The following is a 144179-nucleotide window of genomic DNA, read 5'->3' on the forward strand; positions in this document are numbered from 1 at the left end:
GAGCTGGAGAGAGGGGCAGAAGGAGTGAGAGAGAGAATCTTAAGCAGGTTCCATGCTCAGTGTGGAGCTGGACACAGGCTTGATCCCACAACCCTGGAATCATAACCTGAACTGAAATCAAGACTTGGACGTTCAACCAACTGAGCCATGAAGATGCCCCTGAGATACTGATTTTATTTTCTTTGCATATATACCTAGAGTGGGATTGCTGGGTCATATGATATTTCCTTTTTTAAATTTTTGAGGAACCTCCATACTAATCTCCACAGTGGCTATATCCCTTTTTTCCACATCTTCACCAGCACGTGTTATTACTTGTCTTTTTTTTTTTTTTTGTCTTTTTGATAATAGCCATCCTAAAACATATGAGGTGATATCTCATGGTGGTTTTGACTTGCATTTGCCTGATTAGTAGCATTGAGCACCTTGTCACATACCTTTTGGCCATTTATGTGTCTTTAGAAAAATGTCTATTCAGGCCTTTTGCTCATTTTTCAGTCAAGTTATTTGCTTTTATACTATTGACTTGCATGAGTTCCTTATTACATTTTGGATATTGTCAGATAGATGGCTTACAAATACTTTTTTCCCATTCTATAGGTTGCCTTTTCATTTTGTTGATTATTTCTTTGGCTGTTAAGAAGATTTTCAGTTTTATGTAGTCCCAATATTCTCTCTCTCTTAAGCCTATACTAACATATCTGATGTGGAACACAAATTATGCAAAGGATTTTTTTTCCCAATTCTATCACTTGATCTGTTAGAAATCAGCTTATCTTATGTTTATTGAACTATGCATAAAATCTTTGGTGTAAAAGTTAGATGACCAGTAAATGCTGATGTGAGTTTATGAGTACTACTGTATCAGCATGCTTGGAAGAATCATTAATTAGATAATCAGCACATAGTTAGAATGGTAGATGGCTACTATGTAAGCGCAGCTCTTTTGTGATCAATAAAAGTGAAAATTCACAACTTTCGTTCATGTATAATGACCCAAAACTTCTTGGGTTCTGTTATGGACTGACTTGTGCCCTGCCCACCCATTAATATGTTGAGGCCCTAACTCCATGCGATGGTGGTCAGAGGTGGGGTCTTAGGGAGGTCATGGTGAGGTCATGGGTGAGGGCCCTGAACGCATGGGATCCATGTCCTTACAAGAGGAAAGGGGGACACTAGAGAGCTCTTGCCCCCTCTTTCCCTCCCCCCCCCTCTCTCTCTTTCTCTCTCCTGCACATCCACACCTGAGCAACAGAAAAGCCATGAGAGAATACAAGAAGATGGTTGCTGCCTCTAAGCTAGGAAGAGAGCTCTCCCCAGAAACCAAATTCTCTGGACTGTGATCTGGGACTTCCAGCCTCTAGGATTTAAGAAAATGTTTCTGTTGTTTAAGCCACCCAACCTGTGGGATTTTGTTATGGCAGCAGAGCAAATACACATTTCTTTCAGGCTAATCAGAATAACTGGGCAATTGGGCCAATAATCTCTCATTTACAGGGCAAATACCAGTCCTATTTTTCAAGCACAATTTTCTCATACTTAGAATTCATGATTTCCATTTATATATTATATAACAATAACTAGAAAAATATGAATTGGGGGTCGAAATAGGAAAATAGAGTCAAAGTGGGTGGGAAACAGAAAGGAAGCTGCATTAAAAGCATCAGCGACTTGGATTTGTGTTTCCAACTAACAGGTAAGTGAAAGGACTTAAAGAGCTTATCGTTTAAAAACCTGCCTATTGTTGCTGGAAATTCAAATTGAATGGGATTGTTATATAATTTACTTACTGACCTGCTGTCTGATGTAGTGACTTTATTAACATATTAATGCACCTTAACCAACTCCTCATCCCTGATCCAACCTCTTTCCACCCTCCAGGTATGCCTTGTGCTCAGCAGACAATATTCTCTGAGTGAGGCTCGGCAACATGAGGCTCGGACAGGAGGTGTGCTCTCCTTCCCTCGAGCTTTGCTGCGCCATGATGGCTCCGGAGCTAATGGAATCCGACATTACTTCAGTTCATCTTACGCAGCCGGTCGGCGGGCTGGTCTTCCTCAGCCACGGAAGCACGTGAGCCGGGATGGCTTGTGAGCTGGCTAAAGAAAACAATGGTGAAATTGCTCATTCGTACCACACTACACATAAAGTATAAGCGAATGAAACAGACTTCGACGTCCCCAAGTTGTTATTTTCATTAAAATGAGTAATGAGTGGAATTTAAAGTTGAGATATTGTTTAGGTGACAGAGTAAAGTTAGGAATTGTGATTTTAACTTCATGTTGAAAAGAATATATCACAGGCTTAAATGACATGCCTAGAAGTCTATTTTGTGTGTAAAGAAATATCAAATGAACATATTTGTTGCTGAAGTGTCAGACTACATTTATATTTAATTTCCACTGATTTCTCTTCTATTCCTTTTATCTCATGAAACAATCCATTACATCCATGGGTACTACTCCCCTGCACATGGTGTACACACACATACAGACACACACACACATACATTTCTTGCATGTGATAGATAGTGACAGACTTACCGTGGGATCTGACAATTCAACCCAGGGGCCTAGGACTCTAGGTAAGAGGACCAACTCTTGGGTATGCGAGAGAAATGAAAATATGTGTCTACATAAAGACCTGTCTATAAGTATTAAAACTAGCATTATTCATTATAATTAAAAAGTGGACATACCCGATGCCCATCAAATGAGAGCCAAAATGTAGTCTATGCATACAACAGAATATTAATCAGCGATGAGAGGGAATGAAGGGCTGATACCCGTCACAACATGGATGAATCACAATCACATGTTAGGTGAAACAAGCCAGACAGGGAAGACCACATGTTGTATGGTTCCATTTATTTAAAATGGAAAAAAAAAATAGGCCACTCCAGAAAGACAGAATGTGGATTAGCGCTGCCTAAAGTGGGTGTAGGGAAGGGTAATGCAAAGTGACTGCTACAAGGTTTCCTTTTGAGGTGATGGAATTTTCAAATAATTAGAAAACCATTGAACTGTGTATTTTAACGGGTATATTTTATGGTTTGCCAATCATATCTCGATAAAGCTATGTACAAAATAGTATGACACCGTGGCTGCCAAAAGCAAAACTCAGTGGCCCTGTATTAAAACAGGATTGCTATCTATGGCCTAGATAGCAGTGATTCCCTTAAATTGCCCCTTACTTCTTCTATTACACTTCTTCCCAGTGAACATTCACAAGATCGAGATCCAGATTGTGCCAAGAGCAGCCTTGATCAGTGCTCGAGCTGCTTCCCCATGGAAACACCCTCTCCCCGGCGAGCAGCAGTGGGGAAGGTCTAATATAGGTAGGTCCCTGAGAAGTAGAAGGAAAGGTGGTACATAAAGGAGCTGTGTTACAAAACTGGAAATGATTGTGGTTTTATATCAACAATTATAATTAGGGAATTGCAAACCAAAATTTCAAAATTATTTCTATAAGCCACGACTTCACTATGGTTAATGATTCTCCTGGACAATGAGAGAGTAAATGGGTGACTTAAAAGAAAAATTCTGTTCCTATGTCAGGAGATGTTTATGTTGAAAATGAAAGCATCACAGCACACTTGTAGGAATTTAACGTTATAATTAGATTATATTTTGCATTTCTTATGCAACAGGTTGCTCTTGAAAGCAAATAACAAGCATAAAGATTCAATAATTCAAAGAAATCTTAAATTATTTACTTCACTGGGTATTACATGATCAGAAATTATCTTGTGACTTTGTTACCATTTGTGAAGATATCTCACAGATTTTGATACAAATAAAAAGTGTTTGCAACTGGAAAGTAACTTTAGGAAAGACTGTGTGTGCGTGCACATGCGTGTGTGTTTTGTACGTGTGTTTTAAATAATGAAGAAATTAAGTGAGTTTCTTAGGTGTGAAAGCCCCAAGGGCATCGGAACCATTAAGTAAGTGATAAAACGAGTACAAATATGCCAGTTCTCCTGACCCCATTCCATCAGGATCTTTCTTTTAAACGTAAAATAAACTAGCTGAACTCAACTACAGAGATGACAGATGTTCTAATTCTGAATGAGCCTTTTGATACCTGTGGGTAACAAACTTATTCAAACTGAACCTAACATCCCTGACTTTTATAATACCTCATCAAACTTACATGTTTTTGTGAGGCTGAAATTATTACAGGCACATGTGCTTCACAATAGATACATCAAGTATTACCTTTAATTCTACTATTACACAGAAAGAAATCTGGGCTCCACTATAGAGACCAGCTGCATGACCAGAGGCAGCTTACTAACAAATCTTGCTGAACTTCCGTTTCTTCATGTTTCGGAGAATAGCGGTAGTATCTATTCCATCACATCATGGGGGGAGGATTCAAAGACTCAAGTGCTTTCAACTGTGCTGTATGCTAAGTGCACTTTAACTTGTATTAAAAATTATCAATAGCATTATCACCATCATTATCAAGGGATTATTTACTAGATCCTAATGTGTTTGTTGCCTTCCATATCCTGCCAATCTAAATTAGCTTGGGAATAAGGATTTCAAGATGACCAAAACTTTGGCAAAATCCGGAAGATCATCCTTTACATTCATACATTTGAACTTGGTATACAGTGAAAATTAGATCACATTTAATAATTTAAAAAATTATTGTGTGAGGGAATCTTTTTTAAAAAATTGACTTCATTGTGCTTTGAGTTAGGTGAAAAAAAATCCAACCAGGAAAAGAAAAGCTGTTAAATGTTTGTATCTTTTGATTAGTATAAATTACATCGAAAAGACACACAATCAACAGGAATGCTTGGAACAAATTGTAAATGAGTTAGTATTGCACTTTTGCTCTCAATTCTATAGCAAATGTGATTACTGAAAGCAAAGGAAATATTTGACAGACTTTTATTGCTAACAGGGATACTAAACCAAGGTTTATAAAACTACAACAGTTTATAAATAGATTTTTTTCCTCACACAAATTTATTTTTAGGTCTGATTCAGTTTCATGGTTCCAATATACATTGGGAAACTAGTCACAATAATTGAAAATGAGCACTGACACAGTATTTTTCAGAAGAGATTTCTACAGTCTTTAATACCAGTGGACAATGAATGGCAGAAATGTACCCCTATATAATGCCCACTGGAGAACTAGCAAGGCACAAGTTTTTTTTTTAATAAGTAAAATTTAAGTGGTACCTGGGTGGCTCAATCAGTTAGGTTTCTGACTCTTGGTTTCAGCTCAGGTCATGATCTCTCGTCACGGTCGGGGCATCGGGCTCTGTGTTGACAGTGCGGGGCCTGCTTGGGATTATCTCTTTCCCTCTCTCTCTGCTCTTCCCCCGCTTGTGCTCTCTCTCTCAAAATAAGTGAATAAAATCTTTAAAAATAATAAAATTTTAAAATCAACATGATAATCATGCTACAAATCCATATTTAAAGTTAGTTTATGATTATAAAGACAATAGTTTTCAAATATCATTATGCTAGGTTTCTTTGGCAGAAATGTGTCTGACTCCCCCTCATCTTTTATACCTAATTAGGAAATACTCACCTGAGAGTCATTTTTTTCCTTTGTACCAGTCCTGTGCGGATGCAAGTCCCAGCTCTTTTGAAATCCTTGGTAAAGAGCTTCATCTTTTGCTGTTTAAACCAAGATGGTTGTGTAGGTTGCAAACGCCTCATGAATGCGTCAGCCGTGAGAGTTATGGGTTGCCAAGTGACCGAAAGTTCATAGGAAAATGTGTTGGTAGCATTCGTTGGGAGGGTGTTGTTTCGGCTTAGGCCCGTTGCTTGTGTTGTCTTAAAGCCTCTTTATCCCCAGTTCTTCATCTTACAGATATAAAAAAATAATAGAAGTCTACAGAAGGAAGGAATTTTCCCCAAGACAAGAAGGTTGTTAGTGAGAGAACTTTGGGGTCCTGCACTCCACTGTAGTGTCTTTTTGCTACAGCATCTTATAAAAGCCTAAGGTCTATGATTAGAGTAAATTTTGGAGAAGTACGAAATTTGTACTTTATTATTAATTTGTATATTATCTGTATAACATATATTAATTTGTATATTATCTGTATAACATATATAATTTTATATTGCATATTGTATATAAATTATATAAATTCAATTTAATACATTATATAAGATACTAAAATAAATTCATCGGGGGTGTATGGGTAGCTCAAGCAGTTAAGTGTCTGACTTTGGCTTAGGTCACGATTTCACGGTTCGTGGGTTCGAGCCCCACATCAGGCTCTGGGCTGACAGCTCAGAGCCTGGAGCCTGCTTCAGATTCTGTGTCTCCTCTCTCCCTGCCCCTTCCCCACTCCCGCTCTGTCTTTCTCCCTCTCTCAAAAATAAGTCAACATTAAAATAAAATAAAATAAAATAAAATAAAATAAATATATATAAATAATTATAATTTTATATTATTTGTATTTATATTACAATATACAATACAAAATATAAATAATTATAATTTTATATTATTTGTATTTATATTACAATTTGTATTTATATTACAATAAATTTGTATTTATATTACAATATACAATATATATTATATATACAATATGTTATATATGGAATCGTCATTGTTAGTATAGTCAAAATATATACAATTTATATATTACAAAATTAAATACAATATTTATATTATTCGTATTTATATTACAATTTATAAATACAATTTGTATTTATATTACAATATGTATTTATATTACAATATTACAATTCTGAGCAGAATAAGGATTTCTTGAGTAGCACACAAAGAGATGCTTGGAACCAATGTACATTGGTGATACAATAAACCAATACCTTCATGGGTACACAGGCTAGCATGGAATTGAACCAAACTGGATTGCTAAGTCAAATAATTTAGTTTTCATATTACAGGCTTTTCACATGGCTACAATGTTAAAAATAGTTTTAGAAAAGAATCATCCATATGTTACTTATATCCTAAATTTCACACCCCCCCCCACCCCCCAAGTTAACTGCAGTCAAATGAGAGTAGCTGCAGTTAATTGTACAGAAGCATAGACTATAAGGAAGGGGAATGCTGTGATTCGGAGATCCAATGCAGTCATACTAACCGCAGTACCATAAACTTAAGGGGACTCCGGAGCCAAACTGGTTGCAAATCTTTTCCTCACTGGCTACGAACAGCATGAATTAGGACAAATTTAAGCCATCTTTGCTTCCAAGAAGGAGGATGATTATAGTACTTATTTCATAGGGCCTTGTGAGGATGAACTGAGTATGTACACACACGTGCAAACATACACACACACACACACACACACACACATTTTTCCCTTTTCTTTTTCTTTTTTATTAAGTCTTTAATTCTAATTCCAGTTGGTTAACATAATTAGTTTCAGGTGTCTGAAATGTAGTGCTTCAGCACTTCCATACATCACCCGGGGCTCATCACAAGGGCTCTCCTTACTCCCTATCACCTATTTCACCCATTCCTCCCCCACCTCTCCTTTAGTATCCATAGTGTCCTCTGTGGTTAAGAGACTGTTTCTTGGTTTGTCTCTCTCTCTTTTTTCCTTTGCTCATTTGTTTTTCTGACATTCTACGTATGAGTGAAATCATATGGAATTTTCCTTTCTCTGACTTGTTTTGTTTAGCTCTATCCATGTTGTTGAAAATGGCAAGATTTCATTCTTTTTTTTGTGGCTGAGTAATATTTTATATACCTATATATGTATATATCTCACATCTTCTTTATCCATTCGTCTATCAGTGGACATGGGCTGTTTCCATAATTTGGCTATCGTAAATATTTCTGCAATAAACATTGAATTAGCGTTTTTGTATTTTGGGGGCAAATATCCAGCATTATGAATGCTGGATCATAGGGCAGTTCATTTTTGACTTTTTGAGGAAACCCCATGCTGTTTTCCACTGTGGCTGTACCAGTTTGCATCCCCACCAACAAGGCAGGAAGGTTCCTTTTCTTCCCCAATCTCACCAACACTTGTCTCTTGACACACACACACACACACACATTTTATAGTATTTATGGCAATCTTGAAAATGTACCTTGTATTAGTTTGCTATGGCTGTCATGACAAAATAGCACTGTCTGAGTGGCTTCAACTACAGAAATTTATTTCTTACAGTTTTGGAGACTTAGTCTAAGACCAAGATGTCAGCAAGTTGGGTTTCTCCTGCCTCTCTCTCCTTGCTTACAGATGGTCATCTTCTCCCTGTGTCCTGACATCATTGTTCCTCTGTGCACGCACGTTCCTCAGTGCGTGCACAGAGGGCATGTCTTATGGGGACACTAGTGGCACGTGACTGGGGCCCCATCCTAATGGCCTCATCCTAATTTAATCACCACGTTAAAGGACCTATCTCCAAACACGGTTACTTTGAAGGTTCTGGGGATGTGAAATCCAACATGAATTTTGTCAGGACATGATTCAGCCCCTAACAAACCACTTGGATTTCCTACCTTGTGGAGCATAATTGGCCAAAGGCCCAAGCAGCTGCGCTCTGAAACCCAAAATGCATTCACTCTGAGGCTGCACTGCTCACAGGCGGGCTTCTCCTGATCAGTGGCTGAGCTTACCAGGAACACGGAAGACCACTGCTTCAAGACAAAGTTTCTTAGAACTGCAGGCTTGCCTTATTCTAAGTCCTCCCCTCCTCGTTTCCTCCCTCCCTTCCTCCTCTATGTCCTGCCTTCTTGCCTTCCTTCACAGGGACCACACCAGTGTCACTGCCTGAGAACTCTCCCACCTTCTCCAGCTCTCTTCCTATTTTCCTGCATAGGTGTCTCCCCCAGTACATCTCTTACATGTCTCATCCCATTCTGTCACCTGCTTTTAAAAGGTCCAGGCTAATTCAGTGCATGCGATGATGTCTGGCCCGTGGTTCAGATGCTGCCTCTGGCCGAGAATCAGAGTCGGGGTGGGAAGTGGGGAAGCCGTGAAGAAACAAGGGAAGGCTTCAGGTGTGTTCTGAATGCAGGTGTGGACACGGGGCAGCAGGAGGCCAGCTCGCTAGAAGTGATTGAGCCTGAGTTAGAAATGGAGGTAAACCGTAGGGAAGCTGCCAGTTATTGAACACGTCCCAACTCTTCTAGGCGGAGCGCTTCAGAGGAGGTGGTTCAGCTTCCCGGTCTGGCAGCTGCAGAGGTTGTGGGTCAGAGTTCTAGGGTTATATATGGAATCGTCATTGTTTGTTAGTATAGTCAAATATCCATTTGTATATTCAAATCTCAGCCCTGCCCTTTAGGCTACTCTCTTCACCTTGCAAGCAGCTGACCAATTCAGGGAAGGCTGAAGATCTAGATCTTTACTGCTTGTGGGCCATCCATCTGTTTCATTAATCAACTGTATTTTGAGATTTGCTCAACCTCTTCATTGCTGTATCGTCACGGTGATCACCTGGCGAGAGAGTAACTACACAGAAGAACTTAAGATTCCGGGAAAGAAAGCATCGTGACCACTGTGACAAAAACAGGAGCAAATGCCATTCTCTGTAAGATGCTTTGGAATCAGTAACCACAAGTACCCAACCCAGACAAAGAAAAAATCCCATAGGGCATGAGGATTCACCTTGGAGAGCCAAATAGTGTTTTCTTTAAAGCAGTAGATACCTGTTTACTTCTCCTGTTTCATTGATCCAAACACAACAGAAACATTGGCAGTGGCACAGATGCCACCGTGAATGACTGGCCAACAAGAAACCGAGAGCAATGTAATTGTTCCGTGACTTTTTGCCAGCAAGTTGAGACTAATCTGTATTCTATCTATGGTGTAAGTGTTATCATCAATAACATTTGCCAAAGGTAGTAATAAGTTTCCTAGTCTTTTTTTTTTTTTTTTTTCTATTTGTATCACCCGCCTCACCCCAATCGGGAACACTGCTCTGATCATTCACATGAGCAATGAGTCGGTATTTCTCCCAGGTAGAGTGCCTGAATAATCAAAAGTGGCCTTGTTTTGGAACTCATGTCTGAGTTGGATTCTCCAGCCTCACTTATGTATGGAATTAGCGTCTCTGTACAAACAAATCTTGAAATACTATCCAAAGTGCAGGAAGTTTTAGTCTGAGAAAAATAGGTCCAGGTGTTTTGGACACAAAGGAGATAGTATTTTGTAGGGACACATGGATATCTAGGAAAAAAAGATATGTATTATACAAGGTCAGAAGCAAGGCCTTACATTAGCTGGGTTACAGATTTGGATCTCTCTTAGTGTCTTCTAGATGACAAGTAAGGGTAAATAAATAGATTGTAATAATTTGCTCTTTTTCAGGTTATAGATCGATTTGTTTAAAGTCATTTGTCCACAGAGGTGCAAGTGGAAATGTCATCAGCTGTAATTCCCTGTGGTCTCACTTGATGAGACCAGAATTACTCAGAGGCAATTTTATCATGGTGATAGACGGCTCATCCAGTTTTCTGTAAAACTGAAGGCAGTAGATCTCTGAGAATCCTCAGTGTGGGATCCCCTAAGGGAGCCGTCTTCCAGTTGTGTGGAATTCTGAATTGATTCTTTAATTGTGGTATGTGAACCTAAGGACTGACTCCCTGGAACTTCAATGCTGAATTTATTAACGGTACCTGGTGAGACACATGACTAAGAGTAACAGGCTGGGCTTTAGTCCAACCTCCTCCTCCTCCAGGCAGCATGATGGGAGCTAGGATTTGAAGAAGTCAGAGATGTAGTGAGCCTAGAAAAGAAGGCAAGAGCTGATTGGTCAGCGGAAAAAAGCCTGGGGAGGGGTTGGGGGTGAGGGGAGGCAGAACCCAAGAGGGAGAGGTCTACTGGTGGGGGTCACAAAAAAAAGATACAACAATTAAAATATATTCAAATCTTATGGAGAATGGAAAGTGGATAAAATCCATTTGAAGGTGTTCAAAGTTTCCTTTCAATGAGTTTCAAGAGCAATTTTTGTCTGATGTCTCTTCCAATATGTGATATCTCATGGTTGAAGATTATAAGAGGCTCTTCAGGGAGATTTGATGGGAAGGTGACGTCATCTTGTTGGTTGACTGGCCTGGGTATAGTAAATGAGTCCCTTGTCGTACTTTACTGCATCTTCATTGAGCAGAAAACAGTCTAATATTGTATGTGAAATCTCTGAGGGCACAGCTCTTCCAGTTACCAATTCACGGAGAGGTAACTGATATGACTCCAAGAACGTGAACCACGTGGCCATAAAAGGCTAATGGGAGTTCCTCTGGACAAGGGAGCTCAGGGGGTTTGAAAGCTTTGTCAGTTCTAATGTAAGGATGTCACTTGTTCCTTCAACGTTTTCTGAAGATTGTGGGAAATAAAGGCAGCCTCGTTTTTGAGAAAGTGTTGAGGTTGTACAGAGTTCTCTTATAATGGGTCCTATAAAGCGTGTGTCCCAGTCACTTGGTGTAAGAGTTGGTGTGCCCCAGTTGGAAACAAACTCCAGCAGCTTTTTACCAACTATAATTGCCATGGGTCTTCAGAAATGACAGCTTTCAACCAATCCTGGAAATAGATAATTTCTGAAACGTATTTGTGTATTTATACATATTCTCCCATGGAGAATAGAATCCGAATGAAAATCCACTGGAAGGTGTACAAAGGGACCTTGGACCTCTGGCTCCTGGCCATGTGTCACCTTTTACAGTTATGTTGTCAGCGGTTGACCTATGCCATGAAAATAAGCCCATCTGTCTTTCTAAAGTTTCTTCACTAATATTGACTTAAGATAGTAATCAATTTGTACCACGATGAGTGGTTTCATGGAGAAATTTAGCTAATATCCATTTAAAACCATCTGATGCTACAAAGCATCTTTCTTGAGAGTGCCAGAAATTATCTGAGTACAGATCTTTTTTTTTTAAGTTTTTATTTATTTTTAGAGAGACAGCATGAATGGGGGAGGCAGAGAGAGAGAGGAGGAGAGAGAGAATCCCAAGCAGACTCCGTGCTGTCAGTGCAGAGTCCGATGTGGGACTTGATCCCACAGACCCAAGATCATGACCTGAACCGAAACCAAGAGTCGGAGGCTTAACCGACTGAGCCACCCATGTGCTCCACAACCAGATCATTTTAACTCTTCCTTTTCAGAATCAGAGACTCAGCACTGCATTTTATAATGATCTCTTTGAATCCCTCCAGAGATTTATTCTTTGAGGTTTTACATAGAATAACCTTGGTTAGGACTACCTGGTTGGTGTTGTGATCTGCTAGAGAATTTCTTTCAGTTACCATGTTATCTCTTTACATGGGTCTATAGTTTTATAATAGCCAGCTCTCCAGAAGTAAGAGTGCATAAAAGTTCCTTAACTTTCAGCCCATTTTGACTTTTGATGGGGGTTCCAGCTAATGAGAAACACTTTTGTTTCCGAAGCATCCCAAAGTCATGTACTATTCCAAAAACATCCTTGCATCAGTCTGTACGTGGACTCTCCAGATTTTGGCTGGTTGAAAAGCTCTAGCAAGTGAAATACATTTTGCCATCTGGGCTGCTTTTACCTCAAGCAGAGGTCTATACTCCAAGGGACTGCTTAAATTAGAGATGGCATATACTGCCTGATAACCTTCAGTTCCAATTTTCAGGTATGATTCATCAACGAATAATATCAGGTCAGGGTTCCCAATGAGAGTCTCTGATGCATCTGAGTAAGGTGCCAAAAGTTACCTAGCTGCTGTAAAATAATCCTGAGGTTCCTTTTCCTCAGAGGGGGGCAGGACTCATGGTGTTGTAGAGTTTGAATAGTCATGTGAGAGGGAGAGAGTAACACAATCTCACAGACGTAAATAGCCGGCTTAAAAGTGTTGTATATTCTCAGCCAGTTGGCTGAGAACCGTGTGATCAAGTGTGGAGCCTGGAACTAGTTCAACAGAAGTATTAGCACGTGTCTCATTGGTGGCTATTGCTCTAATACAAGGGGGATAAACCTTTGCAACTGGGTAAAAGGTAAGGCGGTAGTAAGTTTTTGAAGGTTCCCATAAACCCCCAAAAGGACTCCAAAGCTTGCCAAGTTACTTATGCAAAAATAGGCAAAAAGGTGTTTTGTAGTTAGGAAACCTTTGAGAAACTTCTTCAGGTTCAAGAAGACCTGTTCTTATTTGGGTTCCCAAAGCAGAGAGTCTCTTACTGAGGACTTAGTCAACTCATAAAGAGGTTTTGCAGTCTCAGAAAAACAATTGGTCTCTATTGTCTGCAATATCCAGAGAAGCCTAGATATCCTCCAATAGTCCTTTTGTAAGAGTTCTAGGATAAGTGTGGATAGTCTTTATTCTATCAAAACTGAATGGCTTTTTTTTTTCTCCACAGAGAGGTCAAGGCCCAAACGATAGACTGTGTTTTGCTAAAATTATAATTTGTCTTTGGCAACTTTATTTCCTTTTTCATCTAAGGCTGAGAGGAAATAAATGGCATCATTTATAGGCTTCTTTGTCCTTTCAACAGAGTGGGAGACTTTCTACCGATTGTATCAGAACTGAAACACAAAGGAAATTTAGATCTCTTTTACATCTTGATTGAGGAACTGAGAAAAATAAGAGGGTTTTAGTGAACCCATGGAATATAATTGTCCTGGTATATTGTTATCCTCTCCAGGTGAGGCCAAAAATGTCTTCACTGTCCTGATCTATGAGGCATACTGGAATAGGCACACTCCACTACAACGAAGTGTGTGGCCCTACAGGAATCGATGATAGGACGATATCTGGGTTGGGTACTACTGAGGAGTGAGGGATAACAATTTGTTGATGTCACTGATTGAACAAATCAGCATCATCAGTCTTTTCTTTTTTCGTTCTTTCTTCTCCTTTTTTTTTTTTTTACTGGCAAGGTAATCTTTATCTCAGTAGCCCTTCTGTTACAACGTAGGCAAATATCCTGCGAATAGTTGAAGGGCCCAACACAGAGAGCAGATTGCAACCTGGTGCTGACTTACCATGGTGGTGCAGGCTTGACAAGCCACTAACAGCAAGGCACGAAGGGATTCTATGGGTCCTGTGCCTGTCTGAAAGCTGGGGGCCAAGGCTGAGCAGTGCAGGTCATTTCTCTTAGAAAACCCCAGAAATAGGCAAAGTCCACCCAAATGAAAAAAAGAAAACAAAAAAGCCCAGGAGCTATTTATTCAGAACATGCTAAAGCAAGGAGTCAGCCACCATCACGTGCATTTGGCAGAAACTCAAAGGCAGGCAGGGGAGTGGGAAAGATATATAATGAAAAAAGGAAGACTTCAGGTGTGCTCTAATTGGAGATTGTTGGCATGAGGAAGTTGGAGGCAGGTTAACCAGAAGTGGGGCATCTCATAGATTGCTTGGGGAACATATCTTCTCTAGTAGGGGTGAAGCAGACACAAGAATAAGAAAGTGGACAGTCAGTGACCAAGGTCGGCTCTTTCTGGGTCTAATGATGCAGGGACTGGTGTTTTGCTTTCTGAGCTGGTTTCTGTAGAGTTCTATGGTCATACAAGTTCTGGCCACTGCCCATTTGTATATTTTGCCTCTCAACCATCATTATGGGTAATACCATCATAAAAATATTATGTTGCAAGGGAAGAAGTTTTGTTGCAAAGAAACAAGCCAATATTGGAGCAGAAACCTCTGCAGCATGTATCGACTCCTTGATTTGCCCTGTAACAACATACATAAATATCTTGGCACAGATCGAGGAATAATTAAATATCATAAATATTTTTGGAAAGTCTGCCTATAAAAATCTCTCAAAAGTCAATATTAGGCATCCCTGATATCCAGGAGTTCAGCCCAGGGATAACCATAACATGCTATAAATTCCCTTTAATAATCCCCCACAACAGGAAGGCTATCTCTGGCCTACTTTGTCTTTCTTTCTATACATGTCCCTAGAAGTTTCCTTATAGCATGGCTTCACATCTCTCTACTTAAATGTTAAATTCCTGCTCACTTATGGCGATGGAAATGTATTCACGTGTCCTAAAATTTGGATGTCTATCTTACTGACCTTCATTCTTGAGTGTTCCCTCCAAGTTCCATCTTTTCCAAGTATCTTTTCTTGTACGTCTGATTCCTTTTCCAAATCTTTCCACCATTCGGTTCCCAAAACTTGGGGACACCATGGATTCCTTCCCCTACATCCAATACCCACCATCAGCCAGCATCTGTGTTCAACTAAGCCTCTGTTTAAATTATATCTTACATCTGTTTCTTCTTTACTTTCACTGACACTTTCCTAACGAGGTTCTCATTAAATTTCATGTAGGATAGCTCTCTCCCACATTCCAGCCATTCTCGGTTTGATTCAATATAACCAATGCCATCAGTTTAATTTTCCGTTAGGCTACATCTGACCATTTACCTCTTCTGTTGAAAGCCTTCACTTATTCCTTTTATTATATGGAGTAAAGCCCGAACTTCCTAGCCCTGTGGTATACTGCACTCTTCGTCATCACCTTATACTTCCTTTTTTTCTGTTTATGAGCTCCTGTAACTCTCACCCTGGGCCTTGCTTCTTAATTTAAATGCTCAGCTCTATATGAAAGACATCTATGTACAAGCGCAATCTTTCTTGTTGAACAGAAAGATTTACAATTACCTTATCCATTTCTGATTCATCTTCTCTTCTTTACGGAATTTATTTTTTTTTTAACGTTTATTTATTTTTGAGACAGAGAGAGACAGAGCATGAATGGGGGAGGGGCAGAGAGAGAGGGAGACACAGAATCGGAAGCAGGCTCCAGGCTCCAGGCTCTGAGCCATCAGCCCAGAGCCCGACGCGGGGCTCGAACTCACGGACCGCGAGATCGTGACCTGAGCTGAAGTCGGACGCTTAACCGACTGCGCCACCCAGGCGCCCCGTCTTTTTTGCAGAATTTAGAATAAGTAATGGTATTTGCTAAACAATACACATTGAATAATTGAGTCAAGAAATATTAGTATATTAGTAGAAATAATAAAAAGGCAATGGCAGTGGCAAAGACAAACTTGACAAATGTTATGAATGTGGCAAAATTGCATGCTTCTAATATCATAGTAGTTAATTTCTATAAAGATGTTGAATTTGAGGCAAACTTGAATGAATTATAGGACTTTCTACATAGGAAAAAGGGCAAACACCATGCTGGGAGAGGAAAAAAAATATAATGAGCATCTTATTCTAGAAAGATTATAGAAAAAATTCAGTATCATTGAATAAATCTCTTATTTCTCCCCCCATGCATTGTTTCTTTCTAAAGGATTGAAATGGGTATAGGAAAAAAAAAAACCTTCGGAAAATAAAGTATAAATTAAGTGGTGCAGTAATTTGGACACGTGATTTAAATTAAAATACGTTGCACTAAATGTGATAAACATTAGTAATTAAAGTTAGAAAAAAATAACTCTGTAGTGATGGAAAGAGAATGAAGCAGGGTCTAAAACATGTTTCTTCCTAAGTTCAAAAATGGAGTAAAAACTTATTTACTGTGGAAAGTATTGTAAGGAAGAGCTTTTAAGTTATTGTTTTAGAGTCATTCTGATGAGATCTGGGTTTTACTTTGGTATAAACAAAATATATATGCAAGATCAGCCCCATCTTCTTTCTTCTTTATTTAGTAAGATGTTAATGTGGCAAAGCATTCTTCATCTAAAAGTTGATTAACCAGAATGTCCCTTTGTAAATGGACAAGCTTGATATTATCATGAGAATAAGAGAAGTTTCGCCTTGCTGACAATGCTTGTTTTCTCGCTTATGCTGTAAACCATTGTTACTGTGCCCCGTAATGGTTTCGAACACTGCTGGCTCCGGGGAGAGATGAGAAGCCAGTTGCATCAATATCTGGAGAGGAAGCTCTTGGGTAAAAACAAAATGTATAGCTGTGATATCTGCGATTGTTTTTCCATCTTGGGAATTTTTAACCAGTGGAATTACATTTCAGGAAATGTGGAAAAAGCTATGACTCACATGAACCCAGACAGCACTTACCCAGATGGCTCAATTTATTTTATGAAAATGTAGTCACTTTTCGTAGAGATAAGAAATGGTTCTAAGCAATCATTCTCACCTTTGTCCCAAGGTGGGTCAAGTAATACCGCATATCAGGAGGACAGAACAATCTTTTGGCCCCTGCCAACCAAAGGATACCATGCTATTTCCCACCATGCACCTATTGGCTTGAGAATTGTAGCTATGCAACCTTCTTAAGATTAATGTCTCAATACTTTTTCATAATAGCCTGAAACAGAGAGTGTACAAGTCTTAAGGATGCCTTTCCACCCTGCCCTGGATCAGAAAAGGCATTGGCATAAATTTAACTTGTCCAGGTATCTTTGAGATTCCCCCAGAAAGGATAAAAGTCAGATGAAATGTTCCCTTTTTTATTAAATGTTCCCTGGCTACTCCAGCCAGGAGTGATTTAAGTGACCATAACTGTCCGGCATGGTTTGCCCCACTTAGAGGACGTTAATCACATCTCACCTTGAAGTCATTACCTGCCGGGCCTCCTCACTAAATCTTTCGGCAGGTAGAGTTCTGCTTTTAATTTTAAGACTACTGCAGCTCCAGCTCACGATGATGCTTGGCACGTAATAGGCACTCCCTATGTTTTCTGTGTGTGGATTATCCAATCTTAATTCTTACAGTTTCTCTGACAGCTTTCCAGAATACCACTTATATTGACATAATCACTACAAGCTTGCTCATATATCTTCCGGTGTGCGTTTCAGACTGCTTTTATTAGTTTTATATATTTACTTGAATATGAGGCAACCTATTTTGAGCACTCCGTCTTCTTTTCATGATTGGCCCTTACTGAGCTGTCTTTACACGGGGATGGCTATTTCCCGAAGGTGAAGTGTTGGGAGCTCATGTGTTCAAAGGTCCAAGATCATGAACGATCCTCAGAGGGAAAATGGGATAATGGACCAATAATTGCAGCTGATTGCGAAAATAGATTCTCACCCTTTCCTGAGATAAAAGGGAGTGTTGTTTAATTGCTGTAAATGTGTCCTAACCCTTCGGGAATTGGATTCAGAATACTGCGGCATACACCTGGGAATCTAAATATGGTTTTGCACTGATTGCGGACTGTTATTTTTAGATCTCTGTAACCTCTTGTCGTAATGTGCTGCTGTATGAATACTCTGGAACAATGATAATAATGACATGGAACAATCCCATTAATTCCATTAGTGTTATCTCAGTATTTGTGAAAGGGGTCAGTGTGGTTCATGCACCTAAAATTTCATTTTAAAGAAAGTTCACCTAGTCTGGTATGCATAAAAAGGAGTTATCAAACAAATTAATGAGACAGAAGCAATGTTTATTTTAATGGTCTTTGCATCTATTATTGTAGGAGGCCTTAATAAAACAATGGTACAATCCATTGAAAGCAAATCTGGCAAATGAGTTTCTTGCACAGTGGAGGTATTAAAAAATGAATTCTATATACAGTGACACTATTTTATAGGAAGCTCAGAATTAAATTTCTTTTCAAGAGATTAAGGTTGTAATTACTACTTGAACACTTAATTATTGTTCACTTTTTCCTGCAATTTTTCCCTGTCTTATTTTTTCCATCGCTGACATTGGACAATTTACATTTTCATTTCAAGGATGTTTGTGATATAGCTTGAAGCAAAACAAACACAAAAGGTAAATGGCATAAAACAAATTATTGTGATTATTCTCTCACTAATACTTATCAATTGAAACTTGCCAAAATAACAAGTATTTCATTGGTAGCCCACACTTTATCATGGAACCGATAAAGCAAACATTGTAGTAGAAATTTATTACATTCTGTTAGTAGCTATCTGGATGCAAGTTCAAGTCACTTAATGTCTCTTATGCTTCAGTTTTCCACTCAAGAAAATGATGGTTTTAGGTTATCTTGAGGGTGACATCTGTGGTGTTCATGTGTGAATATACATATGTGCCATATTGTAATTTATCAGAAATACATATTTGGCCTTTGTCCATAGTCCTTGGCTCTTGGTTCTCAGAACCCTTGGAATTTCTAAAGGTTGAGAGCAATAAATGTGTCTTTTGATATGTTAATGAGGTGACATTTGCACCAAAGGATAGGGGCTGGTTGCCTAGAGAACCAAACCAGAGTGGTCATGGGGTGAGAACCTTCAGTCCAAACCCCCTGGCCACCAGGGAGGGGAGAGGTGCTGGAAGTGAATCATTCACTTCCATTTAATCAATCAATTCAATCAATCATATGTATGTAATGAAACCTCCATAAAAAAGGGCGGTGAACAGGTGGAGATTGGAGGGAGCAGTGTGCCCCGAAAGGCCAGGGAAGCTGCACACCCTCCCCCCACACCTTCCCCCGTGTATCTCTTTTATCTGGCTCTTCCCCAGTTATCCCCTTTTATAAGAAGCCAGGAATCTAGTAAGGAAAATGATTCCCGGAGTTCTGTGAGCAGCTCTAGCAAATTACCTCAACTGTGGGAGGGTGTCTTGGGAACCCCCATTCTGCAGCCCGTCTCTCAGAAGCACAGCTGACGATCTGCGTTTAATTGGGACTGGGAATCTGAAGTGGCAAGACGGGTAGTCTTAGGACAATTCTGAGCCCTTAACCTGTGGGGTTGCCTTCTCCAGGCAGAAAGAATTGACTTCAATAGTAGGACACCGAGCCAGCGTCCAAGAATTGCTTGTTGGGGAGGTGCCTGGGTGGCTCAGTCGGTTGAGCGTCCAACTTCAGCTCAGGTTGTGACCTCGAGGTTTGTGAGTTCGAGCCCCTAATCGGGCTCTGTGCTGACAGCTCAGAGCCTGGAGCCGGCTTCTGATTCTGTATCTCTCCCCCTCTCTCTGCCCCTCCACCACTCACTCTCTGTCTCAAAAATAAATAAACATTTTAAAAAATTAAAAAAAAAAAAAGATTTGCTTGCTCCCCACACACGTGTTGAAATTGGGTCCAGAAACCGTTTTAGTAGGTGTTTTAATAATAATAATACAAAAAAAAAAAAAAAATCAAAGCTGAGAGTAAATCATTTAACTAGGTTACATCATTAGCTGAAAGGACATTTCTTAGAAAACTTCAATCTGCTATTGAAATAAACAAGTAAAAAGGTTTTAAAAAATACGAAAGAAATTCTCGTCTTTGCAGGTAAAGAACACTTTCTGTTTAAGGGCCCTATGTAAAACGTCAGGAACATTGAACTTAGAATCATTTCTGAAAGTCGTTCATGTATTTCAAGTATGGTTCTGCATCTGCTTCCTTTTGTTATTTCCTCTTAAGAGATCGGGGAATTTAAATATTTTTTTTCCTGCAAATATTATTAAAGATAAAATTCCAATACTGCTAGTGTTCACACATTTTTTTTTATAAGGGAAAATATCAGAACTCAGTTAATTCACAGAAAAGTAAACCATCCCAATCCACGATGTGCATGAACAGTGTTAACTTTATGAAGAATGGGAGTCTAAATATCACAAAATTTACGTGTAAAATATGTCATTTTTTTCTGCACGAAAGTCAGAATTTGCTGATCTCAGTGATTTCACCTTTGACATCTCATTAGGTGAGAAAATGCCTTTCATTTACCCCACCCCCTTTCATAATAAGGGGCACATTGAGTTGTGTGCCAAATTTCTTTGACAAGGAAAAGGGTAATTACTTAAAAAGAGCCTGGGGCAGAGATGTCAGACTCTTGCAAGCCTGATGCTATCTGGTACTCAGATTAAATCCTCTCCCGCGAAACCCTGCACAAGGAGTTTTTTCGATAGTTTTCTTTCTATTGCTACTGCTCAAAGGAAGGAAGCAAATATATAAATCTCACACCCATGCTCTCAATAGAAAAACACTCTACCACTTCTATTTCATTTCTTTCCAGAAAAGAAGGATGAGGGAAAACACTAAAAATCTAGGTTTTATGCTCTTGTGGATAGTTTTCCCCCCATTTTTTTCTTTGCAACTTCACTTTAAAAATACCTTGTGAGAAGAACTTTTCTAAGGTGTAGATCTGAGTAAAATTATCAAGGAAATTAACTATATACTTGTACTGATGGAGGCTTTTTACACTTAATTTTTTTTTCCCCAGAAGATTTGGCTTAAAATATGTACTTAGAAAGAGAGAAGAACATTTCTTGTCATAGCGCCCGAAGAGAAAACCACGGATTCAGGCTAGTTTTTCACAGTGGAAAAAACATCAATTAACTCGCCATCACTGAAGGAGTGTAAGTTTCCTTCCTGTGTTTCAAAAAATTGATTTCTGTTTTTGAATTGTAACAAGGGAGCTCTCGATTTTCATAGATGCTGGTCAGTTACGGAAAGACTGCACACCCCAAACAATCAGGCAGCACAGACGTGAATTTGAAGAGCGGTCTTAGGAATCTGAACACCAGTATGTTTCATGTTAGAACATGGTGGGGCATGTCTCCGTGATCCAGATGGCTTGCTAAAGTAAAATTTTTGTTTTCATTTTAGAATGTTTTATAGGTACATGTTTCACTCTTTTCTGCTACTTGTTTACTAGAGACGCCACTTATTAAAACTATCTTTTTCTGTCATATCATCAAAACATAATATAGCATCACTCCACGTTTACAAAAATGTGAGAGTGACCCTCTCTTTCCAGACCTTACATTTCTCTTTATTTTATATTTCTCATTTCCCATCTCAGTTAATCCATCAGAATCATATATCTGTTTCCTTCTATGCTGGTCTTTGTACTGTTGTTATGCAAAAATGCTCTCATTAAAATAATAATACCTGTTCTTAGGTTTTATTATACCATTTTAATATGAACAAGTTACAGAATATCATATTTTATCATTAGAATTGTTAATGTCTTTGTTAATAATGTTATGACTTCGGTATTTTATCTTTTAAAAATCTCAGGTCTAGGGGTGCCTGGGTGGCTCAGTCGGTAGAGTGTCCAACTCTTGATTTCGGCTCAGGTCATGATCCCAGGGTCTTGAGATCAAGTCCCGTGTCACAACAAGCTCCACGCTAAGATTCTCTCTCTTTCTCCCTCTGCCCTTCTCCCACCCCTCTCTCTCTTTCTCTCTAAAATAAAAACAAAACAAAACTCAGGTTTATATTCATGTAATTCTGCATGGACATGAGAGGTTTCATAAATGGTCCGTAAAATAAAATATTAGATTACTGAGACAAAGTGCTTTTTTTTAAGACAGAGAGAGAGAGAAAGAGAGAGAGTAAGCAAGGGAGGGGCAGAGAGAATCTCAAGCAGGCTGTCAGCACAGAGCCAGATGTGGGGCTTGATCCCACAAGCCGTGAGATCAGGACCTGAGCCAAGATCGAGAGACGGATGCTCAACCACTGACCCACCCAGGAGCCCCAGCACCATTTTTTAAGATAATGTGAATGAAACTTCTTTTCACATTCTTTATGTAAATATTCTGTGAAGATTATTCACTGAATTTTCATAATATTCATCTTCTTAAGAATCACCTATAGATATAATATTCCATTACTTTTTAGTATATATTTGATCTATTATAATAGCTTTTAGTTAATATTCCAGACACCAATAAGCTTCCCTTTGAGTTTCATATCATTGTGATGTTTCCACACCATGGCAATTCCCCTGGATTGTGCCACATTGTGGGGGGGGGGGGGGTCACTATTTCTGGCATATGAAAGTTCTGATTTTTAAAATACCTTAACTGATTCATGAAAATACCTTACAATATTTCCTTTCTGCTATGATAAAAAGGTCACACATAGCAAATAGAATACAACATATCATAGGTATCATATTATCTCAGGAGGGTATTGTTCATTTCTTGAGAAAACCAAAATTATCTCTAAATTAAAATCAAATCAGATGACTATTAAGCCAACATGGTAAATATAAGTTGGCCAAATCTATTTGTTGAGTATGCATGTTTTATGTGCACTTAGCTCTCATTATTATTACAGGCTACCTGTGAAAAACTAGTAAATTATTTAAGAAGAAGTTTCCTTTTTTCATAGCTTCAAAAAATACTATTCAGGACCTGAATAGACACTTTTCTAAAGCAGACATATAGCTGGCCAACAGATATGTGAAAAGATGCTCAATATCACTAATCATCAGGAAATACAAATCAAAACTGCAGTGAAACATCACCTCGCACCTGTCAGGATGGCTTTTATCAAAAAGATCAGAAGTAAGGGTTAGCAGAGATGTGGAGAAAAGGTAACACTTGCGCCCTGTTGGTGGGAAACTGGTGCAGCCACTATGGAAAACCATATGGTTCCTCAAAAAATTAAAAATGGAACTATTATGTGATCCAGCAACTCCTCTCCTGGGTATTTATCCAAAGAAAACAAAAACACCAATTCAAGGAGATATATGCTCCCCTCTGTTCATTGCAGCAGTATTCACAATAGCTAAGATGTGGAAGCAACTTAAGTGTCCATCGATGGATCAATGGATAAAGATGTGGTATATACACAGTGGAATACTTTTCAGCCATAGAAAAGAATGAAATCCTGCCATTTGGGACAACATGGATGGACCTGAAGGGCATTATGCTAAGCAAAATAAGTCAACAGAGAAAGACAAATACTGTATGATCTCAGTTGTATGTGTGATCTAAACAACAACGACAAAAATGAAAAGCCAAGCTCACAGATACAGAGAACAAATTCATGGTTGCAAGAGGTAGGAGTGGGTGATGGGTGAAATGGATGAAGGGGGTCAAGAGGTATAAACTTCCAGTTACACAATAAATAAGTCATGGTGAGGTAATGTGCACAATGGTGACAATGGTTAATAATGCCGCATCCTATATTTGAAAATTGCCAAGAATAAATCTTAAAAGTTGTCATCACAAGTAAAAGAGTTTTGTAACTTTATATGGTACTGGATGTTAACTAGACTTATTGCGCTGATCGTTTCACAATATATACAAATACTTAATCGTGTTGTACACCTGAAACGAATACAACGTTCTATGTCAATTATGTTTCAATTTGAAAAACTAATAATTACCTGATTAGGAAAATTGAACATAAAAAGAATTATTGAAGCCATTATATCATTTGGTAAATTTTGAGTAAGAGCGTTTGAAGCCAATGGATTCTTATACAAGTTGGCATCAATGTATTAGTTAGGGCGGAAGCACATTAAGGCACTACCAGGGGAAGATGTCAAAGGAATCTTAACAACAAAGGAATCTTCTGTAAGTACAAAAGTCAATCATCCCAACTCTCTTTTGAGTATTCCCCATTTTGAACATTTTTTGGAAGAGTTCGTGTTTGAGGGACCTCTTTGTTCAGAAATTTAGATGCCATAATGGTGAAGAGTGAATTTGTTCTCTTCTACAAACAATAAGAAAAACACTCTAACTATAAAGACTGTTCTTTACAAAGATGTCCAAATTGGTTTGAAAGAATTTGAAAACCCCCTGGCTTCATTAAATGTTCATGGTGCCTTGGTGTAATGAGCTGCATTAGTACACACATATGCAGATAAATATATATGCACACAAACTTTGCTTTCTATTTACATTAGATTTTAGTCTGAAATCATTACTTTTGTTTTTGATAGAATGGCAACTATATAAAACTGTAGAAACCCCATTCCCAATGAAAAGGTTCCTGATTTTCATTAAAACATTTCATGGACTATTAAAAACTGGAGACATCACAGGTCTGAAACCAGTTTTTATTGTTTTTAATATTCAGGATTAGCCAGTCAACGAGACCCTCTTTCTCTCCATTTGGACGAGAAATTTTGCCAAAGCTAGCAGGAATAGTGGATGGGGAACAACTTTCTTGGGAAGGATCTCCTAGGGGCATGGTTTCCAGATCTCAGCAAGTCCTATTGGTGAAGGAACCTCATGGGATTTTATCTGTCCTTCATCCCTTCCAAAGCTTCTGTTAGCTGAAATCAGTGCTCTAAATATCTTAATCATCCAGAAGGGGAAAAAGAAAGAATATGAATGGCAATATTGGGATTGACTTTCCTTTAGATATTTTAATTCTGTAATAAATTATTTTAGTCCAAGTTGACTCTTGATTTAAGACTATCACAGCTCTGGCTGACTTATTTCGCTTAGCATAATACACTCAAAGTCCCATCCACGTTGTTGGAAATGGCAAGGCAGTCAGAGAAAGACAAGTATCGTATTATTTTACTCATATGTGGAATTTAAGAAACAAAATGGATGCATATAGAGGAAGGGAAGGAAAAATAAAATAAGATAAAAACAGAGAGGGAGGCAAACCATAAGAGACTCTTAAATATAGAGAACAAACTAAGGGTTGATGGAGGGGGGTGGGTGGGGGATGGGCTGATGGGTGATGGGCATTTAGGAGGGGGCACTTGTGATGAGCACTGGGTGTTGTATGTGATGAATCACTGAATTCTACTCCTGAAACCAAGACTACACTCTATGTTAACTAACCTAAATTAGAAAAAAAAGAAAAAAAAAAAAAGAAATATCACAGCTCTGGAACACCTGGCTAACTCAGTCAGTAGAGCATGTGACTCTTAGTCTCCAGATCGTGAATTCAAACCCCCTTTTGGGCAAAAGCTTACTTAAAAAAATAATAGACTCACAGTTATGTATACGGTGCACAAGTTCTTCCTGTGACAAATATCATTTTACAAATAAGCACACTTTGGTTTCAATAAAATGTGAACAAATATTTATTTATTTATTTATTTATATAATTAAATGAAAAAAAACAATAGTAACTCTAAAGTAAGGTATTTGAAAATTACACTCAGCAGAGGCAAAGAATTTCTTATTTCTTTCCTCCAGGAAGCACTCCAAAAATACTTATTCATCTGGAGTGACATTACCCACCTGAAGTATTGTCCCCATTAAACTGGCCACATTTGAACCCTGTGTTTTTAAACCAATGCTTAAAACCTCTCTATCCATTTTCTGTGAAAATCATGTCTAAAGCCTAAAGTACTTAAGACGGGTGAAGTTTTGCTCTTTAAGTGCAGGATTCAATTTGGAGGGAGTGTTTTTTCAGAGAGAAGTTTGTGAAGCCCCATAGGGCAGTAGCCACTCACATAACAGGTATACCCTGGAAAAAAATCTATGGTTTTGGAGCTTTGTTTAAAACAAACAAACAAACAAAAAAAACAACAAACAAACAAAAACAAAAACAAAAACAAAAACAAAAACAAAAACAAAAACAAAAACATGGGTATCTGACTGACTCAGGCATCTGACTCTTGATTTTGTCCCAGGTCATGATCTCATGGTTCATGAGTTTGAGCCCCACATCAGGGTCTGCACCGACAGTGCGGAGCCGGCTTGGGATTGTCCCTCTCTCTCTCTGTCTCTCTCTCTCTCTCCCCCCTCCCCCCTTCCCCTGCTTGTGCGCTATCTCTCTCTCTCTCTCTCAAAATAAATAAATAAACTTAAAAAAAGGCAAACCAAAGCTAAACAAACAAACAAATAAGACAAGGAGTACAGAATTGTGGACTCACTATTTGGAGAAAAACCCAACATCAGGAGAGATATCGGACTGGTCTGGAAATATGCTGGAATAGAGTCTAAAAGAACTGAAATTAGTGCCAGTGGGGTTGCCTGTCAGCAGAAAACATTTTGCAGAGTCTTCAGGCTGCTTTTCAAGTCCTTTAGCCATGCCACTTAAATTGCATCATATAAATTGTTATATTAAATATAACTGGACAATATCTTATCTAACCTGTTGCCTCTGGAGTACCACTTTTTTTCAATCTCAGCACATCTTTGATTTTCTAAAAGCAAACATAGTTAAATGTTGTGATCCAAGCAGCAAATCACTACATAAAAACTAGCTCAGACATGCAGGGTGATTTTTTTAAATAGACATTGTCGAATTCCAAGAACACGGAATCGCACAAACTTTGATGTCAAATTCATCTGTATTTACCCTTCGGCTTCATAATGTCTTCCATGGAAGTTTCATACATCATTTGTTAAGATTTACACTCAGGTACCTTCTATTTCATGTTGCTCTAGGGATGACCATTTTACTTCATTAAACAAATTTTCTAATTGTTACAATTGATTCCTCAAAAGCTACCAGTTGTTACATATTCACTTTATAGCCAGCTGGCATTGTTGAAATGTACAATTGATTCCCTTTGCCTCTAATACTCTCCGAAATGAATGTGTTTTCTCTTACCAGCGATGGTTTTTTCCTTCCGGTCTCAAATATTTTATCATTTAAAAAATTTTATTGTACAGGAGGACGGTCTTTATTGTCTTTTCATGTTCATACTATTTACCAGAGAGGTCACCTTTGTTTTGTTCCTGACTTTAAAATAAATGCTTCAAACATTTTCCCATTAATTTTGGTGTTGGCTATAGATTTTTAATGAATACACTTACCATCATAAGAAGTTTCCTAGTTTCTTACTTTGCAACTTCTTATAAATGTGTGTTGAGTGTTCGCAAGTAATTTCCCCCCCTCTTATGGGGGTTTTATTATGATTATTTTCATGAGTTTTTTTCTATTTAATGTGCTATTATGATGAATTGCATTGATAGATTGTTAAATGTTTAGCTACCTCTGCCTTCCCAGAATAAACTTTAACTTGTTCAGATAATTTTTAAAAGTACATTGTCGAATGTACCTTCCTGATCTTAATTTATATATATTTTTAATACATGTGTATATATAAATCTGACTATAACATGTGAATTTGTTTGTTTTTCTTATGGGAAAATTTTTGATTAGTTATCTTCTGTTCTCTCTTATTGCTTGATTTCAAAAAAATAGCCATTAGACTTTTGTATTGTTTTTACTGAAAAAAAATTTTTTTCTACCACTTTCTGTTTTAATCTTTACTAATTCATTCCTTATGTTTCTTTTGGGTTTTAGTTGTAGTAATAACTTAAATGCTTAACTTATTTTAATTCACTTTTACCAAGAAATGAATTCATTTTTGACCCTTGAATACTTCTCTGACCACAGCTTTGCTGATAGTCCGTAATTTCTAAGAGGAAATGTCTCATCATTAAATGTGGCTTGCCCCTTTGGCCTTAGAGGTCATTCATCATCATTTAAAAAAATCTCTAAGTGGCACAGTAATTAATTTTTCACATTTTTTAAGTTTCCTGTTTTATTGAAGAATACAACGAAGTTTTGTTTTTGACATAATAAATGGTAAGCTTTTAAAATGTTTCATGGCCGGAGCACCTAGGTGGCTTAGTCGGTTAAGCCTCTGGCTTCAGCTCAGGTCAGCATCTCATGGCTTGTGAGTTCGAGCCCCACATCAGGCTCTGGGCTGATAGCTTGGAGCTTGGAACCCTCTTCCGATTCTGTGTCTCCCTCTCTCTCTCTCTGCCCCTCCCCTGCTCATGCTCTGTCTCTCTGTCTCAAAAATAAATAAACATTAAAATTTTTTAAAACATTTCATGGGTAATTGCTGGGAAGTGATACAGATGAATGTAAATCAAGTAGTTAATATATATACATCAATTCGCTCGCCTTATTAATTACTTTATATGGGATGTTTTTTCCGTAATCTGGGCTAAAGTGTCTTGCTTCTTTATGTTACCTACTTCTTGTGCTTCCTAAAGTTTCTACTTTGTGAAAACTTTTATCTAATTTTATCTAATTTTAATAGATAATACTCATTACTGTTTGGTTTTCATTATAGATCATCTTATTTATGATTAAAAAGTTTATTTCCATGTTTTAATTCCTTTGTTCTGCATATAACCTCAGTAATATTAATGTACTCACTCCACGCTCTTAGGAAAAGAAAGTACTATACAGAAAATATTATACCCAGCTACCCCTCATAACCTGAAGACACTTCAGCAAATCACTTTAGGGTATTTGACTGTAGTCCAGAAACAGGAGAGGTCTTTTTGACTGCCTGTGTGTGGGATTTTTTTAAATGTTTTTTCCCCTTTATTTTAGAGAGAGAGAGAGAGAGAAAGAGAGAGATTATGTGTGTGTGTGTGTGTGTGTGTGAGAGAGAGAGAGAGAGAGAGAGAAAGAGAGAGACAGAGAGAGCAGGAGAGAGGCAGAGAGAGGAGAGAGGGGATCTCAAGCAGGCTCTATACCGTCAACACAGAGCATGATGTGAGGCTCGAACTCATGAACCGTGAGATTATGACCTGAGCTGAAACCAAGAGTCAGGTGCTTAACTGACTGAGCCACCCCTTGACTGCCTGTATTTTAAAAATAATTCAAAAACCTTGAATTAATAAACTGTTTTAAAAACCATATTGTAAATGTTACATGGATAAGTTTGGAATAATAAATACTTCATTGCAGAAGCCAAAGTAAAGATATATTATCAAAATTATTCAAATATTTTCAAAATTATTTGAGACTCAGAATAAACTGTAGTAATAAAATAGACTGTAACCGGGGCACCTGGCTGGCTCAGTCGGTTAAGCATCAGACTTGGGCTCAGGTCATGATCTCACAGCTCATGAGTTCAAGCCCCTCATCGGGCTCTGTGCTGACAGCATCAGCTCTGGGCTGATGGCTCAGAGCCTGGAGCCTGCTTAGGATTCTGTGTCTCCCTCTCTCTCTGCCCCTCCCCCGCTCATGCACTGTCTCTCTCTCTCCACTTCAAAAATAAATAAAAACATTTAAAAAAATAGACTGTAACAGTAAATTCATAACAAGTTATAACAACCTATACTGAAAGGTGATTCTCATCTGTCTCTACTAACCTAAGAAAATGTCATGTATACACTTCAAAATAAGGTCAGTGATTTACTAATTTGCATACTATCAAATGTATTGCTGAATCACTAACTAGGAATACATTTCATCATTTTTGGTGTTTTGTTTTTTTTTTTATTTTAAAGCAACAGCTTTCTATTTACCATGTATAGTTGAAAATTCATAAGTGGACTTTCAGTCAAATATTATGTCATTTAATTAATATCTTCCAGGTTTTCTCTCATGTTACTTCAAACTGCAAATTTAGCCAGCGTGTAAATAATTAGTATTTGTATAATTTATACATGTTAATATAAATTTATAAAAATAATCCCTATTATATTATTTTGCATATCAAATTGGCTTTAATTTGTAATCATATATTGGCTTCCAGGAATGTATAATTCTCATTTTGCAATTGTGAAAATCATGGTGCATTTTATTTACTTTCCAGGAAACTACAGTAGAGCCTGATATCAGTCATGTTCAATAGTATTCACAGTGAAGTCACTTTCCTATTTTGATAACTGCAAATCTGTGGAAAAAAACATGAGAGGTCATGCCTTCTATTAGAAGAAAATAATAATAATGATTAAAATTCTGGTGAACTTCTATAATGTTTCATTTTTATATCTGAAGATAAAGTGACAATGCAAGGTTATCTCTTTCAAATAAGTTTAAGTTCCTCCATATATTCTAAATATTTAGAAGGAAGTGGAAAAAGCCTGTTACATTTTAATTTTATGTAGGTTGCATTATCTTTACTAATGTTGAATTGCAGTTATATATATTCAGGTCCAATTTCAGAATTAAACATTAAGGAACAGGTGTAGGTCTTCTGTCTCCTTACAGATAATCAGTTCCTAGATTGAGTGTTAGTATTTCACATATACATTTATTTTTCTGCATATTTTAAAGCTTTATAAAGGATTTTTCTGCATTGGATCCTCTTTTCCTCTCAAATTGTATTTATTAGCATGAGTGCATGTGGCTGTAATGTATTAACTTATAGTGTACGTTATTATTTTGCAAGAATATGTCACATTTTATTACCTATTCACCTGCTGATGAGCATTAATACTGTTTCTAGTATTTTCCGAAGACAACCAAAGCTGTTATGAGCATTTGTAAATGTCACTTGATCATGTGACCGAGTTCACGTGTAGGAGCATTTTGAAATTTCTAGATATTGTCAAACTGGCCCTCAAAGATCACCTACCAAATAAGTTCCTAATAGCGGACGCAGAGATCTGAATACTTACATCCTCACTAACACATGGTATCTTGGACTTGATCTTTGCTGATCTCTTTAGCATTAAATTATAATTTTCTCTAGTTATGATTTGTTTACGGAACAACTTTTCCAAATGTTTAACAGTCATTTGGATTTCCTCTCTGTGAACTGCCTGATGACCTATTTTGTCCATTGTTTTTTCTATTAGATTGATTGTTTACTGTTTTATTTTTAGGAGGTCTTTATTATTTTGAGAAATAATTTTTGTTGTTGTTGAGGTAAGCATTACAAATATCTTCATCTGAAAGTTCCCTTTTTGAAAGGGGACTTTGGCTGCCTCCATTTTGACCTCGAACTTCCTAGTTGGGTTCCTTCCCACTGGTCTCAGAGCTCAGGCAGAAGACCCTGAGGGCAAAGCATCCCCTGCTGGGAACCAAAACTACCCAAGCTGGCCAGGCCCGCCCAGTGACGGACTCCAACCTAATGATGGATTTGACCTTCCCTGCCTGCCTGCCTGCGGGTACCCACCCACCTTCGCCCCACATGTTCCTTATACAACCTGCAAGTAATTTCAGCACTTGGGAGACGGTCTTTGAGACCCTAGTCCCCTGTCTTCCGGTGTTGGTGTCAGCCTCTCGGAAATAAATTCCTTTCATGTTCCACCACCTCCCGTGTCTCTGCCCTTGGATTTCGTCAGCGGAGAGTGGCGAACCTGGTCTATTCGGAGGACCTGGCGCCCCGTGTGCTGGCTACGTTTTTACATTTTTAAAGGCTGTCTTTTAGGTAAATATCTTTTTAAAAAATGTTTAACGTTTATTCATCTTTGAGATGAGAGAGAGAGAGGAGAGAGAGAGAGAGCACAAGCAGGGGAGGGGGAGGGAGAGAGGGAGACACAGAATCTGAAGCAGGCTCCAGGCTCTGAGCTGTCAGCACAGAGCCCAGCGCGACCGCAGGGCTCGAACCCACCCACAGTGAGATTATGACCTAAGCCCAAGTCGGACGCTTAACCGACTGAGCCACCCAGCTGTGCCTAGGCAAAGATGTTTTTAATTTTACTATTATTGTTATATTTTGCCTGTGTCTTCTTTAAAAACTCACTTCCTATCTAAAGGCCATAAAATATTATCCATATCCTCCTATTTTTTTTAGAACTTGATTATAATGATGAAACGATTTGTGCTTGGCTGATATCTTGACAAATGTTAGCATTCCAATCTATGCAGACGGCAGTCTTTCAATTTAGTACTTTTAAAATGTCTGACTTATCTCCATAAAATGTATGCAAACGTTTTGTTATGTTTATTCCTAGTTATTTTATATTTTATTGCTGTGGTAAATGGCATTTAAAAATTATTTTTATATTTGTTCTAAAAAATTAAATTATTTTTATGCTTTTCTAAATTTTCTTCCAGGTCATGAATCTGCTATTACTTTTAGCATATTTATCTTTTAAACAACAACTTTGCTCAATTATCTTATTAATTAGTTTTAGAAATTCTTGCATTTTTATGTCCAGTTTTATAGTCACACATCTGCAGATAATGATGATTTGTTACTCCAGATTCATTTGTCCTACTTCTCCTTCCTTTCCCCCCTACTTTTACTTCTTAGGATCTTAAGAGCAGTCCTGAACAGCAGTGCTGATAATGGGTACTTTCAGTGTTGTGGTAGCAGAAACCAGAAATAGAGGGGAGACTATGGGAGCAGAGACAAGGGCCCTTTGAACTAAAGGGTCAGAGCAAGTGGGAGCAAATGAAGGCAGGCTGTTGGACTCCTTGGATTCTACGAGACTGGATGTATCTACTTGGTTGTGAAACGCGGTACTCCTCCAGAGAATGAAGAGTAGTACCTAAAGTAGGTTTGCGGACACTCGGGCGTGGGGAGGGCTGGTTCCTCCTTGGTTTCAAAGCCTCTCTGGTTTTGGGCTTGCCTCAGTGGCAAGGTCCTCACTGAGAGACACGGGGAGGCACCTTGCTGAGCTGAAGAGACTGAGCCTGTGCAGAGTCCGGAGGTAGTGGCTGTACCCCAGGAGGCACAGCCCTGAACCAGTGAGGTTTATTCTGGAGACTTAAGATCTAATGGAGATTGCCTTGGTAGATTCTGGACTTGCTTAGTACCCACAGCGCCTTCCTTCTTTCCTCCATCTCTCTTTTGGAGTGGGAATTTTGGAATGGAGTGGAATAGACATTCCCACCATGGTGTTTTGGAAGCACATAACTTGTCTGTTTTCATAGGTTCACAGCTAGATAGTAGTTTTGCCTCAGGATGAATAATATGTGGGGTCTCACCCATACCTGATTCAGATGATAGTTATTTATTTGTTTGTTTGTTTGTTTGTTTGTTTATTTTTAAGTAGGCTCCATGCCCAAGGTTGGCCTCGAACTTACAACCCCAAGATCAAGAATCACACACCCTATGGACTGAACCAGGGCATCCCTACCTTTGATGATTATCAGACAAGACTTTGGACTCTCATCCTTTGAGTTGATGCTGGAATGACTTACATGTCATAGCAAACATTTGCTCACTTTTTCACAACTCCACTAAGATAATATTTTTTTAATGTTTATTTATTTATTTTTGAGAGAGAGAGAGAGAGAGAGAGACAGAGAGAGAGAGACAGAGAGAGAGAAAGAGAGAGCAGGGCTAGGGCAGGGAGAGAGGGAGACAGAGAATCCCAAGCAGGCTCCACGCTATCAGCACAGAGCCTGACATGGGGCTCGAACTCATGAACCATGAGATCATGACCTGAGCTGAAATCAAGAGTCAGACACTTAACCGACTGAGCCACCCAGTGCCCAAGATAGTAACTTTTAAACATTTTTCATTTTTATTTTTGAAAGCATTTTCCATATATACTCCAGATGTGAAACTCAAAACTTCATCTGAAGTGTTGGTAGGGGGATATCTGATTCTCTTCTTTATTGTTTCTACTGATCCTCCTTAATGGCTTATTGAAGTTTGCTTTTATAATTTGTTGTTGTTGTTGTTGTTGTTGTGATCTTGTGTTCAGTGGAGTTTTATCAATGGGAACCCCTTATGGCCACGTTTGAATATGTTTCTCCAGGAGGCATGTTTGGCTCTTTAAGCCCCAGGGGTGTTGCAACCTGCATCAGGTGTTGAAATTGATGTGAGAGAGTGCATGTGGCAAGGAAGTCTCAAAGAAGACTCTATTTTGTTTTTCTCCCTAGGGGAAAAAAATGTCTTATCTCCCTTTCTGGAAGGTTGACTTCTTTTTCTTTCTACAACCCATCCTTTCACTGAGGGTACAGTTCTTAAAGAGACCAATTTTTGTGGGGTTCCAGTTCCAAGCCCTCATTTTGGATGTCCAAAAATATGTTACCTACATTCTGGGGCAACTGAGTTCCTGAGTTCTAGACTTTTAATTATGATGTCACAGGATGGCTGCAGTAATATCACCCTCAAGTTTCCACTTGTTTCTAATTCCTATGCATTTTTGGCACATGATAGTTCCTTTCTCTCTTTCTTTCTTTCTTTCTTAACTTAAAGAACAACGGGCCTTTATTTTTTTTAATGTTTATTTTTGAGAGAGAGACAGAGAGAGACAGAGAGAGAGAGAGAGACAGAGCATGAGCAGGGAAAGGGCAGAGAGAGAGAGAGGGAGACACAGAATCCAGCAGGCTCCAGGCTCTGAGCTGTCAGCACAGAGCCCGACGCAGGGCTCGAACTCATGAACCGCGAGATCATGACCTGAGCAGAAGTCGGACACTTAACCGACTGAACCACCCAGGCGTTCCATGATAACTTCTTCTACTTCCTTTGCTCTGCTGTTAAAATCATGTTTGAATACATCCATTGTTTGGGGACAGGATTTTCTGGATATGCCACCTGACAGACACATTGCTAGAAATAGGAGGTCTACATTACATTTCACATTAGAATACTAGAGCCTATTGGGGCGCCTGGGTGGCTCAGTCGGTTGAGCATCCGACTTTGGCTCAGGTCATGATCTCCTGGTTTGTGGGTTTGAGCCCGGCGTTGGGCTCTGTGCTGATGGCTCAGAGTCTGGAGCCTGCTTGGGATTCTATGTCTCCCTCTCTCTCTGCCCCTCCCCAGCTCAGGCTCTGTCTCCCTCTCTCTCTCTTTCTCTCTCTCTCTCTCAAAAATAAATAAACATTAAAAAAAATTTTTTTTTAAAAGGGGCCCCTGGGTGGCTCAGTTGATGGAGCATCTGACTTCAGCTCAGGTCACGATCTCACAGTCTGTGGGTTCGAACCCCATGTTGGGCTCTGTGATGACAGCTCGGAGCCTGGAGCCTGCTTCGGATTCTGTGTCTCCCTCTCTCTCTGCCCCTCTCCTGCTCATGTTCTGTCTCTCTCTGTCTCTCAAAAATAAATAAAAATGTTAAAAAAAAAAGTTATCCTAGAACACTAGAGTCTATTAAAATGAAAACCTAGCTTTAGGGGCACCTGGCTGACGCAGTTGGTGGAGCATGTGACTTGATTTCGGGGTTGTAAATTCGAGCCCCACTTTGGGTGCAGAGATTGCTTAAAAAAATTAAAAGCTAGTGTGAAATCAACATAATATGAGAAAAGTACTTTGCAATGAATTTTCTGTTTTTACCTAGTGATATTTTTCTTTGAGGTGCATGGGTATCCGTCTTGTGCCACTTCATTATTCCTTATATATTAGCTACCAAATAAATCTTGGAAACAATTTTATCCTTAGAACAAAGTAATAGATACTCATTGCATAAATTTTGGAAGTTAAAGAAATAATTTTAAAAGTGAATTTTAAAAATACCTGTCAATTGTTTAACTTTGCTTTCTGTTTTGACTCCTTTGCTAAGTATTTTACTTTTAGTATCTATGTATTTTTATACTATTAAATTCAGTGAATCCTTTTATTAATGAATTGAATCTGCCCCTTAGTTTTAAGAATATTTTATGAATGAAAGAAAAACGTAAATGTAAGTAAATGTTAAAGTTCTACACGGTCTTACACATTCATCCCAGGTGGACGTAAGCAGTCTATCAGAGTGAAGTCTAGGCTGAGATCCTCCAGAAGAAGGAATAGTTTCAGACCTATTTTTTTGTTTGTTATTGCAGCATTGCTGAAAATAGTTTTTTTTTTTTTAACATATACCATCCCACACTTCTGTCTGTAGCTATATCCACTAGACACAGTTTCAGATTTCAATGTTTGGCATTATAAAGTGTGCTTGTGTTTATTTTTATAAAACCCTCATCAAAATACCATATAGAAGAATATAAAGCTATGTAAGGCATGGTGCTTATCATTATTAATTTAAAAAGCAAAACTTGTATTTTAGAATTAATGTAAATAGATAGCTAAAGTACGGCGTTTCTCCCGTTTTTTTAATTATTGCGTGGATTTTTGCACCAAATGCCTGTATTACAACCATGTCTAAGCACGCATGATATTTAACAATTGTTTTAACCTGACTGAGCCTGAAAGAAGAAAAATAGCTTAAAAGGAAGTTATGTAAATAAGACTTCCTTTCAGCAGCACACAGTGTGTCTTCTATCACACTTTTAATGTCAGATGGTTTGAAATGCCCCAAATACATTTCTTCATTCCTTGTGCTTTACCTGGATATGAAGATTGAATTCAATGAGAGGGCTCATTGGTCTCTTTTCTCTGACAAACAGGACGCCCAAGTGGGGGTGGGGAATGGAAGAAGTTTCAGGAGAAGTGCTTTCCCAGGGGGGTGGACCCACTGCCTGGGCAGGAGGAGAGCCCGAGCGGAGCTGGTCCTGACCTTGTCCAGGCCAGCACAAGAGAGCCTCCAAGAAGACAAGAGAGAAGGGGCATCTGCCCTGTTCAGGCACTGCCTAGGCGTGTACCTGCGTCTGCCCCTCGCCCCTCACCCCTCACCCCTCCTCTTTCCTTTCTGGCCGCTCCTGCAAAGAAGGCACTGGCCCTGTAGGGGACCGTGGAGGAAAGGAAAATGGGCAGGCTTTGCAGTTCTGGCGAGGGGAAGGGTGTTGGCTCTTCCCCGTCGGCCGCATCTCTCCCATCCAACTGCAGACAGAAGAGAGACGGAGCTGCAAATGGAAAAATTGGGGAGTTGGCTCCGTAGCATTTTGGAGTGGGGATTTTAACTCAGAAACAACAGTGAGGTTTGTCTGCAAATGACCCTGGGCCTTTTCATTATCTGTGAGTGGAGTAGTTATGAAGACCTGTTTGAGTTTTTAATCAAAGATTGGAGAAGACAGCCTACATTATAAGTTGAAGGAACAATAAGAAGAAGAAAATGTTATTGATGGCACACTATTGAGTAAAGCTTTTTCAATAAATACTTAATAAACTTCTCTGCCTTTAACTTGAAGATCCAGGAGATCAGCCATACAGATCTTTCTCATTAAAGTATAAAAGGAAACCTCTGCATGATGTTATACGAAGTATCATAGATGATTTATTCAACAATTGTTGTTAGCTTTTGCTAGACAAGCAAATGCTACAATTGACTGATTCATTCATTCATCAGAAGGACGTGCCAGGCTCTTCTAGGACCTTGGCAGGGAATAAACAGAATCCGTCTGCTCAGAATTTCTGCTCTCAGGAAATAAACACCCATAGGGTTACTGTTGAGAGTGGACAAGTAAGTTCCTGGCAGGGAAATTGTTGAAAGAAAGAGTATGTGCTGTTAAAATTCTGCTAGATGATGTTACATTGTCCTCCAAAATGGTCACCCCGTTGACAAATTAATCAGCCATACGAGGGATGCCAGCACCTCAAACATGCTGTGATTTATCATCTTTTTTTAATCTCGGCCTGTTCGATCCCTAAAAGCAGTGTCTTGATACTATTTTCATTTGTTAACTCTGAGTGAATTTGGACCTCATTTCGTGATTTGATTTGCCATTGAATTCTATGATCTACCTATGCATAGCCTGTCGTCATATTTTTATCTCCTATCGGGCTGCTAATATATTTTTTTTCTTGTAGTCTTTCATTTCTTCTTATTTTTTTCCATATTTGCTGGTTTTGTGTTTAATTTTCTGTCCTGCTCTGAAAGGCCCTCCGCTTCACATTTATGAATACTTTTTGTAATTATAGTTAATTTTGTATGTTTAAATCCTGCAGTAACCAATCTTTTTTTGTCCTTTCTAAACAGCAAGTGCATTTTCTAAACACATGAGATAATCATTGCCCCACTGATTTGAATAGCATTCTCCTCATATCCTCAATTTCCGTTGGTGTTTGTATCCATTTCATTGTTCTGCTTACTCCTTACTCCATCTCCAAATGTATTTGTTGTAGCCCCATCGTGCATTTTTTTTTCGAAATAAGGCCATTTTCAAACTTTATTTTGAAATAATTTCACACTTACAAAAAAGTTATAAAGACTTTCCCTATACCCTTCGCCCAGTTTTCCCAAATGTGAAAGTTTCCCAAATGTGAAAATTTCCCGAATGTTAAAACCTTACCTAACCTTTGGACAGTTACTAAAACTGGGACATTAACACTCATACCAGTGCTTCTAGTTCATCTGTAGACTTTATTTAAATTTGAACCATTGATCCGCTTACATCCATTCACTAGTCAGGTTCTTTTTTTTTTTCTTTTTTTCTTTTAATGTTTTTTATTTCTGAAGGAGAGAGAGAGAGACAGAGCATGAGTGGGGGAGGGGCAGAGAGAGAGGGAGACAGAATCCCAAGCAGCTCCGGGCTCTGAGCTGTCAGCACAGAGCCCAACAAAAGTCTCGAACCCACGGACTGAGATCATGACCTGTGCTGAAGTCGGACGCTTAACTGACTGAGCCACCCAGGCGCCCCTCACTGGTCCAGATTCTTATCGTGGATCCTGCCTTGAACTTCCTGGTCCTGTCTCCTTAGTGTCTCTCAAAGTCAACTATTCTTTTGTTTTTTTGTCTTTCACCATTCTGACGTGTTTGTAGAGTATTGGTTCATTGTAGGATGTCTCTAAATTCCTAGTCGCCTGAATCTTTTTTGTAATTAAATCCAGATTATGCATTGTGACATGAATGCCACAGAGTGATGTGTACCCTTTCAGGGTATGATATAGGGAGAACACGATGTCACTGTCTTATTACTGATTACCTTTTATCAGCTGGTGGTGTCTATCAAGTTCAACCACTGTAACAAAATTGTTTTCTCTTTCTAATTAGTGAAGATCTGCGAGGCAATACTTTGAGACTATGTAAATATCGCGACTCTCATAATACTTGCGCTCTTCCTAATGTTAGCATCCGCTGTTGCCTGTAATAATTATTTGTCAAGTGACAGTATTTTTTAAAGAAATACATCAAAATTAATTAAAGATGAATTAGATTAAAATAAATTAATTAATTAAATTTAATTAAATTAATACATGTAAATTATTTTTAAGTAATTTCTATACCCAATGTGGGGTTCAAACTCATGACCCTAGATCAAGAGTCACATGCACCACTGGCTGACCCAGTCAGGCGCCCCGTCAAATGGCAGTAGTTTCAGCAGAACTGTGTGAAATGTAGAAAATACTAACGCCTTTATTATGTTGAAACATCCAATCCAAGAGCTACCCACACTTTTCTAAAATCAACTTGTATGCTTGTTCATACATGTCAGAGTTTTCCTTACACATGAAAACCTTGCTTTGTGAGCATAATTTGTTCAGGAAACATGCTTGTAATCCAAAGCACTTGTATATCAAAGCAAATTTCTCCATGAAAAATAATGGAAACTCAGATGATTCACTCCACAACCCAAAAATATTCATATAAAAATGATTATAATACTGTAATATAGTACAAAATAATAAAGAAAAAAGAAAATATAAAGAAAAATAAACAACTTAACCTGCACTTACCTTTGAAAACCTTCACGGCTGGTGTGAGAGACAAGAGAGGAGGGCTACTGTGTAGGACGACTTTTACTATCACTGACGGAATCACTGCTTTCTCTTGGCTCAGTGGAATCTTTTTCTTTTTGTGCAACTTTAACAAAGAACCTATCCAACGACACTTTGGCCTCCTCTTGAGGATTTCGCGGAAACGTGACATTCCATTTTCGTTAAACAGATTCATCCCTCGCACCAACTTAGCCTTATTCAGGTGGTGCTTTTCTGCAAAATTTTATGCTGTTTCCCACGTTTTACACAGCTCCCTCATTTCATTTAAAGTAAGAGGTCCCTCTGCCTTCTTCTCCTCCTCCTCTGCAGAGGCAATGCAGAAGTTAGACTTCTTATAAAATCTTGCAATTCAGCCACTCGTATACTCGTTCGTACTTGTCCATGGTTTCCTTTTCTGCATGGGGGCCACTGTAGATGCTCCCACAGATGGACGTTGACTATGGTACAGTATTAATAAACTCTCGTCATACGCCCTGCTGCCAATAAGGCAGCAGAGGAAAGGGCCCATATATGTAGGCAGCAGGCAGCCTGACCTAGAATGAAGCAAAGCGTTCCTGAGCTTACTCTCGTATGGAAAAGCAAAGGATTGCCCATAGGTGCTTGGAAGTGGCAAAAAGTACACTAGAGCCAGTGGCGGACAGCTTCCAATGTTCTGAGAAATCACTGATTTCTGCCCAATACTGCAGCCTGAGACTGAGCACCCAAGCATGGGAGGTGATCATCCACAACCCCACAGCACACTCATGCGCGTGCATGCGTGCGTGAGAAGAACCTTTGGGTCAGTTGTGATCGTGTGATGTTCGGCATCACGTATGAGTCATATTGCAAGACATTGCTCTTTTAGCAAGTTAAAATTGACCAGAAATGTTTGCCTATCTTGTGGGACAGTTGCAGAACAAGTTACTTGCAATCCAAGGTTTTACTGTGTGTATTTTGCAAATTTCTTCTTAACTTTGATATTCCCTTTTGATTTTGTAAATGGGGTTAATTCTACTCTTACATCTCCTAACCATTTATTTTTGTACCTATGAATTCTAGCAGTTTCTATTATGTTAACTTTTCTAAACCGTTACCGTATTAACTTCTTTTTTATTTAGTTTGATCTTTTCTTCTCTAGAGTTGTCTTCTCTTGAGTTTTAACTCTGAAACAGTAAAGAGAAGTAGTTTTATTTCTCTATTGTTGATTCTTATGCTTCTAATGGACTTCTCTTGTCTGTGATGGTTAATATCTTCAGCAAAATGTCGAATAGTAGTAGCGATAATGAGCACTCTTGCCTTGGTTTCGAACTTAGTGGAAGTGCCTCTTCTGTTTCCCTGTTGAGTAAGATAATGGCCTTTTGTACCTCCTTCTAAACTATTTTATTTTAGATGTGTCTCTTGCATATAGCATGCATAGTTGGGTCTTCCTTTTTAAGCAAAATTGAACATTTTTTTCTTTTAATAGATGAATTAACCCCCTTTATATTTATTTATGTGATGTCTATATATGATCTCAACTGTGTCATTGTATTTTATGATTGTATGTTGTGATATAATGATTTATAAGAAATATATATTAGGGGTCATTCTTATGATCAAAACATATTTGTCGGATACATTGGGTCTTTATTCATAGTTCCTGAAAGGCTTCAGTGCCATAAAAATCACCTGGGTGTCTCCTTTCTAATGAAGCTGACAGTTGGACCCCACCCAAGAACAGGGACTGGTTGCCAGGAGGACCAACCATGTGATTACAGGGTTGGGACTTACAGCCCCAACCCGTGACCTCTAGGAAGGGGAGAGAGTCTGGGGATTGAATCAGCCAATGGCCAAGGATTTAGTCAATCATGACTATGCACTGAAGCCTTCATAAAAACCCAGAAGGACCCTCGAAAAGAGGTTCAGCGTTGGTGAACGTGTGGAACCTGGATAGAGTGCACCCTGGTGTGGTCATGAAAGCTCTTTGCCCTTTCCCCATACCTCTCCCTATGTATCTCTTCATCTGCCTATTGATTCATATCCTTTTTCATATTTCTTAATAAACTGGTAAATGTAAGCAAATGTTTTCCTGACTTCTGTGAGCCACTTTAGCAAATTAAAAGTATCTGAGGAAGAGGCAGCCGGAACCCTCAGTCTGACCTCAGCCAGTGGGTCAGAAGCACCGGTGACAGCCAGGGGCTTGGGCCTGGTGTCTGAAGCTGGGGTGGCATGGGGAGGGGCACAGTCTTGTGGGACTGAACCCTTAACCTGTGGAATCTGATGCTCTGGAAAGATGGCGTCAGAATTGGGTTTAATTCTCAGACGTCATGCTGGTGTCCAAGAATCGCTTGGTGTGTGTGTGGGGAAACGCCTTTTCCCCATATTGGAATTGGGTCTAGGAACCCCAAAAGAGTTAGTGTCAGTAGACATGTCTTCTGTTACATTTGCTATGTTTCCCTTTTTACTATTTTACTTTTTACTATTTTTTTTTTTTTTACTATTTTACTATTTCAGCACCCAGGTTAACAGTATTTAATGATATCCTTTAACAGTATTTCTTGTACAACAATCAGGTATCAATCATATTTTGATTTCCTCTTTCTTCCTTCTCTCATTTTTGGTTCTGTTTTTACTACTTTGTCACAACGTGCTACCTCGGTATGCTAGTTTTCCACCACTATGCCACTTTGTTTTAATCTTGGGTACATATAAATTAAATTGCTCACTATTAGGCCTTTGCTGAAGTTTCTTTACTACATCCTTGCTGGACGAAGCTCCTGATCTGGTAGACTCCTCAAGGAGGACTCCTGGGTGTAGAATTCTGCAAGTTCTTGTATGTTTAAAATAGTTTCTCTGTAGCCAATGGTGTATCAGATACTTAAATTCTGCTAGCACCAATCATAATTCTTCCAAAACAATTTATGTAACCTTGTGGATTTCACCTTTAGAAGCCTGTACTTCCCCGCTCACAGTTCAGAACTCACTTTCAATTTTGGTTAATTTTCTATCTTCTGGATTACAGTCCCTAAGACTCAAGTGAAATACTTCGGTTGCTTTACAGAAAAAAGAAGAAGTTTTTCTGTAGCTTTGATTTTTTTTTTAAATTTTACAGTAGTGAGATGAACGTGAGATCTACCCTCAACAAAATTTTAAGTGTGAAGTGCTGTGTTGTTACCTATCCGCGTAATGTTGTACGCCAGGTATTCAGAAGTTACTCATCTTACATAACTGAAACTTTATATTCCTTGAGCAGCAATTCCCCATTTCCCCAGCAATGGAGAAAGGGATAATCTTCCGTCGTAAGAGTAATTTGATATAAAAGTTGATTTGGAAATCTAGCATTATTTGGGGGTTATATATATATGTGTATATATATTTAATGTTTATTTATTTTTGGGACAGAGAGAGACAGAGCATGAACAGGGGAGGGGCAGAGAGAGAGGGAGACACAGAATCGAAGCAGGCTCCAGGCTCCGAGCCATCAGCCCAGAGCCCAACGCGGGGCTCGAACTCACGGACCGCGAGATCGTGACCTGAGCTGAAGTCGGACGCTTAACCGACGGAGCCACCCAGGCGCCCCTATATATTTTTGATTTATGTAAGTGTGGCTGGTGGATTACTCAGATTTGAGCATCTAATTCATAAACTCAAAGCCTCAGGAAAAACCTCGTTGATATCTTTCTTCACCTTTAAAAGTGGAATGTTAGTTTGAAAACTAATTGAAAATCTCATGTTCTGAAAATCTTATCACTGTCCAAAAATATGTCAACCACTTTTCCTTCTCTCTGTGATAGACTTCTAGATGAAAAAAGTTATGAACTTTTAGATCTGTCATCTGTACAACTTGCTTGTGCTTTATTGGCCTAAAAAATCTACTAGGCAGCAATTGCCCACCTGAAACTTAAATACACACTTCAAATTTAATTATTTGTCAAAGAAACTTCACAGAAATGTTATTTTGAGCATCACCCAAAGCCTTCTGTCTAAAATATATTTCTCTTAAAATTTAACTGATAGAAAAGACAAGTATGGGTACATCTTGCAGAATTATATGCAAAGAGAAAGAGAAGATATTTAGGTTGACGAAATAAGAGAATAAACAATTGACAGTAATAGACTTCCACCTTAAACTGCTTTAAAAGCAATCCCTAAAAATGTTTCTATGACTTCTTTCTAATCATTTCCACATAAAGTAATCTAGTTTTTATCACAACGCTAATGTGGTGTATTTGAGTATTGTTAGTGTTAGTGTTAGTGTCTTATAGTTTGCACAATTGACCTCATACATTTATAAATAGTCTAATACCTAGAATAGTTTTTTAAAAAAAATTTTTTTTTTCTTGGCCCTCTTGGACCTAAATCCCCTCTGTCTCTTTGTGGACACACTGCGTGAATGCAACTTAAACCTGTCACGTGTTAATGCACTGATCTTTTGGGTGTCTTTGTTACCTGGAGGATAAGCTGATTACTAAGCTACTACATTTTCCTTCCTCTTTCCTCTGCTTACCCTGGACTAGTTTCCCAGAAGTGGGGCTGCTGGATCGAAGGCATGTATATTTTAGGTTCTACCTTTTGATAGAATATTTTGAGACAAAAGGGTGTAGGAATTTACTGCCACAAAATCAACATTTACTCCAGTATAAAATGTGGTTCATCCACAGTGAAGTATCAAAGTGCCTACAAAAAGGAAAGGTATAGGTTAGGAGTTCTTACTGTTTGTCTCAGAATTACTTTACCCTTTTAAAAATCATGGAAAAGCCAAGGAACTTTCATTTAAATGGTTTATACCTAACAATATTTGCCATATAAACTATTAATATTGAGGAAACATGAAAATCATTGTGTATGAATTCATTAAACATTTTAAGTTAAGAGCACCTGGGTGGCTCAGTGAATTAAGCGTCTGACTTTTGCTCAGATCATGATGTCATGGTCTGTGAGCTTGAGCCCCGTGTCAGGCTCTGTGTTGACAGCTTGGAGCCCGGAGCCTGGAGCCTGCTTTGGACTCTGTGTCTCCCTCCCTCTCTGCCCCTCTCCTGCTTGCATTCTGTCTGTCTTTCTGTCTCTCTCTCAAAAATAAATAAGCATTAAAGAAATAAAAAGATAAAAAATTAAATTGAAAAAGGTAATTATAATGAATTATTTAAAAATAATATTAAATCCACTACACAAATACTGATAGTAAATATTACTAAGATACAAATAATTTTATAGCAAAAAATTATGTCTTTCAAGATGAAAAATAACAGCAAGCAGAGTGGCATTGTTTTCATTTTGAAAACCTCTTTTGTGCCTGACTAACTAGAAGACACCTGGATGGTCACGGCTGCTTCTACGTTCGGTCTGTGGTGATTACACAGCTTATGTAGTTTTTGGAAATCTCCACTTGTGACAGCGTGAGAGTGAAGAATGCAACGAAAGTCTGTGTATGATCATGAAAATATTTTTGACCTTGCTGTCAACCACCCACAGAACTTAGAGGAATACTAATTTAGATTAATGGCTGTGAACTTCGGGGAAGATCCAATCTGTAAATGAACAAGCAGTTCCTGGAGGTAAGTAAAAAATAATTAAATATATATATTTATATAATTTATAGTATATTATCATATATATGCACTCATATATATTCGTGTGTGTGTGTGTAACAGTAATACTGTTAAAAACATCCAAAAGGAAGAATCCACTACATAGATGCTTATGTTTGTATAAGATTATCTTAACACTCAAGAATCTTTAGGGGGAACTTGCCACAGAACACTAATGTTGGTTACACGTATAGATTAATTGCTTTTTCTGCATTATAAGTTACCCCAAACTAAATGGCTTAAAGCAACATCCATTTATCATCTCACAGTCTGCAAGTCCAAAGTCTGCCACAACGCGAGTGGGTTCTCTGCTGTGGGGATCTCAAGGTTGAAGTCAAAATGTTGGCTGAGGTAAGTTCTCACTGGGAGGCTCTGGAGAATAGCTGCTTCAAAGTACATTCTTGATATTAGAGGAATTCATTTCCTTGTGGCAAGAAGATTGAGATCCCTGCTCTCTTGCTGGCTGTGAGCCTGGGCTCCTTATTCTCTGTCCCTTTCTATATGACCCCTTCATCTTCAAAGTCAACATCAATAATCACCTGTGCTTTAAGTCTGTCCCAACCTTGTACTCTCTGTGTGTTTTTCTTCCCTCACCTAATGGAGAAAATTCTCTGTTTTTAAAGGGCTCATGTGATTCATGCAGCTCCACACAGATAATCTCCCTCCTTATATTCAAATCTCTCACAGAACATATTCATGAGATTGGTATCTCATCATATTGTATCCATACTCAAAGGGGAGGATGTTATACTGGCCAAAGTCATTGGGGTCATTTCAATTTTTGTCTACTACATGGAGTCAGGGAATCAGTGGTTAAATGTGATGTGGTGGTAGGCAGTCCCTAAAATGGCCCCCAGAGATCTCTTTTTCTTGGTTGTCATGTGTTTTGTAATCTCCTTCCCTCAAGTGTTAGCTAGACCTGGTGACCCACTAGTGACAATTAGAATATGGCGGGGGTCGGGGGAAGAGTGTTATTTCTGGGGTTGGGTTATAAAGAGACATTTTGCACACCCTCTCTTTCTCCTTTGCTTACTCACTCTGATGGAAGGCAATTGCTTGTGTGAGCTTCCCTCTGTAGTGCTACAGAGACCACCAGGAAGACCTTCAGTCAGCAGCCTGTGGCAAACCAAGAAAATGAGTGAGGCCCACAACCTTGTGAGCTCAGAAGTCAATCTTTCCCCAGTTGAGTCTTCAGATGAGCCCTGGCTGGCTCTTGGCTTGCAGGCCAATGACACATGGAGTCAGTGGCACCTGGAAAAAATGTGCCCAGATTCTTGACTCACAGAATCTCTGATATAAGAAATACGTGTTCCCGGGGCACCTGGGTGGCTCAGTCTGTTAAGTGCCGGACTTCGGTTCAGGTCATGATCTCACGGTTCCTGGGTTCAAGCTCCACATCAGGCTCTGTGCTGACAGCTCAGAGCCTGGAGCCTGCTTCAGATTCTGTGACTTCCTCTCCCCAGCTCGTGCTCTCTCTCTCTTTCTCTCAAAAATAAATAAACGTTAAAAAAAATCAGAAAAAAAAGAAATACATGTTCCCTTAGTCTGACAAATTTTATGGTAATTTGTTACGTAACAATAGATTACTAACTTAGGTGATAAGGAAGTAAAGTTACTACAAAATGGAATAATACTCATGGTGTATAGTTAAGTTCAAATGTAGATGATGACATTTGACTTTCAATGTTACCAAACCCTGAATAATAATTAGTACAAAGATTTGAAGTTCACATGGACGACGAGTATTAAACGAAACCTTTTGTAAAAGAAATTCCGTTTATCTGGTGGCGGATGGTATAGGAATACTAGTCTTTGTCCGACTATCTAAATTGGACTAAATATTTATCACATGCTCACCTACACAGTGGCTGGCTGGCTGTTAGTGTCAGTGTGGAGCATCAAGCAAGGGCTGGCTGTTCCAACCCTGAGATAGGAAATACTACTGGGGTGGAATTGTAGTTGTCAGCAGAGGAGTAAAGACAAGAAAGTATATTTAGGTTGCAGGTGGGTCTTGCGGCTGGAAAAAGTGGTAGGAATGTAGGAATCGTAAAGCAGTGATAAGTATAGTAACCACGTTTAGCTATTAACAACTGGCAGTCTGAGCATTAAGGATGGTTAGTATCTATTAAGAAAGTCTACAGATTTTATTTCTTGACCATGCTGAACCAGAGTGATTTGATAATACAGTCATGAATTTCTCTTCCGATTCATCAGCATTCAATAAATGATAGCCACAGTGCCTTTATATACATTTCCTAAGTCTTCCTGAAAATGCTGAGGGGAGGTTTTCTTTGGCTTAAAAATTTTGTGTTGTTGTAGCGAAATCTAGAATTAAGTATCTGAATCAAGATAGGATTTAATAAAAAACAAAAGTAGCAGAGTTTCAGATATACTTGCTTGTATGTTAGAAAATTTTATTTGCTTCTGTACATCTCTGTCTTATGAAACCTGACTTTTTAAAAATTAAACTCAGATTCCAAACTATGGGACTATACACAGCATATTTTCTTTCTCCGCTTCTTTGCTTCTATTACTCCCCAGGGCCATCTTTGTCTCTTCCCCAGTAAGCCAACTTCCATTGCTGGCCAAAACATGATATATCAAAATTTACCATCTTTCTGTGTTATGGCTTAGCTTCATTGCTCTATTCATTTTACAAGCTCCCACCAAACCCTCCCCTTTTTATGTTTTTATACTTCTCTTCTCCAGAGGCTACTTTTTCTCTTTCCTATGACTTGCACTGAGTTTCTATTTTGAAAAAAAAAAAAAACCACAAAACCCCAAACCTGTTCTTTTTCTTGACCAAGAATAAGATGGAACTTTAATAAATATGCTAAAGTGTTGCTGGTTGACTTTACTAATCTCTGAAAACCATCTATCAGTTGTCACTTCTGTATCATTTTCTCCTGGACAGTGAGAACATTGATATTCTTTCTGAGAACAGTCAGCATTTGATGGTTTAATTGGATTGTGCCATATTTGTGAGAGTCCTTTCTTAGCTTCAGAAGTTTAAATTTATAAGATTCCTAGGATTTTACATCACTGGAGTAGAACATCATTTTGTATTTCCTTACCTAATGTATGTGATGGTGGCTTTTCCTATATTTTTTTCTTATAGGGTCTGTACTCTCTACATGGTTTCATGTAGGATCTATGCAACCTTAGTATTCATTAGGTCTCATGATTTTAGATATGGGGATGATACAGAGTATTTGGTCCCACCTGCCTGCAAAGAAAGACCTTGATGCTTGTAGTGAAGGTCATTAAATGCTAGGAGATCACAGGAAGAAGTTAGGGAGAAATTTCCAAGACAACAAGCAGATTTTGCCAAAACAAGCTGATTTATTCGATCTTTCTTATAATGCTTTTTTGAACAAAGGATGATGCATCTCACAACCAAGCATGATAATAATATAGAGGTGTTTATGGTTTTGAAAGAAGGACAAATTGATGATGATTGTAGACTTATTCAATTATGTGCACAAATTATATAGGCTTTGCAGACTCCAATCAGCAAATAACATCTATAAATTACTGTCAGACCATTGATCAAAGTCTTCCATTTTGCAGAGAGCTCAGAATGTTCCTGGATTATGATTATGGACAGGGGATCCTAGAAAGAGTAACAGATAATTATATTTTGCCAAATGTGCTTTGCAATGCAAGGACATTAATTCTATGGCTGGACCCAGAATGCTTAATTTTTGTGTTTATTTCCCTCTTTCCTTCTTCTTAATTTTCATGTTTATTTCCCTCTCTCTTTCTTCTTATCCAGACCAAACCAGGCTTCACCCTTGACCCTGTTGATTTAAACTGGCCATGGAGGTGAGAGTTTTATGTTGGAGGAATGTGATTATGCTGCATAACACCTCGAAAGTTAAGTGTTAATACAGAAAATGGTGCCATATTATGAATGGCAACTGAAAAATGACACATGACAAGCTTGGAAGCACTACAGCAGTGGAGCAGCTCCTGATAAACTGTGGAAAGTGGCAAGAAGTGACAGGCAGAGTGAAAATCTATGTACGTATGTACCTTCTAGTTCATGTTTATACCTTCTATTATTTATCTGGTGAAACAAAGTCAAAGTGACACGTATGCAGGTTTTTAAGGAGATAGTGATCCTTATAAAAATAACATGGAAAGTGAAGCTTAAAAAGAAAACTCTAGGAGTGCTGGGTGGCTCAGTCGGTTAAGCATCTGACTTCAGCTCAGGTCATGATCTTGTGGTTCACGAGTTTGAGCCCCGCAACATCGGGTTCTGTGCCGACAGCTCAGAGCCTGGAGCCTGCTTCGGATTCTGTGTCTCCTTCTCTCTCTGCCCCTCCCAGCTCATGCTGGCTCTCTCTCTCTCTCTCTCTCTCTCTCCCAAAAATAAATACACATTAAAAAAATAAATAAATAAAAAAAGAAAACTCTAAGGTAAAGATATAAATAAATGCTTTTGTTCTGAGATAAATTGAAAATGAATGTGATTTCTAGTTTAACCCAATTAGGAGCTAAATAGTGCTGAATGCTTAAAATTCCACAGGGGATCATAAGTTAGAAGTAAGCCATGATCTTCACTAGCTTATCTTTACATAAATCTAATCCCCATTGTGTGATACCTTGACTCATAATGTATATCAAAATATAGAGAAATAGAAAGTATTTTTAAGGGGAAAATCTTTCCCACTATTAATATGAAGAGGATAAGGACAAATGGAGAGTTGGGAAAAAATTACCATTATCTTCTTATTTCATGTGCTGCCTTAAGCAGCAGGACATCTTTGGAGAGGAAGGTAAGGCCATTGGCTACTCAGAATACAGGAAAAACAAAACTAGGCAGGCAAGAAAACAGAAGTTTCTGTGATAAACAACAATAACAACAACAACAACAGGGATTTATCAAAAGACTGTGTGTCCTTGGTTCTGTAGGTAAGCATACATTTTTTTGTTGGTGGACTTAAGACTGTAATAGGATGGCTGCTAAAAAAACAAGTATGATATTCCATGGGGCCAATTTCACATACCCCTGTGCCAGTGAGCAAACAATGCAGTCCAAAGAAAAGCTCAGACACGGAAAATAACTGTTATAGGCTAGAAGAAGTCGTTGATTGAAGAGCCATGTAGAATTTTTAGCCAGTAGCAAGCTCTAAATGCAAAAATACGAAAACCAGGTGAAAGAGTTTAGTTCCAAGCTCCAGACAATGAGAAGCAATTGATGTTTTTCTTAATTAAATTTTGTTAATGCTTATTTATCTTTGAGAGAGGCAGAGCACGAGTGGGGGTAGGGCAGAGAGAGAGGGAGACACAGAATCTGAAGGAGGCTCCAGGCTCTGAGCTGTCAACACAGAGCCTGATGTTGTGGGGCTCGAACTCATGAGCTGCGGGATCATGACCTGATCTGACGTCGGACTCTTACCCGACTGAGCCACCCAGGAGCCCTGATATGTTTTGTATAGAGAAACAATGTCAACCATATCGTTTCACTGTGAAAACAGGGGGCTTTCAACACAAGGATGACCTGATGACACATCATGAAGAATTTGTTATTAATAATATATGAAGCAATTATATTCCATCACAATATTTTATTAAAAATTTTTCTATAGTAATTTTTTAATAATTTCGTGGAATCAAGAAAATTCTTAAATTTTGGTGAAATTTCTTGGGGGAATGAAACAAAAGTGGAGTTACAGTTTTTTTTCTATAATTTCACACGATTTACATCCACTGGAGTATGTAGTGCAGGTTAATGTTACATATCATTTGTTCTGCAGAAAAAGATTAGAACTCACTAGTGACCACGCTTAGAAAATCCTCCACTCAGGGAGTGTGATTTGTAGCATGCTAAAATTACCCATGAATGAGGTTTTGAGAGTTAAGGAGGGGAGAACCTGAGTAAGCATGGAAGAGAGGAGACATATCAAAGAGAAAATAGAGGTTTTGGTGTTTCTGGAAGATATAGATGAGGAAGAAGAGATGTTGTGCTTTTTAAAGGGAAAAAGACAGCCCTCGCCTTCTTTGCCCCATGGAATGTAGACATGATGTTGAGCAACCTCGAATCATGTGGTTGACTCCAAAGATTTCAGAGCATCCCTAGGGGAGGTGGAACCAGGGTTGTTCGATGTCCTGATGAAGAAGAACCTTTGGGTTTCCCTGGATCTCAAAATTTATGTCAGAGACAGATAAATTACTATCTAGTTTAAACCATTAATTTGAGTTTTGTTATAGTGGTATTTGAACCTATATCTTGACTAATGTGACATTTATATGTGAAACAATTCCAGAATGTTGTCTTTTCTAATATTTACCTTAGGAAAGCCTTAGGAAAGGCTTTCATCCAGCTGGAGGCAGATTTATTATTCTCTTATTGATAGCTGACATCATGCAAGAATAGAAAGAAAGAAAAAAAAGAATATAAAGGAAGGGGAGGGGAAAGAAGAATCCTCTGCAAATCCTTCTTTCAAAGATAGCTCTCTTTGGAATCGACATGGAAATTCTAGTGGTAATAAATGGAGTATTATTGATGACATACGAAGATGAATATGGAATATACTACATTTGAACCAACTTAGGCATGAAAGAGGGATCTGTAGATAGGCAATTTGGAAATAGAAAGAGGTCAACGTTGTAAGCGGATTGTGAATCTGTGAGGTGGACAAAGCTTTCTAAGACAGATACTAAGGAGAAAAGAGCCGACATGGAGGGAGTGATGAGCCTTTCAGAATGTACAGAATTTTTAGACAGAAGAAATAAAAGTAAATCCAAAAGTAAGGTTGTCAAAAATCTAGAAACAATGCAAATTAAAACCAGATCAGTAAAACAGTATTTACGAAGACTTGATTGTGTGTAAAAGAACAGTTCACAACCAGGGAATCTTCTAATCCAAACTGAGTTGAAGCTCAGAAGCATGACATTATAGGCTAGCTTATAAAATTAAAATGAGGAAGTTGTTGAACCTTTACAATGATTGGTTATTATAATAGGTGTGTCCAGATGGCAGGGCATATGTTAAAAATGATTATCGTATATCTTTTTAGGAAATGGATGATGAGTATTGAGGAGGGCACTTATTGGGATGAGCATTGGGTATTGTACGTAAGCGATGAATCATGGGAATCTACCCCCCAAAACCAAGAGCATCCTATATACACTGTATGTTAGCTAACTTGATAATAAATTATATTAAAAAATTTTTAAAAAGCAAAAAGCCAGGAAAAAAAGGAAAGTGACCTATGTTTCTTTTATGATTATCATAGGCATTTATAAGAAATGACCTAAGTTAAGTTTTGTTTATGTTCCTAAAATAGGTTAGATAAAATTTTGCTTATGTAGCTTAAATGACTTTGCCTGCTTGGAAGGTGTTCAAGCCTGGCCTCCATTTTCTTTTATTTTCACAAGATGAATTCGTGTGCTCTGGCATCACACATCAGGGGAGAATACTGAAAAGTGAGTAGCACAAAGACGAAGAGAAAGAAATGAAAAAGAAACATAGACAGGTTATAAAGTTAGTGAAATGTCATGATTTTGTGAAAATGATTGTTCTTTATAAAATTAAGCATGTTTAGCAGTGAGTACACTGATCTTGCTTTCTAAAGACCGTACTTGGATACAAGAGAGAAGAACTTCTTGGAGAAATGGAGTCGAGGCAGGGAAAATACAAAAATGAGCCTGGAGTGTCTTATGGTACCAGAAATTAAGAATTTTTTTTTTTGAGAAGGAAGGAGAAAATAAAGATGGGCATGCCTAAAGAACGTAAGAAAAAGCTTGAAAGAGATGTCAGTGATTAAATATGGAACAAGTTAAGTAACAAATTACCTAATGAGATGTATTTGGATTTTAACCCTCCAAATGAAATAAATATTCACGAGTCTGTACTGACATAAATTAATGACTGAGTGAATAAATAAAGAAAGAAATAGGGGAGAAGGAACAATTCCTACTTACAAAAGATTTCTGTCCAATGAATGTACAAAGGATAAGGGGAACGAAAATCATCATTAGAACATTACGATAGCAGTTGAAGCAGGCATGATCTACTCATGAATGCTAAAATCATCAAGCTAATGTTTAAGGAGAAACAGGATACTTGTATAGTCTCAGAGTATCTTCCCCCAAATATTTGTTTACTGTGATGCTTTTAATACATGTCCCAGATACTTTGATACTCTTCTTTCTGGGAAGTGGAGATTCATTACTCTATCCTTGAGAATGGACTGGGCTTAGTGACCCATTTCCAGTGAAAACAGCATGGACAGGAAAAAATTATTAATTTTACAGCGGAACTGGGAGATACTATCCTTACCAAATGATCAATATTAACACCACCTGGAATAAGATGTGTGCATATAATGTACTCCCAATGTTATGTGATGAGAAGGGCACACCATTTCTGTGATATTCTCTCCTAAAATTGATAACCTCTGTTAAATTTTGAGAAAACATTGGACAAACCCAAGTTGCGAGACATTTTACAAAACACCTGACCAGTGCTCTTCAAAAGTGTCAAGTTTCTGAAAGATAAGAAAATATTAGGAGCTGTCACCGATTGGAGAAGACCAAGAAGAAACCTCTAAATGCATTGTGATATCCTGCCTCGAGTCCTGGAACAGCAAAAAGACATTGGTAGACAATTTGGGGGAACCTCTATAAAGTCAGTAGTTTATAGCTAACAGTGCAGAGCCTGAGTGGGATTCTCTCTCTCTGCCCCCCACTTCTCTCTCTCTCTCTCAAAATAAATATTAAAAAGTAAACATTTAAAAAATATCTATGGAACTAGGATGAAATGTATAGACTCTCCATACTATATGAATTTTTAATTTTCACCTATAAATTGCATGGGGGGAGGCAATGGAATAGAACTGAAAAAAAAAAAAAGGATGGTCCAAATTATGCAATGAGGTAACATAATGATTAAGTCCAGTACTTAAAAGGGCACGTAATTAAATATGGATAAAAGATACAAGGAAAACACCAAAGATTTGTAGAAAAGACAAATAGTATCCTGAATGAATAGGAACAAGTAGTTAGAGAAGCTAAAAAAATAATTACAGGTAGGTAGTTGTAATTTTCATTAAGTTCTGAATTTGAAAGATACTATGTTCTTGCATTGCAAAGTAAAACATTACTTTAACAGAGGAATGTATTTAAGTTGAACACAAGTTCTTAGGGACATGCTATCTCAGGCGAGTCATGTAGAGAGTAACGTTTAAGAGAAAGGGAGGAAATGTATTCAAGATGAAAGCATATGAAAGTAATTTCTAGAGCAGAATATCTTCGTTGTCACTAAAGAAGGCATCGTGGAAAATTGAAGATAGTAATAAAGTACCTCAATTTCTATAGTTTATCTTCTTCTCTGAAGATGGCAGCCATGCCTATTGCTGAGGTGACATCAAAGAGTGAGTTGACACTTCAGGCTGTCACAGCTTTCAGAGACTCCTGGTAGGTTGAATTGCTGTCCATATTCTTCATTCTTCCCTTTGTCTTTATCCACATGACTTTGACGTCCCTCTCATTAGAGATGGAGGTATTTCCGTATTGAAGACTTGTTTTGGTCAATTTAATGTTAGAAAACATGACATGAGCAAGGGCTCGAAATGTGCGTTGAGTATTTGGGCTTGCTTTCCTGTGCTTTGTCTGTGGTCATGTCAAGAACATGCCCCAGCTGGTCTGCTGGTCCCAAGACCAGACAAGGAGGCACACTGAATAGACTTGGCTTCTACCTGGAGCTCGCAGCCAAGCCATGGGTAGCCCACCCCCAAAATCAGCGAAACCCCGGAAAGCTTGCACACACCGATGGGAACATGATTACATTATTAAAGAGTTTTGTGGTGGTTTGGAATGCAGCTTTATTATGGTAGTAGGTGACTGATACAGTATGTTAGAAGTGGTCCCCTTGCTTTTGTTTTGGCTAGGGATAATGAGAAAGATATTGGACTCCAAAGCGTATGAGACTCAAATCACCATAGGGGGATATTATATAAATTGTCCCAGGACACTTGAATACATGTACTTAGTGTGTGTGTATATGTTTGTATCTATCTACATCTGTATCTATATCTGTATCTATATCTATATGTCTATAAAAGTAGTATATGATGACAGTTATATAATAATAAAATTGGTACATAATAATCTCTCTCTCTGCATGTGTATATAATTTAAAATGGTGGAGAGTGAGGATTTTGTAAGGAGATCTTCAGAGGAAGCCATACCATGAGGCCCACTCCTGCTCCTTGCATTTCCCTCTCCTCAAACCCATCGGGGTAGCTTTTTATGGGGGCTAATTGAAATAATATAAACTATATAGTGATGTCTAAGGTTTTGTAAAATTGTGTTTCCTAAAAGGACTGAGAACTCTGGCAATCCACTCAGATTGAAGGCTTTGTAGAGGATTTTACAGGATTGTACAGGCTTGTAGAGGAGGGTGGGAAGACTTTTAGATACCACCCGGAATAGAGACACGGTCACTTGGTTAAAGATGGACCCAGCCAGGTCGAGAGATCTTCAGCGGTCTGACTGGACCACTGATGACCAAGCTGAGGATGATCCAAGCTAAGCATGTTTGTGAGACAGAGGAGAGGCAAAAGGAGATGATTTCATATATGGACGCTTCTTTTCCTTTTCTCAAGATTTTCAGCCTGAAGTGGACAGATTTCTGAGGTGGGTGGGAGAGGACTTAACTCATCCTTCATTGCTGTGTTTATTAAAATGTGGGAATGAACCTTCTGGTTACTGAAGAGACTGTATTAACAACTGAAAGTGAGCATAGAATGAACTCTTTTCCAAATCATGAACGTAATTGTCATAGGGTCCAGCTGCGTTTTTATCCATGAGTAGAGGGAAACTACATTCAGGGCATGCATTTTAAATGGGCAGTGGAAGACAAAAAGTAAACAAAACAACAAAAAAACATGTGTTTTATGATTATATCAGTCATCTTGCTTGTTCAACCTGCTGGTTATTTATCATTGGATTCTGTTGGGTTTGTATACAAATCAGCTTGAGATTGTTTGTTTCCAAAGTAAAACTTCAAAAATGCCGTCAACACTTTTTGGATTGATTTTTACACACTTTTTAAAAAATTTTTTTAATGTTTATTTATTTTTGAGAGAGAGAGACAGAGTGTGAGTGGGGGAGGGGCAGAGAGAGAAGGAGACAGAATCTGAAGCAGGCTCTAGGCTCTGAGTTCTCAGCACAGAACCTGACTTGGGACTAGAACCCACGAACCGTGAGATAATGACCTGAGCTGAAGTCGGACACTTAACCCACTGAGCCGTGCAGGCGCCCATCCACACCTTTTTTTTTTTTTTTAACTTGAGAGTAGGTAAGACTCACTTCTTCAACATCAAATATCCTACTGATTCTAGAAATTACCTAAAGAACCAAGTGAAATTAATAGAATTCTATCTCTAATTCACTAAGAATACTATTTTAATGGTATGTAACATACTTTCCTATTACTATGCACGTCCAACTAATGATTTTTAGTACATTAGCTGCGAATATAATAACCGTTGAAAAAATTTGTCTTGTTCCTTGGAATTTTGAAATTTCAAGTAAAAATGATATTATGTTGGAATACTTTAGTAAATGACTTCATCTTTTGCCACATAAAAGCAAATATTTCACTTTTTTTACACTGAAAAATGCTTATAGCATGCTTTCTTCGAAAACATCTGTGAAACATATTTTTGAAAGTTAAGTGGCTTCAGTCAGTTATATATATATATATATATATATATGCCACTTACATTTTTTTCGAAGAGCATCAGAGAATTTTACAAAAAAATCTATTGACTCACGTGCTAGCCAGTATCAAAAGCTCGGCTTTTTAACAATTATTGCAAGAAAAGTTAAGTGTCTCAATGTAATGAATTTTTATTGCTTGATCACACATTCTTCTCGATATACAAAGAAACGGAACATCACTATTTTTTACAATAAGAGAAAACATTTTATTCCCTATAGCCAGGGCACACGTGACTGAAGAGCTGTGTGTATGCATAGAAATCATGGAACACGCTGAATACAAACTGCTCTGTTTTACATATTTTATTTATAGATCCGAGAAACAATAGATATTTAGAATAGCCTAAAATAGATTAAAATGATACACTGGAATAATGACATTTTTGGAAGGAACCAAGGGAACTTCAAGCTAATTTAATGCATTAAAAAATTTTAAATTGTACTGATGAAGATATTTGAGGCTGTAGGAAAAAAAAAAGGATGAAGCAGAAGAGACATTTTTAAGGTCGAGAGTTTATATATAAAATCCTTGGTCTTCTAGCCTTGGTCTTTTTTCATTATGCTATTCAGTAGTTCTAATGTACTAATTATTCTCAAAGGTAATTTTTTTTAAAGGAAGCCTATTTCTATGATAGTTTATAACATCTTGGGGCCAACTCTACCCTAAAGTGAATGATTTGCTGTTAGTAAAAATAATTGGACAGATATGTTTGAAATAACAGACCAAGTCCTAAACCCTTCTGGTATTTAAATTACGTGAAAGATGCAAACCTAGCATCACTTGGGTGGCTCAGTTGGTTAAGCGTCTGACTCTTGGTTTTGGCTCAGGTCACGATCTCACCGTTCCTGAGTTTGAGTCCCGTTTGGGACTCTGAGCTGACACCATAGAGCCTGCCTGGGATTCTTTTTCTCTGCCCCTCCCCTGCTCTCTCTCTTTCAAAAGAAATACACTTTAAAAAAAAAAGACACAAACCTAAAGTATACATAAGTACACACACGAATGTATGATAAACTAGTCCACTGTTGCTTTGCATATATTAACATCTTCAAAAATCTTCAAAGTCATTTAAATTCATTACTAAATATTACCCATGAATTCTCAAAAAGTCAATGAAATATAATTTAAAATCAATCACATTCCCGGAAACAAAATGTACAGAATTCTGGTGTCAGATGGTTGAAAAGTCTCTCTGAATTTGCTATCTTTGAATTTTATTGTAGGGTATAGAGAGGCTGCAAAGACAACCCTGTGACCTGTAAGTTAACCTCAGTAAAGGCTGATTTTTTTTTTCCTTTTCTGCTACTGTGATACCATTGCTTACAAATAAATATACTTACCAGTTATAGTTCTTTCCATTTTCCAGTGGCCTCTTCAAAACAATATGTAATAGGCTTGTTTGTGAAGCTAGTGGTAGGCAAGTCTTTGGGGATTCGTGTCGTACTTAGGACCCACCTGTGCGCTGCTTAATTGAATTAGGAACTCGGTTAATTGGGGCATGGAAAGCAAGGCAGGCACGTCTTTTTGTTCACAACCTGTGTAAGAAAATACTGGGTTATGAAAAAACACGTTAGTTGCTCTGCTACAGCGCAAACTTCCCAGCATCTGTGGCCTAGTAAGAAGGAAGCAAAAAGGACAAGGAGGAGAAAGCAGAAGGAAAAGTAAAATGGTGAAAGAAAGGAATATGTTTAAGAGGAGAGTGTTCTTGTTTAGAAGAACAAATACTGTCAGAAGTAAATTAGATTTCCCTCCACATTTCCCTCCATTCCTATGGCCTTGAAGTCATCAATTAATAATTAAAACAGTAGTTTTGGGTTGGTTTGCTTTTTATGGTTCGTTCCTGATTACCTAGGATTGGATTTTGTTCTTTTAGGATGTAACGGAGAATTTAACATATTAGTATTAAAGGAGAATATAGACATATTGGAAATACTTACAAAGCTCTTAAAAATTCTCAAATCATTTTAACTTTAAGTAACTTTTGTATGATTTTTGTAAAGTCTATAAATGGCATTTGGTACAGGCCAAATTATGGAACCATGTGACTTGTCCCCTGGGTCTAATTTCTGGTCGTTACTGATGACAATTCTAGGAAGGTTGTTAATGAGAATTATAGAAGCCAGCAAGCATTCTAGCATCTGTGATCCAGTCCAATTTCCAAACTAACAATAGAATATCCTAACTGTGTTTTAGGAAGAGGTTAGGATGGTGAAGTCTTCAGTGAATGACTGGTTTTAGGTATAATTCCTTTCAAATACTTAGGGAATAAGACAAGTAGATCCTTGAATGTAGAGATTCATTTGGTGTATTACTATGTGTTATATTATGTTGCTCTTGGTTGTTTTCATAAGTTAATTTTGAGGTCAGAGACCACCTGAGCATTGGTATTCCTGGTGTTTATATGTTCCTTAATGATATCATACAGCTGATATTAAGAATTTGCCTGGATTGGGGCACCTGGGTGGCTCAGTCGGTTAAGCGTCTGACTTCGGCTCAGGTCATGATCTCGCGGTCCGTGAGTTCGAGCCCCATATCGGGCTCTGTGCTGCCAGCTCAGAGCCTGGAGCCTGTTTCAGATTCTGTGTCTCCCTCTCTCTGATCCTCCTCCATTCATGCTCTGTCTCTGTCTCAAAAATAAATAAACGTTAAAAAAATTAAAAAAAAAAAGAATTTGCCTGGATCAAAATATTAACTCCTACCACTTTTTTTTCCTATTATTTTTGCTTCATTCCTTTGGGTTTTGAAGGCAATAGATCTTCAAAAATCTCGTCATTAAAAGCACTCCTGGGAGGTGCTTAACCATCAACTAAATTGACAGCTAACTGGAATACTTCCAAAATAGACTGTTAGAGGGAATTTACTAGAAGGAAGGAAACAAATGACAACAAAACAAAACACAAAAACCCAAAACAACAACAACAACAACAACAACAAAAAGCCCAAAGACCATCTTTTCCTGCTTAGGTTTTCTAAGCAGCAGTGTGTCAGGTAGGGTTCCCCAGAGGGGTTCTGAAACCAAGAAGTTGGCAAGGAGACAAGATGCTTATTAGGGAGTGCCTTTAGGTTTAACATCACCTATGACAAGGGAATGAAACAAGGTTGGGAAGAGGGAGAGGTAAAGGTGCAGTGGAGACTGACAAAAAAAGGTTGGCCACTCTCACAGGTGTCTCTGGGGCTACAATGGTCTGGGGAGTTGTTCCATGTTGGCTGAAATAGTCCAGCCTTTATAGCCCTGTCTCATAAGTCTTCAGATATGAACCAGCCCACAAAGGCCAAAATCTTGGAGTAGCTGACTCTTCAGATGAGGCCTTCCTTGAAGTGGCTGTCAGTTTTGACAAAGCAGTATCAGTGGGAAGAAGTCCTTCCCTGATGGGAAGTTTGAATGGCACAGGTACTAACATAAGCACAAATATTACCTGTCTTGTGTCCTGGTAAGTTTCAAAATCTTGAAAACATGGTGCATTATGAACAGAAACAAGATACAAATTATTGTGCTTAGAAGATAGGGGCAGGGATCCAGAGAGAAATCCAAGATGGCAGGCTACACTGGAAACTTTCCCTGCCTGAGGGCCTGCAGGTGAACTCCCGCTGTGACATAGCAAAGAGGCCATTATCTATCACAGTTACTCTTAACAGCTGGGCAAACTCTAATCAAAGATTAGTGATTTTTGTATCATGGTATCATTGCTCACTGTGAACCCATTTCCTACGACTCTGAAATTGGAATTCTATCCCTGGAAAGAACTGCTGTTAAATTCACTCATTGTTTGTGTCCATTTATTCATCTGTTCTGATGGTAATTAAAGTTGGCAACACATTCTCATTTCTATTTCCAAATGAATATCTTCCATCATTTTTACCTGTATTTTTCAGTTTTTCTTATGATGGAAAAGTTACTCTTAGTTTTTTGTTTTTTTTTTTTTTTTAATTTTTTTTTTTTTCAACGTTTTTTATTTATTTTTGGGACAGAGAGAGACAGAGCATGAACGGGGGAGGGGCAGAGAGAGAGGGAGACACAGAATGGGAAACAGGCTCCAGGCTCCGAGCCATCGGCCCAGAGCCTGACGCGGGGCTCGAACTCACGGACCGCGAGATCGTGACCTGGCTGAAGTCGGACGCTTCACCGACTGCGCCACCCAGGCGCCCCGTTACTCTTAGTTTTTGATCTGATAAATCATTGCTCTCTCAGGAAAAAATTTCTTTTAAAACCATGCTCTCTCCTAATGGTACATTTGCAGTTAGAAAAATAGTCTTCACTTAGGTCTACTAGTTAAATAGTAGGTGTTGCTATGTGTGCGTGCAAATGTGGGTACTTTGCTTTTTTGAAAAAGTGATTGGCTGAATATAGCTTTTAAAGTTGAATCAATGGAATTTTAAAAAGTGAACGTTGCTGGGTCAGTGCTTGCTTACCCACTCATCTCTTCATGAGCTCAGAATTCTGACATCATAGTCAATAAATATTGCAGCAAAAGGATAATAAAAATGAACATTTAATTTTATTTCTGAGGGGTGCCTGTGTGGCTCGGTGGGTTAAACATCAGACTTCGGTTCAGGTCATGATCTCGCGCTTCCTGGGTTCGAGCCCTGCCTTGGGCTTTGTGCTGACATCTCAAAGCATGGAGCCTGCTTTGGATTCTGTGTCTCCCTCTCTCTATGACCCTCCCCTGCTGGCTCTTTGTCTCTCTCAAAAATAAACATTAAAAAATTAAAAAAAAATAATTTTACTTCCGAAAGTATCATTACATAAGCATGTTGCCTTATCTCATATTTTAAAGGTATTCTATGCTTAATCATTTTATTTATATTCTTGGAAGGCAGTACTGCTAAAAATGGTTTTTGGCAGGAAATTACTGAGTCAAAATTTTCAAAGAAAGATATTACATCATTTACTTTATGAACTTTGCATTCCAAAAGTTCAGCATCATTTTGGATTTCTTTGAAAATCATGCAAAGGCTTCACCTACTTCTAAGAACACTTTAAAATAATTATTATATTAAAATATCTGCTGAAATTTCAGAACTGGATGGTAGATAAACTGAAGTAATTTGCCAATTTTAGTTTTTCTTAGCTATCTCTTTTCTGTCTTATTTCTCACTTCACAAGTCTCAAATATAGATGCTACTGCTAATCAAATGCGTCAGTATTCTTTAGTGACTTGTTTATTCTTCCTTTTTCCCTTCCTCCAGGATGAACACATATTTTCATGGATTTTGAAACTTCTAAAATGGGACTGAAAAGAGGCAAGATGTGTTTATTTTTCAGCAATTCCAGAGTCATGAAAACCTCTTGGAACCTAGAAAGGTGATTTCCTTCATGGATTTAATACAATGAATAATTACTTTAGATAAGTAGTGACTGTGTCTAATTAAACCCAAAAGTGAATTGTCTTTTGGCAATAGAATGGACATTGCTGTTCTCTCTCCCTCCCTCTCTCTCTCTCTCTCTCTCTCTCTCTCTGTTTTATCCTGGGAAGTTGACTAGTGTTAAGGAAAAAGCATATAGGCACCGAAGGGGTCTTGCTAAAGGAAATATGTTAATATTATGGAATAATACACTGGAAAATGTCCAAATCACCAAAGGATATTGTTGAAATGCAGATTATGATTCAACGGTTTTGCAACGGGTCTGGAGTGTCTGCATTTACAATTTCCCAGAGGATGTGGTTGCTATGGGTCACTCCTTTCTGTGGGAAGGCCATAGGAGATAGAAAGTAGAATCAGATAGCCTCAAAGGCAGGGGTTCTTAAACATCTTTAAAAAATGTGTCATTGGCTCCTTTGACAAGTTTGTGAACCTCTGGACCTTTCTCAAAATCATGTAATAAAATTCATAAAATAAATAAAATTACAAAAGAGCAATTACAAATACCAGTTCACTATGTAATATGTGCTTTATTACTAACACATCAAATATCAAGGCCTGGGGTGGCTGGGTGGTTGAGTCGGTTGAGCCTCCAACATCAGCTTAGGTCATGATCTCATGGGTCATGAGCTCAAGTCCCACATCGGGCTTGCTGCTGTCAGTGCAGAGCCTGTTTGGAATCCTCTGTCTCCCACTCTCTCTGCCTCTCTCTTTCTCTCTCTTGCTCTCAAAGCTACATAAAATTTAAAAAAAATTAAAAAAAAACAAGGTCAACACTGGGTTTAATAACTGCTATAATTTCAAAGTCATGCCATTTTGAGATGTCTGAATTCCATAGGCGGGTATGACATTATCTGTGATGTCTATTTGTGACAGTTCCCAGTACTACTACTGATTCCACTCTGTTTGCCCACATTGATCATTGAAGAAAATGGCATATTTTAGTCAGTGGTTAATGGAAATAAAGATATTAATTTCCTCTGAACCAGTGCTCCAAATTCCTTTGCGGCAGTGAAATTTCATGACTTGTAACCAACACAAAGACCCGATTCTCTTTACATAATAGTTTATGAATTACTAAATACAGAAAGCGAAACTCAATTTATTTCATCAATGGCCCTTCACTCTGTTATTCTATCTGTTCAAAATTTATTTTTGTAAATATTTATTGAATCTATGACTACATAGTTTTCTAATGTACGCATTGTCCTTGGGAAATCACAATATAAAGGAATCAGAACACACATGACATTGAAATAAGTTTAGAAGAAATTCATGTTTAAAGAATTATTTATAAAAAAAACTAGCCATATAACTTAAAAACTAAACATATATAGGTTTTACTTGCTGGAGTGTAGACTGTCAATAAAATCACACTGATAAAATTGTAAGACACAGTAAATAAGTTACAAAGATTACAATCGATACTGCCCTACATCTGCCTTGGGGAGTGGCTTGTAGTCTATAGTCCACCTTCACACATGTCATATGATTTTCCAGACCATGTTGGAGAGTAGAGAGAGCAGGATCATTGACCCTATACATGAGGTCATTTGATTTTGCATATTTAGTAATTAACTCTCAACTGTAGTTGTGAAGTCAAGGCTTAAACCCAGTACGTGTTCGTACATCTATTTATTGAGCACCTACTCTTTGCTACTCATCTTACAAAAAGACAAATGTAAAAGGCTTCCTCTCCTCTGTGGACCCAATCTTGGTGGAGCAGAGATAGAACTCAGAGATCACTATTGTGTACACGGCTGTGTTTATAACACGCCAGAGTCCTAGCCCAGCCTGCCAGAGGAGGCGTAGGTATGAGATGCAATGGCCCTTTAAACAATCTAGAGTGTGATGGGGCTTGTGCTTTGGGAACTAACTTTATAGTTCATTCAAGAAGGTCTTACTATGCAGACATGACTGAGTCTCTACCTTCTATCAAAATCCTTGTGTGCCGATTTCCTTCATCCTGGAATAAACAACTCTTCAGTACCAGCTGAGCAAAATGTCCTAGAATAAGAATCAGCCTGAACATTTGGAATTCCAAACCACTTTTGTTTTATGCAAAAATGGAATGATTTCAGAAATTAGCTTTCTATTTATTTAGGTTTTATTTAATGTCATTCTACAAAGTTTTATATTCTTCTCCATACAGTTCTTGCACATCTCTTATTAAATTTATCATACCCTCCTTTTCCTTTGCTACTATTAAGTGTAATATATGCTGAAGTTTTTTTTTAAACCAGTAGGGAAGTTTCTCATTTCAAGAAGATATTTTTGTTTTCCTTGAGTTTTGTTTTTCATCATAAAAGGCTTTCTACTCAGCAATTTCGGGTGTGAAAAAATAATAGAGTAACATTTAAAATTCTGAGGGGAAGAGAGTGTGAGCCTAAAATATTTTATCCAACCAAAACAAAATAAAGATGGAGAATTTTATTTTTATCCAGACCAAAATGTTAGTCAATTATAATCTATGCACTCAGTAGATGCTTTGAAACATAAGCTCAGACTACCAATGGACACTTGGGTCTTGGTGCAACAAATGAATAAGAATAAAGAACAAAAAAGGGGGAAAGGAAGGAAGGTAGGTAAGAAGGAAGGAAGGAAGGAAGGGGAGAAGGAAGGAAGGAGATAATATTAACCACAATAACAAAAGAATTCTATTCACTGTAGCATTCACCAGTTAAGAGTTATTAAAAAAAAGTCCAGTCAAAACATGATAGGAGCATCACTAAATTTGTTTAGGTATGGACACAAGTTAAACAACCATGAAAATTATGGCTTCAGAAGAGAATTTAAATGAAGCTAACCTTGGGGCGCCTGAGTGGCTCAGTCAGTTAAGCATCCAACTCTTAATTTTGGCTCAGGTCAACATCTCATGTTTCCTGGGATTGAGCCCTGTGTTGGGCTCCACACTGACAGCACAGAACCTGCTCGGGATTCTCTCTTTCCCTTCTCTCTAACCCCAACTCCCTCTCTCTCAAAATAAATAAACATTAAAAAGATAAGTGAAGTTAACCTTGGCCATGATTTCATTTTATATAGCTCTATTGTCCATGATTTTTTACATAGTGCACTCCCATTTAAAATAGCGTAGTTATTTCTAAACAAATTGGTAAATCATGCCAAAGACAATCCCAATCTACTTAATACATTGTTCATTTAGTTCCAGCAATACTGTTATCCCGTGTTGAGTTTTGTTTACAACTTGTTTTTTGAGTTTTATTTACAACTTAAAAAGACAAAGTGGAAATCTTTTTAAACTTCTACATTATGCTAACTAAAATTTAAAAAGTGCACCTTTGAGTAAAACATTCTAATAAATCAAAGTGAGAAGAATCTGTCCATGTTTAATAAATGAAAACTAGAAGTTTGTACAATTATAAAGGATGAATGTTACAATTAGCATTTTATAATCAGCATAGAAAATGCTCTCCCTTTTCTGTCTGTTGAAATGTATATCACCAGTATATTTCCTTGACTTGTTAGGCTTATCAGTAGTCTGAATATGGAATAACATGAAAAGAAAATGAAATGATATTTCTTTAAAATGGGTAATATCATTTTATAATTTAAAGTTTGGACATCATTTAAAAGTTCCAATTTCTTTCACTTGACTTTCGTTCATTCATCTGCAAAAATAGACAATTTATCTCAGTTCAATGAGTGCTAATTCTAAAGTGGACAATTCAGTAAATGAAAAGATAAGGAAGCCCCACTCTGGGTCTAAAAATTCAGCATTGATAGTATGTTTTTTATTCTACTTTCTAAGAAATTAGCATATCTTCAAATTGCCTTTGAAAAATTTATATAGCTTTAAGCATTTTTTATTTACTCTTTAAAAGGATATTAAATTGAAAGTAACCTTGATGTCACAGGCAGATTTTACATTTTTTTAAAATGATAGCTTTGTAGGAATATACTACACATACCATAAAATTCAGCTTTTTAAAATGTACAATTTAGTGGGATGGGCTTTTTTTTTAAGTATATTCATGGACTTGGATAATCATCAGCACTCTCTGATTTCACAACATTCTTAACACCCCCCTCCCCCACAAAAATTTCATATTCACTAGCAGTCACTCTCTGCCTCTACTACCCTCCCCCGCCCCCATCCTCAGAACCACTAACCTATATTCTGTCTCTAAAGATTTGCTGAGGGGTGCCTAGCTGGTTCAGCCGATAGAGCTTGTGACTTTTGATCTTGGGTCATGAGTTTGAGTCCCACATTGGATATACAGATTATTTTAAAACACACACACACACACACACACACACACACACACACAAAACCTTAAAAAAAATCAAAGATTTGCATTCTTTGGATATTTCATATAAAAGGAATCATATAACATGATCTTTTGTGTCTGGCTTCTTTCATAGAGCACAGTGTTTTCAAGTTCACCCATGTTGTAGCAAGTATTGGTACTCATTTTTTTTTATTGCCAAATAATATTCCAGTGTGTAGATATACCACATCTGTTTGTTTACTTATTAGTTGAGGGACATATAGGTTTTCCTACTTTTTGCCTGTTATGAATAACACTGTCATGAACAATTGTAGACATATTTTTGCATGGACACCTCTCTTTAATTCTTGGGTGTATACCTGGGAGTGAGATTGTTGGGTCCTATGGATTCTATGCTTAACATACTGAGAAACTACCAGAATAGTGTGCAAAGCGACTCCATCACTTTACATTCCCATCAGCAATGGCTGAGCATTCCAATTCTCCTCATCCTGTTGCCTTTTATTATTGTCTGTCTTTTAGTTTTAGCCAGTCTAGAGCATGTGAAGTGGTCCCTCACTGTGGTTTTAATTTGCATTTCTCTAGGGACTAAGAAGCTGAGCATATTTTTTTTTTTTTTTGTTCTCACTAGCATTTCCAAATATTTTTGGAGAAGAGTCTATTCAAATCCTTTGGCCACTAAAACAAAACAAAACAAAACAAAACCCAAAACTGGGGTTTTTTTTTTTTTGATTATTGAGTTGTAGAAGTTCCTTATGTATTTAATACGTCTTTGATGTGATGTATAATTTGCAAATATAGTTTCCCATTATATGGTTGTGTTTTCACTTTATTTTTAAAAATTTTTTAATGTTTATTTAATTTTGAGAGAGAGAGACAGAATGCAAGTGGGGGAGGTATAGATAGAGAGGGAGAGAAAGAATCCGAAGCAGGTTCCAGGCTCTGAGCTGTCAGCACAGAGCCCAATGCGGGGCTCAAACTCATGAACTGTGAGATCATGACCTGAGCTGAAGTCGGATGCTTAACCTGCTGAGCCACCCAGGTGCCCCCGAAATGTTTTTAATTTTAAAGAGGACTAATTAACATTTCTGTCACATACCTAAGAAACATTTCCTAAGTCAGGGTCAGGAAGGTTCATTGTTAGGATTTCTTGTAAAAGTTTATATCATTTTAGCTCTTATATTTAGACTGATGGCCGATTTTGTGTTAATTTGTGAAAATGGTGTGAGAGGTCAATGGTATGAGAAAGGGGTCCAGCTTCATTCTTTTTCACATGGAAATCCAGTTGCCCCAATAATATTTGTTGAAAAAAGATTTTAGGTCATTTGTGGGCTTTTGCACATTCATACTCCTTTCAGAAGTATCTATTCAAATTGCAGTTCAGACTTGAGTTGAAATTGCTTTCCATCCACAGATCAGAGTAGTTAACATCTTTTGAGTCTTATTTTAAAAATCTCAATCTAATCTCTCATCATAATGACCTCCTCTTTTTTGGTCTTTTTATAGTTAGTATATAGAATCCTTGGCCAACTTCCATTTGATTTCTTCTTAAGAACACTGTATTTTTGTTGCTATGGCAAAAGGGCATTCTTAATTAGTTTCTCTATTATTTTCTAGAGAAATAACATTTTTCTCTTGATATTCTGTCTAGTCACCATGATTCATAAGACTTGGTAGCTAGATTCTCTTGAATTTTCTATGTACAGAGTCATTTTATCTGCAAATAAAATACTTTTGTTTTTCCTTTTCCAATCTTTGCCTTTTTAATTTTCCATTTCCTTTTCCTGTAGTTTGTTGGTTGGAAGAAACCAGATTGTGCTATAAACTTTACCACCATCTGAAATTGCCAGTGATTTTGTAGAGTTTTTTTTCTGTTCCTGTCCAAGATTCGTAGTTAGATCTAGAGGCTTGATCAATTTTTCATTTTTTGTTTGGTATTTATTAGCAGGTCCATAAGGTTTATCTGTTTCATTTTTTGAGATGTTAGCCATACATGATGATCATTGCCTTGAACTATTTGGTAGGTTTTAAAAAATGGCCACAAATTCTTATCCCTATTGGATCTACTCTTTTTGCTGTGAACTTTTCCATTCCTCCCATTAAAAGATGGGATTCACTTCCCACCCTCATAAATGTGGGCTCACATTGTGGCTTGTAACCACTAGCTGAAGAAGCCTAGGGTAGCCTCTTTAAGTATGGGAGATGATGTCTATAGAGAGAGGCTGAGCTCATAGGCAGCTCAACCAGTATTAACGGATACATGTGTGAGGGAGATTCTCCATACCAGCATATCTGACTGACTCCATATGTGTGATCCAGGAGAAAGCAGCAGATCTATCTAGCTGAGTACTTATATTCAAAGAATTCTACACTAATACATGACTGTTCTTTCAAGTTACTGTGTTTTGGGAACAATTATTACATCAAAATGGGTAACTCGTATAATCTTTTAATTAATTTTGCGTTACTAAATGGTGACATCCTAATTCTGTCATTACTTATCTCATTACTTAATCTAATATTTACTTTTTATACTTCTATAATAGGGAAATTCCTCATATCAACTATTTGGTTACGTTAGGGTAATGGGAAAGGAAAAAATATATGAAAAATAAATTAACTCCTTTTCTTTATCTACCAATTTTGGCATTAATTAGTTGGTTTCTTAATATACTTTAAATATATCCAGTGGATATTTCTCCTACCGTAATGAACTCATGGATTTAAATATATTTAATACATTTGTGTTTCAAGAAATATCCTAACTCTTTATCAAAGTTATAGGTGAGATCTTATAGCTCCTAATTTCCACTTTCCCAATTAAAACTTTAGTAACAGAAGTTGATTTAGAAGATCCTCGAATGTCAAAGTTGTTTCTCTGGTGACAATGAGTTAAAACACAGCTGCTGAAGAAATGGGCAGAAGACATGAATAGACACTTCTCCAGAGAAGAGATCCAGATGGCTAACAGACACATGAAAAGTTGCTCCACATCACTCATGATCAGAAAAATACAAATCAAAAGCACCATGAGATACCACCTCACACCTGTCAGAATGGCTAAAATTAACAACTCAGGAAACAACACATATGGAGGAAGGGGAATCTTTTTGTACTGTTCGCGGGAATGCAAACTGGTGCAGTCACTGTGGAAAACAGTATGAACTGTCCTCAAAAAATTAAAAACAGAACTACCCTATGACCCAGCAAGTGCACTATTAGGTATTTATCCAAAGGATACACAAATGCTGATTTGAAGGGGCAAATGCACCCAGTGTTTATAGCAGCGCTATCGACAATAGCCAAATAATAGAAAGAGTCCAAATGTCCATTGACTGATGAATGGATAAAGAAGATGTGGTATGTGTGTATATACATATATATATATATTATGTTACTATATATGTAATATACATACACAATGTATACATACACACACATGCATATGTAATATATATGTATATTACATATATATGTATATTATAATGTATATACATAGGCTTGCATATATACATATGCATATATATATATATAATGTGTATATACACACATATATATAATGAAATATTACTCGGCAATCAAAAAGAATGAAATCTTGCCATTTGCAACATCATGAATGGCAGTAGAGTATATTATGCTAAGGGAAATAAGTCAGTCAGACAAAGACAAATATTGTATGATTTCACTCATATGTGGAATTTAAAAAACAGAACAGATGAACGTAGGGAAAGGAAAGGAAAAATAACATAAGGTAAAAACAGAAAAGGAGGCAAACCATAAGAGACTCTTGTTTTAAATGTTTGTTTGAGAGAGATGGAGTGGGGGAATGAGCAGAGAAAGAGAGATAGAATCCCAAGTAGGCTCTGGGCTGTCAGTGAAGATCCCGCTGTGGGCCTCGAACCCTCAAACTGTGAGATCATGGCCTGAGCCAAAATCAAGAGTCCAACACTTAACTGACTGAGCCACCAAGGTGCCCCAAGAAACTCTTAAATACAGAGAACAAACTGAGGGTTGCTGGAGGGGAGGTGGGTGGGGGGATGGGCTAAATGGGTGATGGGCATTAAGGAGGACACTTGTTGGGATGAGCACTGGGTGTTCCATAGAAGCGATGAGTCACTGGGTTCCACTTCTGAAACCAATACTACACTGCATGTTAACTAACTCGAATTTAAACAAATAAATAAATAAACTACCAAACACACACAGTTGCTCTTTGCCTTAAAGCTGGCAGCTTTAAAATATTATCTGTTGGCTTAGACATGCCTGAATATTAATTTCAGAAAGGCTTAACCACTTTCTACCTGTGGGACCTAGAACAAGTCTTTGTTTTTCTGAGCTTCACTTCACTCATCTTTCAATGAGAATAATTATTCCCAATAAAATATGTATAAAAATTGTTAGGCCTCATTTGTAAATACCCTTCTTGGGATACCTGGTTTGTCATAGACACTCAGAAAACCTTATATCTTTTTCTTTTGTTTATTTTTTACCCTTTTTTCTATCTTCTTCCACTTGGTAGATATTGCCGCAATTCCTTTATAGTACCAGACCAGTTGATTTGACCAACCTTCAAATACTATTCCAGAGGAAAAGAGATGGGATATATTTTATCTTTGTTTTAATTTTTGACATGTCTTAATAACACCAAGCTCTGTAATTTAATATGTGCCTAGTGACCAGTTTAGTGTGATATACATGAATTTTTAAAAATTTATGGCTGAAAAGCATATTGGAATGATATATTTAGCTTCCCATTTTACCTTATTAATTAAATATTCTCAAGTACGGTCCTTATATTATTGGTCTTAATTATCAAGTTTAGAGAATATAAAAGAGCTGCTGTTCTCCTTCACTTTCCTCCCTTGCCCCCAAACTGTGACTTTCCGTAATCTCCAGTGTTATACCCTGTAGTGCCAAGTGGAAAGAGAGAGGAGGGAGGTCAAACCACTAATTTTACTGCTCAATTTTAGAGCTGGCCTCAATTTCAAGGTGAAAGAGGTTGAAGATAATGGTTTAAATGAGACTTCAATAATTGTGTTTGGGTTTTTATTATCTATGATTTGATATTAATGTTCTGAATTCCCAGTGGGGGAAAATTTATTCTGGCTCTTTTCTGGCTCCTGAAATTTCCTTATATCTTGCAGATCTAGTTAACGTATCAGGCATTTAGACATCAGCCTGAACGACTTCTCTTTGGACTAACAGCTGAGAATACCATCAAAACTTTCTTGACCACGTAGAATGATTCTGAGAAGTCTGGAGAAAGAGCCAGGGTATCGGCCAAGCACATGAGCCAGTGTGAGTGAGACTAACCTGACACAGCCAGGACGCATCTCCTGTGGGATAAATACTGACCATTCTTCTCCTTGGCCTCCAGCAGCCCTTGGATCCTTCACTTCATTATTTTGCAGAGTCCTTCCTTCCTTCTCATCTCCTCTGCGAACATTTCTATTTCCACAGGGCAGTGTCAATATCTCTCTACCCGCAGATGCTTTATGCTTTCCCCACTTTGCTTCTACATGAGAATGACCCAGTGGGCAGAAAAATCTGGATTTCAAAAATGTATGCCCTGTAGGGACTTTGCAGTTTGGTTGACACATTCCCTCTTCTTCATATGCTCACAAATTCTCCTTTTTCTGTTTATTTTTGCTGCTCTTGTTGCAACTCAGGCAAACAAGTAAAATGGACTCATAAAAGCTGTCGTACTGCATGGCACAAAAGCCTGGGACAAAACAGGTAATCCAAGAGTACTTTTTTTTAATGATTAAAACTAATGTACTTAACTATATGCTTGAATGATTTATTTGGTGCTGGAATTCGTTTAGTACATTTCCAAGTAAACTCATAGATGTATGTGTTATAGCCAAATATACAGCTAAATATTTAATAGTTGGGACAAAAAGATTGGTGTTTTGAATTTTGAAAATTGGGTATTATTATATGTTAGCCTGTCATAACGTGAAATACGTTTTGATTTCACTTTCTATATCTCAATTTCACAGCATAAGGCAAACTCGGTCAATTATTTTATGTACCACATTTTATTAAAGTTTGAGTTAAAATTAATTTAACTTGCATTTGGGACAACATTAGAGTTTTCTTCTTTATTCCTTTAGATGTTGTTAGGTAACTTTTGATTATAGCAACAGTAACAACTAATGTCTCAATTTCCTCATTGGGAAAAGGGTATTTTTTAAAGGTTTAGGCAAGATAGCATTTGGTAGAGGAGCCTGGGTAAGTGACAGCTATGACTATTTACGTAATATATGTCCCACAAGGAAATATAATACACAGTTATGCATGTTCTAACTTTATCTCCAGTAAAACAATGCTAATTAATGTTGTCCTTTTCTTTCCCCAGGAGAAGAGAGCTCCTCAGGCTGGCTCAAGAAGAGGGAGCTTATTGAAGGATTTCATAGCATTTGAAGTCATAGACATGAAGAGAGTAAGGAGAACATCACCAGGTCTGAGACCTGGGACTTTTAGGCTTATGGCTACTTTCTCTCATCACGAAGGCACTATGGGTCGCTTTCAGTTTTGCTCCCGTCTGCCTGTCTTTGAGAGTCTCCTCTATTTGCTTCCCTTATGTCAAACGACCTCAGACACTGATTCTCCTCTGGTGCTCAAACAATGCAGAGACATCTCTGTGGGGAAGTTCTGTGAAAAGGTGCTTGCAAAGGCAGGAGTCCAGGCAGCTCATAGATTAGTAATTCTTATCTCCATCCCTCTTACTCACGGCTTCTCCCTTTCTCTCTGGATCTGCTTCTTTTTGTCTGTCTGTCTCTCCTTTCCAGTCATGTCGGGATTGCCGCACGGTCCCCACTTTCCTGTGGTCACTGCTCCACGAAGCCTGCCCCGTTTTCAGAGCCCCGTGACTCATTGGCACAAGTGTTTACCACTAAACTGTCTTCCTCTTGGGTTTGCATTCCCAAGATAGAAAATATAATTGTCTTAGCTTAACTTGGTGAAGTAGGTCATCTACCATTCATGGACAGTACTTCCTTACCGGGGGTCCGCTCGCGGCCCAGTTGTCTGTGGTGGTTCATACGGTTTTGACCACAGCCCACTCTGTGGGTGTACCTCCGTAGCATAGGGTCACATCCTCAAGAGAAGGATAAGGAACATCTGTAACACTGGTAGAAAAAGTATGGACCCCACTTTCAAGAGAGGTAATCACGCCATCTTGGATAAATTTGAAAAAGTACTATCACATAAAAACCTTTTAAAATTATATAAAATAAACAAGAAAGAGTCAGCTGCCAGTGGGTACATTCACCTACCTTACAGTCCAATTCTTCACCAAAGAACACAACCCAGAAATGTTTCTGTGTAGGCTCCTCCTGGGATGATTTTAGAGAAGTTGTAATTATGGATGACCGCCGACGACCACGCTGACTCTCCGTCCCTCACGATTTCATCATTAATGACATCAGACTCCTGGAGGGTTGCATCCAGGAACCATTTGGTCCTGACCGCTTGCAGAATTGCAGCTGCTTCCGGCCAGTTTTCCACTGATCCTCATGACATTCTTTCTGCTGCTGCCAGTTCTGCCGCATTTTGGAGATCTTACTGAATGGTCTGGAGGAAGCACATCATTCCCCTCAATATGTCTTGTGTGGGACCCATTGGAAATGTTATATTACAAACAATACCCAGAGTGTATATGTGTGCTTAGATCTATCTATCTATTATCTATCTATCTATCTATCTATCTATCATCTATCTACCTATCCATCATCTATCGGATACGTAAGTTTCGCTGCTCTAGGATGATGTTTCCTCTTCGGTGACCATGAGAATTAAGCAGATAACCATAAATAGCTCTCTTTCATTTTTCAGTCAGGAAACTCAGAACCAAAATCTGGACCTTTTTCTGACTTTCATTCTTTTAAACTCTCTTATTGACCTTTAACCTTCTCCTCCTTTCCTCCCAACATCAGTCTGCTCTTTTAATGCATACTTTAATTCTAAGCCTTGGGGTGCCTGGGTGGCTCAGTGGGTTAAGTGTCTGACTCTTGATTCCGGCTCAGGTCATGATCTCATGGTTCATGAGATCGAGTACCACGACGCTCTGTGTGCTGGCGGTACAGTGCCTGCTTTGGGATTCTCTCTCGGCCCCTCCCCTGCTTGTGTTCTTTCTCTGTCTCAAAATAAATAAATAAACATTAAAAAGTTACTTTAATTCCAGCCTTGTAGTCAGAATAACACTTTAATTTTTATAGCCTCAGCTCAGTTCCTAACGTAAGGCTCCAGAGTCACCAAAGAGAACCATAATAGGATCCAAGTAGATACAGTTCTCTTCACTAATTCAATTCCATTTTTTCCCTCTCTTGAAAAAAAAGTCTTCATACCTCTCTTTGCTTACAGCAGAATGCCAAAATTTATTGTTCAACATTGTCCCCTGTTGTACCTATAAATTCTTACCTCCATATGCTTCCTAATGTGATTCCATTTCTAGAGTAATGGATGATTTTATTTTTTGCCTTATAATGTACATTTATGCAGAACATCACATGCTAGTTCATGCTGTTTTATGCTTCCTTAAATTCACTTACCCTCTACCCGTGCTTCAAAATCCGAATAAAAACCTGAGATTTAACCCAGTTGACCAAGGAGAAAATAATTACCGACTTCTCTGATTGCCAGTATTATTTATTAACTGCATCAGGGGTTTTAGCATGAACTAAATATAGTATAGACCTCCCTTTTGGGTGACTGCCAAGATCACAAGGGTTTTCAGTTTTGTTAATAATGTTTCCTTACATAGGTTTGTCTCCCTTTATCACCTGTACAAGAAAGTGTTCACATAGCAGGATTGAACGTTAGAAGTTCTTGCTTGTAGGACTGACCTTTGGTTGGCACCTGGGAACTTGGATCTCAGATTGGTCTCTGCCCTTAACTGATAAGTTAGTCTTGCTGTGTCTGGTTTGTTTGTATAAACAATGCGATTCATGGCAGACACATGGGCAGAAGTTGCCTATACCACCAGCTCCCAATAAAAATCCCTGCATTCTGATTCTTAACCTGGCTCCCTTAGGCAGAAACAATGCATATGTGTGGTTGCATTTTCACTGCTGGAGAAAACACACTTAGTGTGACCCTGTTCAGGCTGGAGGAGAGAGACCACAGGGATCCTGTGTATGGATTTCTCTAGCTTTTTGGTGTTTCTTTTGGTTTGCAAAACTTGGGAGCTTTCTGGGTGAAATTGAAAATTAGCTCCTCTACTTGGAGGACAAAAAGAGACTGTAGAGGCAGGCTACTCCAGATGGCAGTACGTGGCAGTTTTAATAAAGCAAAGGACCTTCTTTATGAGGCTTGTCTTGGGTAGCTGCAAGATGAGTAGATCTCCACACCTACCTGCGAGAATCTTAAACATGTATCTGGAGTCTTTAAGTGGGTTCAGTCATGTATTCCGTACAGATGGTCTCAATAACACCTTACTCTCTCCAAGCTGCATCCTTAAAATGGCTCCAGCTATGGGAAATGTGGGCAGAATGTACATGCCAAAGGGGTGGGGTGTGCCGAGCCTCTGATGGTACAGGTCAACTGGTGATCACGTCCTCTTGATGACTTCCTCCAGCAGATTCTTTTTCCTTTGCTGAAGAATTCCTTTCACAGTGACAAACCATTGCTGTGAGTACAGAGGGCAATTGTCCTGTGACTGTTCTAGTTAGTGAATCGCCCAAGATGAGGCTGATTGCAGGGACCCATGAGTATTACCTGAAACACTGTTAAAATGACAATAACGGTGTAAACGAGGTATAATCTCACGATACCAAAAGGAAAGAAGGGAGTGGAACCTTAGTGGGAGAGCAGTGTGATGCTCCTTCGGGCAGCAGGAGAGCGTATGGAGGACCGGTCACCCACAAAGCATAGTGGAGAAAGGTGGGGGGGGGGGACGCAAGGGTCAACACCATCGCTAATCCCTCTGGGTCCCCACAAAGCTCGGGACTGGCAAGTGCAGGGTAAAGGATCAGGAAGAACAGTGTCTGGAGGAGGAATTGGAGGGAAGCGCACTAGTCTTCCAGCCCTGTCTTTCACAAACACTGGGGATCAGGTGCCTACCATCCAGGGGAGGGGGCTGGGCGTGGGAGAAGAATACAACCGGGTGTGGACATCCATAGTTTCAATGATCCTGCAACTCTGCAATCGTGTCCCTGCCGGTCCGGCATTTGACGAAGTCCACCCAGTTACCCCACGTTTCCGAGCAGCATTTGACCCCTTCCTTCATTTATAACGTGACTTCATAATCCAGCCATACCAGACATCTGAGCGACATCTATCATGTGAGGCCTATATAAAAAACATCACTTAAAAAACTTGACACTCGCAGTTTTTTTTATTAAATTCTCTCCTCCTCCAATACAACAGAGACCACAGGCAGCTGCATTACGCCCTGAGCCCAGCCCTTTGCAGAGTTGACTGGACCTGGCTCCTCAGAGAGGAGCATTTTCCTTAGGCATTTAGTCTGTCTACATCTGTAAGTTGGGCAGCACAGAGAACATTTGTTTCTCTTCTCCATATGGCGGGGGGTGGGGGGTGGTGGGGAAAGCAAGTCTGATGAAGAATGAGATTAAATGGAGCTGAGATGAGCTGAGTTGAGGGGAGGAAAATCAGAAAGAATCACTCTCGGAAGTAGGGCTGCCTCCCTGACACTGGGTCCTGAACATACCTCGGTCTCCTCTTGATGGTAAGGTTGGCTCTGGGGAAGGGCTGAGCTCATTACCCGATGCCTTGCTTTGATTCTCAGACGCATTAAAATTAGGTTCAATCTCAGACATATACTTTTGAAATACAGGCTTTTATTAGAAAATTATCAGAATAAAAAAATTATCAGAACCTAACACGTTATTATGCACACAGCTGGTTCTGTCTCCATCTGTATCTATACATCAAGATGCATATCTAGGATATATGAAATACATTGTAATGACACCATGTATATTAAGATAATTTATATATTCCATAATTAAGAACTAACATTGTCATTTTTGTCCGTCTTAGTTTCTATCGGCCCTCAAAGGGCTTCATAAGTCACTAATTCTATCCCTAAAGCCAGGAACCAGGGCAAGGTAAATGGTTCTTTTATACCCTCGTGCTATTCACAACATTTGTCTCACACGTCCACCCTGGCACCTTGCACGCCTAACACCCTGACCTGCTGCCAGTCTCAGAGGCTGGACTCATTCTGTTCTCACTATTCTTGTTACAGACGGGACTGGATACGGGGCGTCCACCTCCTCAGCTGACATGGGTGCCCTCTTCTTTCAGCCTTCTCCCTGGTGGTACCTTCATTACCTGCTCCTTATCAGTGCCTTGCACAGGAGGACCTAGCCCTGAATCCTCCTGAACTGAGCTGCAGACCCTGCCCCCTCCCCCTCCCCCAGGCTTCCGCCAGCCTCCTCTCAGCCCGGCCATTACGGCCTAGAGAAGCTTGTCTTCCTCAAGGGGTGGACTTTGGCAACCCCAACATCAGTCTGCATCCAGCAATGTTGCAAAGATCAAACTGAACGAGTAAATGGATGTGAATTATATTCATTTCAGACGGTGTAACACGTAGCATTGCCATGTAGTGTGAAACAAGTTTTGAAAATGTGTGCTCCGGGATACAAAATCAATCTTTCAATAAAATTTATGCTGGAGAGGTCTGATTAAGCATAACTAATGGGTTGGTGTAGAAGACAGAATATTAAAATTTTGCCAAAGGAAGAAAAGATATGGATATTCTTGACAAGTTAGATAATATTTGAAAAGATAAAAGGTGTTCCTGGAATAAGAGGTTAAGTTTGGCTCCCATCCGTAGTGAGAAATAAAATGAATGTGACATAGGTTTTCTTTTCTTAGGCAGTGCTGTTTGTTCCCTAGTATCGTGCTCTCATCCAGGTGTTTAAAAACGGATATTTTTAATTCAAATTTCTTGCGCACAAGTATATAAATACGTGGAGCTTTCTAGTGCATATGGTATCATCTTCCCCCAGCCCCCTTTCCGACTAGAATTCCTGCATCTACTCCTTTATAATTTCTAGGCATTTTGCCCATCTTTCACATTCTTAAAATTATAGCTAGAATCCTTGTAGTGACTTTTGCCAACACCTTAAGTACCTTATTAATTGGGTTTGAAAAACTGTATCTAGACTGGACATTGAATTCATTCAATTAAAATTAATGAGTATCCATGGAGCTGCTGGTTCAGAGTTGAGTTCTTGCCAACCCATCTCTAACAGAAAGTAAAATATTCTCCCTTTCAGACAAAGATTGTCACAATCAGCAAATGACTGTAGGGCTCTTCATCATTGTCAGTGGTGACTTAGCACCAGTTCCCACTTTCCCCCACTATCACCCCATGGAATGGGTGACAATGAGGAACCGTATCTTGGCCATAACTTTGACACATAGGTTGCTGTCCTTCACGGTGCCCTGATGGCTGTTCTTGCACATGAAGAACCAGCTCTGGGCTGGCCGGGAAGATTTATTGGCAAAAGAAAACAGTGTTGAAAAGGTTGGACCAACGAATGACATTTGGAACATTTTTCATTGTTCTTTTTGATAGTCTTTAGAATCTGATCCTCACCATTTAGAAATTATCTTCTGTGGTTCTAACTGAAGACATGGTTGTATGAGAGAGCAACATGTTGAAAGGAAACAATTTTAATGGTGACCATTAATAATATAATTGAAATGTTACTGAATTCTTAGCTCTGTAAGTGATAATGATTTTCTACTCTTACTTGGCATAGCAACCGTATCTTTGTGGGTTTCAAGGGGGTTTGAATGAATTTTTTAAAAAGGAAAAGAATGTACACCATGGCATTTTTCCTCACTGGTCTATAAGACTACTTGGACATGAGGGCTTTGTCTTAAATTATTTTTCTTCCCCCATGGCTCCTATTTGAATACTTGGCACCTGGGTGATGGCATTCAAATGTTGCTCAAATAAATAAAATGGAAACAATGAGTTAGGGTTCACCATTATATCTGCTGATTAAAGCACATAGAAGCAAATGTACTTCATTCCCTGAAATACTGAATATCACAAATTTAAAGTGCATTAAGATAGATATTTTAGACTCTCTGTAGTCTCGGAGCTGACTCTTTAATCAAAATGGAATTGTTATGGGTGCAGATGGGGGAATGCCATTTTTTACATTAGTTTTGAATTCTTTCTGTTCTGAAACAAATATCCAGATATTATTTTTAGCTTATATGATACATAACTTGCAAAGAGCTGTATCTGGATACCTACCAAATGAAAAATGCAAGCATAACTATGGAAGTACTCTGTTCCTGAAGAATAAAGGCATATCATCAAAATTAGAGTTAGATGGTTTTAACTAATGACTTAATAATTGGTAGAAACCATTTTTGAACCGCAATGGCATTTTACTTCACATTCCTTTAAATGATGCTGAAGGGTGCCTGGGGGGCTCAGTTGGTTAAGCGGCCGACTTCGGCTCAGATCATGGTTCATGAGTTAGAGCCTTGCGTCGGGCTCTGTGCTGACAGCTCAGAGCCTGGAGCCTGCTTCGGATTCTGTGTCTCCCTCTCTCTCTGCCCCTCCCCTGTTTGTGCTCTGTCTCTCTCTCTCTCTCTCTCTCTCTCTCTCAAAAATAAATCAACATTAAAAAATTAAATAAAAAATAAATAAAATAGGCTGAAAAAATATACCACAAATGCTTAATTAGCCTTTGTCATATTTGGTGTAAAATTTGGTGAAGAGAAAGTCGACCATTGTTCATTCCTACAGCTCTCTTCAAAGTGCTTGGTTACCTGGAACCAAACATTGAGCCCTGACTTTCCTTATCGTAAGAAGTAAGAGTTGAACTAGCTAACTTTTCACGGATTACATTCTATGATGATTTTTGCTCTGTCATATTCAAATGTTATCATGATATGTGGTTAAACGCACGTTAAAACCACTACACAAGTACCTGGTTAGCTGTATGAGAAAATGTCCACGATTACACAGCAGCAAGGACATTCTAGCAAGCATTGTTTCTTCATTTCCTTCCTGTAGTTACCCTCTGCTACCCCTCCTCCCAGGTGTTAAGACCGATACTCCCGAGTCACCTCTCACTTTCCAATGGGCCGCTGTCAACGGACCTCCTGCTTCTGGCACTGGTTTGAAAATTCTCCACAGAACGCATCTGACTTTTGCCACACTGTTGCTCCCTCGCGGTTGCCACAATTTTCTACCTCTGCGTGACGTTTGGTGCCATTACGCACATCAACCGTCAGATGCTTTTAAGTACCTCAGCGTTTCCCAGGCTTTCTGGGTTTTGCTGCTTTCTTGCCGTAAGACTGAGACGTCATAATCTGCAAGTCTTGCAAAAGTGAATTCCTGCTTCCTTACTTAAAACCTTACATCTCCTAACTTTATCCAGAAATATTTACTGAGCACCTACTATGAGCTTACATGGTGTCTCCAGACACAATAATGAGAAATTAGACATCAGCTCTGCTATTTATGTGGCTTCCAGTCTAGTGGGTAAGACACACTGATAGACGTAATTGGTATATGATACACATTTACAGGTAAGTACTCCTAAGGGAAGGCTCTTAGTTCTATGGCAGTCCATTCAAAAGAACTCTGACCTGGATGCAGGGGTATTCCGTTCCAGACTGAGCAAGAAGAATATGCAAAGAGCCTGTGGTAAGAAGTAGCATGGTGTGTTTAGGAAGTGAAGGAAAAAAAATAATTTGTAGGTATAAAAGAAAGAAAATTATAAGATATGTGTGTATTAAGTTATGATGCTCTGAGTGACTTATTAGGCAGCTGGACTTATTGTGGGATCTGGTGTCCACTCGTGTCTATTGAAAGAACAATTCAAATAGGTCACCAGAGTTACCCTTGGCTGGGGCATTTGCTTATCAGAGTAGACAATATGTCAGTTCCATACCCCATTTGTTCTTATAAATATGGACCATTAGAGGGGCAAGTCACAAGAAAAGGACAAGGACAAGAAAATAAAGATGAAACCATAGGCTTGGCAATTCCACAAGTTTCAACTTATCTCCTATCTATCTATCTATCTATCTAAATTTTTTTAATGTTTATTTATTTTTGGAGGAGAGAGAGACAGAGTGTGAGTGGGGGGGACATAGAGAGAGGGAGACACAGAATCCGAAGCAGATTCTAGGCTCTGAGCTGTCAGCACAGAGCCCGACGCGGGGCTCGAACCCACAAACCGTGAGATCATGACCTGAGCCGAAGTTGGAGGCTCAACAGACTGAGCCACCCAAGCGCCCCTATTGTCTATCTAAATGTTAGTGTGATCAGTGTGTGTGTGTGTGTGTGTGTGTGTGTGTGTGTACACGTGCAGCTTAGGAGTTTGGGTAATCCTAGATTAAATAAATGGATAAACCAGGGGACAGATACATTAGGTATTACCAATATCCTCACCACTACTAATATTTTTTGTTTAAGCATGGAAATAGTATTTTCTTCTCCTCTGAGGAAAACGGATCTGAATGGGCATTTGGAGGACACAGAGAAGCCATGGTTATCTGGGGAAAGAGTTACTGAAATGAGTTGAAAGACTATTCAACACTTTGTTTTTATGATGCCCTCAGGAAGGACTTAGCTCTTGATGATGCTTGTTGTTTAATGACCCTCCAAGGGATATAAGACTGGCTTTTCCACATTTGCATTGCTTTCTTCAGAGATTATAGGTTTAAAGCATCCATGTCCTTAGTTTCTTAAGGAACTCCCAAGTACCAGATATATAGAGTAACTCTGAATATAAATTCTTGTAATACTGGCCAGAGTTTTCTTATCAGTAAATTGGCAGTAACAAAATTTTCCTTGAGTGAAAATATGAAGCTCACCTTTTCAGAAACAGAAATTTATCTTAAAAGGGTAAATGTAAGTGCATCTTGGGAGTTTTTCCCTTAAACATAGAGTCGACACTGTTCGACCCACTAAATCAATCCATGAGAGTTCAAGCAAAACTCTGAAGCATGTAACAGAGATGTCCACAGAACAAACACAAATTATAACGGTTCTGTGCATGATCTGCTCTCTACAAGTCAATGAAAACTTTTCGTTCAAAATGATCTTTCTAAACATTTCCCCCAGATGATAGAGGATGCAAAAGAGCTTTCCTTATGCTGGTTTTAATTCTTGTCTATATTCCCAATTAATTATATATCCTAATATTTATTTAGCACTTTATCACTTGCAAAGTGTTTTCACACTTACACATTTATTACCTCATTTCAAGTTAACAGCACTTCTTGGTAAGATAGGTGGGTATTATCATTCCAATTTGAGGGATGACGAAGAGATTCAGAGAAGTCCACAATTTGCCCAACATCAAATAAAAAGTGATTTGCACAGCTAATAAGAGTCATTAGCATTTACTAGGCAACAAACACGGCCTGGTCATTAAGATAGGTGCCTTATGTACATTTGCCTGTAATGCTAGCAGGGACCTTCTAAGGAAGGTAGCATTGCTCCTAATTAACTGAGATGAGGACCCAGGTGAACCCGCTGAGCACGTGGCAGAACCTAGAACTCAACTAAGATCATTTCACTGTGAATCATAAAAGAGTTTGCCCTCATTCACATTAGATTCATTTTCCTCATTGAATAGTTTATACCAATACATTTTTTATGATAGCTGAATAATTTGAGTTCACAGTTTTTAGGTCAAATGATTAAATATAAAATAATTTCTAGTTGCTTCCTGGAGATTTCTGTAGACAGTAGCTTTTTTTTTTTTTTTAAGAGTAACTGTTCTGAATAGTAATTTTCTGTCCAATTACCAATTTCTTCTCCCCGCAGAGCCCTTCAAGAGGGTGGGCACTGCAGTGCAAAGTTGCTGGAAATGTTTAACTCATTTATACTCACGCTGTTTAAATCCTCGTTCAGTCATTCCTCAGTCAAGAGTTAAATAATGGACTAGAGAAGAAATCCCATGGAAGCTCCGTCATCATCATCATCAGCAGCAGCATCAAATATCTATTTCTAAGTACTTTATGAAATGAAGAAGATATAATGCCTTCTTCCTAAATCTAAAGTCTGAAAAGAGGATAGTCTAAAGACTGGACATCCAGAACTCAGTCTTTTAAGAAATAATTATGTTTACAAATAAAAAAAAAATCAACCAGCTTTTAAAGGAATGATTCAATTAAGAAGTACTCTGCAAATGTTTGAAAGTAAACAGTTTGTTCAAGACGACCTGTCCAAGTTATATAATTGACGAATCTTCACTGCAATTTTTAGGAGCTGGTTTGGTAGGAATATAGAGTAGAAACAAAGTAGAAAAGAGTTGATGTTGTTTTCCCTTAAGGTTCAGACACACCTATCAGAGCTCCAAAAGTAAGGTGTTCGAGTGCCGGAAAAGACTTTTTGTTATTATTTCAGTATCTTTGAGAAGGTTTATTAGGAGCTATTATTTCAAGTTTTAGGATGTTGATGCCATCGTAAGATATGTTGACATAAAACTAGATCATGAATTGGGAATTTTTTGATTCAAAAGAATGGCTTACTCTGTGTGGGGATTCAATTGGAGTAGGAGCTTCAATAGGTAGAATTTACGTTACAGCAAATTATGCTGCTGTCCAGCACATTAGTCTTCAGGGACTGTACCCAATTCTAGACAGCCGGAGGAAAATAAAAGAAAGTTTATTTGTTTTCTAATATTGTTGAACATTAATTCTGAAACACTGTCTAGATTCTGGCTCTCATGCACATTTCTATTTAACCCATCCTTGTAACTCATATAAACAATAAGATAAGTGTTATCGATGCCGCTACAGCATTGTAATCGTTGCTTAGCTATGTGCACAATTAACTTCTCCATATCTCCATTGCCACTTATGTCCTTTGGATTTGATTCTATGTTTCAAGAGGTAAAATTAAGTTATTCCAGGCACAGGAGTTAATGGGGTCATTCATTCACAAACCTTGGGAGAACTTAGTAATGTATTGGTTTCCATATGTAGCACTGCCCTCTACTGGGTAAAGAAATATCGGATGTCATTAATAGATTCCTAATTAAGAGCAGCTTGGTAGAGAATATGTGAAAAGATAATTCGAATCTAACTACCCCAATAATTTTTTAATCTGAAGGGATTGAGGAATATTATCATAGAATAAGAGAATCTCTGACTTTTTAATATAGGCATTTTAACTTCATGTTTTTTCTTGACTTAAATAAATGTGTACTTCGATTTAAATGTGAGGAGTCTCAGATTTGACCTTAGATCCTTTTGGAGCTAAAACATATGAGAGATAACTGGTATGTGTGTATTGTAAACAAGTTAAGTGATAATGAAATTCAAATCAGTTTGGCACTTATTTCAAGGATTTATTATTTGAGTTTGTGCTTGGGAGACAGGTAAGAAGTTATACCTTTTATTTAGAACTATTTTCTTCAACACTTAGTTATATTTATAACCAGCTTATATTTGGATGGTAGTAGAATGTTGTTTGCTTTTAGTTATATGTTCTGTAAGATATAGATGAGGGTATGTGAATGTATTTCTTCTGTTTTTCTCATTACTCCATTACAATATAGGGCAGGGGTTTTAGAAATTCACACCCTACTTGATTTTGTTAATTACCTCAGTCCAAAAGACAAATGTTCCTGCCAATATCAGTGTGCTCATAACTCTAAGCAATACTGAGTGACAGTTGAAAAATATGATCAGTTACATCAGGTAATTAAAAAAATGACTTGGGACAAACTGGGAGGAGATACGGTCGGCATTATATTTCAAAGGTGGCAAAAAACACCTAAGCCGCTTCTTATGTTGTAACTCCAAGTCTGATGGGCTGGCTGCGTGATGGGGGGGGGGGGGGCTTTGGCATTTATTTGGGATTCCATATATCTCCTGTATGGAAGTAAACTTAATGACAAAGCAGCCAGTATCATTGACCACTTACTATGTGCCAGGCACAATTCAGACTGTCAGATGCATAAACACGTTTTATCGTGATCACAATCACATGAAGAAGTGATAATATTGCCACTACAGTTTGAGAAACCTGAGACAGAGAGAACTAAATAACTTGCCAAATCACATAAGCTTTAGGAAGGGATTGAACCTGGGCAATCTAGCTTAGAGCCTAAACTCTTAAGGTCTATGTCACAACTGCTTCCCTTGTAGCGATGGAAGTGGGGGGATAACCATCTTTAAATTCCTTTCTGTTCTAACATGGCATAATTCTTGATTTCCTTGAATGTCCGTACATCAAATAATTGAATGGAGAGTGGAATCTCTAGAAGATAAAATGCTACGAAGGCAGGAAATCTAGCTAGGACGAATCTGAAATTAATATCTTGTGGAGATAGTACATTTTTTTTTCAAAATAAAAAACAATTTAATAGAAATAGTACCAGAATATACACTGACAACAGTTTATCCTTCAACCTCCTGTTTTCAAGGACTATCCATCGGCTAACATTCTATCACATTTTAACAGAGAGTATGTCAAGTGTAGGGACAGTTAGGAAACAGAAGCAGATCAGAGCTAACAACTGTGTTTCTTTTTTGGTGGGTTAAACCCTAGTTTAATGCTGGCTGAGTCACAAATTTGCTACTTCCTGAATAAGTAACAGATCTTCTTTACTCTGCTTGGGGATTCTCCGTGTCCAAGCATGGTGCTATCATTCCTGTATTTCTTCAAGCAAAAGCATTGAGATCATCTATCATCCATTTCTTTCCCCTCCAATCAGCCATTGTCTCCATCTACCTCCTAAGTATGTTTTATGTCCATTCATTTCCCTCAGTCTTCATCACCACTTCGTGGCTCTCGGAGACCTTCATCCTTGCCCTGACTGATTTTCCTAATGGATTCCTCAAATTCACTCTTGGCTCTCCCTAGGCAGTCATAGTGATATTTTAAAATTACAATATTTATTTATTTATTTATTTATTTATTTATTTATTTATAGAAAGATGGATAGGAGAGCATGAGCAGGGTTGGGGCAGAGAGAGAGAAAGAGAGAAAATCCCAACCAGTCTCCATGCTCTGCACGGAGCCCATGTGGGGCCAGAACTCATGAGCCATGGGATCATGACCTGAGCCGAAATCAAAAGTTGGACTCTTAACTGCCTGAGCCACCCAGGCGCCCCTAAAACTATAATTCTTTTGTAAACTCCTCCAAGTAAAGAAGTTGTAGGAAGTTGTCCTCTGGATGTGAAGACAAATTCTAAAACTTCATAATTAAGACAGTTCAGTACTATTTGTCCAGTAATGGGCAAATTGATCAAAGAAATATAATGGAGATGCTGGAGGTAGCACATATATGCAGAAATTTGATACAGGACAGATTTGGGGTTTCCATACAGATCAGGAGGGAAAGAATGGGTTGTTAAATAAAGAATCCTAGGACTATTAGTAATCCATATGTGAAAAAATGAAAGTGGATGTTTTTGCTACATTTGCAAAATTCATTTCAGGTAGTTCAAAACTGAAATATACAAAAGCAAAGCCACGGTTGGAAAACATATTTGCAAAACATCAATGCAATAAACAATAAGGTAGAATGATCTAAATATAAATAAAAACATTTAAGTAACTCAACAGAAAAAAAAGAGATATAAATGAACAGGCAATTTAAAGGAAGGAAAAAAGAATGGCCAATGAACATATGAAAGATTCTCAAATGCACAGATAGGGAAAGGTAAAAGCCATAAAAAATACCATTTCATGCTTATCATATTGGCAATAAATTAAAAAATGGAATAATATCAAGTATCAATGAGAATCTGGAAACTTGGAAATGATTGAGGAGATGTAAAATGAATAGTGGAAACGTAAATGTAAATTAGAATACAACCTTTGGAAAATAATTTCGCAAAATCTAGAAAGTGTGAAAATATTCACAGCCTTAAAGCCTGAAATGACACCCCTAGGATCCCTAGGTAGATCCTTGCAGTGACGCTATGGCATATGTGGGGGAATGGGTACAACATGTTTACAGTATCACTGACAGTGACAGGGTGAAACACAAATAAATAACCTCGTTCTTCCACTCTCCCATCTAACAGTCCTTTCAGAGGGAATCCTTCCTGAACCCCCCAGAGACAGCCCCCTCTCTTATGAACATTTACAACTCCTTTTATGAACACTTGTGCACTTTTCTTTCCTGGTAGTTACAACCGGAGATTTTTTTTAATTCAGCTGGGTGATTGTTTTACTACTTTCTCTGACACGCTGTGAAATAAGTTGATGAATATGAAAGTCTCAGTGAGAGATTTGCCTTGTATGTTGTCAACACCGTCAAATCACTGATGTTTTGCAGTTTACCCCGGCGTTTTTCTTTCTTTCTTTCTTTTCAAAAATATCTGTAATAGCTTTGGGAACTGGTATGCTCCAGAGAAATGAGGAAGCCATATTGATTTTGCTATGTTTAATTTAGAAGTAAATTTTTCAAGTGCAAGTCATTTCAAAGCATAACCAGGAAAAAAGTTGTTTTCTTCCCATTCAAGAGCAATTGGGCTCTTGGCTGCCTTGTTCTTTCATAGTTGGGGCATAGGATGAAAAATCACAGGTGCAAAAACTTGTTTTGTTTTTTTTTTAATTTTTTTAACGTTTATTTATTTTTGAGACAGAGAGAGACAGAGCATGAACAGGGGAGGGTCAGAGAGAGAGGGAGACACAGAATCTGAAACAGGCTCCAGGCTCTGAGCGGTCAGCACAGAGCCCGACGCGGGGCTCGAACTCACGGACCGCGAGATCATGACCTGAGCCGAAGTCGGACGCTCAACCGACTGAGCCACGCAGGCGCCCCCAAAACTTGTTTTTTAAAAAAATCTTCTTTATTTACTTTTAACCAGCAGTGTTGACTGCAGCAAATGCTTTGGCTGTCCATCGTAACTCTTTTTCTTTTTTTGTCCACTGTTTAGTTCAAACTCTTGGTGGAATGAACCACAGTAGTTGTAAGAAAAACAACCAACTAACAAATAAGAGAAGGAAATGCCATGAGGGAGGTCATAGAAGTAGAATAATTCTGTGTCACAGATTTATATACTTTGCAGTTAATATTTGATGAAAATATTCATCTTTCATTTCTTGAAAGAATTCATGAATTTTATAAGGCACTCATTATAAATAAGTAGACTGAGGAACATCTTTTTAAATGATTACAGTTACATTGTCTTATAAGAGGACATGAGAGTCTCGCTCCATAGAGGGCAATGGAAATGCTGCTTTCAACTCCTACATTTTGAATTCTCTTCACATGGTTTTCTGTTATCCCTAATGAATCAAAGTGACTCCAAACTCAAATATATTTGTGTAATTTGTATAGCAGGCAATATATGAATCACAGTGTATTGATGTATTTATCTTTCCTCCAAGATTCTCAGTAAGTTCTATATTCTCCATCTGTACATTTAAATATTCGTAGTTTATATCTAGCTGGATATGCCTAGAAGTTATCTTGGTACGTAGAAATATTCAGCAATATTCGTATATAAATGAATATCTACAGCTGCCATTATAATGGGCTGATTTGGATGTAAAAGGAATATTGGTTCAGTATTAACAAGAAATCTCATGAATAAACTTATAATCTGTGAGATTTACCTCTAAATTTAAATTCTATTTATGTGAATTATCATCCAAAACCCTTAAAATTAGTCATGTCAATTCTTCTCACAAGGAAAATATTATTGAGAGCTAACACCAAAATAATCTCTTCCAAAATTTTAATTTGTATTTTAATTTGGTATATGAATAAAAGATAGCAGAATTCTGTCCATATTTTGGAATATAAATACTGTAGGCACCATAAGACATGAGGTATTAGGGCACTACCAGTTAGAGTATGCCATAGTAGCTCAGACTCAGAAGCCAGACAGTCTGGAATCCAATCCTGCAAACGTAATAACTATGCGACTCCCGGCAAGCAAATTAGATTTCGCAAACTTCAGTTTCTCATAGGATAGAAGGGGATACTATTGTGGCCTACTTTATGATATCATTGTGAACTCATGTCAAATGCTTTAGTCTAGCAACTGGCAAATAGTGCAGGTTATGTGTATCATCTCTAATGACATCATTATCTCCTTGGTGGTTCTGCACGCGGCCTTACCGTTAGTAAGAAATCAGCATTAATTGGCCTCATAGGCCCTTATTTGTAACAGATATGTCTGTCCGGTTTCAATAACTAAATATAAATGATGAACAATGCTTCCAAAGGTTTTGTTTTGTTTTTACAACATGACTTAAGGTTCTAATTAATGAAAATTGTTTTGTAACTTTGGAGAGTCATTTCAAGCACCTGAATTTTTACTGATACTTTCCTCCTTTGTCAAGATTCTATTCAGTGTATCTCAGGAGTTTTGAACTCCCAGTATACATGAGTCCCCTGATTCCCATTATGATTGAAATGGTCCAATACCAAACGGAGAATCTGGAAATACCAACTACTTGTTCACTATTATTACTTAAAAAAAAAAGAACTTTCTGTAAACTTATAAAGTACAATTACATTGAAGTGACGATAAGTACGGGCTTGAACAATCTTGAAAAACATGAAGTCGAAAGTTGACTGTAAATAAATTGTATTTACTCAGATGGTGATATGATCATCAATTTTTTTCTTAAAAATTATTAGCTTTATTTATTTCAAATGCAGGCTGCACATCGATTCCCCCCAACCCTCACGCAAAATAAAAGATCTCTGAGAAACAAGAACCTAGGATTTCATTATACGTCCTGAGAAATGTACAGGAGAAAACTTCTTTGTCCCACACTAACGCGCAGGTACCTTTCTCCTGACACAAAGCTTATTTCAGCTGCCTTGGGCAAAAGAGAAACTTCCACCCTAAGCTCATTTGCACAGGGCCTGCCTAGGTCTGAACCTGGAAACCCCACCTTTCTGTACCAAGAGTCTGCACCAAGGGCACACGACAGCCATTTTCTTCCCTTGTCTTCTCCTCACATTCCTACATTTCCTCCCTTTTCCGTCCGTTCTCCTTGCTCCTTGTTTCTTGGTAAATTGAAGAGTTATCTTCCTGATCACATTGTGTTGAAACTTTGGACATTTTGTTGGTTGATTATGTAATCCACACGTGAGCCCTTCTTGGCCAGCAGAGGTCTGGAAACCCGACTCATGGCTGCAAGGCTTGTGCGGTGATATTTACTCACAGCATATAATGAGTCACCTTGATGGCATTTTCAGCCCGATTGCCACTTGAAGCCAGAAAGGTGGTCCCTCAGAAAGAGGATTCCTTGGGGCATCTGGGTGGCTTCGTTGGTTAAACGTCTGACTTCGGCTCAGGTCATGATCTTGAAGTTCATGGGTTTGAGCCCCATGTCGGGTTCTGTGCTGACAGCTCAGAACCTGGAGCCTGTTTCAGATTCGGTGTCTCCCTCTCTCTCTGCCCCTTCCCTCCCCACTCTCTCTCAAAAATAAATAATCACTAAAAAATTTTTAAAAAGAAAGAGGACGCCTTTACTATTGTTAAGGCAGAATGGAAGAATAGGGAAAGACAGAAGTTTTTTACTATTCTCCTTTTATGTTCACATGATGTAAGTGTACACATTGTTCTGAAGGATAGATATCACAGGTAGGTTTAGGGTCTAACCCCACACAAGGAACTTAGGGAAGAAAGTAAGTGGAGTATTGGGGCCTGGAGACCAAGGAACTTCCGAGAAACCAGAGTAGATATAGAGGTGGGGGCAGGGGTCTGTGGTTTTCTAACATCCTACAGTGGTATTCGATCTCCTTGGAAAGTCTGGCAGGTCCTATCTCCGGACAGTGGTATCTACACTATTTCCTACTCTTCTGCCACAGGGTCTTAATTTGTCCATTTTTCTCTTATCACCTTCCCAACGTTCTATGCCTTTCTTGCTGTATCTTTTCCGCCAACTCCATCCATGCCGGACCATTTACTAACACTGGCCCTACTATATACCTAGCCACTTGGCCATTTTTTTTTTTTTCTGCTATTTTTTCATCTCAGAATGTTCTGCCACTCTATCTCCATCTTGACAGCAAGGAAAGGTCTGATCATGCTTCGTCCCAAATGCACTTTTGCCATTAAGTCACTTTTGATCCCAGCAGTCAGCAGAAGGAAAAACCATCCCCTCGGATGCTCCAAGTTTCCTACCACTCAGTTCTATTGAGAAGCCACTCCACAGTCATTATGTCTGTCTGCGCAAGGTTCATTCTTCCAGATGGGAAATTACTCTTTTCTCTCATTTTCTTCTCTCCAAGGCTTCACATGGTAGATTTCATAAAATATTAGATCAATATTTTCTTGATACTAGTTCATCAGCAAAACTTAAAGTAAAAATCTATCCCCCCCCCAAAGAAGGGATAATTTATTTCAAAGTGGAAAATAAACATGTGGCTTTGTGAAGTTGGTACAAAAATCAATATTAATAAATCAAATATACCAATTGGTGCTGTGTTCCCTGAGCAATTGAACAATAATTCTCCAACTCTATTTTTCCAAGCCAATCTCTTCTACACAGAATTGGAGAGCCTATAAAATTTAGGTCAATTTACCTTCTGCTCAGCAGGAATACAATTGCCAAGTTCAGTAACTTACAGAACAAAAACACTTTCACATTTTCTTTATGAGTCCTTAGATTATAAACTTTTATACTTTCCAATTTATGGTTAGAATCTCATTTTCCTTTGTTATTGTTTAAATATTTCTTCTGCTTTTACTACCTCTTTTCTAGACTGCTTTTTTTGAGGGGGAAGCAAAAGTTATATAGATTTTTATAAATAGCATTACCAGTTTAAAAGATGTCTAGTCAAATAGCCGTTACTTTTAAAGTAATAAGAAAACACAGGAATCCTAATATTTACAACTTCATTGTTACTAAATCACTTATAATCATTTAGATGTCTCATATTTTCATTCAGCTACTTCCACAAATGTACTTTGTCATTTAAACTGTAGAAAATGTAGAAAATGTCATTTAAAATGTAGAAAATCATTCCAGTCAATCACACAAAAATAGAGACATAGTTCACTATATTTGAAATAGTTATTTTTTGTGTGTCCCTGTATAAAATTAAAATGGCCATAAAATTTAAAACTTGTATATGCTAAAATAGAGCCTGCTTTATTTTTCCTGGTAAGAAAAATGCAGGTACTCAGTAACGTTTTTATCAATAATGTTAACTAACCAGTCTTCCTTATCTGAGGAATAAAAACTCAGATTAAACAAATAATAAAGCACCTACTGATACAGAGTGTTTTCTTGGACAACTTTAACTGCACAGCTTGTTTTTGAAACTGTCAGTGGGGAAAGGTACAACATGTCAAAGATGTGGCTTTTAATTTTGAGCAAGGATGTGACAAATGACATGACTGGCTGTGCCTTAGTCTCTCAGAAGATCATCCATTATACAACATCGATAATTTTGACACCTTTGAGCATTTAGCTCTTCTCCTGAATTGGAAGTTTATTTAAAGTTTTCTAAATTTATTAGTTAGTAGTTGGTATTTGGCTACTTCATAAAGAAAAATTGATTAAAAGAATACATATGGAATAAAGCCACAGCTTCACTTTAGTTTATTTTTTTTTTATAATTGGGCAAGTATACATGTGCTCTAATGGGGATATCCTGCAACTCCTCATTTGTTTAAAGGACATACAATTAGTAAAGCCCAGAGATCAGGAAGTTTTATCAAATCTCAGTAATTTTGTTTTTGAATTAACACCCATTTCTGCTTAATGTATTATTTAATAAATCGAACAATCTCAATGAGTACCTAAGTATTTGATTTAGTTTTAAGGACTAGCTTGTACAATAATATGCACTATTGAATTTTGTAAAGAATTTGGAAATTTATTACACATCTTACTCCATAATTTTCCAGCCCAAACTGAGAGTCACAAACATACTTAACAAGCTCACTTTCAAAATAATAACTTGCTATGGAATTTCATAATTAAAACAATTAGGAGTAATTTTTTCACATTTAATAATGTAAGGGATTTAACCGTTTGCCTGAAAACATACAAAGTATAGCAACCTGTCAATAAACATTTGCTGAAACTATAGACAGAGCCAATTAACATGGTTTCCAGTTCCAACAAAACCTCGTCACTGCGGATCTGCCCTCTTAACCATGTTAGCGTTCGCACAGGCTGGTGCCACTCAAGACCTCTCTGTACACATAAGGAGAGCTGTATCTAAAATACATCTCATCTCCCAAGTCCACCTGAAGCCATGCTGATCTGTGTCAAATGCTACATGGACATCTCCTAACATGGAATCTGAGTCACAGGTGGTATTGACAGGAAGTGAGTCAGAAAAGGAGGGTGGGGGTGGGGGGGCACCTGGATGGCTCAGTTGGTTGAGCATACGACTTCGGATCAGGTCATGATCTCATGTCTTGTGGGCTTGAGCCCCACATTGGGCTCCATGATGACAGCTCAGAGCCTGGAGCCTGCTTCCGATTCTGTGTCTCCCTCTCTCTCTGCCCCTTTTCCACTCTCACTCTGTCTCTCTCTCTCTCAAAAATAAATAAACTTTAATAAAAAATTTTTGAAAAAAAAAGAAGAGAGTGAATATACATCACATCAGAGTGGATAGAAGGTGATTAATGAACATAAAACACTTTTTCATGAATGCCAGTCATAGTAGAGAAAGAGGGTAGTTGGAAGATCAAGGACATTTAAAAAAATATATATGTTCAAGGCCAGAAGAAGGGATTAAGGAATCTCTAGAATGATAAACACTGTAGGAAACAGAAGATATAACTGACTTTATGCATCAATTATTGGTTTTTTTTTTTTTTTGTGACAGAGTATTGAATATTTTGGGGAGAAGACTACTTAGACTTGCCCTTCACGTCAAAGGCTTTAAAAGCTAATGGCACTGGTACTATTTGTTTAAAGTTCCTTACTGCATTCTACATGGTCAATAAGATTATTTTCTATAATTTAAAAATAAATATTTATTTTAAAGGAGTGACTCTAGATCTTCAAAATGACACAAAAATTATAGAAAAAATACACAGAAAATGTATTTTCATTATTTACAACAAAGTTTGGGGCCATGTGCCTTTTAATATTTAATCAAGATTTTTCTCTCTGTATGATATAATTTGTGAACAGTTTACAAAATGGAGGCATTATCTTGTAAAGATTTTTTTTTTTAATGTTTATTTATTTTTGAGAAAGAGAGAGACAGAGAACGAGTGGGGGAGGGTCAGAGAGAGAGGGAGACACAGAATCCGAAGCAGGCTCCAGGGTCTGCCCTGTCGGCACAGAGCCCGACGCGGGGTTCGTACTTGCTAACCAGGTGATGATGACCTGAGCCACAGTGGGACACATAGCCAACTGAGCCACCCAGGCGCCCTGAAGCATTATCTTGTAAAGTGACTTTTCAGCATTTCAGAACACTGAGTTTAATTTATGTATAATAATAGTAATGTCTATATTTATAAAATATACATTCAACAAGAAATCAAGAAATATTAACAGGTTTTTAAGGAAACTATGATTCGGCCTCCAATATATTTGATGAACATTGAATTCAACAAAAGTAAACTAGCGTATTTCCTGCATATATCAGTTTCATGTTGCTGCTGTAACAAATTACTGTGGAAGTGGTTTAAAACAATGCAAATTTATTATATTCCATTTCTGGAAGTCAGAAATCCAGAGTGGGCCTCACTGGCTAAAAATCAGTGTGTCAATAGGGCTGTGTTCTTTCTGGAGGTCCCAGGGGAGAATCCACTCTCTACAATTTCAAGCTTCCGGATGTGTAGACGGATCTTGGCATCTTCTCCTTCTTCCTTCAAAGCCAGCAGGGTAGCTGACAATCTTGTCTGACTTTGAGCTCCTCTTCTGCTTTTCTCTTTGACTTTAAAGAACTCTTGGGATTATATTGGGGCCACTTGGATAATCCAGGATAATCTCTTTATTTTCTGATTAGCTTTTTAGCAACCTTAATTCCATCTGTACCTCCAACCCCCCTCTCCCATCCAATAATCGCATATTCACAAATTCTAGGAATTAGAGTGTGAATATTTTATAGGGGATTAAATTTTTTTTTAGGTCCTTTAATATATTAATACCAATCCTGGGGCACTTTTGTGGGAGTATGAAATGTTTCTCAAGAATATGTGACTAGGAAAGTTGCTTCTTCTTTTTATTCTCTCCTTCTTCCTTTTCTTCTTTCTGAAAAATAGATGTTGCTTTTTGAAGCTTTTAGAAAAGTTGAGTCAAACAGTATAAAAACAGTTCAGGTTCAAGACTTTCTTTAAGTCCATAGTAGTTCCATCACATGGCTCCACATTACTGTCTTCGTTAACACTGCTCCCGTGGCAATACGTCCATAGTCATTCACTCACAAGTTATCTGTTGAAAGCTGCTTTAGTTCCATTTCCCAGGAGCAGATCTTGAGACGCTGATTCTGTTTTGAGTGTTATCAGCCAACACTCACTTCGGCTGGGGGATGGGTGCACTTGCCAGAGGAAAGAATGGGGCAGACCACTACTGGCATCCATTGTAAGCCACTTGGAGAATCCAAGCTTTGTTTAAGGTGCTGAATATTTCCTAGGGAGCAGGGTAAATGAGTCACTGCCATCGTGGAACCTACTATCTAGTGGTAAGACAGTAAAGAAACGTGAAAATAAATAATGTAACTTCAGGCAATAATAATTGCCATAAGGAAAATGAAGAAGGGTAGCAGGGTGAGATCATATGGAAATTGGAAGAGTGTGTTTTTTTGTTTTTTGTTTTTTTTTTCCAGAAGTTGCTTAAAGATAACCTATCTGTAAAGGGAACTTTTGCGTAAAGACTTGAAGAGTAAGAAAGCTTCCAGCTCTGGGGAGTTGTGGAGGGAAAGGTATGTTACAGAATTTGCAGCAACTGTAAAGGCCTTGAGGTGGGGGTGGGAATGCCCTGTTGATTTATCTTGAGAAAGGTCAAGGGACATAGAATATAGAAGTGAAGGGTCAGCAGAGATAGATGATGTGGGACTTTGTCGGCCATGGGTATATATTTGGATTTTATTTCAAATATAATGTTGCATATAATGGAACGCCTTTTAAGAGCTACAAGTAGGAAGGTTGCCCATACGAAATAGAATGTACACTTTAGAATGTCCCTTTGGTGGTTGTATGGAGATTAGACCACAGGGGGCCAAGGCGGGGAGGAAAGGGGAAAAGGAGGGAGGCTGATAGGGTAAGCTGTGTGAGAGACAGTCCTCGGCCCAGTGTGGACCTGCTTGGCGGTGTGTGACCAGTAATCAGATGTGGATATATTTTGAAGGCAGAGCATGCTGATGTTTTGGGTGTGAGAAACAGGAGTTGAGAAACCAAGTTATTGGAATAATTCCTAACTAGCTCCATTTGACAAGATTCTGAAGGCCGAGTGGAGCAGCTTTGTTGAACAGACGTGGGAACAAGAGTCTGTATCACGGTATATATAAACTCGCTATAAAATCTACATCATTTAATGCATCTAATTAACTATAAATACATACATCTGTGTAGTTGGGAGATAAACCAGTGAGGTTCTATTAAGTGTCCTAGGGAATAAAAAATCAAAGCAGGTATCTCACAAAAAGAATTTATAATTTAGACTGCTTTGGCATCATCACAATCTCAGCGTTACGCCTTGACTCCAGGATGGCGAATCCTTCAGGCCATCAGTCTAAGGCCCTAAGAAGTGTCTGCTAAGTTAAAAAGTACAAGTATCAGCACTCTAAGATTTGACCACTCCTTCCTTCTCATACACGAAGTTAATTAAATGTGGCAGCACAGACACCTCAACAATGAATTAATTCTACATTAAGGATTAGCTGTCTGTGTTCCCAGAATTTATCAAACAAGAAGCAATCTGGTAAAGGCGAAAGAACACTTTGTTTGAAGTTCAAACATTGAACTGCTTCTGGAATTTATAAGCTTGGCAAGCAAGTCTCCATTTCTTCATCATTAAATAGAGGTAAGAATATCTGCATAATTTTGTTCAATATAAAATACTTTATAATAGTAGATATGATAAAAATTATTTTTCTGGTTATATACATATATTATTATTTTACAACGCATGCCCTTACTAATTAGACATAGGAGAGCCCAAGGAGACTTTGTCCCGTTGGACTTCTTGTTTGCATGAGTTTTGCTTGACTTACACAGCAATGCTTCTCTGTTATTCCAGTCAGACTCCAAGACTGATTGCTGCCTCACATGCCAGGCTCTTGGAGATGCATGTTGGTTTCTAGAATTGCCTCCTTCCCCTTCTTGACCACTTGGTAAAATAACTCCTTGATATGTTTTCTCCTTAACCATCCCCGTTGTATCCTTGATGGGTGTGATTTTGTATGTATTTGTCTTAAGCCCTAGCCCCAGGGTCGAATATCAAGCAGCATTTCACAGATTGATAGATGAATATATCTACAACAGAATTCACAGTGAGTGTTCCTCAGTCGTATTCTAGCCTCCTAAAGAGGGAGGACTGTAGATTCAGACTGCCAGCTCCAAATCCTTGCTCCATTACGAATTGTCACACTTAGTAAAACTTTCTGTGATTCATTGTGCTTTTCTGTTAAATGTAAAGATCAAAGGTAAAGCAAAAAAATATATGATTGTCCTTAAAGTTAGAAGCAGAAAAAGACCTACACAACCTGAAATATATATAAAAACTTTGCAAGGGTGGTAAATAGAGGCCAGATCATGAGTAACCTATAGGAAATGTTGTGTTTTAATACATGCAATTTTCACGATACACCAAAGCATTTTATTTAAATTCAATACTCTTTTAGTTACAAAATATTGAGAAGTCATTCACTTCCTTAGATGGCTCAAGGAAATAGCATAAGATTATATCTGTTTTGGTTTGTTTTAAATTAGTGTTAGGTCTTTTCTGTTACTTAGCCTATTTCATACAACCTTAACTTGTTAGTAATTACTTTGGCTTAACAATCACTATTTTAAAAAGCTTATGAGAAAAAAGATGTAGAAAATGAATAGGTGTGTCCATAACCATATCTCATCTTATCTTATCTTATATCTTATCTTATCTTAGTATTACTCATCGAACTATCCGTAGGCTTACATAAGATAATTTTTACTCACATGTGATAATTTTACCTAATTTATTCAATTCTCTTAACGTTTATAATTTTGAGCATTTATCTGAGAACATACTTCAAGAAACCAAATAAAATGGTCACTTTTCAGTTTCATCTGTGTATGCCTATTGTCAGTCATATTTTTAAAATGAAGGTATAATTGAGATACAGTACAATTCAGCCTTTTTGGTTTAATTTTTTTGTTTTGACAGAATTTTGACAGTCATGGAACCACAAGGTAAAAAATGTTCCCATTACATCAAAAAATTTATTGCGTTGTGGTTTTAATTTGCATTTCCCTAATAACTAATGCTGTTGAGCATATTTTCATGTGCTTTCACTCACTTCGTATTGAATAGCTTATTTTCTGATTATTGAATCCTGAGGGTTCTTTATATGTTCTAAATACAAGTTCCTCACCACATATGTTATTTGCTAATACTTTCTCCAATCTGTGGCTTCTCTGTACACTTATTTTAGTGTCATCATTTTTAAATAAATTTATCAATTTTACTATTATTGATTGTGGGTTTTGTATATCTAAGAAATATTTGCCTATCCATGGTAGATGCTCTTCTGTGTTTTGTTTTAAAAGCTTTATGGTTTAAGGTTTTACATTTAGGTGTCCCAAAGAGTTTGTGTTAATATTTGTATACTATACGAGGTAAGGACCAATGTTCATTCTTTTGTCATATAGATATTTATGTCAGCACCATTTATTGAAAACACTTTTCTTTCTCCATTGAATTGGTGTTGGCCTTGGCCAAAAACCAATGTGTGAGTCTATTTTTGTATATTCTGTTTTGTTATGTTCAATATGTACATCTTTCTCTCATTAGTATACTTTATTGCTATATCATTTTAGTAGGTTTTGGAATCAGGACAAGTTTATTCTTTTTTTCAAAATTATTTGGGTTATTTTAGTTCATTTGCCTTCAAAAATAAAATTTAGAGCAAGCTTGTGAAATATCTGAATATTATGTCTGTATCTGTATCCATATTTGTATTCATATATCATATCATATTATACCATATCGTATCATATCTCTATCTTCTATCTATCTATCTAATCTATTATCTATCTATCATCTACCTATCTATCTATCTATCTATCTTGCTGGAATTCTGATAGGAATTAAAATAAATATATAGGTCAGTTTGGGAAAATATTAATGTCTTAATAATGCTGCATCTTATTTTTTTAATGTTTATTTATTTACTTTGAGAGAGAGAAAGAGAGCAGGGGAAAGGCAGAGAGAGGGAGAGAAATAATCCCAAGCCGGCTTTGTGCTGTCAGCGCAGAGCCAAATTTAGGGCTCAGTGCGGGGCTTGATCTCACGAGGTGTGAGATCAGCTCAACCAACTGAGCCACCCAGATGCCCCAACAATACCGCATCTTCTAATCCATGAATATAATTCAATTAGAATAACACTATTAGGATCAGCATTTTAAAAACTATAATTAATAAATGACTTCTGAAGTCTATCTTTTATTTTGACTTCCAAGTACCCTCTATTCAGTCTCTTACCCACCTGGACAGGTAGAGTAATGGTGGATCTAGGTTTAAAACCTGGTTTTTAGCTTTCTGACTAATTAATTGTCAGATAAGTTTCCTTATAAGAGGTTAAATAAAATAAAAATGTAATGGCAAAAACATTTAAAAAATTTTTTAAAATGAAAGATGTAATTGTTTTTAGCAGAACGTCTTTTGTCCACTTTGTAGAATCTACTGAACTGTCACAGGGATGGCTGTAACTGCCAGTCTTGACAGACAATATGAGAACAGAATTTTCTTCCTGTTCATTTTTGTAGTGTCCCAGGTTCCTAGTAGAGTGATACCATTGTTGAGTAAATTAAACTATCTTTGGTTTAGAATTGAAAATTTCTAGCTATCTAAAAAAAACTAAAGACCATATTACCACATTGGAACAATATTACCACAAAATTACCACGTCGTCTACCTCAGAGTCATTCCTCCAAGGGGCTGGATCCCGCTTTTCCTGAAAGCCACTCTTCCCTGATAACATCTACTATAGCTCTGAATGCAAGCAAAACCAGCCTTCTTTGCTCCGGGTCTTGGTCGGAAGTGAGACATCACTCAGTCCAGACCACTCAAGATTCTTCATTGGTGCTATGATCTTAATGTTTGTGTCTGTCCTAAATTCATATGTTGAAATTTGTATCCAGTAAGATGATGTTATTAGGAAGTGGGGCCTCTGGGACATGATTAGGTCATGAAGGTGGAACTGTCATGAATGGGCTTAAGAGAGAGACCCCAGAGAGTCTCCAGCCCCCTTCATAATGAGTATGTAATGAGAAGTCTGCAGTTCACAGTCAGCAACCTAGAAGAGGGCCTTCACCAGAATGTGACCATACTGGCACCTTGATCTTCGATTTCCAGCCTCCAGAGCTGTAAGAAATAAATTTCTGTTGTTTGTAAGCTACCCAATCCATAATTTTGTTATAACAGCTCAAATGGACCAAGACCTGAGACTTTCAAATGGGCACCTGACTGGAGACTTTCCTTTCCTTTCTGGAGGTCAAGCAGTGTGAAGGGGAACCTGGAGCTGCTGATGGCCATGGTTCCTGAGATATGACATGTTGCAATATAAAATACAGACTAACCCAACCCCTGAAACTTTTAGAACTATGAATTATGCATGAGAGTTAAATATTAAATGACATTTTGTTATTCTATGTGATTCTATTTCGTAGGCAAAACTAATTTATTTTGGGGGGAAAGCGGATCGGTGTTTTCTTGAACGACTAACAATGAACACACATGCAGAGAAGAGTTCTCAAAGCAGGCCCGAAACTGTGGTCTCTACCAAGGCCTGCTTGCAAGGTTGGCTCCTGCCTTGCATCTGGGAATTTGTATTTCAGGAAGGTTCCCATCGTTCTCTATGAAGAATGGTCCACGGCCTAAACTGCTTTCTTAGATATGGAATTTTCATACATGCTAGGCAGATTGTGTCTGTATGATCAACCCCAGGAAAAACTATGGGCACTGAAATTCTATGGTGCTTCCTATTTATTTATTTATTTATATTTATTTATTTAGTTTGAGAGGGAGAGAGAGACAGAGTGCAAGCAGGGGAGGGGCAGAGAGACAGGGAGACGCAGAATCCAAAGCAGGCTCCAGGCTCTGAGCTGTCAGTGTAGAGCCTGATGTGGGGCTCGAACTCATGAACCCTGAGATCATGACCTGAGCCGAAATTGGATGCCTAACCATCTGAGCCACCCAGGCGCCCCATCATGGTGTTTCCTTGGTAGACAGCATTCCACATGTGCTGTCACCTCTCAGCTTGGGTGATGAAGCTTCTGTGTGACTCCACTGGTCAAGGATTCTTGAGCACTTGTTCCTGGTTTCCTGTAATCATGACCTTAAGAGACTTTTCTCTTTGCTGATTTTACTTTGTATCTTTTTACTATAATACTATATAATACTATATACAGTCCTACAATACTATACTAAACAACTGCTATGAATATACCATGCTGAGTCCTGGGGTCCTTCTTGCAAAAAACTAAACCTGGACAGGGGTGGTCTTGGGGACCTGTGGCACAGCCTAAAAGAAGTCTTTATCTTTATAGGAGACTGATTTTTACGATTGCATTAATTTGTCAAAATGGACTGAATGTCCCACTGGGTATATTATACCCCAATACAGTTATCATGCAGAGAAAATGATCAATTAACAATTTCAAAAGTAAAATTATGGTAGATGTCAATCTTTAGTTGCGTGCTCTAGAGCAAGTGTTGCTGTGGAATAGCATGACGCGGGCACAGCTGCTAAGAGTTATAAAGCGGGGGGTTGGGGCGCCTGGGTGGCGCAGTCGGTTAAGCGTCCGACTTTAGCCAGGTCACGATCTCGCGGTCCGTGAGTTCGAGCCCCGCGTCAGGCTCTGGGCTGATGGCTCGGAGCCTGGAGCCTGTTTCCGATTCTGTGTCTCCCTCTCTCTCTGCCCCTCCCCCGTTCATGCTCTGTCTCTCTCTGTCCCAAAAAATTAAAAAAAAAAAAAAGTTGAAGAAAAAAAAAAATTAAAAAAAATAAAGCGGGGGGTACCCGGGTAGCTCAGTCGGTTAGGTGTCCAACTTCAGCTTAAGGCATGATCTCACGGTTTGCGTGAGCCTGCTTTGGATTCTCTCCCTCTCTCGATAAATAAACTTTAAAAAATGAGTTATGAAGACAGATTATTCTGTTATCTGTAGAATAAGGTGCATATCCTTAGAAGGGGACCTCTTCCATTTTCCCACCTAGCAAAACCTGGGGAAATGATAACTTACCAGTAGTCCTGACAGATTTGCTATTCTACTGGGCTCTATGGTGATGGGTATTAAGGAGGGCACCTGCTGCAATCAGCACTGGGTGATTGTATGTAAGTGATGAATCCCTAAATCCTACACTGTGTGTATACTAGCTGGAATTTAAATAAAACCTTGGGAGGAAAAAAAAAAAAAAGAAAAGAAAGACACTTAGCATGACATTTGAATAAAGGGTATTCAATTATTTTATTTTATTTTATTTTATTTTATTTTATTTTTTAAGGTGGGAGATGAGAGGGTTAGGGGTTGAAAGACATGGCCTGATTGGATTCACACCTGTCATACCAGTTTTCCGGCTGGCAGATGGTGGGCATCTCATGAGTCCTTAGCGCTGTTCTCAGCGTGCCGACCCTTCAGCTGGACATGACCTTGGTGTCAGGAAGGGCTAGTTAGCTTCACTGCCTGGGATTCTTCTTTGCAAATACTAAATGAAATTAAGATCAGCGAACATTCTGGGATATGTTGCACAAGAGTTTATTCTTCTAACAGGTATTTCAGTAGGAAAAAAGAGTCATCATCAAAGAAAACAAGACTCTTTACTGCACCAGTTCTCAGAGAAATTAGTATGTTAGTATGAAATGCAACCATTCAAGTTAGATAAAAGAATGTTTAGCAAGCCTTATTTGTCAATAAAACACCTTTTTTCACCAAGAAATATTTCTCAAGTGTAAGAGTTACGTGGAACCCTTTCTGGATGATTTTTCTTGGGGAAGAAATAACACATTCCTAATGGGAAAAATAATTGTCCTTTCTGATTTTATTAAAACTCAAAGCCTAAAATAGTACATATTCGAAAAAAAAGTTATATACTGAATTTTAGCAGTTACATGACAAAATTAGTATGCAAACTGTGTGTGTGTTTTTTTGGACATTAAAATTTTAGAAAACAGATTTAGCACTAAGTTTTAAAATTAAAGCAAGGCAGTCGAGAGTCTAGTTTAAACACATATTAGATTTCTCATTTCCCTGACTTTCCTTAGGTTTAGCCGTGAAGGGTAGAGGTAGGCTTTGCGAATTCCAAAACCGTCTTCTCATTGGTATGTAGGGTTTAATGAGGAGTTTGCAGGTGTCAGATGGATTAGCAATAAGGAGATCTTTTCCTGCTGTGTTTGTTTAATTAGGGTTGGTACATCCAGATGTTATCTACCGCTATGTAAGAAGTTTCACACAACACTGAGATAGACCATGAATTTTATAGCACTCTTTAGCTGATGTATTTAATTTAAACCACCTCCCATAATACTTCCCCTCCAATTGTTATACAGAACATTGTGTTTCAGTGTTTTATGAAATGGAAATCTCTGAAACCCAATAATTTTGGATAAATCCACAGGACATATTTATTAGCTCCCAAACCAGTTCACTATCCACTGTACCAATGGATGTTTGGAAAAAGCATCATAAAAATTCAGAGTTAGAGTTGTGTATTAGACAGGCAGAATAAATCAAGAGGAAAAATAATTTTTTCTTCCTTCGAAAGCATCAAAAGTCAGTGAGAAATGACAGTCCTGATTAGAAATGTAAGAACCTAGAGCTGTCCTGCAAAGTAATGGCCATAAACTGTCATGTCTTAACATCATATTTTTAAAGTCATAGAAACTTCTGTGATCCCATGATAAAAGGAAATGGACCACATTACTTTTAAGTAAATCAGTTGTTTTACGATGCAGTATGTATTTTGAGCATAGTAATGTCCCAAATCTATTTTAATAATCATATTCATATACTGCCTAAGATTTCAAAGATGTGTTGGTTTCTTATTTTATTATTATCCTTCAACTTCTGAAAGAAAAGTTTACATAAATTTTCATCCTGGCAAGAGCTGTGGATTCCCAGGGATTTGTAGAATGATTAGTGCGGTGGATTTTAATGGTCACAAAAGCAGGAAGTGATGTGTAAAATAACGAAAATGTACCAATTTAGAGCTTACAGAAGACCGTGCAATTTATAAATACATAGATATCATTCTTGCCATTCAATTTACTAATTCTTTCTGGAAACATGCTGCAGCCTGTGTGACAGAAGCCATTGGCCTCATCTTTAAGGCACCATAGTGCCTGGAACTGCTGATCCGGACACTTTGCCTACACAATGCTTAACTCTACTTAATAATTATGCATTGAGAAGTGATTATGTAATTTAGTAATTATGGAAATTAAGCTACCTTAATGACGAGACAGGTGATAGATGATTTGGGGTGACAGTCTCATTATGTTACTGCCTAGTTTATAACTGCCTATAGACCGGCACAAATTCTCAACATGATAATCATGTTTCTTTTTCCAGCAATGAGACTTGCAACACACTTCTGTAGCTGGTGACACATAAACCGAAACCCACGTGAAAAGGTGGACACCATCTGTCTTGGATTCCCAATATGGAAATCAGGTTGTATTGTCTTTTATCGATTATGGGAGAGATGGTGTCATCTAATATTTCATTTATTTGATAAGTCACAGCGATATCTAGGGGCCTAGGGTAGCCTTTCTGCTACTTGGTGAAAACATCTATTCTACTCATGGGAAGTACAAGTCCGGCAGGTAGGCACTGCATTGGCAAACTCACAGGATTGTACCTTCCAGTTTCTAAATCAGAATTCTGTCCTGCAAGAGGGGTATCTATGATGGGTATCAATTTAGTTAGAAGGTCCTAATGTAAAGGAGGGACACTTGAAGGGACAGTTGGAGTTATGTCGTATCTATTAATTAGCTACACTATGGTGGTTGTAGGCTGATAAACATTTTTAAGAATAACTAACCAGATAAATATATTTGTGTCCAAATAAGCATTTAAGACAATACATCACTCCTTGTAATATCAGCAAATTGGATTACACTAGTGATAAAACACCTGTACTCAAAATTTATGTAAGTATCCTCATCAGGAATAGTGACACAATGAAATGTCCAGAAAAGTGTCATTGTGCACACACACCCTAAGATGAAACTTACAGACCATTCCAGCACCAATTCCCCTGTAAAGCTGACTTTTTCTTTGTGCTCTCCTATTATATGATGCATAATTTAAAATCTAGGACTTACTACACCAAATTTTGATTGTTAGTTTCACTGTCTCCCTCCACAACTACACTGAGAATTATTTGAGAGAAAGACTGGTTTTTATTGTTTATTTTTATTTCAGCCGCCAACACAGTGCCTGGCACATAGACGGTGGCCATTCAATGTGAATGAACAAAATGGAAAGATGGATGGATAGTGATAAAAGAATCAGTTGTCAATAGCAATCATAAGTGTAGAGCTTTCAAATAATGTGTGTTAAACATGATGTCACTCATGTGAAATTTAAGAAACAAAACAGATGAACATAGGGGAGGGGAGGGGAAAAAAGGAGAGGGAAGCAAACTATGAGAGTCTCTTAAAGACGGAACGAACTGAGGGTTGATGGAGAGAGGTGGGTGGGGGATGGGCTAGATGGGTGATAGATATTAAGGAGGGCACTTGTTTTGATGAGCACTGGGTGTTGTATGTAAGAGATGAATCACTGGGTTCTACCCCTGAAACCAATATTGTACTGTATGTTAACTAACTAGAATTTAAATAAAAATTTGGAAGAAAAAAAATGTGTGCTAAAATAGAAAGGATTCAAGGAAGAAATAGATGATAGATTGAAAATTTCTTAGCATAATATTAGCAAATTGAACTCAACACTATGTACAAAAACTTAAAACATCAAGACTAAGTGACTATGGTTTATCACAGGAATGCAAGTTTGATTTAATATGTGAAATTCAATCAATGCAGTTTACCTTGTTTCGAGAATAAAAAAAGAAAAACCATGACATCATTTGCATAAATGTACAAAAGCATTTGAAAAAAAATTCATAGTTATGTATGATAAAATGACCAGAATGCTAGGAACAGGACAAAACTTCCTGAATCTGATAAAGGGCATCAACAAAAAAATCCAACATCTAACATCATTAATAGCAGTGAAATATTTACCACATGCCCTCAGGATTGGGAACAAGGCAAATGCTCCTTCCCCTCACGTGTATTCAGTATTGTCCTGGGATCTTAGCCAGTGCAGTAAGTCAAACCAAAGACATAAAAGTTATAATGATGGGAAAGTAGATGTAAAACTATTCATTTGTATATGGCATAATTATTTATGTAAACATTTTTAAGAAATGCACAAAATAATGATCAGAACTAGTGAGTTAATTCAATAAGGCTGCAGCATTTAAGACTAGTATATAAAAAATCAAAAACTTTTTAAACTAGCAGCAAAAAAATTAGAAAGTAAAATCAAATAAGCAGTTTCAAATACAATAGTATCAAACCATAAAATATGTAAGTGATAAATTTAACAATTGATGTGAGTGAAGGACCTTTACAAAGAAAGCAACATAACACTACTAAGGATTTTAAGAAGACCAAAAAAAAAAAAAAAAAAAAGATAAACTATGTTCATAGATTGAAAGACTCAGTGTTGTCAGTTGTCCATGATTGAATGGATTCAATGCAATCTGAATCATCACATTAGTACCAGGTTGTTGCTGTTTTTCTTTTCTTCTCTTTTTTTTTTTTTTTAGATACAGACAAGCTAATTCTCTAGTTGATGTAAAAATGCAAAGGATCTAAAAATCCAAAGCAATCTTTGGAAAAAACAAAAAGAATATTTTTGAAAGACTTTCGCTATCTGACTTCATGCTTACTTAAAAGCTAAAGTAACGACTGTTTTACTGCTCTAACAGCTGACAAATAAGTGAAACAGAAAACAGAACTTAGAAATAAACCCAAACTTTTAAGGCCATTAAGAAAATATAAAGATGCCAAAACAATTGAAAGGAGGTGGGGATAACCTGTTAATCAAATTTTGCTGGATATCTATACAGAGAAAATGAACGTCAAACCCTGTCTCACACAATACATACCCCCCCCCCCCAATTCATAATACACAAAAAAGTAACTATACAGGATAGTTCATAAACTTAAACATACAAGCTAAAACCAGGAACCTTGAAAATAATATATTAGACTTCATCAAAATTATTTGCTCAGCAAAAGACACTGTTAGGGAAAGAAATAGGCAAGCCATAGACAAAATCATTGAAAATCATATTTGTGGCAAGAGACCAGTATCCAGATATACAAAGAACTCTATATCCTCCCAAAATGAGTAATAACAAATCAATAAAATAGGCAAAATATTTTCACAAATATACTATAAAAGACAATCTATGAATGGGAAAAAAAAAAACCCTACATGAGACCATGCTCTAAATCTTTAGTCATCAGGGAACTGAAAATTAAAACTAAGGTTTAATACCCACCAGAATTACTTAAATTCAAAAGCTTGACAAAACCCAATGTCATTTAGGTTGTGGTACAACTGGATATCTCATACATCGTTGGTTGGAATGAAAAATGGTACAATCACTTTGGAAAATACCTGGCATTTTCTTGCAAATAAAAAAAAAGTACTTATCTTCCTAGATTTTTATGGAAGAGAAGTTAGAACGAATTCTTAAAAAATTCGTGTAATAAAGTTTATAGTCACATTATTCACATAAACAAAAACTAGAAACATCTCAGGTATCCATTCATAAGAGAATGGATAAATAAATTGGTATATTCATACAATGGAACACTATGCTGAATAAAAAAGAATAGATTTCTTTTTTTTAAGACTGGATTTCTAATACATGCTACAACTTGGATGGATCTATAAAGTATTTTGGTGGAAATGAGAAAAAAAGGATATATTGTATCATGCTGCATTCATGTTGCAGTTCTAGAACAGGCAAAACTAATCTGTGATGTAAAAACAAAACAACACAAAACAAAAAAACAGGGCAGTGATTGCCTCTGGAGGGGGTGAGGGCTGGGATTGATTTGGGAGGGGTATGTGATGCTAATATTCTATATCCTGTAACAAACCAAAAAACTGTGAGGTTTCAATTACCGATTGCCTTACTGACAGTATGCTGAATCTCTGACTTTCACTCCTGCACACTAGGAAAAATGTATAAAACTAGGGAAGGTAATAAATTTTCCCTAGCCTGGAACCAGTGTTTATAACTTCCCTAACATTTTGTTTAGTTGGTCTTAGAAATTTATAGCAGGAATGAGTGGATGATATGGGAATAAGATATTGTCCCTGCCCTCAGTAACCCCCAGAAGTATGGATTAGAACCATTCACCTATTTTTCTTGTGCTAAATTTTACCCCTTATTGGCTTCCTCATCTTGGACCCAGCACCCTAGATTCTCTCACTGAGTGTCTTTCTGCCTGGTTGGTGGTCTAATCTGTATCGCCAGTTCTGGTTATGTGATCATGCTGGCACCCACTGCTGTGGGGGTGCATTGACCTACCTGTTTGGAGAGTTACCCTGTATGCCACAGGGAGCTCTTGTGCTCTGGGTTCCCTCTTCCTGATCCATCTCACTCCGCATATGCTCTGGGTTGGTTGGTGGGAGATAGACCAAAAGTGACACTGTCTTTTGAATATAGAATAAAGGCAAATTGTGTAGAAGAAAGATCTCCTGCCTGGATCTCTAAGCTTTTTGAACAAGTCAACCCAATTCCTGGGCTTGACCTACACCTGATTCTTTCTCTAAATCCCAATGGGAATTGGGGCGCCTGGGTGGCGCAGTCGGTTAAGCGTCCGACTTCAGCCAGGTCACGATCTCGCGGTCCGTGAGTTCGAGCCCCGCCTCAGGCTCTGGGCCGACGGCTCGGAGCCTGGAGCCTGTTTCCGATTCTGTGTCTCCCTCTCTCTCTCTGCCCCTCCCCCGTTCATGCTCTGTCTCTCTCTGTCCCAAAAATAAATAAAAAATGTTGAAAAAAAATTTTTTTAAATCCCAATGGGAATGAAAATTGATGTCAGTCAGAAAGGGAGAGTTTGTTTATTTATTGCTTCTTTTTTTTTTTTAACATTTATTATTTTTTGAGAGACAGAGAGTGAGTGGGGGAGGGGTAGAGAGAGAGGAAGACAGAATCTGAAGTAGGCTCCAGGCTCTGAGCTGGCAGCACAGAGCCTGATGACCATAAGATCATGACCTGAGCAGAAGTCTGATGCTTAACCGACTGAGCCACCCGGGTGCCCCAAAGGAAGGTTTGAAGACTATGAATAGTACAAAAAGAAATAAAGGCAAACATTAGTGTTTCCAGAATAGTGGGGAAGAAATTACAACCCTCTGCATCCCAAATTTAGCACTACTAAATATTCCCAATACACTGAGAATGTATGGGTCTGGGAATGGGGATATCCGGATACTAGTCTGGGTCCCCCACTCGGCTGTTTGACGTTGACTAAGGCACCTCATCCATAGGGGTAGTGGAGCCAAGAGGTGGAGACCTGAGCCAGACCGCACTAATCCGGTTCTCCTGCCTGCTGCTCAGGCTACCGAAGCACTTCCTAGCTCTCTGTCATCCTTGGGTAAAAATGGCACTAATACTCACTAAAATGCTGTGTTTCTATGGTCTTTTTACATTTTCGTTTTCTGATCAGTTACGGTGCCTTGTATTGTGACATTTTAATTGTTTCACACATTGAAGACAATAAGAAAGAATGCAAAATTTTGACCCTGAAGAACAATTACTGCGTAATCCTATCCTTTGGAAGTGGGGAAAGAATGCACAACTTTCCCTATTTTACACTTGAAGATTTATAAACAACTTTTATTTTGCATCTAAATTGGAGCTTTTCAAAAAGGTAAGCTACAAATACACACACACACACACACACACACACACACAATTTGGTTAAAAACTTGTGGAAAAAGAAGATGGGTACACCAGGATGTCAGAGCGTATCTTTAAACATCTGAATCATAAAATTTTCTTTTGTTCTAATTCTGTTGTCACCAGGACAAACTCTTGATTATTATTTTTTTTAAGTCCAGAACTCAGATTTTTTTTTTTAACTCTACACTTGGATTCTTTTTCCTTCTTTCTTTCTTTCTTTTTTTAAATTTACATCCAAATTGGCATATAGTTCAACAATGATTTCAGGAGTAGATTTTTAGTGCCCCTTACCCATTTAGCCCATCCCCCCACACCCCCTCAAGAAACCGGCTGTTTTTTCTCCATATTTAAAATTCTTTTACATATTGCCCCCCCCCCGTTTTTATATTATTTTTGCTTCCCTTCCCTGTGTTCATCTGTTTATTGCTTCTTTTGGAGAAAAGCCCACAAACTTCAAATGGACTTCCTTAAGGTGGTTGACACCACTAGAGATATTAATTCACAGAGAAGAAAATGTGGTTAGATATGTTTTGTTGCATTTAATTAAAAGCTAGTTGTCCTGAGAGTAATATTTCTGAGTGTGACAATTGCAGGCTGTTTTATGAGATCAAAATAGATTTGTAGGGTATAAGCAATACCACCAGTTTTAAGAAACATAATCCTTAAAATTTGGTTGGATTCTGAATTTTTGTTAATATTTTTCCCAATTAACAATTTCTGCTACTTTTCTTATTGCCTATAGTTCTTCTGAATGTTTTTATTATTATGATGTATGTAATAACAAAGAACTAAACAATCTTTTAGTTTTGTAGAGCAATATAATAGAATATGAAGCATTTACTCTAGGTGTAGAGAAAATAATTCCTCTATTGCCTAAAACAATTCTTTGAAGAGCCTTTAGAACTTATTTTCCTCTCATTATTCATGACTAATTCCTTGTTAAGAAATTTGAACTCAACTGGCCACACATAAGGGCAGTACTCTGATTCTCAAAGTCATTGAGAATGCCTAATATTTTATAAAAGAAAATATCTCACAAATAAGCATTTTCTGACTTTGCATCAATATTTTTATTTAGCTATAGGAAACATTTCATTGTTTAAAAAGCGAATTCCATTCCATATATTTTATTAAGTGTTTGATTATCTACTACAGCCACATGTTTTCTTAATATTAATATATTAGGATTCTCTAATTTTTTAAAACTACTTAAATTGTGGTTATGGTGCAGGTAACAGTAATTCTTTCTTTTTCCTCACTTCACTTAGAATTTCTTCTCTTCCTTCAAATGCTGCCTTCTGGGAGAGGACTCAACTCACTATCTATACATACACTATATATAGCACATACATCATCTCCATCAGAATGCCAGCTCTCTGAAGAGACTCCATCTTTTGGTGATGGCTGTGTCCATACTTCTTAGAAGAGTACTTGGCAACTAGGAGGATCTAAGGAAAATTTGTTTAGTGAATGTTGAATAAATAGTAGTTCACTTTCCTATATCTTTCATTTCAGTGACAATTTGTTATGCCCAACTCTTCATTTCTTAAAACAATATTTTAATGCAGAGAGTTAAACACTACTGGTATATTTTAAAAATATATGTAAAGGACAATACACTGTTTCCAGAAATTAATAAATGTATTATTCTGTACTAAATTTCATATTCGATTACTATTTCATGCTGTATCAAAAGTTTACCAACAACACAGCCAAAATATTTCCTTGATCACAAAAACACAGCCAATTCTAATTACCCAAGATAATGGGATAAGAGAGTGGAATGAATTGAAATTCACAAGTTAGTCCCTAGTTACATTTTGGTCAGTATATTAAATGTCTCTACCTCCTAACCTTTAACTAGAGTTGCTGGCAGGCAGAAAGGTGTCCGGACCCACCTTGCCAAGTGTTTCTATTCTAGAGGAATCCTTTAGCTCTATTTACAGAGATCATTTTTATTATATTTTTTGACTCCATGAAGAATTGATTAGCCACTCTTTTAACCATGACAAAGTGCATGTGTTTTTCTCCTAAAATGTGTTTTAATTTTGTTTTTCTGTTCATAACGTGTTTTTTTTTTTACAGCACATTTATAGAACTCCTCTTCTATTTATTGTTTCCTTACTTGTATTTGAATGAAAGGAGCTCTTACTGGAACAGATACTTCAATAGTAATACTGTACAGAAATGCCTGCAGGAAGATTACATACCTTTCATTAAAATCCAGTAAAATAGGAGTATGAGAGAGAGAGAGAGAGAGAGAGAGAGAGAGAGAGAGAGAGTCTGTAGGGGAAGGGGAGGAGGAGAGATGTCTGCTGTGTTCATTCATGTCACCCAGAAGACTAGTGTTTGGCATATAACACACTTTCAAAGTTATATATTGAGTGGACAAGTGACAGGTGTTATCTTTGATAAATCTCAGCTGACCAAGATCAGAAATGCAGTGCTATGCACTTCCACTTGGGGGCCTCCTTGCCTGTGTCTCATGAAACTCTCTTGCCCAGAGATTTCTGTGCCCTTACCCACATCCCTAAACATGCCTGGCTATTCATCGGGATAGCAACCACAGCATTCTCTGTATCCACACCTTGTTTCAAACAAAAGATCTTTGCTTTTGTCCTTCAGATTGGGCCACCTACTGGAGGGCGTTTTCTTCTGAGTTTTCTCTCAGACTCTCTAGGCCAGGGTCTCTTCCTTTGCCCTCCATCTTTTGCCCTATTTTCAACGACCTTGGCAGTCATTCTACACGGATATTGTCATTTCGGTTATAAGTTTCCCTCTTTTTCATTCCCTCATGGTTTTCACTGCAGATGGGAGAAGGGTAAATAAATATATTTTTGTTATTATCTTAGGATTATGTTACCTCTTTTCTCTCTTCTACATACTTTCTGGCATGTATCCTTATCATTTGTAAACAGCTTGCGTCATGTGGTTGTACTTCCTAGTTTTCCAGGGATCAAAGAGGTAAGTTCTATGTATATACAGATAACAGAGGAATGATCTCGATAAATAAGTGACTTTAAATATTTTTAGCAAGGATGAAATAAAATCAACTAACCCCAAACTAATGGAATCATAAAAGTTGCCTGTGCCATATTTCTTATTTTATGTCTGGTTTAAGTACATTTGTATAGGTGTCCAGTAAATTTCACTGGTGACTTACTCTTGGAAGTACAGTGCACACAATCAGAACTTCAATAAGACCATTTATGAGATTTTTCTAGTATCAGATCTCCTGACAGGTCATACTTGCTCGAATGTTTTCTAGGCCCAAATGCTCTCTGAGGTGATATCAGGTGTGGAACTGTGGAAATTTCAGTCATTTGTTCGGCTTGTATGGGACCAGAAAGGTCATTTCTCTGTCTCTCTACTTGAGGAGGGTAGCAGATCATCTACTTATCTGAAAGTCATGATCACATCTGTTAATTATTGGTGAAATAATTCTAACCTTATTACCTATACTCCTCTGTGACATTTAATATATGAGGAATTGTCTTTAATCAGCAACACTTGTGATCTTTACTCCATACCCTTTAGAGAAAACAGGACTTCTTTCTTAGACTCTATGTTTTATTGAAGGATATATTTAAAAATTTTTTTTTAACGTTTATTTATTTTTGAGACAGAGAGAGACAGAGCATGAACAGGGGAGGGTCAGAGAGAGAGGGAGACACAGAATCTGAAGCAGGCTCCAGGCTCTGAGCTGTCAGCACAGAGCCCGACGCGGGGCTCGAACTCACAGACCATGAGATCATGACCTGAGCCGAAGTCGGAAGCTCAACCGACTGAGCCACCCAGGTGCTCCATTATTGAAGGATATTTTTAAAACATGTGGAGAAAATTAGTGTTTACCTGTGAGTGTGTTTGAGAAAGTACTTAGCAAAGGCAATAAGTCAGCTTGTTATTCGTAATAGAGGGTTGCATTTTCTGAGGACAGTAGAGAGTGAAAGGATAGTTTCAAGCAGGTCTAAGTGACAGATTGGCATGTAGGACAAGGACCGAAGTGAAAGCAGTTTGCAGGAGGAGTAGAGGGTTGAGAAGATGTAAACAAAGGAAAGATGCTTCCCTGGTCAGCTAAAACACACACTGAGGTCCTGAGCTCGCCAGTGGCTGTGGTGATGGTGAAAAATATGCATATAGGGGCGCCTGGGTGGCTCAGTCGGTTGAAGGTCTGGTTTCAGTTCAGGTCACGATCTCGTGGTTCATGAGTTCGAACCCCACATCGAGCTCTGCGCTGACAGCTTGGAGCCTGGAGCCTCCTTCGGATTCTGTGTCTCCCTCTCTCTCTGCCCCTCCCCTGCTCATACTCTGCCTCTCTCTCTCAAAAATAAATAAAACATTAAAAAATTTAAAAAAGAGAAAAAATATGCATATAGAGTATGAGATAATTAGACAAGAAAGAAAATCCAGAGGTTTTCATGGTTAAGTGAATAAAGAAGGCTACAAAGATGAAGACTTCAGAATGATTTCCAAGTTTTTGGTCTTGGTTACCAAAACAGTGGTACCACCAGCAGCGGTAATTATACGAGAGGAGGGTGGTAAACTCAGAATTAGGGTTGTTATGTTTGTGTTGCCCCAGGGAACATTAACGAAGAACTTTACAACAACCAAGCAGATGTCTGGATCTGGGGCCCTTGGGACATGTCAGGGAGGACGATGGATCTCCTGGGAGCCTGTGAGAATCAAGGGAGGCTGCACAGAGTGAGAACTGGGTCTAATGATGGGGGTGAAATAAGCCTGAGTATCTTGGGGTTGGGTGGGGGAAGCTCTTAATTGACATTACTAGAAAATTAACAATATATCTGCTATTTACTATAATTTTACCTTAAATAGTTGACAAGTACGGAATTCGGTTAAGAGTGGCTTCTGAGTATTCATGAATGCAGTGGGTTTTCAGATGATGGTACAGCCTTTCAGTACAGCCTGTCAATATTGGGAAAGAGAAGAGTGTTTTTGGTAGAGTGAAGGCTGGAGTAAATAAACAAAGGCAGGAAGTTCTAGGGACTTGTTTTAGGATGATTACTATTTTAATTGAATATAGGTTTGCAAACTATATAAAAGGGAAAAGCATATAAAGATGAAAAAACAGATTTGGACAGACCAATGGAATTTGAACTTTGTTATGTAGGCACTAGTTAAATAAAACAGATTTTTTGCTACCTCTTATAAATTCAGATAATTGCATAACTTATCTTGACAATTAATTTAACCATTGCTTCACATGTAGGAGCAGAAAACCCATTTTTAGCATAGCATTCATTTCCATTTTAATGCCACTATTTAAACATCTTGGAAGTGAATTGCAATCTAAATTTACTTACATAGAAATCTTATTTTGGTCAATATCTTCATGGTTATATTCAAAAGAGAATTATGAATAGAATTTTATTCCCTAGATATCGATTGGTTTAGAATGGCAGGTGATATTCTTAAGACCACTGAAGCCTCTCAAAAACAATTTAACATATTTAAGACACTGATGTTTTATAACACAAAATAAAATACATCTTGGCTAGTCATTCATTGTTCGACATTGAAATGTGTGTCACTTTTATGAACTCCTTACACATGGTGTTTTAAAAATGCAATTCCATGTGAATATATTTTAATAAATTTGCTTACGTATTTATGGAAAGAATAATCAGAATTCAAAAGGTATCTCATTTCCATTCTTGAAGCATTCTCAACATTGAGTTGAGAGGTTTGATAGCATAAGTTTTTAAGACTCAAAAGGCTCTTTTTATCTATTCATTATCACTGTAGTTCTATAAGTAGGTCATCTGAAAAAACATCTCATTTTAGCACAGAATATTAGACAGGAAGGATATTTGTTTGCTCATTAAATCTCACATGATCTGGAAAAAAAGTCTATGGCACAACAATTTCGGGAAAAGGTACAATTGAACTATGTCAGTGAAATGTATTAAATGGATATTGACATGCATTTTGAGTAGGATTAACATTTAACTTTAGATAATATTGGCAAAATGAATGCAAAAATGTAAAGTATTTAGAATTTCTGATTAACAGTTTGTTACTTAAGATGATAATACAAGCTGCTTATTGCAGTCACGTGAACATACAATATTAAAAAAAGGAAATAATTCTAATAATTTTCAAAAAATTTTTTTTTCTTCCTCTCTAGCTCAGTCCTGACTTGGCAGGAGCTACAAACCACTGAACCACGGTGCCCCATGTCCATTCTCTTTCTCACCATCCCTAAGAATCTCATAAGCAAGGGGACTACGGCTCCAAAATAAATAACTTAAAATACAAACACTAAGGTAGAAAGGTATAATGGCGAGCCTGGGGCTCCTTGGCAAAATGGCCTCAAGATGATAGTATCCTACAGGATAAAATTATGTCTGCATGAATTAATTTATTTGCATAAAAGAATTTTTAATAACTATACAGAAAAATACAAACATTTCTCATTAGGGTCAGCAATAGGAAATCTCACCTAATGTATATTGTTATGATTATATCTTAATAATATTTTAATGTAACATTATTACACTTTAAACTATTATGTAACATTATTGGAGATATTAGGCAATATAATATGGTCAGAAGAAGATATAAGTTATTAGACAATATAATAAAGTCAGTTAAATATTAAAATGGAATTATAAGTGATGTAAAATCAAGAAAATCATAAAAATAAAGAAATTCTACAAAATACTAACAATAAGAAACTTCAAAGAGTATATTGAAACAGGATAGCAAACAAAATTCATTAATGTTTGTATCCCAGAAATAACCAGTTAGAAAATGCAGTAATATTTTTCTTTTGTTAAAGCTACCTGGTCTCTCAAAATATGTGTAAAACATATGTGGATGTGCTTTATGCTGAAAATGTATCGTTACTCAAGGTTTTTAAAGAAGGTGGAGAAAAAAAGGGGGGGGGCTCCTCGGTGGCTCAGTCAGTTATATCCAACTTTGGCTCAGGTCATGATCTCATGGTTTGTGACTTTGAGCTCCACATCGGGCTCTGTGCTGACAGCTCAGAGCCTGGGGTCTGCTTTGGATTCTGGGTCTCTCTCTATTTCTGCCCCTTCCCTGCTTGTACTCTGTCTCTCTCTCTCTCTCTCTCTCAAAAAGCGAATGAACAGTAAAAAAAAAAAAAAGGTGGAGGGGTGCCTGGGTGGCCCAGTTAGTTGAGCCTCTGACTGTTGATTTCTGCTTAGGTCATGATCTCATGGTTCGTGAGATCAAGTCCCATGTCAGGCTCTCTGGGGAGATCTTGGAGCCTGCTTGGGATTCTCTCTCTCTCCCTCTCTCTCTCTCTCTCTCAAAATAAATAATATAAACTTAAAAAAAAGAAGGTGGAAAGATGTGCAATTTTAAGGATGTAAATTTTTTCTAGATGAGTCTATAAATTAAATGAAGTTTTTAGGCAAATCACAATAGAATATTTTGTGGGACTTCAACAATGAATTCTAAGATTTGTTGGAAATCATCAGGAATATAGGTATCTTGGGGGTATGGAACTTGTCATTTCAGATTTCAAGGCATACTGAAAATCTCCAGGGGGGCCTCTGGATGGCTCCCTCCATTTAGTGTCTGACTCTTGATTTTGGCTCAGGTTATGATCCCAGGGTCATGGGATCAAGCCCCATGTAGGGCTTTGCACTGAGGCTGGAGCTTGCTTAAGATTCTCTCTCTCTCCCTCTGTTCCTCTCCCTGTTCATGCACACACTCTGCCTCTGGAATAAAGAAATAAATAAAAAGAAAGTAAAAATAAAAGAACAGCTGTAATGGCAAAATAGAATAAAGTCAAAAAAGATGAGGACAAATGCATCAACTAAAATAAACTATAGAAAAAAAATCCATGCTTGTCTGTGAACTTCACATATAACGGAGGCAGTCTTACAAATTGGTGTGAGACGATCACCTGTCCAACAGTGAGTACTGGAATAATTTGCTGTGTACAGGAAAAAAGTAAACAAAATTTCTACCTTACCTATATACACACATACAGAAAGTCCCAACTGAAAAGATATCTAACATTTTAAATATCTCAAAGAAAATATAGAAGCTTATTTTTTTAAATCTTAAGGTTGAAAAGATTTCCTAAACACAGCATATGAAGCATAAACTTTAAAGGAAAAGCTTGATATATTTGAGATAAACAAAATAGAACTTCTGTGTGTGGCATTTATTATAAAACTGTTTGTGATAACAACAGAAATGAGAAATGGCTAAATGGCCGTTAATATGGAAAAGGATACAGATATGTAAATGGTGCTATATTAATATGAGGGAAGATTGCATGGTCGTTAACGTGAATGAATCTATATATAATCTAGGACATGTCTTTGGTAAAAACAGGTGATTTGCAGAATGATGCAAAGAGCAGATAGCGTTTATATAGTGTAAAAATAAAAGCAATAATAAACATTTCTTTAATTTTTATGTTCCTCTGTGTGTAAGCATATAAACTTGAACTGCAAAGTTTGTGTCTGCAAAGTGGGGAGCAAAATGAAATTGGCGAGTGGGGATAAAATGATTTCAACTTTAATGTTTTCTATAAAAAATTTAAAGAGGTGTTTTTATTAAAAAAAAAAAAAAGATAATATAACAGAGGCACCTAGGTGGCTCAGTTGGTTAAGTGTCTGACTTTGGGCTCAGGTCATGATCTCACAGCTTGTGAGTTCGAGCCCTGCGTAGGGCTCTGCGCTGACAGCTCAGAGTCTGGAGCTTACTTTGGATTTTGTGTCTCCCTCTCTCTCTGCTCCTTCGTCTCTCTCTGTCTCTCTCTCAAAAAATAAACATTAGCAAATTGAAAAAATAACATAACAAAATGTGAACAAATATAAATTTGGGATTGTTGGTATTTAGGAGTTTTTACTACTTTTGCGCTGTTTTTTAATGTTTCTTAATTTTCTCAGAGCAAAAGTCTCACGTGACTGTTTGAAATAGTAGGTGGATAAAAAAGGTGTTGGTGATTCCCAGAGAAGACAAGCTCTGTTTTCTGTTGTCAAGAATAAGAAACATGCAGTGGCAATAAGCAAGTTCGAAAGAAGCCTGTAGAGATCAAATGATAACAATGGTGCCAGTGTTGAAGGGTTAGGAACAGAACAACGTAGTGCGCATGGGCACACACACACACACACACACACACACACAGAGCATTCTGCTTCGCAGTTGTTATGTATTCCAGAACTTCAACCAGATAGGAAGAATATAAATTGACTAAAATTATGTTTCTCCCACCCGGTAAGATAGGGATCAAATACAACTTGAGGTTGTTGTGGAAAATTATGAAATAATACCTTTGTAGAGATGACTCTGTGAATGAATAGTTGTTTTGTGGCAAGTTATATCTTTTTTCCCATTTTTATTACAAGTTGGTTAGGCATAGCTCTGTCTTTAGATCAGGTCTTTAGAATATTAACTATCATGGCTGAAATTCTGTGTGTGTATGTATGTGTATGATATTATATGTGTATCATACATATAGGATAGTTTGCTTTTTCTCAAGCTGAATATGGAATGTATTTAGATAACATATTTTATCTTTGTTCAATCTAAAATCTGGTTCTTCACTGAGATGTATTTATAGCTGCTAAGTATAGCTAATATTTAATTGTGTGAACTACAGTTTTCATCTTTCAAGGTCATACCTATAATAGAAATACTAATTAATAGTTAGCACTTATGGGCTTTTTATCTTCTAAGTACTTTACCAACAATTAATTTAATGCTCTCAAGAACCATGGGAACCCTAATTTCTGTAGGATAAAAGGAAGGTTATACTAGCCACTTTGGGACAGAAATTAGATCAGGGTATGTTTTCACATGTGTATGCAATGTTCATTAGTGTAAGTAGAGGAAATAAAAAGCAAACACATATAATTCATCTTTATTTTGAAATTTTTGATATTGAGAAAAAAGTGCCTATTTTCCTTTTCCTAAATTAAGGTGCAAGAAATCAAACTTTATTAAAGTGTGGAATTTAATTGTTCTTGGGGGCGATTCACTAGGGGAAAACCGTAAGTGGGATGCAAATCTACTTATAACACTTTAGTAGTTTATAATTATTTCTGACATGTACATTTTATTTCAAGATTATTCGACATTTCATTTGTTAAACTGGAGGCAATGGGATCTTTTGAAGCACAGCCAGTCATATTATTAATTTTTTTTTGATAATAGTTATTTGGAGCCCTATGACCAGAGTGATACCTTGGCTATGATATGAATTTCACATTATTCTGTTGTAATTTGGAACTTTCTGGTTATTTGCAATTACTTAAAACTGGACATTTAACAATACAGATGTAGACATCTGGATTACCAGAGTTTGTCTCTAAATTAATGCCTCACCTATAAGATTTATTAAAGTGGTGTGCTTGGAGAAAATGTTAATTGTGGAAACTATTTATATTACCCTTATTTTTTTTTTAACTTTTAAGGGATCTGAGCGTTTATCTTTGATGATGTAATTGAAAGATATTTTTGTTTTATTAGTGTTGACAGAGGCACATATTTCATAGTAAAGGCATAGAAATGATTTACCTGAACACTTTGGAGGGACTCACCTCAGAAATTAACATGGCATCAGGGAAATATGAGAAATATGTCACTCTGATTAATCAGTAGAGAGTTGTCCACCATCCTCGTGGTAAAAGGCATCCTTTGGGGTTTTGGCTGCTAGAGTCATCAAAGGTGAGTGTTTCGTTGAGCAGGTCCTCAGAACCACCCCCCACACAGCTATTTTGTGGGTGTACGATGGGACCCCTCAGATAGCTTTGAAAAGTACTTACGCAGGATCTTTACCTGTATGTGAACGGACCCTAATCTATCTGGGGAAAAGCCCACTGTCTTGCTTGAAGCTGTGCCTCTGTGAGGAAGTAAGAATTTTAGCAAAATTAGGCAAAATAAATACTATTGACATAAAAGTTGTTGTTTTCTTGGAATAATCATTTGTAGTCATGAAGATCTTAATTTGCTAATAATTTTCTATTTAAATACTTCACTTTAAAGGCCATAAGCATGTGAAATAAACATCTTTATTTTTCACCCATCCATACAATCAAGTATTATAATTAGTTGACGTTTTAATTAAAAAAAAAAAAAACTGAGTAATCAGACTTCTGCCATTGATCTATTTATCCAAAAGCTGAGTTAATCTCTCAGTCTTTGTTATCATATGGTTACTTTTGCCCAGCATTTAGGGCTTATCATTTCAATAAGGGAATGGTTACATGCCAATAATGAGTTCACTAATGAATAGCTTCAAAGATCAGTGTTATTCGCATCCTCTTAATGTAGTTTAAAAGTCCTTCCCAAGGGCTTGCCTAGGAAAAGATTCACAGATAAATAATCTACTATTTTCTAGACAAAAATTGTTTCTAGTGATGGTACAGGTTCAATAAATCATTGATGTAAACTTGAGGAAACATTTCCCAACATTACCCATGCTATTGAGGACTCATGAGGACAGAAAAACTTCAACTCCCTACTGGTTTAGTAATTTTAGGGAATTCTAACTGCATTTTCTAAACTGTTCATTGGGAATAACCCCAGCATTTCTGTGGTAGATTAAATAATAACCCCAAAGACATCCACATCCTAATCTCTGGAACCTAGAAGTATTACTTCATGTGACAAAGGGATTTTGTAGATGAGATTAAGTATCTTGAGATGGGATGGTTATCCTGGCTTATCTGATCAGACTCTAAAATGCAACTCCAAGTGTCCTTAAAAGAGAGAGCCAGAGGGAGGCCTGCCTGGAAACAGTGGAGGAGAAGACAGTGTGACTATGACAATGGAGATTGTCATCATGAAGCCAGGAGTCAAGGAACGTGGGCAACCCCTAGAAATGGAAGAGACAAGGGACAGATTCACCTCTAGAGCCTCTAAACAATAGCAGGCTTGTTGAGAGCCTCACTTTACCTCAGTGAAAGTGATTTCAGACTTCTGGCCTGGAGAATTGGAAGAGAATAAATTTATTCTGTTTGGAGCCACCAAATTGGTGGTAATCTGTTACAAAATATATAGGAAACTAGCACAATATCCTTTTCAACTCCTTCCCCATTAAAAGTTTGCACAAGTCTCTACAAGCCAGTAGGTAATTGATCAAACACATGTGGAACACTTGTCTCTATCCATATACCTATTCTCTATATTGATAATTAATTTTTGGTTTAGTGCTTCTTTTTTAGTGCGCTTAGTTTTTTCCTTAATGCTTATTTATTTTTAAGAGACAGAGCTGAGTGTGGAAGGGGCAGAGAAAGGGGGGCAGAGGATCCCAAGCATGCTCTGTGCTGACAGCAGAGAGCCTGACTGGGGGCTGGAACTCACAAACCGTGAGATCACGACCTGAGCTAAAGTTGGGTGCTCAACCCACTGAGCCACTCAGGCACCCCAGTGCACTTAGTTTTGTTTTGTTTTTAACTTGCATTTATTTCCTTTGTAATTATTACAAAGCCACAACTAACATTTTTCTATCTACCCCCAGTGCAAACAATTCACCTGACTTTTAATCATAATTTATTTTCTAAGTGACTCCGTATGGATAAAATTATTTTAGTAACGTATTTATATAACTAGGACATTTCACATTATAACAATGAAAGCACTTTTGCTTTGAAGATAGAAAATTTAAAAATTCTGAGAAAAGATGTCTTGGTTTTAAAAGCCTGCTTGATGTTTCACTATCCATTTTCAACTGAGTAAATTTCAGTAAGTTGGAAAAAAGATACAAACCTTGTAAATCCCGAACTGCCATGTTGGTAGCAGATTGTAGAGGAAATCTCTGATCATACTTGTCGAAAACTATTGTTTCAACACTTCAGTTCCTGGATTCACAGGCTCAAAGTATATATACATCAAAAACACCTTCATAAAGTAATTTAATAATTATGCAGAGCATAGCAATGTGTATGAATCAGTCTCAATGTGTATCTAATCTTGTAAGAATATTGTTAACTACTTTTGGAAAAGAAAGCCAGGTATCCTAGATTCAATTTCATTTGAACTGAGTAACCACAGGCTCTGAATTTCACAGGTTTTTGTTTTGTTTTGTTTTGTTTTGTTTTGTTTTGTTTTGCCTTAAAGTGGGAAGATTGGTCTGCATTAACCTTCTCAGTGGTAAAGATTCTGTGCATTTTATGGTCGAATGAATTTAAAAAACTGTTACCTCCAGTCTCTGGTGCTGGAGGGATGGTTTGAATCCACAAGAAACTACTCGTTTGGTTCTGCAACCAAAAAATACAGCTGGCCTCTTATTCTCAGAAATGTGGTTAATAGTCTCTTTCTTTTCAAATATACATCTAGTTGGTTATTTTCAAGGAGATGGTAAATGTTTTTAAAAAAATTATGCAGGAAATAGAAGCAAAATTTTAAATGTATGTGTCTATATAAATGACTTGCAATTATGATTGTTAAAAATATGCATGTACTTCTTAATGACCCATGAGTGTCCTCCATGGGTTATGGAGAGCCTTGTGATTTACCCACGTACAATCTAGAAATGGACGATCAATAGTAAGTTACCAGGCATATGTTATGTAATCTTTAGTGCTTTTAGTCCCTAGGTATAATCCAAACACGTTTTGTGTGCACGTGTGTATACATTTGTGCGTGTCTGTGTGTGTGTGTTCGTGCTTATGAGTGAGTGCATGCAGGAGGTGGAAGGTAGAGTTGGGGATGGTTGTCTATTAAAAGGAAGTATGGGAAACTGGTGTTATATCCACAAATACATGCCAGAAATTCTGACATACATTTCCTCTTAGAATTATGTATTGGATTTTATTTCCGATTACATGAGCATTTTAGCGCAAGCATAATTTTTTCCTTGGGATTTTATACATATAATGCAAATCAACATTCACAGAATTTTAAGAGGCAGGTTGGGCAGAGGGCCAGCGTGTATGAAAGGAAAGAGAGATGAGCCTTTGCAGGGAATTGCATTTCAATGATTAAGGAGACTCTATCAGATAAGCACTGATGACTTTTCCACAAAGTGTCACATGAAGACATTAGAGAGGGAGCAGTTCAGGTGGGCTCTTCCCCTTGGCAGCTGGTAATCCTGCCCATGAATGCTCATTGTCTCTGATGGAATCAGGTCCTCTGAAAAGTTATAAGGGTCTCTTGTTTCCTTCCTCTATTTCCTTCCTCTCTAAATTGAACGTTTCTTTCCTCATGCCATAGAGTGGTATAGTGACTGAGTCTGGTGTCATTTACAATAGGACTTTTAAAACTGTATCTTTAGATTGCGGGTCTGTTACTTTTCCCTTTTGAGTTGTTCCCAAATAAAAGCTTTTTACTGAGATAGAGGAGAAGGTAGTAGTAAATAGTACCACTTCAAAAACCTTGGATTTTGCAGGCAGCCCTTGGGGGGCAGATAAGAAATACAAAGCTGCATTTTTGTGCCTTTACAGTCTAGAAGGGTTCATACAGTTCACCTCTTCTAGGGCCTACTATCTGAGTGTGTGGCTCCTAAAAGCAGCGAATTTGGGCCTGGCTACAAACTGAGAAGAGAGGACTACAGTGTGGCTGCTGTTAGGCACAAGGGGGCTCATGATATGAATGTAAGTAGCGTACTGAACAATCATGATAAGAGATGCAATCAAAGTGAACCTTTACTTATTTTTTAAATTTAGCAATGAAATCTTCCCCTTCCCAAGAATGAAAACGCATGTTGGCGCCCTCACTTGCCTGTTCCCTCTTTGGTAATGAAAAGCCCAATTGTCACTTTAACTGCAAATGCAGTCACGTGTCATACTTAGAATGTTCATTCCAAGATGTTAACAATTACAAACTTGATTCCACATTTTTGTATATTTTTGCCAGGTCTAGCCACCTGACTGTGGACCCCGGCCCTGGGAGGGGGTGTGGTTGATCTCTTCTCTATTGTGGTGCCTGCAGGTATCCTTTGCCCTCCACCTCATAACCCTCCAAAAATTATAACAAAAACTTGTAATTAACAAAATTTGTATATATTTAGGTCGTACAGTATATTTTGATATACCTTGTGAAATGATTACTACAGTCAAGCTAATTAACACACTTATCACCTCACATAGTTACCTTTTGTATGTGTGTGATGAGAACCCATGAGATCTATCCTTTCAGCAAATATCAGGGATACAATACAGTATTATTAGCTACAGTCACCACACTGAACATTAGGTTTCCTGAACTTATTCATCTTATAACTGAAAGTTTGTATACTTTGATCAATATCTCCCCATTTCCCTAAACTCCAGCCCTTGGGAACTACCATTCTATCTGTTTTCTGTCAGTAAGAGCTCAACTTGTTGATTGATCTGTTGATTTAGATTCCACATATAAGTGAAAATTCTTTATCCATTTATCTTTGATGGGCAAATGGTTTCTATATTTTTGCTACCATGAATAATAATGCTGGGAAGTTGGAGGTGCAGGTCTCTTCATTTCCTTTGAATATATACCCAGAAGTGGGATTGCTGGATCATATGGTAGTTCTATTTTTATTTTTCTATTTTTTTTATCTTTGTTTTTGAGAGAGAGAAAGACAGAATGTGAGCAGCAGAGGGGCAGAAGGAGAGGGAGACATGGAATCCGAAGCAGGCTCCAGGCTTCACACTTGTCAGCACAAAGCCTGATGAGGGGATTGAACTCAGAAACCGTGAGATCATGACCTGAGCCGAAGTCAGATGCTTAACCAATTGGGCCACCAGGCATCCCTATTTTTAATTTTTTGAGAAAACTCCATATTGTTTTTAATGATGACTATACCAGTTTACATTCTCACCAACAGTATGTAAGAGTTCTCTTTTTTCCACATCCTACTTGATACTTATCTTTTGACTTTTTGATAATTACCACTACATCGGGTGAGATGATATCTCATTGTGATTTTGATTCGCGTTTCTTGATGATTAGTGATGCTGAGCACTTTTTTATATACCTGTTGACCATTTTATGTCTTTTTTTTTTTGTAAAACTGTATATTCACAACTTTTGCTCATTTTTCAGTTTTTTTTTTTTTTCTGTCTCTTGAGTTGTATGAGCTCCTTATATATTTTGGACATTAACCCCTAATTGAACATATTTTGTGGATATTTTTTTTCTAATTCCATATTTTGCTTTACACTGTGTTGGCTATTTCCCTTACTGTGCAGACACTGTTGAGTTTGATGTAGTTTTCCTTGTCTATTTTTGCTTTTAAAGTCTGTGCTTTTGGTGTCAAATCCAAAAAGTCATTGCCAAGTCCAATGTCAAGTAGTTGTTCTCCCATGTCTTCTTCTAGGATTTTTATGTTTTAAGGTCTTACATTCAATCCTTTAATCCATTTTGTTAATTTTTGCGTATGGTATAAGATAAGGTTCAATTTCATTCTTTTACGTTTGGCTGTCCAGTTTTCCCCACACCATTTACTGAAGACATCATGCTTTCCCCATTGCGTATCCTTGGCACTGTTGTCTAAGATTAATTGATGGCATTTGTATGAGTTAACATTTTAAGTAGGGAGATACAATAATCAAATCTATGTTTCAGGAATGTGAATGTTGTTACGGTATGAAGGATTGAAAAATGAATACACACATACACACACACTAAGGCTATCACACTTTATAAAGGAGAGGAACAATGTATTATTTGACTTTGCTTTACTAGAATTTTGTTTAGATACAAGCAGTGAACAGGTGTTTAAAATATTTGTTAAAATATTAAATGACTGGATAGGAATAGGAGGTCTTCAAATAAGTTGGCTAAAAACCATTACAGTAGTGCAGAAGAGACATGATAAAATCTGGAAACAGGCTTGAGATGGATTCTAAATGCACACTTTATGAAGTAGCAATTAAATATACATTAAGAGAAAGGAACAATGTCTCAAAGTGGCTCAGAATTCTCTAACTTTGGATGTTTATGACATCATTATGAGAAATGAGAAAGTCAGAGGGTAGGCCTATTTGGGTTAGACGGGGTGTAAGTTTTATGGCCGTTTATACATTCCCGAGGTTGGTTTCTTGAATTAGTTTGAAGGCACGCTAAAAAGTGAATGGTTTGTCAAGGTCGGACAACAGCCAAGTAAGTTGAGATGGTGAAAAAGAAGAAAACCATGTTTAGCTTACTGCGTTTTCAGTGCAGCAGGTTTGTTTCAGGGAGTAGGGGTCTCAAGGAAAAGCCTTCTTTATACAGCATATTGTCTTCATCAGGATCAGCACTAAGCACAGCAGTAGATACTGGGGCATGTGGGTGGCTCAGTCGGTTGAGTGTCCGACTTCAGTCAGGTCATGATCTCGCAGTCTGTGAGTTCCAGCCCAGAATTGGGCTCAGTGCTGATGGCTCAGAGCCCGGAGCCTGTTTTCAGATTCTGTGTCTCCCTCTCTCTGCCCCTCCCCCGCTCATGCTCTGTTTCTCTCTCTGTGTCAAAAATAAATAGACATTAAAAAAAATTAAAAAAAAAATAGCAGTAGATAGATGTGTTACAGGCTTCTGTCAAAAAAATCCATCATTTTTCTGAAGCGAGAAGGAACCAAGCATTGGTATTTAAAATAGTCTTTAAACAAGAGTGAGCCATGATAGATGAAGGGAGACTTGACTAGCAGAAAAATAAAATGAATAGAGCTAATACTGCATAGCAGGAATAAATGCGAAGTCATTCTGAATACCTCATAGAGGAATAGGCATCATTATTTCCTGTGCTCTGATCATGAAGAAGGATAGGGAAAGGCAAGCAGGGCTGATAGTGTTATTAGCTCAGAAAGACAGGGAGGCAGATGACCGTATTCTTAATAAATAAGAAAAAACCCCTATTATAAATGAGATGAAATTAAGTAAAATTTAAAAAATTTGTAAAACATGGAGGGTACTTTAATTCTTAGATCATTCCAATAATTCCAATATGGTAGACAATGTCATGCACCAAAGGCTCAAGGCAGATCCTGCTTCTCTTTTAGCATCACAAACAGCACGGGCGTGTGTTCTAAGGGTCAACTGCGTGGACTTCATTCTAACTTGCTATATAACCCGAGGGGTGGTTACGCAGTCTCTCTGCTCCTCACGTTTTTAAGCTGTAAAAATTGGTATATAGTAGTGCCTAGCTCACCAATGTGGTAACCAAGTTGTTCTTTTATGTAAAGCACTTAGAAGAGTGCCTGTACAGTCTTTGCTAAACAAGCAAATAAAAGGTATTGTGGGGGGAAAATATGATTCAAATTCAAAGGATAAATTTCAGTATTAAGAGGAATCAACAAAGATTTTCCTCCTCACCTAGAAATAACTTTAGTCCTAAGGGCACCCCACATGTACTTACTTTTCTTAGATTTTTCATCTTCTTGAGAGTTACTGAAGCCCAGAGAAATCGGGACTGAAATTCAGGGACAGAGTGGGCTCCCCCAGGTCAGTTCTAATTCTTTCAAAATCCTTAAGATGGCACCTGGCCTTGGTTCCTGCCCAAAATGAAGGAAAGAGTAGAGAGAAATGAAAATGAAAATGAAATAATATTTGGGTATGTGCTACCATGATTCCTTTACTCCAAAACTCTTTCCATATCTCCATTGGAGGAAAAGATTTCATCTTAAATTGGATCCTGAGGGTTAAGTAAAATCAATAAAGAACTTCAGAGTGCAGAGAACTTAAATTACCAGTACTCTCTAGGAAAATGAAATTTATCACTGTGTCTACCCTAGAGCAGAATTTGTTTGCTTAGAAATTATAAAAATAAATTATAAACATTTATTTCACAGACACTTATATTGATCTAATGTTAAAAAATTCACAGATTTTTGGAGGCAAAACACAAGGTAAAAAGGTTCTCAAAATATACACATGGAATGAGCTATGGTGATTTTGGGAGGTCTACAATTTTGCAAGTGTTTAGGGCATATATTCCTACAAAGAAAACCTTAAGACAGCATTCAATCATTAAAAAATATTTCCACCGTAGTCATTTGAGTTTCCCCACAGTATTTGCTATTCAGCAAATAGTTACCAGTCAAGTGTCCTTGATCTAACCTCAATACACCTCAGTACTCAAGCATACATACACTTTAATCTTAGAGCAAGTCTTATGATTCTAGGTTCCTGGGGCAAAACAATTTGTAGTTAATAAAAGTCTTTTCTTTCTTAAGTGTCATTTCTCCACCAGCCACATCTCCAAACTAACATTTATTGGGGCTTGGGGGTGGGGGTGGAAAGGAAATCTAAAGAGGGGAAATAATGAAAAATTGAGTTGAGAGATTGCATGGTACTAAATAAATACTCATTGTACAAAAACACTGTTTTTATTTTAAGACCTCTTATGGAAGGTGAGTAAAAAGGAGACTCTAGTCCAACTGTAGACTGTCTGCTTTGCCTGAGATTTGGCTGATTTTCTCTGGTTTTCAGATTATGTTTAGTTAATAGCATGTTTGATATTGGTGAGCTAATAATTACTTGCTCTTGCCTATATTGGCGCCAAAGTATGTATGTATGTTGAAACAATAAATGTTGCATTATTGAAAATACCATGTTCAAATGATTTCAGTGTAAAGGATGGCAATAGTTATGATCTAATAGAATAGTTTCAGTTAATTTTTAGTGAATACTTTTATTAATTATTAAACTTCTCATTAAAATACAAAAAATACAGAAAAGTGTAATAAAGGAAATAAAATTCGCTCATAATTTCACCCACCAGAAGTTATTATTTTGAATTCCTTGGTATGTTTTGTTTGCATACATAAAGCTCCCCATACCTTTATTCCCTGGTGGTAATCACTACCGTAAAATGGTGCTTATCATTCCTCGATATCATTTTGTAATTTGTGCTACCATAAAAACAATGTGTAGTATTGTTTTGTGCTTTTAAAACTTACAGAAGCAGTGCTATGATATACATACCCTTTTGCAACTTTTAGACTTAACCTCACATCTTAGTTATTTATCCATGTTAGTACATATCAGTCCAATTTCTTTTTGCTGCTATAGACTATTCCATTGTTTGAAAAAAAATTACAGTGGCTATAATTCCTGAGGAGAAATTATGCAGGTTCCCTGCATTGCTACAGCAAACAGTGCTGCAGTAAAGATGGGTGGATGTGTCTTCTTGGCAAATGTGTGAGCATTTTTCTGGCACACACTGCTGGATTGCTTAGTCCCAGGGTATTGGTATCTTAAGATTTATTAAGTGCTGTCAAATTGCTCTCTGAAGAGGTTTTATCAATTAATATTTTCACCAACTGTATATTAGTGTCCCCTTCCCCTCACCACCACCAACAAATGGTTAGGTGTTGGATGTTAGTAGTTATGAGATAACTCATTTTCCCGTTAATTTGCATTTCTCTTTCTTTTTAAAGGCTTATTTATTTATTTTTGAGAAAGGGAGAGGAGCAGAGTGAGAGGAAGAGAGAACCCCAACCAGACTCCCCACTATCAACACAGAACCTGACATGGGGCTCGAACCCATGAACCATGAGATCATGACCTGAGCCAAAATTAAGAGTAGGATGCTTAACTGATTGAGCCACCCAGGTGCCACTGCACTTCTCTTATTATAAGGGTATGTCAAGAACTGTACATGTAATAACTGGTGATTCAAGTTTTCAGTGTTCTTCATTTCAGTGAATGACATCACTGTCTATCTGGTTGCACCAGCCAGAAATGAGAAGTCAATCTTGATCCTTTTGTCTCCTTCATTGATCATCAGTGTCTTTTGATTCTTCCACCTAAATTTGTTTCACTACTTCTCACTTATCTACATTTCCACCAGCATCCTGGTCCAAGCCACCATCTTTGGTCTATATGGAACTGTGCATATATGGAACTATGGAGACTCCCAGTTGGTTTCCCAGAATGCAGTGTTGTCTTTGTACCTTGCATTATCCATCCATATATTAACTTGGCTAATCATTATTTTATAATTTTATTTTTTTGAAAGTTTATTTATTTTGAGAGAGAGAGAAAGAATGTGCACGAGTGTGTGAGTGGTGGAGGGGCAGAGAGCGAGGGAGAGCAAGAATCCTAAACAGGTTTTCTGTTGCTGTCAGTACTGAGCCTTACATGGGGCTGGATCTCAGGAACCATGAGATCATAACCTGAACTGAAATCAAGAGTCAGCCACTCAATTGCTCAATTGACTGAGCCCCCCAGGTGCCCCTGGCTGATCACTTTTAAAGGAAATTATAAACCTATGGTAGTTTTTTAGTTGAGTAGTTACAATGAGGAGGAAATATATAATTCGCTCTTTGTTTCTCTCTGTTCCTGTCTCTCTCTCTCTGTCTCTCTCTCTCTCTCTCACGCACACACTGATATCTGCCAACAAAACTAAAGATATACTTTTATTTTCTAAGCCTCAGTTTAGTTAACCCTCTTGCTTAAAATCTAGCAGTATTTCTACACATCAATAAATTATTAACCTAAGGCTTGATACTTTGATACGATATTTCTTTATCTAAGGTGAAATTCTTTTCTACAAAATTAAACACAATCACTTAAAAGTCTGAACATATTACTTCTAGTCCTTACTTATTATTCACCAGCCATTTGACTTTCATTAAATTAAAGTCTAAGATTATCTAACTAGGAATCTAAACACCAAACACATCCCTACAGTCGAATGTTATAAATAGATATTATAATGATCATCCATTTAAAAAATTCCATTTGTCTTAGTATTTTTTTGTCTTAAATCATCGTTATCTAAAATTACAATGTGCTCTTCATCTTTTCACATGATTGTAGTAAGTAAAATCTTTGGTCAGATAGCATTTTCCTACTTCTAAATCCCTGATCACGAGCCCATTAAGTGCATTTTCATGGAAATGCGAGGTCAAGATAGTGCATTTCAGTTAATTTTTGTCCGAGTATTTGGATGGTTGCGTTTTGCCAAGGTTATATTTTTAGACAATTTAATTTTTTCTGTGCATGTTTAAAGTACTTTTAACCTTTAAAAAAGGCTAGAATGTCATTTGTACATCCAAGTTAATATATTGCCATTCAATAACAGTTTTGTGTAGGCAATGACATAATAATAAACAACATTGGTATATAACATGTACAACAAATTGCTGAGCTATTTAACGATATTGGCACAGATGTTGAAAAGCTTTATATCAGCGTACTATTTAGGAGATGCTTTGGATTGGGAATGCCAAAGCCGCTAGTTTGAGATCTGAAATATTTTGGTTTAGCCTTAGGAATGATCTATGTACAGGAACCTTTTAATTTTTCATGTGATACTGCCCTTAGAAAAAATTAAGTTATTATCTCTACTATACATTTACAAGGGAAAAGATAATAAAGTTTCTGATGTTTTTACTTGCATTAATTGAATAAAGAGAATATTTTTTTCTCATAAATATCTCCATTATAGCAGCCCCAATATACACTAAATTCTTTCCATGTTCCTTGATTAATACTTCAAAGTACATTGAATACCTATTAGTCCTCATATGAAGGGGAGATGAGGAGCTCTTGGCTTTCTGCTATCCATTGGCAGTCATTTGTGTCCTTGTAGGTTCATGGGAAGCTTAGAAAATGGCCCTGGAGGAACCAGAAGGACCTGTATGTGGTCAGCCATTACTGCTCTTGAGGGGGAAGACGCACTGCATATCATCTTTGACCACTTAGTACAAAGTCTTTTTGGACTCGCTTGCAAGTGGTCATGCCTCAGACTCTAAATTGCCTGACATAATTTATCCATAATTAAGAGCTAAAGATTGTGATGCATGTTGACTCTATGATATGAAGAAAATTCCTTTAACAAGTTACAATTTGTTGAATCAGTCAAAAAATTACATTTTCTAATATTAATCTGGAAACCTGCTTTTTAAGGAAGGATTATTCTAAATATTAGGTCAGTAATGAATTGTTTGGAATGGTATATTTCTTTCCTGGGTCTGTCATAAAGTGCCACTAACTGAGTGGCTTAAAATAACAAAAATTGATTATTTTACAGTTCTGGAAGCTGGATGTCCAGACTCAAGATATTGGCTGGGCCACCCTCCCTCAGTAGTGTCTGGGGTAGAATCTTTCTTCACATCTTCCAGCTTCTATAGGCTCAGGTGTTCTTTGGCTTGTGGCAACATGACTTCAATCCTGCTGCTGTCTTCATATGATCTTCTCTCACATAGTGCTCTCTCTCTCTCTCTCTCTCTCTCTCTCCCTCTGTATGTATGTGTCCAAATTTTGCTCTTATAAGGATACCAGTCACATTGGATTAAGGTTCCTCTCTACTCCAGTGTGAACTTATTTTAACTCATTTAATTATATCTGCAAGGACTCTTTTCCCAAACAAGACCACATTCTGGAGTAATAGGGGATAGAATTTTTTTTTAAGTTTTATTTTTGAGAAAGACAGCCAGACAGAGTGCAAGCAGGGGAGGGGCAGGGAAAGAGGGAGACAGAACCTGAAACAGGCTCCAGGCTCTGAGCCGTCAACACAGAGCCCGATGCGGGGCTCAAATTCACAAACCGAGAGATCATGAGCTGAGCTGAAGTCAGACGCTCAACTGACTGAACCACCCAGGCGAATAGGGGATAGAATTTTTAGGGGCTCTTTTTTAGGGGTTCGAATCAACCCTAATAGATGATTAAAGCATTAAATATTGATTTTCATTGCTGGATATATGCATATGGAAGGTCTGTCATAATGCAACTTTCACAAAGAGTAGAAATAAGTTACTTATTTTTGAAAACTAGAAATTCATGATGTGTAAAAATGTTTGCTCAATTTAACTGAAAAATTATGTGTTATGCACAGTTTGCAAGTGAGATTGTTCCATCATATTCATCAACTCAGGAAAATGTATCTACAAAATTACTCTCACTTGGTGGTCAGCTAGTCACTATTCCTTAATAATTTGTTGCTATTATGTCCCTTAATTTGTTAACATGAGATAAACTTGACGGTTACCCATGTCACAGTATTATTTTATGTGCCACTTGGTATACTCTAGAGGTTAAGGGGAGAATTATGGAGACAGGCTGCATTATTTGGAATCCAGGCTCTGTCACTTACCAGCAATATGACCTGGGGAAATTTGTTTATCATTTGTCTCCTTCCTTTTTCTGTAGCTGTATAGTAAGGACAGTCACAGTAGCTACTCAGTGAGGTTGTTCTGAAATAAGGTGAATCACCTAAAGTATGTAGAAAAAGTTTTACAAATAGCAATTTCTTAATAAAACTTTTAATTTTTGCTTATTATTAAAATATCTAATCCTCATTTGATATATTAAGTAATTATTACCTTTTAGAGAAATAAAACACAACTATTTATATTTTAAAAGAAACTTAGAAACAACAGGTGTTGACAAGGATGTGAAGAAAGGGGAACAATTTTGCACTGTTGGTGGTAATGCAAACTGGTGCAGTCACTCTGGAAAAGACCACTGAGGTTCTTCAAAAAGCTAAAAATAGAACTAGCCTAAGATCCAGGATTTGCACTACTAGATATTTATCCAAAGGATACAAAAATGCTGATCTGAAGGGGCACATGTAGAGGCATTTGGGTGGCTCAGTCAGTTAAGTGTCAGGCTTCAGCTCGGGTCATGATCCCACAGTTCATGGGTTTGAGCCCCACATTGGGCTCTGTGATGACATCTCAGAGCCTGGAGCCTGCTTCTGATTCTGTAGCTCCCTCTGTCTCTGCTTCTCCCCCACTCACACTTTGTCTCTCTCTCTCTCTCTCTCTCTCTCTCTCTCTCAAAAATAAACATTAAAAAAATGAAGAGGTACATGCACCCCAATGTTTATAGCAATGCTATCAACAATAGCCAAATTATGGAAAGAGCCCAAATGTCCACCAACTGATCAATGGATAAAGGAGATGAATGGATAAAGAAGATGTATTCATACACACACACACACACACACACACACACACACACACACGTAATGGAATATTACTCGGTGATCAAAAAGAATGAAATCTTGCCATTTGCAGCAACGTGGTTGGAACTAGAGTATATTATCCTAAGTGAAATAAATCAGAGAAAGACAAATACCATATGATTTCACTCATTTGTGGAATTTAAGAAACAAAACAGATGAACATAGGGGAAGGGAAGGAAAAATAAAATAAGGTAAAACAGAGAAGGAAGCAAACTGTAAGAGACTCTTAAATACGGAGAATAAACTGAGGGTTGCTGGAGGGGAGGTGGGTGGGGGAATGGGCTAAATGGGTGATGGGCATTAAGGAGGGCACTTGTTGGGATTAGCACTGGGTGTTATGTGGAAGTTGTGAATCACTGGGTTCTACTCCTGAAACCCACACTACACTGTACATTAACTGAGTTAAATAAATTGGTTGGTATTGGACAGTCTATGAGCTTGGAAAAATGTATAACATGTATCTTCCACTATAGTTTCATAGAAATTATTTTCACTGCCCTAAAAATCTCTTTGCCTATTCATCCCTCCCTCCCCCAGATATACAATATAGTTAAAGTGATTTAGTGATTTTAGTGATATAGTGATTTTAACTATATACAATATAGTTAAAGTGTTTAACTATAAACAATATAGTTAAAGTGATTAAGAAATTTTGAAAAATCAGCAAATTGGAAACTATGCAAAATGTCAAATTAAAATCATAGAACTAAAACCTACAATGTCTGAAAATTAGGAATTTATTAGGTGAACTTCACAACACATTAGACTTATTGAAAAATAATTAGTGTCCTGAAAGTTAGTTCAGAAGAAAATATTCTAGACTGAAGCACAGAGAAGTAAAATAAGTGCAAAACTTGTAATAGAGTATAAGAGATACATGGAATACAGAAAAAGTTCTAACATACGTGGAATTGAACTGACAGAAGAAATATTTGATGACATAATTACTATTTTTTTAAAATAGGAGACAAAAACCACAAAAGCAAAAAGCCATTTAAAACCCAAATATAATTGATGCTATAAAATAACACTGGGCACACAATGGTATAACTGCCAAAAACTAATGTGAGAAATGTAAACTTAAAGCATCCAGAAGATAAGGAGAGAGAGAGAGAGAAAAAAAAAAAGGTATATTACCATCAAAGAAACTATAATAGGATTAATCACAAGCATCTCAAAGCAAAGAAATCCAGAGACAATGGAATATCTTGAAAACACTGAAGTAATACAAGTACCAATGTTTTATACCCAGCAAATATATATTTTAAATATGAAGGTGTGGTGAAGATTCTTCAGAATAGCAAACCATGATGTAATTAAACACTAGCAAAGCCATAATAAAAGAAATGAAAAGTTACTATTAAGACAAAAGGAACTAATCACAGATGGCCGTGTAGAAAATAAGAAAAAATGAAGGATAGCAAAAGGTAAGTATGTGGGATTCTAATTGAATATGAGTACATAAAGAAATAACCAAAATATCCTGTTTTGTTGAAATACAAATGGAATTAAATACCATTTAATTATACCTCAATATTATTAATATAACATATAATATAATTAATATATTACTATACCATACCTCAATAAAATGATGTGGGAAGGCAATAAATGAGTTAAATTCTCTTTATTCAGGAAATGGCAAACAAGCATATTATAAATATTAGACTTTGGTATATCAGGGGTTCAATTAGTAATCTCTAAACTGGACTATCCAATGTGGTGGCCATTAGCCGTATGTGTCTATTTAACTTTAAAGTTAAATTAAAAATTATGTTCCTGAGTCAGACTAGCCACATTTTAAGTGTACAAGAGAAATATGTGGCTATGGCTACTATTTTAGACTCTGCACAGATGTAGAATATTTCCATCATTGTAGAAATTTATACTGGACGGTATTGCTCTAGAATAACCACCATAAGAATAGCAAAATAGTCATTAACAAAAACATAAAAGGTTAATTGAATCATTAAAGGTCAATAAATAATCCTAAAGAAGAGAAGAAGACAGAAAACAACAATATAACACAGTTGAGGGTCCAAGGGACACCTGGGTAGCTCAGTCTGTTAAGCATCCGACTCTTGGTTTTGGCTCAGGTCATGATCTTGCGGTTTCAGTTTCGTGGGCTTAAGCCCCACATCAGCCTCTGCGCTTACAGCATGGAGCCTGCTTGGGATTCTCTCTCTCTCCCGCTCTCTCTGCTCCTTCCCCACTTGCACTGTCTCTGTCTCTCTCAAAATAAATAAGTAACTTAAAAAAAGCAGTTCTGCGCCAAATACAATATAAAGAATACATTTGTAAATCTAAAATAGAATTCATATCCTAAAAAGTGCAAATAATCAAGTAATCTAAATAAAAAACAAACGATGATCAGAATGGGTTAAAACATGGATGCTTAAGTGATATATGCCTTTAAAATAAGCACAGAAACAGACTAAAATTCAAAGAATGGAAAAAGATAACATTTGCAAAAGAAAAAAAAAGTATAGCCATAGTAATATAATACAAAATAGACATTAAAAAGAAGCAAAGAGAGGGACAGATCATAGTGTTAACTATTGTACCAAAATAATGCAATTCCAATTTTGTACGAACCTAATAAACACACCTTCAAATACCTAAAGGATGACAAAAGAGACACTGGTAAATCTAAAAATACCATTAACATATCTCTCTCAATATCTTATGAAACAGAAAAATTAGCAAGTATACTAAAGATTTGTAACAATATTTGCAAATGTGATAAAATTGGCATATATAGAAATCTTCCTTCAACAACTGCAGAATGCAACTCTTTTCAACTGTGCGTGGAACATTTATCAAGATCGACCCTATACTGGCACATAAAGTATTGCTCAAAACTTTAAAGTCTTGAAACCGTACAGAATATTTTCTCCAACTACAGTGGAATTAAGCTAAAAATCAGGAGTAAACAGATAATTTGAAAATTGCTTTATGTAGGAAACTTATGCGAAACATTTCTAAAATCTCTAGGACCAAAGCAGAACAGAAATAGTAATCCAAAATACATTGGACTGAATTTTAATGGTAAAATATCAAAGTTCACGATGGACTTCTTGCAGTAGCATGCAGTAGAACACAGGTGGCCATTATTCCTGCTGCAACAATTAGAAAAAAATAAAAGGATAAACTGTTAAGATAATATTTTAAAGACATGGAGAATTGTGGAAACAATGAATAGATGAATTAATAATAAAATTCACCAAAGAAAAAGCTTTTTAAAGATAAACTGATAGTGGCTGACCATTTTGGTTCTTGGTAGCATTTGACAATTTTATTTTATTTTATTTTATTTTATTTTATTTTATTTTATTTTTTATTTTTTGCATTTGGCAATTTTAAATGAGGGCTGAGGATCAGCTTTGGCTCAGGCAGAGTCTCTGTTGGAGGAAGAGAAACCAGAGGACTTTTGGAAGTTGTATGGAGCTGGACTGAAATCAAAACGAACTTCAAAAACAAGATTATTTTTCACCGTGGAACATTTCTGAGGGTCTGGAATGGGCAAGGAGACTAGACCTGGGCCAAAAGAAGAGGTAAATCTTTCACAGTCTTTTATTGTTTAAGAATCAAAGACCTGGTATGGGAAGGGCCTAACATAAACCTACAGGGCATCATTCCTTAAGATGTCTACCAAGTTTTGAACCTTCCACAGGAAGGAGGCTAAAGACTAAAGATCAAAGCTTTAAAAACTCATAACTTAATGAACAGAGTCTTATACAATCAATCAAAAGCCTGATAGTGCCATGCTTGAAGAATAAGAGTGATGTAGATGTGGACTGATCTTAAGAAAAGTTCAGTGCTTATTGGACTCAGATTAATACGTGGTCAGCTAGAGGTAATTGTCTCTACCATATCTACCTAATAAAAGGAGAAACCCTTTGGGAAAAAATATCATCTCAAGCTTTATGATTAGTTGATATACAATGTCTAGCATACCATAAAACTCACTAGACATATGAAGAGAGAGAAAAACATAATAATCAGGAGAACATAGCAGAGCATAAGAGACATGGGAGGAGGAAATATTCAAAGATGTAATGTCCATATACTTGGAATCTGAGAACTAGGAGAGAGAGAGTGGGGGGAGGAGGAGGGGAAATTATTTGATGAGATAAAGGCTGAGGACCTTCCTGAACTGAAAAGACATTAAGCAATATAATGAATAGACATATTGTTTTAATTCATGAAATGGGACACTGTATAGAAGTAACAATGAATAAACCATTACTACATGCAACAATGTAAGTGGATCTCACAAATATGTTGAATTAACGAAGCCAGACACAAGAGAATAATATGATTCCATTATATAAATTTCAAAGCCACAGAATAGTAATTTATATTGTTACAAATTAGGATAATTGTCACCTGTGATAGGAGTGAGTGTGGATTGAATGGGAAGGTACATTTTGGGATTTTATGGAGTATGGTTTTTAATTGGACAATTTGCTCCCCTCTACAATATGAGGATGATATTTGAACAAAAAAAAATAAGGAATTGTTTTCAAATAGATAATACTGTAGTCTCTGCTGCAAGTCCCAAAATCTTGACTTTAGTTTGGTTGTTTTAGTGTACAGAAGGAAAAGTCTGGCTCTACAGACTGAGGTAGAAAAGAGATATAAATATGAATTATCTGTTTCAGGAAATCATTGCCCAGAAAATCATTAAACCAATTTAAATAACACAAAAATTGTGTTCTGTTTCAGGAAGTTCTCGCAATCCAATTTATTTGGGCAAAGAGTCAGTTCATCTGGGCCAAGAGCTCTCACAATGAAATTAATACATTGTTCACCTGGGCAAACAGTTCACTCATGAGGCAACAATCAGAACTTCCTACAAGAATCTAGCTTTTCTGTGTTTACCAAACCTACATTATTAGGTCACAAGTGTTATTTAATCACAATCTGTTCCCCACCTTGAAAATTCTTCCTTAAGCCACATAGACCCAGACTCCCCAAATATATAAATGACTCGTCACTGTAAGTACCTCTCTTACACACTACTGATGTCTGTCTATAAGTTTTCTTCTTTACTGCAGTAAGTCTAATGAACTTAAATTTAGATACACACCACACAAACACATTTATATAGAGATATTGAGATATAAATATAGATTCATAAACAAATTTATTTATAAATAAATATATATATTTATAAATAAATTATATATACATATAATTTATTTATTTATTTATATCAGAGACACAGAATCAGAAGCAGGTTTCAGGCTCTGAGCTGTCAGCAGAAAGCCTGTGTGTGTGTGTGTGTGTGTGTGTGTGTGTGTGTTGTGTGTGCTATTTTGGTGGTCTTTTTGTTGAGCCATCAGTTAAAAACCCTACTTTATGGTCCAGAAGCTCATATTAGGAGCCTATTAATAGATATCTATATCAAAGTTTACATGGATTTTAGATAGTCCCTTTCTTTTGCATACCCAAGAAATCTAAGGACCTGTGCTATATCCCCCCTTCACTTTATCCTGCAAAATCAAGAATTTTGATTAAGTTCCTGAACAAAATAAATTTTGTAAAGATCTAAAGGGATTATTGCAGGAGAGGGTAGGACCTTTTCTTGAGAGGAGTCTGGGATTTATGTAAGCACAACTGGAGAAGGGCATTGATGTCTTATGGTGACTCTCTACTCTCGTGCATCTTCCTTTGGTGCTAGGGTAAGGCAGGGCCTGGCAGGAATTTCCTATTCTTAGGAAGCTCTAACCACATAAAGGCATGTGGGGAGTGTTGTCTCCCAAAAAAGGAATCACAGGCAGATGCCTACCCAGCTCTTAATTACAAAGGTGAGAAGGAATGTGGTGTTCATGCAGGATCCAGGCTTGTTGATTGAAGGAAGTGACTTGGTGGCCTGCTAATAAAATTCTCCCTTCTCAGTTGTGTTCTTTTTATTTAAATTTTTTTAATGTTGATGTAACTTTGAAAGAGAGAGAGAGAGAGAGAGAGAGAGAGCGCACGAGCGGGGGAAGGGCAGAGACATAGAATCTGAAGCAGGTTTCAGGCTCTGAGCTGTCAGCAGAGAGCCTGACGCAGGGCTCACACTCACAAACTATGAGATCATGACTTGAGTTGAAGGCAGAGGCTTAACCAACTGAGCCACCCAGGCGCCCCTTAGTCGCGTTCCTATTACTGATATACTTCAGGACTCAAAGCCTCACTAGGCATTCCTGATCACAGCCAGTGACTCAGGAGTGACACTCTAGGCTGTAGCTCATTTTATGCAAAGTGCCAGTTATTTGACAAGTTATGGTAATTAGAAGTGAACTTTCAAATTATTAAATTATTCAAGTGTAGGAAATTATAAGTTCTCAAATTACCAACTGATCCAAATATTTTTTCGACTAAGAGGAACATGTCTGCATTAAAGGGCTATTACTCACTCGTCACATAGCGGAGGCTTTTGCAGATATGTGTCAAGTCTTGCATATGTTCAGAAGAACCATTTGAAAGTCCCAGGTTTCACCAACTATGTCATAATCAAAATAAATATAAATCTACATGTAAAGAAAATATAAAGTCACAATGGAAGTCCCTTTGGAGAACTGCTTTTCAGAATCGAAATAGTGATTATTATGAGAGTCAACACTTCCCATTATCATTATCAAAGTATATCACAACAGGAACACCCTTACCACCCTTAAGATTGTTGTGTGCTGAGTATCATAAATTCAGCTACAGTCAATTAAATTACTACCTGGAACTTTTAAAAACAGAAGGTGATTTTGTATTTATTCAAAATTGATATCACTTTGATATTTAAATATGTTTTAAAACCCAGATTGTAAGTCTTCATGGATATCACATAGTATGTATATTATGCATTTTATTCCTTCTGATTTCATAACATTTCCAGAAGATTATGACATCTTTTGGCTTAAACCAAAACAAGTAAAACAAAGATAAAAAATGTGTTTGAGGGGCGCCTGGGTGGCTCAGTTGGTTAAGTGTCCATCCTCTGCTCAGGTCATGATCTCATGGCTTGTTGAGTTCAAGTCCCTCTATGGGATCTGTGCTGACAGCTCAGAGCCTGGAGTCCGCTTCCGATTCTGTGTCTCCCTCTCTCTCTGCCCCTCCCCAACTCACATTCTGTCTCTGTCTCTCTCAAAAATAAATTTAAAAAAAACATTAAAATAAAAAAAAAAGTTTTTGGTTATGTTTTGAATTGATTTGCACATCAGATCTTCAGCTAACATGGTTCTATAATCTAAAGTGAGTTTTGATATATTATTGCATACACCTGGAGTAATGAAGAGATTTCATTTAATAAATAATGCAAAATTAAAATGTTTTAAGTCATTATGACTATGTCATGCTTATAAGTGGGACTTTACCCCACTAAAGTGGAATATTTAAAAGAAGATGAATGGCATATAGCCTCAATCAAATAGCACAATTTCAAAAATGTGATGACGGAGATAAATAAGACAAGATATGGTTCTCCTTGGCCTCTATGTGGGGTGTAGAAGGTCTCAGACCATGGTTGTTCAGTTTCCATTCTCCACAAAGGCACCTGGCAAGTCTGCGTGGTCTGTGGGAACTGAACTCATATAGACCAAGCCAGGGAGCCCGGCTCCAGGTTGCATCAGCTTGGAAGAAAGGATAACCTTGAGAAATAGTGATTCTGAGGGTGTTTTAGCTTACTCATTGACTGGGGTTGGTCTTGAATTAGAACAGAAGGTGAGTTTAGGACTAATTTATGGAGTAATGGAAGGTGCAGAGTTGTCCGGGGTTTTTATTTCTCTCCCTGAAATGCTTCTCTTTCATTTGTCTATTAGAGAAACAATTTCCTAATGTATGTGACAGGCACTGAAAGACATATTACTGAATACCCAACGATCGGTATCTTTAAATAAATTACAGCCCAGCTAAGATGATAACACATTTGTTCACAGTTGTGGTGAATCTTGCCTGACAGGTATAAACTCAGGGGTAAGGGAGAAAATGGAAGGGAGAAAGCACTGTGAAAGTTGCAGAAATACCTGGAGGTGGCATATGGAGTAAGAAGTGTTCAGGGAGGTGAGTGAGCTTTAAGGAGATGTTTTTGGCAATGGGCAGAATAAGTAACACCTGGATATGATGTTAAGCAGAAGGCCAACCGCCACTGGAGAGATTGATTGGTGTTCCTGGTATGTGATAACTGTTGAAACAGGAACTACTCCAGGCAGGAAGGATTAGCTGAATTTTACAGTTAGACAGACACTCATTGTAGAAAATTCCCTGTTTTGAAATGCCTTTCAAAAGGCATTAGTTATAGGCACTAGTTAAACCTACACTATGTCAAGTATCTTAATACTAGAGAAGCTAACAAGTTAAACTCAGCCACATGCTAGGGACTTAGAAAACATTTCTTGACTTTTATCTAAAAGCAATGCATCTCAATCTGGGGTGGTGTTGCCCTCCAGGAGACATTTACAAATGTCTGGAAACATTTTGGTTGTCGCTAGGAAACAGACATTATATGGTGTCTCCTGGGAGAGGCTGAGGCTGATACTGTTTCCATAATTTAACAAAATTCCAGGTATTGTATCCATGTATTCTGTGAAGTCCTTATTCCTTTTAATGGAACTGTTTTTTAGATCTTAGAGTTCACTAGTAACCTTTCTAAATTTGTAATCATTATACAAAAAAAGCCCTTAACATTTAGATAAGATATTCAGTAACTGCTTAATAGTGACTACACACATACTTATGTTTCTGACTCCAATTCATCATTTCTCGATCAATGATTTTTTACATAATTGAAGTACCAACATTTTGCTGAGTTAAATGTTAACTAACAATAAGGCTCTGGTCTTTGAGAAATGTGCATG

Source organism: Neofelis nebulosa, chromosome 1, assembly GCF_028018385.1.
Source record: "Neofelis nebulosa isolate mNeoNeb1 chromosome 1, mNeoNeb1.pri, whole genome shotgun sequence".
NCBI classification, from domain to species: Eukaryota; Metazoa; Chordata; class Mammalia; order Carnivora; family Felidae; genus Neofelis; species Neofelis nebulosa.